Source organism: Tyto alba, unplaced genomic scaffold (assembly GCF_018691265.1).
Source record: "Tyto alba isolate M040663 unplaced genomic scaffold, T.alba_DEE_v4.0 Super-Scaffold_3, whole genome shotgun sequence".
NCBI lineage: Eukaryota > Metazoa > Chordata > Aves > Strigiformes > Tytonidae > Tyto > Tyto alba.
In genome coordinates, this window is record NW_024881304.1 from 9,998,267 (window position 1) to 10,142,445 (window position 144,179).

A 144,179-nucleotide genomic window follows, 5' to 3' on the forward strand; every position below is an offset into this window, starting at 1 on the left:
TGCTCACATGTACCAGGCTGTCTGTGAGCTGCAACTCAGTGCTGCTGCAGCCCACAGAGATCTAAAGGCTGAAACTTTATTATTTGGTTGGGCTTTGGAGAAAACTTGGGTAGGTAGACCTAAGGGAGAAAGAATGAGCAAAATGGGGAGAATCATTCCACCGACATAGAAACACACTGCTCTGGGCTGTGGCTAAGAAGTGTTTTAAAGATTTCTTCTTCCTCATGAACTGTCTGAAAGCTGGTTGACGGTGTTAGCAACTGGAAACAAAGCCGAGATGTCTGTCACATCTCACGCATGTAAGGAACATAGAAAGGTCCGAGAGACCAATTGATTGACTTGTGACCTGCTCACGCCAGCAACCCTACCAAGCTAACTTCAATTCCTCTATTTTCAATGCACATCCAAGAAACATTAATGACCCCTTACTAAAATTTACTGCATTTAAAAATTTCTGTTCCCCAAAATTGTAACTGATGCTGGGTCTGTAGAAATAAATCCCTGCAGTTTCATTAACCCGAAACTTTATGCTCAGACACAGGTCTTTTTACCTGTTGGAAATCACGCTCTAGTGAGAACTATGTGATTCTCACGGGCTAAAACATTGCACATGACTGCTAGGAGCAAATCTATGTGTTCTTCATCATTTGCCATAAATGCTGGCTTTGACAACTTGGCTAAACAAAAAGCACATTGTGTGCCAGCAGTGCTTTAGCTCTAGGTTCATGGGATGATGATTAAGAAAAACATTGTGAGCAAAACTTACAGTCCTTGTAGCAAAGCCTTTTGTGCCACTCAACTCACAGGTGGTGTTCACAGCATTATGGCAATCAATCCCCACCAATGTTGAAGACATAAAGCTGCTAACTAGAACACAAAGGGCAAGGATCCCAAACTGCTGATTTTGAAATGCAGGACTTGCCTATAAAATACTACTGTGCTAATGACAGGTAAATGACAGTGTATCTGGACTTGCCTGTGAACCTGTCTGGAACAACAGCCTCACCCTGAACCATGTGTCACTACCTGCCTGCCTCCTTTTCTCATTAAAGGTAGGGATAAGAGCGTGGAGCCTCTGAGGACTACCTCTTGTCCAAGCTTTGGATGGCCACTGGTATACTTTTGTATGTGACACATTAGTGAGTATCTGCTGTGAAGCCAAAACGAGTGTATCTACGCAGCCAGGCATTGGCAGACAATCCCGTGGACATTTGCAGATTTCTGTCTTGTAAATAACAGGCACCAATTTGCAGCCAGTCAGTATTTTGTTGTTTTTTTTTTTTTTTTTTTTTTTTTTCCCACAGTGAGCAGTTATCTTGGTAGCATCAGTGACCCAGTCCGGATTCACAGTGGTGCCTTAGAACATTCAACCACTCCTGTGAGACACGCAGCTGTGAAAGAAAAAATAACATCACATTTTAAATAGCCCTTGTGATAGATACAGGAAGCATGGTCCTGATCACTGAATGATGCTAGAAAGACAATAGTTAGACATGGACAAGCATGTACAAGATAGCATCTGGTTTTTGAAGGTCAAAATTATGATTTCATTGAACTTTCAAACTGATTATGGCATTAGCAAGAACAGGTACAAATCCTTCTGGGAGAAACAGGCTAAGGCAGGGTAAGTAAATTATCTCAACACAGTATCTGTCTTCCTGTGGATTTCAGTGCTACTCTTACTTGAATCAATTTGTGGTGATATGTTTGTACCTGCCATAGAATCCAAATACACAATCTGATCTTATGCCAAGTCACTATTAACAACTGCATTTTCAATTGATTCTAGGATATTAATTAACTGGGATCCATAATTACATATAATTTACAGACATATCATTTTAAATCACTTGCCAATGAGCTTACTAAGATCAGTTTATGACATTCAAATGCATTATTCTTAAAAATTCACTGAGTAATCAGCTTGCAAATAATTACAGTGGAGTAGCACTGGATATAATCAAGTAGAAACTTAGAACAAGAATCACTAGTAACCTGGTTTTGGCTGAGATAGAGTTGATTTTTCTTCTTAGTAGCTAGAATAGTGCTGTGTTTTGGATTCAGTATGGGATTTGGTATGAGAAGAATGCTGATAATACACTGATGTTTTCAGTTCTTGCTAAGAAACCAAGGACTCCCCAACTTCCCATGTCTTGCCTGTGAGCAGGTGTACTACACCCTGCTAGGAAGGAGCATGGCCAGAGTACCTGTCCCAAATTGGCCAGTGAAGTAGTCCATATCATGTAACGTCATGATCAGTACATAGAGGAGAGGTGGCTGGAGAGGAGAGGGCTCGCTCTCACTTCCAGGATTGCGATTGCAGGATCTAGGTGTTTTGGGATCACTACCTGGGAATGGGCTCTGTATCAGTCAGGTGGTGAGCAATCGCATTGTTCATCACCCGTTTGTACTTCTTATTATTTTTATTGTTTTATTTTATTTCAATTATTAAACTGTTTTTATCTCAATTTATGAGTCTCCCTTCACCCCTACAATTCCCTTCCCCGTCCCCTGGGCAGGTGAGGGTGAGCAAGCAGCTGCACCGTGCTCAGTTGCCCTGAGCTCAAACCATGACAACCAGAAATGCCTATAGATCACTTTTGTCATGTGATTTTGACATTCCCTTCAACTGTCTCCAGAAAACTGTTATGTACTGAACTGGTGGGCCCCAAAGCTGCTCCACTAACTCAATTCTATTACAACACAACTCCTTGGACTTCTTGTTTCATGTGCAACCCCTGCCTGGCACCTTTTCTTCAATACCAGGCAGCTGATCTTTTAATGATTTATTTACCCGTTGAGCAAGTGTCCTGATGGCTGGGGGGGGGGGCCACTAGTGGCAAGCAGCACTGCACAGTGTTGCAGAATCTTCCTTGCTCTGTGGCTGGAAATGTCGGGCACTGCTTGGAGCCAAGTAGCAGCCATGGCAATGCAGAAACATCAGGATCAGGTTAGCTGGATTTTAGAGCAGACAGACCTTGACATATCTCCATGCACAGTATTTTATTAATTTCATTTAATTATTTCATTTGCAAAGGCTATGTATGATCTAGTTTATATCTATAGTCTTTCTCCATGGCCAACAGGGATATCTGATATGCCATAGAAAAAAAAAAAATTGCACAGTGATGCAGGCAATTTAAAAATTTAAAGATGGAACTTTAGGACCCTCACTGAAAACTGCACTGAAATCCAATACAGATGGGTTAAATAAATTACATTATTTTATTGAGAGGTGTAATGGAAAAACTAATACAAACATGCAAGACCTGCACTCTGAGCACAGCTTCCCACATGAATCATATACACACCTTCTTGCCTTACACGAAAAAAGACTCCAATTTTTGAGTGTTGAAGCAATCGCTCTTCCTGCTCTTCAGTCCTATGTTAAATTACATCAGTAAAGTAGATGGTAGCTGGCACTCTCAGAGGATGCCACATTTATCCTGTTGTGGTCTAGATTTACAAACTGCCCATGCACACACCTACAAGTGCACCGCACTGTACACGCTGTACCGCCCTACGGCTTCGACATCATCCCAGTACTACAATATGCAACAGTAGAGAATTTCTTGAACATGAAGTAAATACTGTTTTCTCTGATACCTAAAGGGAGAGAGCGGGCTTATGAAATGGAGGCTTTTGAACAACACACTGTATATCTCAGAGTACAAAGAATAAGATAGCTCAGAACCAATTAAAAATACACAGTAAGCAAGTAATGATTTTTTTTTTATTTGAGTAGAACTGTAATTTACAGATAAACACCACAAATCTTGATTCAATTTCATTTGTTTCTGTATAGAACCTTTGAATATTAGAAATAAATTAGAATAACAAATAAATGTCTTAGTCACAAGGAACTTTAATGTTATGTGATTTTCCACTGCATTAAAACTTAATACAAAACTATAAAAATAACACACTATTTTAAAAATACTTTTTTTTTTTTTTTGCAAAACTATTGGTTAATTCAAGTTTTAAGTTACGTGATAAATTATACAGCTCAGTCACACTTTACAAACAGTTAAAAGATAAATCTATTCTGAATACAAACTGATATTCTCTCATGATCTGACTATGCCAATTCATAGTACTTCCCAGAATTTGGATCAAAGTAACAGTTCAGACATGGATCATACAAAAGAGTCAAAACATCCTCATCTTCTTCAGCATTGAGGTCATCTCCACCTGTGCCAAGTGGGAAAAGTAAGAATATATCAGTCATTCACTTAGACAATAACATGGAAATACTTTTCTGTCACATGTGACAGAATTTTTATTTAAAGTGTATAATCTATTTACTTCTGAATTGTTACCTTCAAGATAATAGCAATGCACATTTTTATTATATTTCTGAAGACTTTTATTTAGTTGAGATGAAATCATGTCAGTTTGCTTAACAACTGGACTTTAGAAAGTCCAATGGAGCAGTTCACCAGAAGTACCTTTACTGACAGTGGACCAAAGTGTTCCTAAGTGATATTTTTCTCAATGACCTTCTTAAACCATAATGTTTTAGCATGAGCAAAGATAGTCAGTGAGCACTTAATACCTGTAAGAATGAAAGAATTCGAATGTCTGGTATATGCCACCTAAATGTCCGGTATAGGTAAATCTGTACAAAAGAGCTTTCACTATCAAAGAGGAAATAAGATTCTTTCAGACAATAAAAATTTTAAATCTAGGTTGTCTAAGGTTATGTAAAATGCAAGTATGTTTTCAGGTAACAGAAATTAATCCTTAGCCTCAAATACACTGATAAAGCCATACAGACTTTTATTACAGATGCTTTATATATTGTAGCTCCTTTTCTAAACCTGTCTGTCTTTCATATAAGCTAAACCTAAGTCATATGATCTATATCTTTTTGATTGGAAATCATTCACAGTTGAACGCAATCTGTATCTTGAATTTCATCATAAATGTTCATCTCGTTCTCTGACTGCTAATACAAACAGAATGCTTTGTATGCCCTAACACTTCATAATAAGTAATGGCCTGTTATGCTAACAGCAGCAGTTTCACAACACTCAGAATCTATTTACAGCCAGGATCACACAACGATATATAGGTTACATTATCTAGAGACCAGAAAGTAGGTTGGTGCATGTAATGCATACAGAAGAAGTATGCACTTTATCATTTCAGAAGAGAATTCATTTCTGTTTCCTCAGTAGCATTAGCAAATGCCATCAGAAAGAAACTGTCTTTTACTGTAACCAAAGGTAAAGCTAAATTGTTGCCCTCCCTGCTGTGGTTACTTCATCAGGCCTGGCAAGCTAAATGAGGTTAACTGAGATATTTTGTTTGGATAGCTCTTGGGAAAAATTACGCACTGCAGAAAGAAGGTGTAGAACTGAATGTCTTTTTCTACTCTTCAGATCATAGTACACAAGCAAATGGTATTCATGCCTCATTCCTTCACTTAGCCTTACATTTTCACCTGAAACCATGGTGTTATTTCCACTGAATTCTTCCTTTTATTATTTTGCTTCTCCCTGCCTATGCTTCTTTTCAAAATGATTCTCTTTTCTTCTCTAAGCTTAAATCTCCTTCTCTCTTTACCTTGGAATTGGCCTCTCACAGTACTCGCTGGTTTGATTTATGGATAAGAAATTCTTCAGGCTCATCAGGGGTATACCTCTTTCCCTGTATGCCATGAGTTCATACCAAAGCAGAATTAGTTTGCATTTAGGACTAGTTGGATTTATACCTTTATAGCAGTAACTCCCTGCATGTATTTTCATGTGAAAAGGAAGAGAATTTAGTTTTCTAGAGGCATTACTTTTTTAAAGTTAGGCTTCTTACTTTTAGCATCTTACAATATCCGCAAACACATTTTAAGGCATTTCTAGATGTTGCAACAGATTTCTAATGGCAGCATGAAGTATTCAGTTTTGAACAAATTGAAAAACCATATGAAAACCTCACTTCTGTTGTTCTACTTCTGAAAACAAAGTACTAATTAAATTATGTGACATTCGTCTACAAGACTCAACTGTGTAATGGTTGTGTTAGAAGGCATCTTTTTACTTTCAAATAGTACATTGTGTGCAACCTGACCATATGTAGGAATGAAATGTCCACGGCTACATTAACTGACAAACAAGTCACTTTCAAAGAAAATTTCCGTAACTGTTTACGATGCCACCATCCATACTTTCAGGGTTGAAGCTGCTCAGAATTGCATGAAAAAGCCTCTTGGCAGTTTAAATTGAATATCATGGTGAAATCAAAATAAAGCTTTTGTCTTAAATCACTATAAAATTAAACAGCTAAAAAATAACTTGATTTTAAATGAAAACTGAAGACTGTGACATACGTTAGAGAGGGATGAGTATCTTTTAGTTCTGAGCTGAAAGAAGACTGAAGATAGTTAACACCTCTGAATACCTGTCATATTAGATGAAATGCTGCCCCACTGAAATCAAGGGAGCTTTTGTTTTTATAGAGAGAGGCTTTTGCTCAAGATTACTAAACCCAGATAAGAAAGAATGGAAAAGACATGCATCAGTTTTTTCTGAACTCTGAAATAAACGCACAAATAACTGTGTTGTTATTTGGATTACGTTAACCCTGTTTACATAATCACCACAGTCCGGAGAACTAAAATAAATAGTTTCCTTTTTTACAGAAATATATTTTTAGTGTATTCTAGCTTTTAATTTTAGAAAATGACTTGTAGCAAATCTCACTTTAAGATTCATGGACCATATTCTGACCCTGATATAAGTCAACTGCACTGGATCAGCTGTCAGCAGATGGGATGCTGAAAAGAACACTGCTAACTTTTTCTCTGATACAATCCTTGAACATTGAACTACAGTGCTCAAATCTATCCTGTAATTATGTACTGCAGAGTTACCATATGACTATTGTCAACAGCTGTAGTCCAAGAAAGACTATTCAGTGCTGTGGTTCCCAGAGAGCTATCTTAAGACAAGTAACAAGGCACAATAAGGTGAATTGCAGAGAATTTATGACTCAGCCTTTGTCACTTTGGAAACTTTCTTGTATGACTTATTATGTCAAGATAAATGAAATTGTCTATAAATCAGAAATATCAGTGCCCAATAAGGGAAAATCCTATGGAAATTTATCATATTTATGAGTCTAAATTTTCCTCGTGATTGTCTTGTGAAACCTGTTGAATAGAAGACTACTTCTCATTACATCTCCCTATTTAACTATGTACTATGGATAGTGCAAATGTTAAGAAAGGAACAACAGAGTAAAATGCTTTCTTAGAAATGAATCACCTTTTTTCCCCCAAGTTATTGCCCCAACTTAAAGATTTTTTTCTAAATATAAGAATTAAAAAATCTTTATAAATATACTAATTCTATACTATCTAGCTTTCTTTAAGGATACTTTTAGATAAAATGAGTATCTTGAATACATTATGACTCACTGCAGATTTTCGTTACTAATAATATGCTTTATTATCCTGTAATACTTGGCATACTGGAAAACTGCATACACACACAAAATGCTCTTGAGACACTTAAGACACTTCCTAACATGAGAAAGAACTCATTTTCTAATGTGATATTTAAAATTTAAAAAAAAAAGTGAGTAGGGCAAAATTTTCTGGAACAAATTTGAGCATTCAGTTTGTATATAATAATGTAGGTATCTACCCTGTTTCCTAAGACAACCAATAAGAAAAAAGGGCATTTGAAGCAACCAATGTATTTGTTTTATTCTATTGTTGTTGACTTTCAAGTTTCAGCTAAATACTTTGCCATTCTCTTAGCAAACAGCATTAATAAACAAAAGCTGTAACACTTTATGTGGTGACAACACGCTTTACTCAGGAAAACACACTGAGATTTCATTTAAGGCTAAATCTGAAAATTTTCTCCATAAGAGAAGTATCATTTATGCAAATGTAATCATGCTTCTGAATCAGAATGTTTAGTCTCTGCATTATTTCTTTCATAGGTTTGCTATCCCCACTAGCATAGTTTTCTTATTTTAAACAAATAAAATGCATTTTTTATGAGTTAATCCATATCAAGCCAGAACATTAGGGAACTGCAACTGTGTAAGTTATTCTTCTATCAGAGGTAAATAATACTGCATGGAAAACTCTGCTAGCTTGAGATGAGAATAATAAATAAGAGAACTTGGAACCAAAATGTAGCAGTATAGAAAACTACGAAAAGGTAGCACCAGCACTACAGAAACAGCATTTAGAAATGTCTTTCTACCCAGGTCCTTTTCATTGTCTTCATAAATTCCTACCTGGAATACTCTCATTTGTTGAAGATTTAGTGTTCTCTTCCAGTTGTTGGCTTCCAGGAATGATGGGGGGACTGAACACATTCAACCAGTCCCTGAAAAATACAAATCAAGATATCATTTATAAAAGCACAGTTTGTGTTCCTGTTTTCTCTAATTCTTTTGATTATTAAAAGAAATTTTCAAAGAAAATTGCAGGTTGTCGAGCATTATCAAACAAAATCAAGCTGGATGTTATTATTATAAAAATAAACTTCACAGTTCATACAATTCTTAAATCTTAAGGCTTCCTTCCTTCCCTAGCCTTTTCACCTGTTCTGTTCACACTAAAATCTGTGGTTTAAGTCAGGTGTGCTTTGCAGATTTCAGCTGGTATTCCTCTCTCAGCAAAAGGTGTACGTGAGGTGTGATCCCTAATCCATAGAGCTATACTCTGAAAGCCTATGGGCCTCATGAGACTCTTGAGGAAGAACAACCTGTGTTTGATGAGAGACTGTGGGGTCAATTTGATTAAAAATCCTTATTCTCTCTAAGGAAAAAGGCTTAAAGACAGTCACAAGAGATGTGTTTGGTTACCGCTGACTTAGCACTGCTTGGAGCCTCCTGTAATAGGGTGACATAGCAAGTGGTGTATCAATCACAGTCCCGATGGCTCGTGAGTTAGAGCTGACCTTAGATGTGAAATGGATGCTGCTAACAGGGTGATACCAACTCACTAGTCATGAACTGTAGGACAGCTGATTTGCATTAAATAATTTAATCTTTTTGGTTTAATTTCAAATTTTTCAATAAAGGGACGGTACTAGCGATCAGTGCTAAGGATAATATACTAAGAGTTTTCTAGTGGTTTTAAGAAGGAAACATTGGATTGAGTCAGGATGTTATTTTGATAGCATCGATGATATTGGAAAAAAGCTTTGTTAGGTAAACACATTATAAACAATTGCTTATAACAATCTTTTATTGTTATAAAATGTTATATGTTATAAATTAAAAAATAGTTATTGAGCATAACATGACTTTAGCTACTGGCAAGACTATACAGAGGACTCTTCATCACAGCTGTCACATACTTGTTTTGCTACTGTAAAGAAAAAAATTTTGATGAGATCTTTATTATACAGGAGGGAGTACAGACCTTCTTCACCTGCAATTTATGTCTCACCTGAACACTACTTTGTGATAGCTTTTAAAAATTATTTTCATGTTACCATACATTCATGCAAAGTTCAATGTTCATTTCACATATACCACTTTATGACAGACTGTCTTTGATTGTTACAGCTCAAACAAAGGAAAACAGAGCAGTTGCTTTTATTGTTATTGCTACTGCTTTTTATTGCAAACTGAACTGCAGATTTTTCACTGAAAAAGTCACTGATATTATACTACCAATCAGAGAAAGATAGCCCTGGAAGGACACATCTAAGTCACAAAGTTAAGACATTCCTTGTGCAGGTGACCACATCTTGTAATACTTTTCATATATGAAACTAATCTCTGTACACTGTGCACTGCTGATGTTTCCTTAAGTTCCCATCTCTCCTCTTCAACAGTAAAAAGCTGTAATGCATCAAAGCTTCCATATAATCATTAACTAGACTAAATAATTGCAAGTTAACTTGAGCACAGAATTTGAGGGACCTCAGTCAATCATCTAATTTTGACAGAACCAGATCCATCCTTTTTAACCATCCTATTTTACTGCAAGGCAAGCGTAATGGAAGCTAAAAGGGGTCTTTAAATTCCCTTATGTTTGCTTCATGCTGATGGGAACAGTGCAGCTCTACAGAGTAAATTAAACTTGGTTTGAGGTTGATTCAATTTATGTCTGGCTGTGGCTGTTCCAATAGTTGGCACAAAAGCATTATGCATGCAAACTTGTACTAGGGGCCAGGGAGATTGGCCAGAGCTGTAACTTCAACATACATGGCTTCATCTAGAAGGGATGAATTTTTCCAAAGCTTGACAGATTTCTTTACATAGCTAGACTGTAATTGTCTCAACTCAGTTGTCCAACACTAAGAAAACAGGTAACGTACTTCTAGTTTCTGAAAAGCCTTGATGATCTTATGTAAGATTTGCTCCCAACAGAGAAATCTGGCAAGGCTCAGTCATGTGTTATAATTGCTAAAGTATGCAAATTGCCCTTTTTTTTTTTTTTGTTAGTTTTTCTGCTACTTCTAGACTTGTTATTGATTCCACATCATCTCCAGTTGGCATATACGCATAATCTGGGGTGAATCAGGGGACAACCACCTATCTGTTTGCAGTCAAAATGGAAAAAACCTAATTTTCTGCCTCAGGAAACAGAACTGCTGGTGTAGAAATTCAGCAAGTAGTATAGTAGATTTAAAGGAAGGGATACTGAATTTTCTACCATTTCAATATGTAAAAAACATTCTTCAAAATTTTTTTACACCATCGTATTATTTTTATACATATGGCCAACTTTACAATCAATCCTTCTCCTCTTCTGCTGTTCAGCTAATGCCAGTGAGAACTGGTACAACCAATCCACAGAGCAGTATGCTTGCCTAGACATCTCATTATTAGCTCTCTCTGTCATTGCTCACCATATCCGCAATCCATGAATACAGCCAGAGCCTTTTTTATACCAAAGCTTCGAAAGTTTTTAGGAATAACAGTTAAATGCATGCTATGATATCCAATGATATGGTAAATATATTTTGCATTTCTGCCACTTGCATGTGTCCTTTGTGCTGCCTCAGAATCAGCCAACATAGGCCTAATACCAGAATCTAACCATGCTCTCAGGATGTGGTCAGAGAGCATGAAGCATTATCACTTATTTGATTCTCTACAATTGCACTAAACACAACGTCAGCAAAGGCAATCTCCTGGAGAGACTGTGGCAATTTTAGAGAAGGTAATGAAGAACTATTAGTTATAATCTCCATCTCCGCTTCCCAAACTACCCTTTCTTCCAAATTCACGACAGCTTCTTTAATAGACAGTGATGTTTGAGATCCAGAGAAGAACGAGAATGCTAGGAAGACTGCTGAAGCAAAAGTTGTACAAGGACAGAGGAAAGATAGTGCTTGCTTCTAAAGAGAACTATCTCATTCAGACCAACAAATGTAGTTAGAAAAGTAAAAAAAGCTTTAGAGTATATATGCACCTCTACAGGTCTGGCACAAAACGGAAGAGTTTAAAGATATGTGTTTTTCATATAAAATATGTATCAGAGAATTTCTAAAGAAAATAGTTGGTACCTGGTAAACAGAGTGTTTGTTAGTAAGAAGGAAAGAAAGATAATAGGGCAATTACCTCCAATGGAAAAGAAAGAGACAACTCATTTAGAGAACATTGAGGGAGCAAGGTAATCATGTACCATTAAAGCAGTATTTCTGTTAAATTAATAGTTCTTATTACTCAGAAAATTTATTAATTTTTGTCTGAAGTCTCATCTCTGAAAGGTCTTCCTGAAAGATCAAGTCTGAGAAATCAGAGATGGGATGATTTGTGAGTAGCTGGATGATTCTCTCTTTTGATTTTGTCCTTCATTTATTGGAGTCAAATGATCTGGTGTAAAGGAGTTGTTCAGTTTCATCTTTATTTTATGCATCTGGTTCAGTAGATGAATTAGTATTTTCTCTAGGAGATGCAAGTGTAAGATCTAGGGATTTTGACGGTTCTAAAAGGAGGCAAAGGAGTTTTTATTTTATTATAGAGGTAACAAAGGTGTGTTGGCAAGTTTAATGTTTCCTATTAAGACAGCCTAGATTCAGCTCATGTTCTCTTCTCTCAATGTCCAAGAAAAACAGTTTTGCTATTCAAACCCCTCCCACCAAGACAAGTAATCAAAACACTAGAGTATTAGGGATTAATTGTTGACTTAATATTTAAGATGGAAACATTTTACACAATATATATTAAAAACTGGTTTATTACTTCCAAAAGTTACTTACCAATGTCTAAATCAACTTCTAAGATCTTGAAAAAAATTTTTTAAGAGTCTCATGTGTGCTGAAATCTTCTTGGCCAAATTGCAGTAGACAGTAAATACTGGGAGTTGATTGACAAACTTCTGAAAAGTGAGTTTAGGGAAGTAATTCTGATAGATGCTGTAGTTTAGCAGTCAAGACAGATTTTTCCACAATGAAATCTGCAGTTGCTTTGAGGAAACAACTAAAGCATGTGTGTGTGTAAGACAGAATGTATGAGTTAATTTTTTAAAAAAAGAAAACCAGAAAAGTTTGTATCCCTTGCCTAAAAGTAGAGCCCAGCATGGAGACAACTGGCAATATTCTGAGAAATGCAGACTGTGGCCTGTGTTCCCTTTTTTTTATGTTCTGTATCTTACTGAATAAATAATATTTTTTGGGAGAAGTTCTTTAAGAAGCTAGTTCATCTCCTTAAAACAGAGAAGCTAATCACACATTCTGACTAATTAAAGACACTCTATTTATGCTATCAATGCCTCCAGCTGTAATCAATACAATCAACATGCAATAAACTATCTAGAGCTTTCCTGGTAACAATGTGGAATGCTAAATACTGTCTTTTGACATTGTGAGTTGCATTGTATGAAGGCTCAGAATAGCTTCCACACACATCCAAAGTATCATGCATCTTTAACGCACTGAAGTTCTTCATTATTCTGAAGGCTATTCTCCATACTAAAATATAAATTAAAATGTTATATAATCTTGTTATATTATGGTCTTTTCTTTAAAATGCTTTCAGAAAATAATGGTCATATATTGAAATATCACATAATAGCTGAACTGTGATGGAAAGCAAAATAATCTTTTGGACTTATGAACATTCATTTTCAGTTTTATGATAGTATGTTAAATTTTGCAGAAAATGGCATCCATCAGGAAAATCTGTAGAGAAAATTAGTGATGCTTTATTAAGTAGCACTTACCAGTGACAACGTATCAAAATTATTACCACCAACAGAAATCCGAAGAATCAGAGGGTTTTGATTTAAATCTTAGTGAACAACTTTGATACTTTGATTTTTTTTACAGATATTTTGGCATTTTAGTCTATCTTACTGGCTGGACTAGGAAAATGGCAAATCACTTAGTATAAAGATTTTTAACATTGCTGTGAATTGAGATAACATACTTTATCGTATTTCTTTTGGATCAGATTTAAGTTGTATTATTTAAATTGATGGGATCATTTAACCAGCATTATTAACAAAACTAAAAGCTTCAAAGTTCTACAATGGTTTTGTCCAACAATCTATATAGGAATTAAAAGGAATATTCAAATTATTCGGTCAGCTTGGCAGTATACTTAAAAAATGTGAAGCAAGGGCTACATTATATCAAATCAGGGAATGAAAATACAACATCAGTTTTGTATCACTAGGAACACATCAAATTGAAAGACTATTAAGTATCTAAAGAGTACAATCAATAAAGAACACAAAATATGATATTTAACTGCATAAACTACTTAGTAAAACTTTATGAATACTAGCGGAGAACTGGATTGTGCCTGAGTGATAATAAGAGGAGCACATTTGCTGGATTATTTTTTACAATGGATAATTTGACTATGTGGTGGACCAAAGAAAGCCAATGTATGAATCAAGAGTATAAAAGTATTTTAAGGAAAAAGGACCAATTCTTGACATCTTGTGCAACTATCGACTAAAATCTCTGCACATGCTTCTGTTGTATTAGAAATATTTAATACCACATGAAGCAAATTCTGCTGCTAATGCTCAGAGTGAATAAGTAATACCTTACATGGTCCACTGAATGCAGTGATAGCTCATATGAAAAATACAGTTCAGTATAGCCTAAGTACTCAATTCAGTTAAGATGAAGACCTAATTTTCTTCTTTGTTTGGATTTTTAATTATATCTATTTAAGAAAGGTTGTTAAAAACTGAGTTCTTAGATAAATCAATAAAAAGTGACTTAGCTTTGTAACCCTCACCAATTTCCTGCTACATCTTTTTTGGAGCATGCATTACATGTTAGGCTCCTCTAGATTAGCAGATCTGAATTTCCAATTATTTACATATCTGCTGAACTTCATGCATATGTGTAACTTCATTAACTTAAATCAGATTACCTATACACACCTATTTGGGTTTGGCTTTGTAATATATCAATGATGTATGCACAATGGAAGGTTGTGGGTTTTTTTTTAATATTAGTATTTCTTTAGAAGCAAAGCCTTCAATAATAGTTTCAGTAGTGAGGCAAGGACTTATGTAGGCTACTAGTAATAAGATTTGTTTGTGTTACGTACAAAATGCAATCATATTATTTGAAAAAATGTTGAAATAATAAAATTTCAGGTCCTGCCACTACGTATGTCTGTAATAATTATAAGGCAATCTGAGCCTTAAATTGTCCATTATTGCATCTCAAATGGTTTAAAAAATTTCAATTTTGAACATTCTTTAAATTTTCATGTAAATATGCCATAAACCAAGAAGCATTCAATGCTAATTTATACATCAATAACTGTTCAGTGCTACTCAGCTCCAGGTGGGAAAACCAGTAGCTTTAAAATAGAAAACTGAGTGAGTATACAGAAGAGGATATACTACTAAAAGAATATAGAGTATACTTATACATACAAATCAAGGATTTTTGAATGCACATTTTAATAAAAATTTTGAAAAAGAACATAAATATATATGTCCATATGACTTTGCATGAATTGAAAGCTCTATTTTCAAAAGTATTTAAGGGCAATCTGGCAATACATTGATAATTACAAAAATGCAGGTCATTGTATTATTCTTCTGGAGTGTTATTGTAGTTTCAAAATATCATTAAATCAGCACAAACCAACACTTATCATTTCCTGCACATTTTTCACAGTGAGCTGCATTCTGACTGTGAGTAATCTGTTAATATGTTCTTTGCCTCACAATCCGTCAAAGTGACAGATTCATTCCATCCCTAATACATAATATCTTCATTTACTGTATGCCTTACTGAAACTTTCTTTTTTTGCTACCACTAAGATTTAGAAAATCACAAGCATATTTACAGAATGCCTCTTTTCTTCCTCCAAACTACTTCAGCAAGTCCAGCCTGACAAATACCATACTTCTAATGGAGGCAGAGAGACCTCCTTAAAAATGAAATGATTTAATTTTCAATGAATTAGTAACTAAAAAAGAGATCATAAAAAGTACAAGTGCAGATGTGCATGCAAGACTTGAATGTGCTCTTAGAGTCTTAAATCTGTAAATGAACTGGTTTATGGGTGCTAGATTAGATTCAAGGATAACAAAGGAGCTGTGAATTCTACTTATTAAACAAGGTATTTAGATAGTGTAAGGTTCTATTACAAGTGTGTACAGTATAATCACACTGAAAGTTTGACCTGTTAATGCTATCCCATTTTATTTTGTTTATCAAAGTTCAAGTGTTAAATTTGTGCAGGTTATTAAAAACATACAGTGTCATCTATATAAGTCTAAAATTATGAATGACCTGAATTTGGAGGTTTAACAGCTTAGTAATTAATATATTGTGCTATTTGGTTAACGCTTTGTAGATAAATACATGAAACTTCTATCATATCTTCTGTTAAATGACAGTAACATTGGAATTTACTTAAAGACTAAACCTCTAGTTCATCACCATGTTAGCTTGCTGGCTAGATTATAGCCTCAATATTCACTAGCAATTTAAATGACACTAGTAGCGAAAACCAGTGTTTTATCATCTAATTTAAGTAAGATACTAGCCCTTTCTTCTTTGCTAGTTTTGTTTTGTTTATCAGAAGATCAGCTGTATAAATTGGAAGTAATGAATTTGAAAAGGTGCGTTAAAATTCCTTCATGTTAATCTAATCTTAAGCAAGTAAATTCTAATAACTACATCAGATACTCATTGATCAGTGAATCAAATGGATTTCCACATTTAATGAAGTGTCTGTTAGGTAGGGTGTGCTTCCTTGTTTACATTTTTTTAACAATTAAATAAACCATTCTTTTAAAAAATGATATTTTAATATTTCACTCGTTCAGACAACACCTGAATCTAATACCTAACGAGTCTTGTTGCAATTAAATTATTCCTTTTTTCCACAGCCAGCCACCACCAGCACCTTACTGTTCTGTGCATCCTGGATGTAGGCTGCATCCCATTTAACTATTAATGGATGACATGGAGCCAGAGGGCTTTTAAAAATCAATGGAGAGACATGACTCAACAGAGCACTAACTTAAATATTATGAAACTTGTTAAAGGTGATGCTGTTGAATGTTCCTGGTCTGTGAAAACTACTTTTCTTTTTCAGAAAAGTAAAAAAAAAAAAGAAAAAGGTATGCAAGAAAACTCTGACCTTTTAATATATTAATGCAATGAGCAGTACAGCATAAAGTTGGAAACTTAATCATCACCAAAAAGTGAGAAGTAAGCTAGCTCAGTTTAATTCTTAAAAACATCAATTTTTGTCAATAAATGTAAATTAACATAAAGGAATCAAAACCAACACTCTTGCACAAATGATACTGGAATAGCAGGGAAGGAAGGTGTTGGCATGTGTACCCTTGGAAAGCCAGACAGTTTTGCTCTGTAAGAAAACGTTGTATGTATATGGGATGTCAGTCAAGGAGCCTGATTTGTTTGTATTTAAATAAGCTTCCAGTTCAGAAGGAGGATGGATGTATTTCCATAGGTGGGGGGCTGGTTAGTAGTAGTAGTAAGCTGCTTCTCTCCAGAAAAGGGAACAATACAACAGTTACAAACCTATTTGGAAGCTTGCCTGTCCTGTGAACTACCTTAAAATCCCAAGGCTCTAAGGGTCGTCAGAAGTTGGACTCAGACCTTAGATGCTGGCTTGTGGCTGGACCGAAGTGTCTTGTCATCCACAAACACTGGAGATCCCCTGGAAGAAGCCACACTGGCAAAGAGCCATAGCAACAGCTGGACTGGGTACTGAAGGACAGATTGCAACACTGTGAACAGGGAATCCCAGACTTGCTATAAGATAACATCTATCTCTTCCTTTGAATCAAAGAGATCTTAGAGGCATGTAAAATCTTTTAATGCATATTCAACATATAAGCATGGTCAGACAACTCTGTTTGAATGGCCCAGGAATATTCAGAAAAAGGGTGGAACCAATAAAAATATTCTCAGTTAGTCCTGAAGCTACAAAAAAAAAAAAAAAAAAAGAGATAAACTACCATATACTAACATAGATGCAACACCATATTTGAAAGCATTAGCCGCGTTTTATATTCAAAACTTCAGTCTATATTCTGTCACACTTGCATGTTCTCAGACTCCCATATAACAGAAAGATATTTTTGGATTATTTTAACAAGCTTTTACATGTTAGCCACTTGGTTCTCAACAACCTTTATGTAGCTAAGGTTTTTACCATCATGATTAAAAAATTTAACCTTTTCAATTAGATATTTCCTGTGTATTTGCTTCTTTTGTCATGTTCTTTTTCATGCATATTATAGCCTGACAAATGCAGCAGAACTTTGCTAATTCAGATTAACGACTGGGAGACCTATTGCAAATTACTCTATTTTGTGGACTAGTAAAGTAATTGAACAAGTACAATGAAAAACCAAAGTACATTTTGTGATGTATTGTTCTTGTTCACTTATTTTGACAACTGTTATGTAATTTTATAATACTTCATAATGTAATATTGTCTGTTTTGCAGAAGTAATGGAGTTGTATGACTTTGATCTTGTAATTAATCATAAAAATAAATATGCATCTTGTTTGCAAAACTCAATCTTTAAGCGTGTTTCTTAACTTTAAGTTATTCTGCTATATAAGCCTCTTCTTGGAAATATGGGAGACAAAGACCTTTTGTGCCTGAATTTCACAGCATGCATGTTGGAGAAGTTCTGGTGTAGTGCATATAAATGTTATAGCTACAATCCTTGTTTTACTGCACCATTTTGTAGGTGAGTTTGATCTTACTGAATCTCTCAACGGTGTAACAACACATGCATCAGCTCTTTAAATGTTTAGTTTTCATCTGGGACGGATAAGAGTTCCTAAATGGTAGTCTCAAATCTGAACATACTTTTAATACTTGAGAGTTTGCAGTGGATGTGTTTTTGTTCTGGAATCACTGATATATGATGCAAATTTCAGGTGCCAAGATAATGGAATATATTAATGGCAACAATAGGTTCTAAAAAATTTTCTAGCATAAATTTTGTAAAGAAAATCAAAGAAACAATTTACTTCCTAAAATCAGTAGAGTGGTCAGAGTTATGCATAGAAAGAAATGTTCATTATATTTAACTAATATACAAGAATTTTACCAATAATCAAGTTTGAAAATAAGTTAAGAATGCATTTAGTTACAGGAACATGCTTATCCATTTCATGATTCATTACCTGAACTACTGTGCATGCATATCATTACAAAAGTAAGAAAATAATATTGTTTGATAAAGTAGTAATTAAGGATATGGGTTCTGCTTTTGTCTTTCTTAAGGTAAAACCTACAACTTTTTCTGAAAAGTTTATAGTTATTGTCCTCCTCAAACACGTTAATCTTCACGTCAATGAAACATTGCTTTTGTGATGATAAATCTCATATCTATAACATTTATCATAATTGGAGTGATACCTTTACCAGAAAAGGGAAGAAAATGTTATTAGCTTTTTTTGGGTTGTTTTTTTTCTTGATTGTAGAGGAAAGAAGAACGATGACATCCTGATCAGTCTAATGTAATACATGTAGGTTACAACGACAAGACAGCTTGCTTTAGTCAGCCCATACCAAGCCCATGTGAAGTGTGAGGTCAGTGACTATTAATCATTTGTCAAAGACTGTGGGCCCTTATCAGCCAATTATAGATACAAGGAACTTTACATTACATCCACAAGCGGCAAAGCTACAAGAGATTTAGGCCACAGTACAGTGGTGACACTTTTTATAGATAAAACAAATCTAGACAAAGTGCTGGCCTTTGAATTGAAATATGAATTGCATCATACTTCTATTTAGCAATTTTAGCAAACATTTAATAAAATCTTTGGTTTTCCTTAAAATTGTAGGGATCTTGTATGCTCCTTAGTTTTAAGAGCTTTCTTTTTTATTCACAACAAACTCACTGATGTAATCTAATTCAAACACAAAAAATCCCATTGAAGAATCAACTGACTTGCATGGACAGAGCAGATAAATCTAACTTATTTTACAAGTTAGCTACTGGACTGGATTGAGGATGGTCCTGAATCCTATCACTTCAGAACAACTGTAACCTTACTTTTCAAGGCAAAACTTAATGGAGATGATAATCTCTATGGATGCAGGTCAGAGGGTCATGGAGAAGAACAAGACACTGGAAAAGGTGGATGGGAGCCCGATAAAATGAAATCTCATTGCTTCTTCAAATTCTTGCTGAAATTTTGGAGCTGACAATCTACATCATCAGCTACAAATGGACTCTCAGTATCAGCAAGGAGGCTTAAGACTCCCCTCCTGTCCCCACACCGGGTCATGATCATCCATCAGGTGTGGCAACTCCAACACAGAAGGCTGAATGAGTAAGGTACACTATATACTGATGAATATGCACACTTTCACATACCAACCTGGGAAGCCTGAGTGTCTGGCAGGACAGAGGAGATCGAGGTGAAGCTAAGAAGGGAGTACAGTTCTATTTACTCCTGGTAATTCTGTGCAGGTAACACTGACCAAGCCCACAGCAAAGGCACAAACAATACTTCAAAAGATCATTTTCACTGATTGATATAATAATTAACTTCTGCAGGTTCCAACCATCCTTGGAAAAGCTGCCAGCCCCACATATACAGATTAGTTTGAGGTTGTTTTTAGAGCTGTAAACATATGAAATCCATAAGCCACTGGGGACAGCAAATTAAGCTCTAGTTTAACAACTATCTTCATTTATGAATGAAAACCAGCCTGATACTCATTCTTTAGTTTGAGACCACTGATCAATTAATGACTTTCTCATTAAACGATGTCTATGTTTTATGTGCAGAACTTATATTCTTGGCTATAGTCCAAATCAGGCAGACATTTACTATCATCAAATATTTGTGCCTACAATTCACTATGGGAATACTTTCTTTTTTAAGATGTAGAGTTAAATGTCTGGGTAAAACCTAACTGAAAATTTGGCTGTGTACATTTTGTATGAAATTACTTAAGTAAAATATACTTCTTGTGAAAGGATACCCGATGAAATGCTGAAATATTTGTGTCCTACTTTAGTGCAGTTTCTGAGGAACAGCTGTTTGCACTTCAGAGGAACAAATTTTATTTGGTAGCTTGGGAAGAGTTGAGTAGGATGCCAAGAGAGGATCTAGTGAGGCAACGCTTATAAAGATAGGTTTTAACTTATTAAAAAACCCTCTCTCAAAGAAGAAAAATCAGCTTTTATCAGAAATAAATTTTCTCAAAAGCATCTGTAGAACTTCTGAAAATCTATTCATAAAATTAGATTCAAGTGATCTTTTTCAGAGAACAGCTCTACTTTTTGCAGTTCAGTATGACTGAAGTTCCTCTAGTATATTTACTTTCAGCAATTCCTTAATGAGACCTTCAAAGCTTTTATGACAGAAAAATATTTTGGAGGACAAGTGCTTACTAAGTAGATGCAGGATACGTAGCAATTTCCAGTCCCTGCACTGGAGGAAGAAGTAACATACACAGTTACAGCTTTCTATTTCAAGAGAAGAGAGCAATTCTGAAGTTCAGGTAGGACCATACGGCACATCAGTCAGTGAGAAGTGCATAGCTAAGGCCTGAAACAGTGCACACCATCTTGCTCATCTGGCTCTGTAGCCTCTGCAGTCAGCCTGTCTCCTTTCATTAACTGGTTCTATGTCTTGCAAAGTAGCATGATGTGGAGGTGATTTGTATTGCAGTAGCAATATTCTTGGCAGACTTATGACCTTTACCCAGAGGAACCAATGGAAAATGAATCTAGCTGGGTCTTTTTATTGACTGCATTTCCATTATCTTCACAGGTGCTTTCTTTCCTTGTTCTTTTATCTTATTATGGACAGAAGCTACATTTACTGGGCAATAGCTTCCACACTGCTCTTTTTTCATTTCCTAGAAAATATCACTACTACACCTTTTGAAGTTACTTGAGACCTGTCAAATTCTTTATCACCCTTTATAACAAACTATTTGTTGTTTCAGTAAGTGCATTACATAGCTGCCTTCATGCCATGGCATTTATACCCACTCATCTACATAGGATATATCAATTTTTCAAATATTCTGTGTTGCCCTACATAGCTACAGTAGGCTTACAAAGATCTAGACATTTTCCAGTTGCTCATGCATTACATATTAAAATTGGCTTTAAAAACATTTTAGGACCTAAGTTATAGAATTACGATTAATTTTATCTCCCTCTCATTTAGGTACACACCCTCTGTGAAAAACATTACAGAGTTTTCCATTATAAATGACAGGTAATGATGTGAATAATGGTATTCAAGTCACATCATCTCCAGTTTTTATATCATGATGCAAACTGACCTCATAATTTTGTCCTCTTCTGTATTTACAGCCCAATAATGTTTTTCTGGCAGTTCACAAGGGCTACTGAATTTATGAGGCACTTGCAAGTCAGGTATTTTATGAATACTTTGTCTTCATTTCTCAAAAATGATTTCTAGAGAAATTTAAGTCTACTGTGTGTACTGGATTAAAATAGCATAAGAACTAAGTTGTAATTTATACTATCTGTTTTAAATTTTATTATATGAAAATACAAGTTTTCATTGTTGATCATATTAACTTGATATGATGAAATGCTTTGTTTTTACAGATAACGGTGTTTATTCTGCTTTTCAGTATGTAAAATGTACCGGGTACCAAATTGCTTTAGCACATGTATAAAAATAACTTAATAAAATCTGACTCAAACAATGTATGGGCAGAAAGAAGACAAACAATGTAGCTTGCACGAAAATATAGGCAATTCTAATGCCATCAGGAAAATAAATTCTGGAATAAAGAGTCCAAAGTTTCAGTCACAAGGTACCTGATATCTTACTCCGTGTACTATAATCGTGTCTCTGTCCACTTCATCCACTGTGACAATTTGTAAGGATAGAGATATTTCCTTTGATAACCAGCACCCAAGGCAGAGAGGTTTTCTAGACCAACATAAGCACTTTGATTTACATGTGAAAGGGAACAGGAATCCAGGATTACACTTTAACTCCAGCAATATATTGTGTGAACTAGGAAACATATGGCTGCATGTTGCAATAACTGATGCATCTGGGTGAACTTGCACAGCAAGTTTCATAGTGTTCACTTCATAAAATCTAAAAAGAAGATTTTAAATCATAAAAATGTGGATGGCAAGTGAGACAAGTGACTGAAAACATCTGTGTGAGAAGAAATGCATATTATCCTGTACAACTGACTGGCAGTTTGCTACCACAAAACATTTCAGACTGTTGATAAAAGATAAAGGAGTTGTATCTGAAATATCCTCTCCTCCCAACACACATACATTGTCCAATTAAAACTTGGGACAAACAGAATCCACATTAATGACACCAAATGAAAGTTAAATAGGTCTACATTTTAAAATAAGTACACCTCTTGTTCAGGTTGTTAAAAATGGACAAAGTCATGTTAGGGTTTCACAGGTACAAGGTAGTTCTGAAACTTGACAAGTAATTCTGATTATCTCAATTTGATTATTTCTCCCTAGCCACCTTCTCCCCTTGTCTTCATTTCACCTTATAATAAGGTCACAGTGATTTTGTTACTGATTCCAAACAAAACAGATCAAGCTAAAAACTTTACAGCCAAAATATGTTGCAGACAGGATCTCCCTCTGAACTATCCCATGGTGTTGTAACACCCTCTCTCCTTACTGGGCTATCTATTGAAAAAAACCTGTCTAAATAAGTAACATTCAAATCTTTTGTAACAAATGGATTCCCTGACACCTACAGTCATGTACAGAATTCTAGTTCTATGCCTTCAAAGCAGAGAGGGAGAGAGAGAAAAAGAAATAGGTGAGTGTATGTATGTCAGATGAGGAGGATTTGCTGAATCATGCATCAAAGCAGATGTAGGAGCAAGGCCTATGTCAGTAACTTTAAATACACACTGGTACATCCAAAACATGCAGAACTCAGTTCTGCATTCCAGGACAATGCAGACGTGCTGGAGACAATGACTAAAATGAACAATAGTAAAGCCCTCTGAGAGGAGGTTGCAATTGAAAAGAGATTTAAGATTCAATCAAAGAATGTCACATTTAATATTCAGAGCACTCTAACTGAATCCTTACTGCCTGGGCTATAAATGGAATCTTACCGTGGGTTGGAATGAGAAAGTGGGCTCATTTCTTTCTGATAGTGATGCTCCTGACTGACGGGCTACGGAAAACAGAAAATAAGAGTGAGAAAATAACTTTGCAAATATTCTTTCAGAATGTTTAGAAGTATGTAAGAGATCTTTTATGAGCATACACATTTGCAGCTTCTGATATTAGCATTTTACAGTCTTTTTTCTTACCTGGGAAATTTAAAATGGATAATCAGATCCTAACTGTGCAAAAGCATAATTTAACAGTTGATTCTCATCTGGGTGGAAATACATATGAATTAAGGAGTCAACCACATGGTCATTTCCATACTGCCTGTGAGAGTTCTGGGACAGAGTCAGGAAACTTCAGAGAGGGAAGGGTGGCAAAGTCTTGTCTGATAGAAGAGTCTGGACTGTAGGTGTACAGGAAGCATGGTTCAGGAACTCTTAGGATCTGGGCAGAACCAACCATTCTTAAGGTTAGACAACACTTAGCCAGAACTAATAGGGCCAGCAGACACGGTTCCTCTCTCCTCAGAAGCACCATTAACAGTAATTTTAGCAGTCCCAAATGAAGTTTGCTGAAGCACATACAATTCTCTATGGTACTGCCAATTTGAAACATGGATTAAGCTATTCATGAATAGCTAATAGTGGACTGTATGAATATTCATACAAAGGATGATCATTTTACACAGTCTTCAAATCTTACCTACCCATTGTAAGAATGTGCCCCAAAGGTTTCAAGCTACACTTGGTTCCTGGCATTAAAAACAATGATTTGCAATGATTATTTGCAAGAAAGATCAATATTCATAAACTGGTATAAAAATTTAGAATTCTAAAATTTGGAAGTAAATCTTCACTTGATATATATAGTACTTCCAGAACGGATCCCCCCTGACATTATCACAGCCCGAAAGCAGTTCTAAACAAATCACTGAAGCAAATACAAAAGAAATGAAAATGCAAGCATACATTAACAATACCTGTACAATTCAGTACATGAAATGCTAAAAATAAACACTAAGCATTATAAAAGCAATTGCTTTTTTTACAGAAATCAATATAGAAATGATGGTTCTCATGGTTTCAGGAAGTGGGGAGAGCTGTTGTAAAATATATGTTTGGGATAAATAACATCCTAATTACTGCCAAATCTGAGTCACTGCCTGGTGGCGGATAGTGCAATTCCCAAATGATGGGTAGTGGAAGACTGAGGATGAGACAGAAAGTGAATTAGTCAGTCTATGAACCAGAATACCTGTCTAAATAATTTTTAGTCTCATTTCATAGTAAAGAGTAGTCTGCCTCAGTTTTGCAATTTGACTTGATGTGAACAGATCCCTCCAGGGGTTGTCAAACTGAGCTCTCAGTTGGAATAATTCTGGCTTTAAACCTCTTGTCTGTCAGACTTCAGTTCTGCCAGACCATTTTTGTGTTAAGTAGCTTGCTTTTCTGAAACATCACAAAGGAAGCCAGAAGTCCTTCCACAAATTAGGTATGAACCTGGAAGTACTCTTTCAAATATTTTGCAGACCAAGGCTTATGTGACTGAATTTATATTTAGGAAGTTGCTTGGGGAACAAGTAATCTTTCTTCTCTGTGTCTACTCCTTACTCCAAAGACAGGTCTTAGTGGTGAGCATATTTGGAGTCTTCTAACAGTATTATACCACTACAAGCTTCTAGGATATATCAATAAGCAATTAAGGAGAACCTTCCTTCTCCTTTGAATTTCTGACTGAGAATCAGGGAACATATGCAATAAGTTATCTGAAATTCTCTTATATATGATCTTTCTCCAGAATGTTTGTATTGTGTCTGAAGTGGTGGTGTCTGAAGTGTGGAAACAGCTATCCAAGAAGCTGAATGGGTCAATTACCTGACAGGGCAGGAAGGTCTTACTGGATCTCTAGAATAAAGCAGGGCATTTAAGCAGAAATGTTTTGTAATTTTTGCAAATTTTCTTGGATAATGTGTATATGTGCGGGTATAAACTTGACATTATACTCTGCAATATACAGAAAATATATAGCAAAGCTAACATGGAATTTCATAGACCTTAAAATTTAAGAAAACATTCTGGTAAGACAAGGCCAAATGAAATCTTTTAAAATATCTAGTTCTACATACACATATTGCTGATTTGGAACTGTGCCCACACACATTTTATAAGGTTCTATAATTCTCCTTCGAAGTATATTCATTTTAAAAAATAAGTTTTTCATATTTATAACTGATAGCTATATTGGGTAATGTATAATATTCAAAGCTATTTTATTCCTTTTTGGCCATCATAGTTTACAGCAGCTGCTAAGCAACTTACATTTCAATGATTTCTCCTGACAGCATATATTCAGTTCTTGGTAAACTATCGTAAGATATAAAAATACAGGTTTAGTATATCTGTTTTATAGTTGATTAAGGGTATCTGTTCTAACTGTGACTTAACAATATGATTGATCTATGTGCCATTACATTCAGAAGGGTTTCTTAGATTCATTAGAGTCAGTAACATGAGAATTTTCAATTAATCTGGAAATCATACTAACAATGGCAAGCATTGAAAAAAATAAACTCACTAAAAATGTGTTTTATATATAGAAGATTACTTCAACACATAAATTCACTATCTAACATGATTATATCCTGCCCTGCCTTGCAAAACATCATAGGTATTTCAAAATGAAAGATACACAAAAAGCTGCCTTCTGGTGGTGCTGTTGCCATAGATTCCACTAAGGGACAAAAATGTATAAAATGAATGAAAATTTGGAATAAAAATACTCCTTACTTATCTTGGAAGAAAATAAGAGAAAGCAATAGATACTACTGACGTAAATAATCATAAAGATACAACCTGGCAACACAAGTAAGCATGAAAGTTTAATCATGACAAGAATTTCAAGCTGTCCTTAATTTCTCAAACTACAATATGAAGATTATTTCTATTTCTTTTCTATATACTGCACTGCTAAAATCATTTGCCTACGCAACTGGAAGGTGTCTACAGATATATATAAACTTTTCTGCAGTTTGTACATCTGATTTTGGAAGGATTGATCATTTGCAAGTTCTCTTGGCTCAGCTCAAATGATGGTGGTACTAAAGACCAGTGACAAAAACAAATTTGGTTTTATTCTACACATATATTTTTTTACATAATATATATAAGGAATAAATATATACATAAGGAAAACTTCTTGGTAAAAACCTGAAGCTGAAAAAATGATATTACTCAGGCTCGTGGCTGAAGGGACTGAAAGCAGCCCTGAGGAGAAGGACTTGGGGGTTGTTGGTGGATGGAAAACTGACTGTGAGCCAGCAGCATGCACTCACAGCCCAGAAAGCCAGCCGTGTCCTGGGCTGCATCAAGAGAAGTGTGGCCAGCAGGTTGAGGGAGGGGATTCTCCCCCCTCTACTCCACTCTCGTGGGACCCCACCTGCAGTGCTGTGTCCAGCTCTGGAGCCCCCAACATCAGAAGGACATGGACCTGCTCGAGTGGGTCCAGAGGATGGCCACAAAAACTATCAGAGGGATGAAGCACCTCCCCTATGAGAACAGGCTGAAAGAGTTGGGGTTGCTCAGCCTAGAGAAGAGAGGGCTCCAGGGAGACCTTATAGCAGCCTTCCAGTACTTGAAGGGGGCTACAGGAAAGATGGGGACAAACTTTTTAGCAGGGACTGTTGCTATAGGACAAGGGGTAATTGTTTTAAACTAAAAGAGGGTAGATACAGGCTACATATAGGGAAGAAATTTTTACAATGAAGGTGGTGAAACACTGGAACAGGTCACCCAGAGAAGTGGCAGATGCCTCATCCCTGGAAACATTCAAACTCAGGTTGGGTGGGGCTCTGAGCAAGTTGGTCTAGCGGAAGGTGTCCCTCCTCACTGAAGGAGGGTAGGACTAGATGACCTTTAAATGTCCTTTCCAACCCAAACTATTTTATGATTCTACAATTCTACGATTTTAGATCTTATAGAAAGACCATGCATGGCAGAAGACTGAAATCCAGGAGGAGCAACCTTTGAATGTGCCCTAATCACTCCAAGCCAGCTGCGTTTTGATCTCTCAGTTTTGTAGACCACCTATGCATACAGTAACACATTCACTGCACATGTAAATGCTATGTGTGGGGATTCACTCAAAACAGCTACATGAAATTATCTGGCAGATTTGTAGATTTGAAAGCCAAAGGGAAGAATTAGATCGACTCACAATTATATGTATACCACCAGCTATTAAACTGGATCACCAATAAAAAACACTGAACATCATATCTAGAACTGAATGAACCATGAAGTGGGTCCCTCTGAATGTAATTTACTTATAGATAATTCCCTGCTGACTGTTTTTGATATTCGTCAGTTGACCAGTTTTAAATTCATTCAAGGTATGCTTTATCAACATTGTATGCTGTTCACTTTTAAACAAATATGTACAATAGTCTCAGTATGTTACATCTAAGCAGTTCCCTTATCAATTGTAACTTTATCAATAAAATTAGATTTTGTGAACAGGACATATTTTCTGTAAAGCAATCTTGACTATCATTAGTCATATTACCATCCTTTAAATCTCCATTAACTGAATTCCACACCAGATTTTTCACTGTTTTGACAATGATATTAGACTAACTGGCCTACTTTAACTTTTTAATTTCAGCTACCCATTTGAATAATGGCACAGCATCACTACTCTCAACATCCTTTGAAATGTTGTAAGCATATCAAAATATACTAAAATTTAACACTAGCATACCAAAAATGGCCCAAACTTCTTTTTTAAAAGGTTCTGTGTTAAAACAACTTGGGGTGATAATTAAATAATCACCTTCCCTAATAAATGTTGTTTATAACCTTAGATATTAAAGGTCTAGAAAATGAATTATCACTCTCACATGAATACTCTGCATTTTTCCAAATATTAGAACAGAATTACATCAAGCAGTGTTAAACACACTAGTCCATACTCCAAAAGCTTGTAACTACATCTATGAATAGACGGTGCTGTGGCAACTATCTCAGAAAGGAAAATATGAAGTGAATCAACACTGTGGACTAACCAACATTGTACTGGTACAGAGTCCCTTTACGTAAAGGCTGAGGTATACAACTAGGGAAGACCAGGGAAGCTGAATTTCAGCAGTCTGTTGTAGCAAGAGACTAAGTGGTTAGTCCTTATCTGAGAAGGATTAGGTTTACTTTCTAAATTACCTCTTCCTGGAAATGAGGTTCTTGCCATTAAATCTTAAAACCTCAATGCCCACCTTGCAAAACGCAGAGAAGAAACCTTCTGTGGCTGTATGTGTAAGACAATCCAACACTTCAGTCAACTGAATGAAATTTGAAAAACTTCTCTCTCAAAGACAAATATGTTGCCTTTCACACTTGGTTTATGTAAAGAAAGATGGTCACAAAGGACTACTATGAAAAACTACAGCTATATTAAATTACAATTTAAATGACTAACCTATTATATCTAAACACTTTTTCAGACTGATGCTATTACTCTGAAGCTACAGAAGCTGATCTAGGCAATAAGATCAAAGAGCTGTCTTTGCAATCACATTGCGCTTCACTGAATACTGGCGCAGTACATTTCACTTTAAAAGTTAATTTTGTTTTAGTCATGTAATTTGTATTAACCAAACCTGACATGTCTAAATATTCTTATTAATTTCCTTATAATTAAACTACTCAAAAAATTAATGAGACTGCTATTCTCTTTATTTAATTCAGTTCCATTTGTCCAGTCTTGCAGATTTACATCATGTTTGAGTCTATTTAGTGAGTACTGAGAAAATGCACCGGAAATATGAGGAAATCAACTAGATGTGTAATGTTGACATATCTCAAATAGATAAAACTAACTAATGTTTCTCTGATATCCTGCAAAATATTACTCTCTAAACCAAATTCTTATTTGAGCAATGACCCACTCACTGATACATCTCTTCTCATGTGAAACCTTCATTTACCAGTGCACCACAAAGTTCCAGTGCTGTGTTCAACATTCACTACGGAAGATAGCAACTACAGGCCTCTATTTAGGCCCTATAGATCCCTGGAGGTAATAAGCACCTAACCTTTCAGAGCATTTACTCTACAATAGTTTATACTGGGGCAACACAGCAGTGTTTACTCTACTAACATTGGATCTGCCTCTGAGAGTTGTGTGCTTTACTTAAGCCACATTTGTTGTTTATTATTGTTTCACCTATAATAAAATAAGAACTATGTTGCTGAGATATAAATGGAGTATGAGGTTACCTAGTTTTACAGCAGCTCCTGCAAGTACCTTTATATAGTTGCTGAAATGTTATCCTGTGATTTCATACATTCAATACTCTTCAGTGGACTGTAACAAATACTCCTCTGCTTCTTATAACAGTACTCTGTCACACTGAGCAGCGGTGTGTGATTTTGTACTACTTTGTACCAGGACAAATAATGATATAAGGTATAAAATACAGAAGGATCACATACTAAGTGCTTAGAACTACTGCAGCTTTTTGCTGCTGTTCTACTGCAGCCCTTTAAACAGTTAGCTTTTCAGTAATAAGACTTTATCACTGTAAGAAGCAATTATTTTCCATTACACTGTAATGCAGTTGCTGACTGGTATATCTGGGTTTCATTCATTTTGGAACCATTTTTAAGTACTATAGCACACACCTACAAGTTGTCAGCAACTATTATGACAAGCTGTACAGCCTACTCGATTATTCAGGATTCTAGGAAGGAATATATTTAATAGATTTGCTCTTTGTCCATCATGGTACTATAGAACCTGCAGGAAGTGCATGTGTTTTGGTTGCATGTTTTACTTGGTAAGTTTTAAAAAATATTTGATAATGATACTTTAAATTTTCAAAGCTACTCAAAGACATTTTAATATTCAAGACCCCTGAGTCTCAGAATTGACAGAAATTATACAGAGAAGATACTATGGCTTTAGACTTACTGGTGGGAAACAAGAGTTCCAGGTTGCTGTATCATCACTGCTTGTACTTATGCTAACATTGCAGTTGTCTATCTGTGATGCGCTCAGCCCATGTGAGATCCCAGTGCCCCTTAATTCTTCATTTTGTTGTCTCTTCATGCTAGCCAGCATCTGTAGTTCAGATGAACTCATTCTATTTGCCTGGTAGTTTTTCCAGTCATACTCCTGTGAAATAAAATGGAAAATTCAACAATATAGACAGGATCATGGAACAGAATACATGAATGAAACAGATGATAACCGAATGAAAAGATTAGATGAAAAGATTAGTTAACAGATTTCTGGTCAGCTATGAAGATCAAGCATATTTACACATAATTACAGTAGGGAAGAAGAACACAAACACTGTTATGGACTGCAGTTCGGATCCAGTGTGTTTGGTGAAGTTGCTGTTCCACTGCCATTAAAAACAGAAGACAAAAGCAGACCTTTAGAAGTTAAAAAATCCAGCAGCTAAAATTGCTTAGGCATTAAATGCAAATCTTGAAAGAAATCAAATCACACAGTTATCACAGTATCATAAACACCATCAACATAACATTTAGTTATTTGTCAAGCACAGTATAACATTTCTCTGGAAAGTTACACCTGTCAGCAGTAAATTTTTAAACTTATTTTCGCAACTTGCTCATGTATACATTTTAAAATAAACATCACAGTTTCTTCATTTTTCTTCACACTCATTGGTTGAATTGTTAATGTAACTCTAATTGCTATGTCAAACTTGATCCACAGGCCAAAAACTAAAACCAGGTAATAACTATTTTGCAGTTCGTACTTATGCCTCACACAAAACCTCATGATAGGATTGTTTAAATTCACTCAATCTTCTGTGGCATTACCTTTGTTTATAGGTCCTTCTTTAAGAAAAGCTTTCATTTTCTTAAAGGGTCCACATAGAGTGCTGTTTCACAAAGGAACAGGTCTAATACTTGAGGCCTCTAGTTTTGGTGCTGAATGGAGTTACAATGCATTTCGGCTTGAAAAGTGAATCCAAGTAGTGACCGGGACTTCAGAGGATTTAGATCACTGGAATATGGCCAGTGGGCTGCAAGAGACTATGTAACAGTATCCCAAAGAGGGACAGTGCTTTGATACTAGTGAAGAGAATGGGGCTTTCAGACCAGGAGTTTATCATGTTCCTGGCAGAGGGGGCAATCTGAGTCTGTGAGGAGGGCAGGTAGGCACAGGGTGCTGTGGGGAGGGACAGGGTAACTGAAGACCTCAAGAACACATGCAAGTCAGCAGCACTAGAGGTATGATTATTGCTAGCTTTTCCTGCTATGAAAACCAGCGTGTAATGTTTCAGTGTGTTTTCTGGGGGTACAAAAGTTACCTTACCACCGGAAGACACACTGAAAGTATTACTAAAACGTCCTTCCTCCTATGGATACAAGACACATATGTAAGTCTGCTACTTAGAGTATAATAGTAAACTGCTCACGCCTGAGACATAGGAAAACTTGAACTGCAGCTTTATCTTAATAAGAGAAATAGTACAGCAATGTTCAATACTTTCAGGTTATGACACCACACAAGCAAGATATTTGATTTTAAAAACACTCATGAATATATGTGGTTAATAAAATATTATATAGGTTCAATTATTCAGCTAAACAGAGGTATGACGTATACAGCCCATAAAAGATGTTATACATTGGACATTCATTTCTTTATTTAAAGGAAATAATGCAAAAAGACATATATATATCCTAGATTTTAATGTTTATTGCTTAGTATTTCACATGCAAAGTGGTCACTTTCACTAGAAAGACAATATGACAACAATGCTGAAAAAGGAGGTTATTTTCAGTGACTCGCAGTACTTTTTCTGCTTTAGGAAGTTCTATATACCTTAATAAAACTGTATTTTCTGGGAATCAGAAAAGCGTTATTGTCCATCTGATCCCCCTTCCTGCCAACTTTTTTTGTCAGATAATGATGGATACTACGTATCCAGCATTAAAGCCAGATAATGATGGATACTACGTTACTTATTTCCCCTTGAGAAGTTTAAGGGCGGATATGCTCATAGATTCATTCAGTGCTGAACTCCCAAGTATAGGATGTGTAATACAATGCACACTGGAAGGGAATTTTGGATGGAGGGCAGATGGAGAAACCTATCCATTTTAATAATACATGTAATGGCAACAGGCAATGAACTGAACCTTGATTCTACCTCAAACTCTAGAATATTTTACTACCTATTTGCAAAAACAGTTTTAGAATAAAAACATGTAGCATATTTTTATTTCCTCATGGGTGCCATAAAAGAAATCAACAGTTATTATCTCAGTAGTATGTAAAACAATACTTCCTATTTTAATTCTAGTTAAGAAATTAAGTACCATTCAGTAAAGACTGCTGCTCAACATTAAGTTTTTGGGAGCAGCAACTCTATCATAGATTTCTGATGTTTCATTCTGACTAGCATATTAGGTTGCACTTAAAGCCATCTATTGCAAATAACTGGTCAAAAAGAAAATTAGCACTGAAATAACAAAGTAAACCACCTTAGATGGGAAGTGTGCTTGCAAGCTGACAATCAGCAGCTAAATATATCACAAAACCCAGGATTTATGACTGAAGGGTGCTCACAAGGAAACAGTTGCATGTGCAAGTATGCAAATCTTTGTGAAAAAGACAATTCTAAAGACTATTGCAAACTTTTTTTTTTTTTTTTACTACGTATCTCAAATTCTTAAGTCAAATGTCTTTGCAAAGATTTTTCTTATGGAATCACCTCAAGCACTCAGAGGATACTTTTTGGCACAGATAAATGTAGTCTGCCATTTTGTACAAGCTATAAGATGATGACAGAAGCTGTCAGCACAGCTGCAACTGCCTTTTTTTCCCCCTGGCTTTTGAGGTCCAAGCTTCATTCCTGAATAGTGTGATTATTCCTAACATTTTTAATCATAAAATAATACATGATGTTTTCTCTAGACCTTTACTGAACATACATTATTAACTCAAGTACTATCAGTTATTTGCTTACTTCATATGAAGCTTGCTATGTTATGTCTGGAAAGTCTGCTTTGCTCTGATGTATTAGTATTCTACCAGATCTACAGCTACTATAACTTTTATTGATCTTACTGAAGATGCTGATTTCCTGTTAATTTTCCTATATAGAAGCTTTCTGTGTTTATTTGATTATTAAAAGAAAGGCTTTGGCTTATCTTTCTTACCTCATATAAGAAGAAATTGGCATGTAGTCATTAAAATGACAGCATGAACTGGTGCTATGCAGAATAAAAGCACTAAGCATTGAAAGAACATTTTTCTCATTCTTTTTTAATAAAAGTAAAACATTGCCCAGATCTTCTTGTCCTTTATGTATATGAAGAAAGATGCATAGATTTTTGGAATTTTTACAAAACAATTCAAAACATTTGTTGCTGTTTTTTCTCAACTTATTTAAAATTGTCATTCTGTTTTCTTTTCTTGTAATGGGCTCACTCTAGAAATATACTCAGAAAGGAGAATACATGTCATGACAATTTTCCGTGTTAAACATTCTGTACAATAAATTCCTTGTAATAAAGGAGAAATAGTTTGGACTATTTTTTCTGTAGCTTCAGATGACTACTACAAAAAAGCCTCTTCACAAATTTTATATTATCTTAGTCAATTTTCAAAGACAGAATTTGAAAACTGAATTTGAAATTAAGTTCACTTTGTAATTTAGGAGAAACTTTTGATGTAAGAAGTAATTTTGCAATACTCTTGTATTTGTCTAAAATAAATATTTCATTTAGTAATTAAAAAGCTTGTCTTTTTGCATATCCTCTCCTTATGATAAAGTATTTTTATTAAGTGCTTAAAACTTCTGCTAGATTGACAAAACCTGTTGTTTAAAGGATTTTTTTCATATATTATGATATTTGCATTCTTCTAGGTTCAAATGATTTATTCAGAATTGTTTGAATGTAGTTATACGTGTGGAAAACTTTAATTACCAGCTATCTACATGCTTGCAATATTACCCAGAGGGCTGTACTTCTTTCTTAATTAAAAATATTTGAACTTAATAATAGAGAACTCTATTAAAGCATGAATAAAACATTGCAAGCTACCAGGTCCTTAAAGTGTATTAAGTAGCTAGCAAATCGATTGCAGGAAGAGTTGGTTAAGCATTTTTTTTCTTTACCAGTCCTCCGTATATGCAGATTAGGAGACTACTTCTCTGTAAACTCTCACTCTAATACCCTTTCATATGAAACTATCCTTTCATACATAATTATTAAAACAATGAAGAGTGTTTCAAAACAGAAATAAAATAATTACATGCCCACAGCCAACAAAAATACTCCAGTGTTGTGTCACTGTAGTTAGTAATATGTCAGCATTTCCACTCTTGAAACTTGTGGGGACCTAGAATACTGCTTTCTACCTGCAAAACTTCTCCGGTGGATACAAAAAAGAGGTTTACATATGTACATGGTCAGAAAAAGGCCACATTCAAATAGCTTATTATAGTAATTTTAAAATTATTGGAAATATTCTTCATAGAAAAAAAAAATATTTAACTTTATTCTGTAAGTGCTAGGTGAACATACTTTCTAATATAAACAACCACTGTTTAAAAGGCAGTCAGTGGCACTCGAATTTTGACTGTGGCCTAGTACAAAAAGAAGTATCAAAGAACCCCAAGGAAAGGCTTCTGGATGGGAAAATTTTATTACTTGATCAAATCAAGTATGGGGGCTAGATCTGCCAGATACTTTCATCGTATATTTTGTAGCAACAGAACAAAGTATGTACCTCCTGAGCTTCTATATATTGATAATAGGCTTTGTCCCTGCAAAAAATACTCACAAGCAACAAATTACATGTGCAATACATTTACAGCTACAAGTACAGTATGGTAAAAACCCTACTGTCTAATTTAGTAATCAACTATTTATTGGGCAGAGGAAAAATCATAGATCTTTTCCTTCATCTTTTAAAACAAAATATCACAAAAAAAATTGTAAAATATGTCTAACACTTTAAAAACTTAATTGCAATCCACCTAGATAGTCTATATTTAGTTACGTTCTACAGGACAAAGTTGATCACTGCATTAAGTATTGATAACACCTTTTAGGAAAGTAATCAATGTATTTCATTTGTTATGAACAAATAGATTACAGTTATGATTAGTGATAAACATAGTTGAATTTTAAGTGGAACAATTTGTCAAAACTGAAAAGAATTAGGAAAGAAGGAAGGAATACGTTTAGTTACAAAAATCTGAATAGTTACTGGAAACTAGAAAATAAAATCATATAGATAAAACTAGGAGGGAAAGAGAATGTAAAGAAATTTTATTATACACTTACAGACAGATACATGGATATTAATATATCTGAGAAACAGAGAATCAGATGATCAGTATCAGCTGGGGTTTTCCTATCACTAAAAATTACAGAAACATTATCTTACTTCTTCCTAAATACAAAAGAACACAATCATTGCATTCTTTCACATTTTCTACACCACTACTGGCAATTCTAATGTCTTTTCCAGATACTAAATACATACAACATATGCTGCTATTGGTAGGATTTTTGCTGAATTTAGTTTTTTTTTTTTATTGTTTTTAAGATCACCAGTCACTGATATTTTTCATCACCATAAGGTCCCAGCACTGTTTTCTATTTTCACCTGCATTACTGTATTTTATTCCCCTTGCTTCCCCCTAATCTGCTTCCTTCCCAAAGGAAACCATTCTCCACATCCTTCATGGAAAAGGATGTTCTGCTTTTATCAGGAAAAGTGCAAGGCCTTTACAGAATCAAATAAACTGCTTGCAGAATACAGGAAGAGATTTCTAGAACCCTCAATCAGAGAGACTATCTCACAAGATTGTGAGATACCTAAAACCCAACCCTTATACCAGTACTAGAAGAGACTCATTTCACAAAAAAGCACTGAAGCATCAGTGGCATGGTGGGATGTGCATTTCCCTACCAAAGATACATGGAAATGCTGAACATACACTTCCCTAGACATTGTCCTTTAATCTGATGCCCAGTTTGGATTGCTTTTCCTAATTCAATTCCCAGATTTCCATATCCACAATTAGCTGCAGCGTGCTCCATCCTCAGCAGCCCCAGCAGACAAAAGTAGGTAGGTAGAACCATTCAGCATGATGACCCTGCCCCAGCAGTAGCAGCCTTGTCCCATGGAAGTGGTCACTCCTGCGTCCTCTTTCACAGATGCTGTTAAAGCAGATAACTAAAATGAACTGTATCAACAAGTAACAGAATCCCTACAGACTAAAATTCCCATAGCAGAATGACAGCACATCCCCCTGACTGGAATGGTGACTGTGGTATCCTGTACTAGATGAGACAAGCTACAAGGACAGAAAATAGAATAATGATGGAAGACATCCATTTCCTTCAGGCAAATGAGGTGTTTGTCATGTTGCAAGACACTACCGTAGGTAAACTTCACCAAAGAATATGTAATTGCTTCATAGAGCCACAAAAAAGAGAAACTTCTATTCTGGTCCCCAGCAGTGTGCAATGCCTGGTTCAAGATTTTACTATCCAAAAATCACTCTTACATTAATGATCATGCAGTAGCAAGATTCAACATCCTTGGGTTAAAATGACAAAAAAAAATCACAAAACAGCAACCCTGGGACTGAATACCATAAAACCCTCTGACCTGTAGAAGAGACAATTGCAGGGAAATACAATATACAGCCATCAAAATAGTAAATGGCACAGGTAAGAACAATAGTATTTTATAAAAATATTACTCATTGTTTTTTATAACAAACAGAAAGATGAAAAAGCACCAGGAATGAGACAGTGCATTCAAAACAAATTAAAGGAGATAGGTATTTTTTTTTCCCACAAATAGCAGTTAAACTCTGAAATTCACTGTCACAAGGCAAAGGCCATATAGATACAAAAAGCAGCTACACCAATCCGTGGAAAAAAAAAGCCACCACCAGTTATTTACCACAAAGACAACACCTTTCACTGAAGAAATTGCTAAGCTATTGACTGCTGGAAAGAAGCCTGCAGGGCATGCTGGCGAGGGACTGCTGGATGTTTGTTCTGTCCTTGCAGTGCTTTTTTTCCCTAGTCATCTACGACCGCTGCTGGATGGAAAATGCCGACCATATAAGTCTCTGGTCTCACAGGATATTACCCGATGTCTGAAAAAAAGATCTCTGAAGCCTAAGGAGAAGTTTGGCCTGTTCCACTCTCAGATGCTCAGGAATAAATCTAATCTACTCATAACACATTTAGAGAAGAGGTCACATGTTAAAAGACACAGATTTGAGGTAATTCTAAGACGAAAAGAATTCTATCCAAAACCATGGAACACTAACATACCGTCTCATTTGTGATTTACAGAATACACTTGATTCTTAAACTCCAGTTCCTGATTCAAAACACAATTCAAAGCACATTATTATAAGCTGAAAATACAAGATTTAGCTATTAGAAAATATTTAAGAACATAATTAGCTGCAGACAAACCTGTTCTTCAAATTACTGCATGTTTCCATAAGGAGAATCAGAAAGAAAAAAAAACAGGAATAAAACAACACTTCAGTGAACGTAAAAATTCCTTCAGTAGCCTGACAATTTAGCCTATGACGCAGCCTTACTACTGGCCCTCAATCACATAATTTATTATTTTTTAGGGCTGTTGCAGAGAGATTGTGAAGTACCTAGATTAATGCTCTTTCTATGGTCACTTGTTAATATATCAATTCGAAGTCTGTCAATTTTCCTTTGTAATCTTTCAGCCCAAAACTACTTCCTAACTCAAATATTTCCAAAATGTGAGTTGCTCAGTGACATATCTTTTTATCTATAAACCTCTGTGATTTCTGTTTTATTTGGTGTACTATCTTGTGTGCCACAAAAAACTACGAAATCAACTTTCAACAGACTGAGCTCAATAAATACTATTATGATGAAACCAGAATATATCTGAATGAAAGACATATTATTTCTCACTTCATGAAAATGGGTATATCCAATATAGCTTCTTTATACAACCTAATAATTTAATTTCAAAGTAAAAATCACTTACATGAGTCTGTGTTGTCAGACATGAATCTTCTCTTGAGATTTTCTTGAGAGACTTTTTACTGATGGATCTATTTAATTGACCAGAAACTCCATATTTTTCATTTTTTTCAGATCCATTTGGAATTACTTTAAAGAATTCAGATTTACTTCCAGTTGGAGAAAGAGAAAGGGTAGGCTTTAAGCTTCTCTGAGAGCTAACAGAATCTGTTTTTCTTACAGTGGAACTCTGTGGTTTTGATAGGATGGTCTCTTCGAGGTTATGTTTGCCATGTCCCTTATTTTTCCAGTATTCATTTCTCAATGACAGCCTCTTTAGTGGGATCTCTTTAAAAACTGCTGAATCAGATGTTCCTTGCTTGCTGTGGCCAATCTCAAAGTTCTCAGTACTCTGGATGAATTCATTGTTGTCATCCTAAATTTAGGAAACAAAGCAAGAGCGATCCCCTTCTCATCATCGCACAATACAGTTTTACATGACCTTAAAATTTCAAAATGGCTCTTCAATCTCTATTGCCTAATTCTAAATTTGCAAGGATTCTGAAAACCAGCTGCTCTTCCTGGCAACTACTATGAGGATACCATAAACATATTGTTACATCTCAAGTAGTGAAAAGCAGAAGGTAGAAAGAAGAAGAAAGGGAGACAAGATTACACCTTCCAAAATGTTGGCCCAAACTCAGAATGTTGGTAACATCCCAAACCTGTGTGTTACATGATAATCATAATTTCAATAAAATTTATTACAATTGTAAACCAAAAGTAAGCAAAAAGTCCATGACAATGGTGTCTTTCCATTGAATTATTAATATTCCACATTTTCTCATTGCATCTTCAGCTTAAACATAGAAGGAATAACTCCTGCTGAGATCACTTTGCTCACCTCTGGTAATATCACTGAGTATCGTATTCAGTACCAGTTGAATATCATTTAAGAATTTGGAGGTTAGTTTGTTAACCTTATATTCATGCTTCTAGTAATGTCTCTGCAAAACATCCCATGAATCAAGTGTATGATGTTCACTCATATGCCATCACAACAAACAGCAAGTCTGAAGACATGGAAAGAAAAACAATGGGGAAGCATATCTAGTGTTTGCCAAAATGTTCTTATTCTCAAGAGAGGAAGGATGAGAGAGGCCTCATCTTCATCTTTTCATACTGGTCCTCTGTCATATACTACCACACCGAATGTAAGGCAGTATATATTACAAGATTCAATAAGACACTGAAATATCATCTTCAGTATGCCTCTCATAGCCAAGGTGCAGTCCTAGTGCAAATTAAAGTGATCCAAGTTTGTTAGTGACTTCAGTGAGTACAGAACTGGATTACACAGAAAGAAATGCACATTCAAGAAAATAATACCTCAATTTTATTAATGATACACATTTTTGAAGTTTATTATTCCTCATTTAGTAATTTCCTTGAAACACAAATCTGTATTTCCATTTTTTTAATGGATTTTTATTTGCCATAAATTATCTTAAAATCTGTGCTCGAAACCCATATTAAGTTAGACTAACTCAAAATGGAAGATTACTAAAGAAAACACTGTATTTTTCTTTACACATTAGAGATAAATGGACAACTTTGATTTACCTGAAGCTTAAATCCCTCTCACCTTTCCATGTCTCTTCAGCCATACACATTTAGGTTTTAGAATAATTTATTAAATCAATAATTTTTGCTTGATTAACTATTATGCAACATAGGGAAAATGAAGATGAGAATGATTTTCCTGAGGAATGAGTACCTGTACTGATGTATGGTTATTCCTTGAAAGAACATGCAGACAGGCGGTTCTGGATACATAAAACTGATTGCTCTTGCTGGGTTCTAATTTTAAGATCATTCTAATGACTCTAGAGGGCAACCTACTAGGAAGAGATGGGATTCAGTCCCTTTGTACACTAAGCTTCAATACTGAGGTATCAGAGTGAAATTATGTCAGCCTTTGTAAGGGTATCTTATTTAATCTTATTCTTTTATTTTTTTAATTGTGTAAGGACAGACAAATTCTCAATTTCTTCATTGAAGGCTTCACTGATGAACTTGCCTGTTACATTGAAAACAGCATTTTTAGCACTATGTGACAAGTGGTCACACCTGACACAGTCACACAACTCGCAACCAGCAAGAGTTCTTGGGTTTGCTCTGGGTTTGACAGAATCTGTAAATGCTGCCATGACAAGTTTAATTATACAAAGTCTCTGACAGAAATTTGAGCTGAAAGCATGGACATTCATATAATTACAAAATAAGTCAGTTGATGGTGAATGGTTCCAAGAGAAGAAGCAATTTTTATCCTTTACTGATTATTTGACTCTGATAATTGAATAACAGCATTAAATTATTTCAGTGGCTAATTAGTAACCACCAAAGGGAATTTATAAATACTTGTTGTTTTCAGTTTGCAGGCTGAAATATTTCCTCCTAAAAGCCAGAAGTTACATAAACTGTATAATTCTAGCACAGTTATTCTGCATATCTTATGGCTCTCAGTATATGCAACATAAAGAGAGTCAACGTTCATTTATTTCAAATTTATCCTGATGCATAACCTGTCTCATATTTTACTATTAAGTCAGTATTTTCTGTAGATAATACTGAATTTACACAGATTTAATAAAAAAGTGCATAATTCTTCTTTGCAGCTCCACTAACTTAAAATGTAGAGTAGGATGAAACTGGGATTTTAACCGCAATTTTTAAATTCATGATGCAGTGACATATAAAACCCAAGGATAACTTTTGGACTTTTTACCAGTCTGACATATTTAAAATACAAACTCCTTTTTTTTTTTTCTTCAATTAAAGCAAAGTTTTACTTATATTTTCAAGGAGAAAGGTAATTTATTCTCACATGCAATTACTTAAATTGTAGGTTGAGATATCTATCTTATGTGATACAGTTCAAGATTGTGTGCATATCCATGTGTGTTATACACAAAGTATCTGAATTTCAAAGAAAGATGTAATACAATGATCATGAGAAACAATGTCTGAAAACATAACAATGTAGCTTATTTCACATGCAAGATAAACATGTTTTTAAAAAGCACTACAAGATTCAGCATAACTTAGTCAAATAAATATTTTGTCATATAAGCGAAGTAAACTGAGAAACATGTTATGGTTGGGCTAAGGAATTTGAGGATTTTTGCAGATACCTTAAACTGTTCAGATAGATACTATTAAGCTAGCAGTCTTACGTTCAGCTATCATGTCTTTTCCAGGATCCTCTTTTCTGTATTTTCAGTGCTTGAAATAAAATTGTTTTGTAGTTTGCTTCAGTAATGCAAAGTAGAGCAATCTGCATATTAAGTGTGTATCCAGACTATCAGTATAAAGCTGACTTCAAGAAGCAACACAGAATGTATCTGTACAAGGAAGAGGATGAATATGGGCAAAATATGACTGCTAAGTAATTTGTTGGTTCAGTGACTTCTTTCACATGAAAGAAAGGCTTAACTATGAATTACTAATGTAATAGTCTGAGAAAAAAACTCTGGCTAATTTGTTAGCATGCTGTAATTTGTTTAATGTAATTATCTCCTAGCTTTGTGAGTCTAATGCATCTCCAGCTGCAGTGCTGATGCTATTTAATACAGTTTGCATCCAAAGGTAATGAATGAGATAAAGGCTGTTCCCTAGCACACTTCTGGCACATAGTCAAAGAAAAGTTTTTAGTTTATATAATACCTTAAATCGTTTTAAAGTACATAGGGAACCTCTACCAGTCTCTCTTGCAGCAACTCTCTAGAATGGCCCTTAATGTTGTGCCTCAATGTTCTTGTGCTGTAAGAGCAGGAGTACTTGGCTATGGCTTTTTCTTTGTGCACTTGGCACTGGATCTCTGGGGTAGGATGATGGCATGGAAGGTTAGCTATCTTCAATAAAGGCTTAAGCACCAGCAAAGTTTAACAATTAATTTAGCTTTTGCTTAATTTATCTAAATTTGTCTGTCTTTATAGTTCATCAGTTAAGTATGGCATATGCACTGTGTTTTGAAAGACACTTTATTTTCACTCACTAATCATAGCATGGCCTTCACTGTTTGGTACCACTTCAGAAATTTTTGTTTGCCATTTTTACACTGCTTTGGAGACATATCTCTACTAACAACTTTAATGTCCCCTGACTGCCACCCTCCTGCTCCCGCCCCCCACAAAATAAAAGCAATCAAACTGGAAACTGAGCAAGTGACAGTGCTGGAAAGCTTCCATAATTCTTATGTTATGGAAATATTTTCTTAACCTAGCTTCTACAGTAACCTCTCTGGCTTTTCTAAGCATAATACACAAAGAAATTCTTTGAAACCCAAACAGTTCTGTGTCTTTAGAATAGTATCCCATACAGCACTGCTCATGAACTATTAGCTTGACTAAAACTGATTTCATTATGAAATTCTGAAACTTTGTTCGAAATAAGAGTCTTATGGGCTTAAGTTAATAATTAATATGGTCCCCCAGATAATGGGAAAACCACCATAACTACAGAAAAAAAAAAGATAAAATTTTATTTCTTATAATTAGCATCAGTGATCTGGTTTCTAAGAAATACATAATACAAAGCAGTTAAGTTCAATCCATCTTACTAAAATGTAACTCGGTTGCATTTTATTTCTCAGCTATGAGGAACATATTAGAATGCTAAGAAACAGATTTTAAAATTAAAAATGAAATACACTAGAATATTCATAAATGTAATAACTTTTAGCAGTTACTGTAATGACACAATGCAACTATTCAGTGCATTGACAATTTGGTGAATTTCTATATAGTATCAGCTGATACATTTGTTAAAAAAATATTCATTTTCTTTCATTAATTTTACTGCTGCAATGTTTCCACATTGCAAAAGAATTAAAGTTGGTTATGCTGAGACAGCTCAGATAGGATATAAAGCGGAAATACCAACCATCAAATGACATTAAAAAGCTGAAATTTCTTAATTCACTTTTGACAATGTTGGTGAGCAAAACAGTCCCTGCTTACAGTTTTAAAAAGGCACAATGAAGCCCTATTTACTGTACTCTTGCTCAACCATAACAGACTTTCATCTCACTCAAATCTATGATGCAGGCTTTCCTAAAATCTTTTTTTGTTGTAATGATGCACAGTACTCACATCTCTCTGTTAGCACAGGGGCTGACAGAGAGCTAGGTTTCTTTCGTCCACGTGCACAGAGGGTATACTTGTGTTTTCACTCCTGTATCCAGTTAGACACAGCAACCTGACAAAGACAAGTCTCCCTGTAGGTATATGGGGAAAAGATGATTTATCCTCTCTGTCTAGCTTGAAGACAGAATCTCATCCTAGGAGTTTTAGGATGATGACTACTTTATCAAGAATTACATGTACAAAGTGGCCTACCTCTTCACTGCTGTCAGTTCCTTGGAAGTTATCTTCAATTTGGGTTTTCCCATGTACTCCATTACTGTCTTGCTTCAAATCCAAGGGGAATATGCAACATTCTGGTGACATATTTGGAGACTTCCCATGAGGAGCTGATCGAGGTCTTGATGAAAAGGTGAAAAACTCTTTATTATTCACTTGGTGATCAACTGTTTGATTGCTGTGGTGTTCAACAGAGGCATTCTGTGGTAAGGTTAAATTATGGCAGGCTGAATCCTCAGTAGGTATGAACTGCTCACTTCTATCCAACTGAATACTCTCAGTGAGACTTTCTGGAAACACCCATTCATCTGAAACGTACAATGTTTATTTTAATGACAAATATGTAAATTGTATGTTTCCCCGATCACTCTCCTTTTCTCTGAAAGTCGTACAGCAAAATAAGTTTTTCTAATATAGAAACATTCTGCTTATCAGTTTTATACAGTTAGAAGAGTGACGAGGATGCAACGAAAAAGATCAGGCTGCTTTCTGTATCAGGCAAGGTTAATCAAAACATTTCCAGATCACAGCTCAAAAAGTCTGCAGGCTATGATATATGACATGCAAGCCTGCAATTTGCAAACCTGAAATTATTTAGCTGCTAAGATTTGAAACTGTTCAACTGAATTTCATTCTAGGAAAACATAATTTTATTAAATTTGGCTATTGATCTTTTTCTATAAGCATTTTTTATGGCTGACATTTAAAAAAATAATCACACATAGTTGGTGGAAAGTTCATAATATTACAATCTGCTGCTTCCTTATTGCTGAAATTCTACAATTTCTTTTATGCCCAGAACTTATGGTTTAAATCTCAATTTCAAACCACAGTTCTGATGAAAAATAGTGTGACATGAAAAATGTATGAAGATATCCGTTTCACCGAGTTTCCCCTGAATACAGGCAGTACTAATCTGCCAATTTTAAACCCAACAATAAACTACAGAAATGGATTTAAAGATTGAGTGCACCAGATAAACATGAAAAGGCCTTTTTTATACTCTTATTGTTAACTTATATTTTACTGTTTGGAATGATGGTATAGAAAAAAAATGTCAATTTGATTGATTAAAACCAATTTCAAATAGCATCTGAGAAAAGGAGAATTGCTCAAGTATGCAATACTCCCTTATCTTCATTAAAGGTAGTGTGGTGTGGATTATTCACTAGATCTTGAAACTTTCTGGCTCCATAAAACAAAGTTACCACCAACAGTATTAAAAAAGCCTCAATAAAAAAAATACTAAAAATGTAATAATAAAGTAGCACTGCAATAATAAAATGCTTGCCATCACAGAATACAGTAAGATTTTTAGTTTTGTTAGGGATAATTATCACTTCAGGCAGATTAAGCAGCTTTGGGGGAGGTGGGGGGAAGTCTGAACCACCATAAATGAAGGCAAAAGAAAGAATGAGACTCCAGAAGAAACAGCTGTCTTGTTACTGGGTTGCTGTGATTTTTCCAGTTTACTGAAGATAGCTAGTAAAGGTATCAAACTCCATTTAATATCCTAAACAGTAGTTTGTACTAGGAACCAGTGAAAAGTAGGGACTTGTTCCAGAAGAGACTATTTTTCAGTCTCTACATGAAGACAGAAGGCCCAGGGCTTTTAAAGTAAACTCTTTTTTATATTAGATTATCATGCTGGTTTAAAACAATCTAGTAGATCATTGTCTATTGTGCATAGAAAAGTCTATTTTGTAAATATATAGAAATCTCACTTTCCTTTTAATTAGTAAATGACATGAAAGATGAACATGTAAGTAATGACATTTATTTTACAAATATTTTGGGCTATTTTTTTCAAGAGCCTCAAGAAATGAGTTAGACTATTCAAAACTTAAGAACCACCCTTCATTTGTGTAAACCCAATAACCTTTTGTTCTGATCAATAACTACAACTGATTTTTTGACCTAATGTGATTAAAAAAACATCTTGCACTATATCAGTATTTTAAAGTACTCAATCATTTGTCCAGAAAGAATCTGGCCCACCGAGCCTGAAATTGCTTTGAATATCTTTGGCCTTGAAGATGCTGCCATATCTGCAACTCAGAAAGTGCTACGCATAAATGCCACAAAAATATTACTTATCCCCAAACTTCAACAGGCTGGACAACTCTCTGTAGGTAAAGAGATCTTTCCCCCAGCTATTCTGGGTGATAAATCTAAAATGCTCTTGACTCTTTTTTTCCTAAGGCAATGATATTGAAATTTGCAACTTTCTGCATGTGTCAAAACAAAACAAAAAAATCTTCAAAACTTACCTAGCCAAGAAGATTTTTGGACTTTTTGCAGTTTGCCCTATCTCAGCACTCTGCAATCTTCTGACCAGTCTGGCACCCACCCTTCCACAGTTTAATCCAGATACATTTAACCAGGTTTCAATGGCAGTGGCTTGACTAAGACCAAGGTAAGTAACATACGCTTCTTTAGTATTCAGAAGGCCTTTTCACCCATCATGAAATTAGATTTGACACGTATCATGCTGCCTTTGCAGTTTTCAAATATGTACTAGTAGCTCAGACTACTGTAATGAGCCCTTCATGGTATGGTTATACATTTAGCGTACAACCCACTTCATGAGAATCTGCTAATTTTTATGCACAGAAGAATGGGAATGAGAGAAGTGGCTTAACTTTTATTATGGCCTACTGACTTAATAACAACCAACTTCTCTAACTGCAGTCTCATCTGTTCTATCCTCACTCTAGAATGACTTCTAATGCAGTTGTTGCTGTTTAATTTGCAGAGGTCATCACAGATAAAATTTTTTAATGAATTTTGAAGCAAAAAAGGGTGTTAAACCACCTGTTTTTTAAGAGTTTGAGTCAATTTTGGATGAAGTATCAAAATATGAAAAAGAAATCTTAAGTAACAGTTTTTGTCAAGTGCTTAGAGAAGAGGAGCTAGAGAATTAGAAGCTTAGACTTCTGCCTCTTACTTCTGGCTCTGCCAGAGACATCCAAAAACTTCTTACACATCAGTTTACTCACTCTTGTGAGTAAAATGGTGTCTTTACCTAGATCAAAAGTACTTCAGAAATATAAAGAACTACTTTAAAAGATTTAGTGTCTGTGTAATATTTAGCCTGAATATTCTTCTTGTTTAGTCTAGCTTTCTCTGTGAAGAACAACATTCTTTTCCAGAGATGTTGAAATATACTTGGGTTAGTAATAAGTTAAGTGCAAGTATCAGTTTGTATATCATCATACTTAATGAAAAATGCAGATGGAAGACAGAGAAGTCTGTAAGGCTTTAAGATGACATTTTATGCTGGCTATGGAGTCCATACACTTCTGTAACCTGTAATCAGCACAGCATTTTTTTAATAGTCTACAACTGAAAGATATGGGGTGTTTTGGACCAAACCAAATTCCATTATCTCTCCACCACAAACTATACTGGAATTTCTTTTTAACTCAGCTTTTCCATGTCAATTGTAATGAACAATTTGGAGTATCTTCTTAGCAAATATGCAAACTACTGTGTAATCACAACATTGCAGCAAACAAGATAAATGCAAGAACGATCACCTAAACATCTAATTAGTTCTTCTACACAGTCAGACTTATGCTAAAGCTTCTAATTGCAGCCTAACATTTTAATGAAGGTTTCAGCATCACATAATAGGATTGGCAAACTATAAACAATGCTCACTCATTTTATTTTTTCTCTTGCTCAATAACAATTTACCTTGGTAAAGGTACTCCACACCTGCTACAGAAGACACGCTGATTTGAGGTCTATAATAAATTTTAAAGATATTTTTATAAATAGCAGTAAGGTGATAAGAACAACCGCTAATGAAAGATACCCTCCCCTCATGAAATTTAAATTAGTATTTACTTGAGGTAATGGCACAACAAGTGCAGTACTGTCTCAAGATCACCACCGGATATGGTTGCACAGAGCTCAAGAATACTAAATGCCTGGTGATAACAGATAACGGTATATGATAGATTCTTGTTGATACAACTTGTTTTGACCACAGTATAAGTGGGCATCCAGAATCCACGTAAGCTTGCACTTGCTTGGGGAATGTGATTTTGTGCCTGTGGCTTGTCATAGGTGTATGTACATTAACACTTTGTCAGAAGGATCAGGACTATGCTTTTGGCTGTCATCACCACTGAACCAAGCTTGGGGTTTTTCACTATGGGACAAGATCAGTTGTTGGCAGTTTCTTTACTAGAACATTGATTGTGAGGTTTATGGTGTTACAGCCCTGATAGCGTGCATGAATTGTAGCTACAACACAAATTATTGTAGAAATCATAATTTATTTTTTTTTTTAATTAGAAAGGTATTTGCTTTTAAAATCCAGGCTGGGCGACGAGTGGATTCAGAGTAGCCCTGTGGAGAAGGACTTGATACAACACAGATATTTGTATTTTATCAGAACTGGTTCTAGGTCCTTTGAAATTTGCAGCAGCTAGTCAACCATGCCACACATAACTGAGATATAAAATAACATAGAACGATCACCATACCACTGGTTATCTCCCATGTGCTTTTGGCTGCATTTCTTAGAGATAATCTTCCATGACTGTTCTTGTCTGCAGATGGTCCTTTTGGTGAAGCAAGTTGAAAATCTGGTCTTCCACTCTCTAAGGTTTTCTGAGTCTGAATTGCAGGGTCTGAAATGCAACCCAGAAGCTTATGAAATTCCTGTGAACACTCATATTGTGTCCTTTTCTTACCTGAGGCATGGAAAAACAGCATACAGAGCATTGTGCTGGTATACAAACATCTCCCAAACAGCATGGGAATCTTGTAGGGCAGCAGGAATATGACAGTCACAAGAAAGTAAAAATTTAACGCTAGGTATGGAAGAAGGGCAAACCACAGAAGTTATAGAACACAGGCTTGCAAAAGTCTACAAAACAATCAAGAACCACTACAGTAGTCCAGTTATATACACAGCATGAGAAAAAGCGGAATATGTCTATACCCTGTGGCTACTGCCAGCAGATGGTGACCCCTGGCTCAAATACTTGCAATACAAATACCTGCAGAAAGAATGAGCATTTATTCAAGCTCATACAGAAGAATAAGCCATGATTTAATATAAATGTCTTTAATAACTAACAAGGAAGATAAATGATTAGAAAACAGAGAATTAAGTCAGAATCATGCAAAAATTTTGGTAGTTCTTTGCTTTATGATCTTACCATTTTGACATACATCTTTAGTTTTCTGGCGAGTATTTTTACCTCCTTGATCTAAAGATTCATTGCATGGTGAGAATGATAGCTCCATTTTCTCAGTGTCTTGCACGGATTCAGCTTCCTTTCCTGAACTTTGAAGTTGGCATGATCTATTACTTTTGCTACCCCAGGTCTTTGTTACCTTGAAAGACATGATTTTCTTAATGAAAGAGAAAAATGTAACAGCTTTCAAAATACTAAAAGTAAACACACATTTTGAATTAAGCTTATTTTTCAAATAAATGTTTCCAAAATTTTTTTTTTAAGTATTTTTTTCAGGAACCTTTATGGTAGGTACATTTCTATGTGGTATCTTCAATCTTTACAGTCTAGTAACAGGCAGGGGTTTTTTTTTTTGCTGAGTGAAAGGAAAACAAGGCAAAGGAAAGATTAAAAAAAAATTAAAATTCATTATCTGGATAAACACACAGTGAAACTCATGGCTACTCTAGACCTCAGAAGGAGTCTTCTTCAGAGAAAGGTATCTCATTTTACATCTTAGCTTTTAACTGACTTTCCACAGAAGGGTCTACTTCCTTTGGCTGGATCCTTTATTCACAGTGTTAAACTGTGAACTGTAGTCCTGACCAGTTTCTTAAAACCTGTGTTTTGCTGTAGCCACCTAAGTGTTTTACTTGCCCTCCACTGGACATTACAATATCTCTTGTACTGGGGGTCCTCTACCAAACACAGTACTCCAGACACAGCCTCACATCAGTTCTGAAAAAACCCTTTAGTGGGACTATTCTGCTTGCCAATCTCTTCCTTTATAGAAATGCCAGCAGTTTTGTAGTAATTCAAGCCTTCTTACCTCTCCAGATACTTTTGTACTGACTTTTCTGTTTGAAGATGGAGGTAGCCCAAGGATCTTTGATCCAAATGCTATATGTGATACATCCTGACTTTTACCACTGCGTATATTGCCTTGTCCTCTGTTAAACAGGCTACCTATATTTAAAAAAAAAAAACCCAGTTAAAAACCCTAAATTACAGTACTTACAAAGAATAAATATTAATATTTTTTTCAAATCAACTGAAATAAAAGAATTATGAGTACTAAACATACATAAAAATTATGTTCCTTTGTAGCTCAATCCCTAGAAATATTTAGGAATAGCAAATGCAAATTTTATGTGTGTCACAACATACAAGCAAGAAACTTTTGGTCTATTATACAGACGTAGTTCTAATTTCCTTGCTTTAAAAATTTATTTTAAAAGGGACTATTTATAAACAACAAAAAAAAATGGCTTGCATGATTTCTTTAGCACTTCAATGAAAACCTAAAGTCTGACAGGAAGAAAAAACAACTCCAGTTAATAACTAACTGAATAAATAAATAATAACACAAGAAAACTGAGGTAAGACTGTCAAGGCATCACTCACAGCTCAGAGGAGAACTATTTACGTGTAGCCTGACTTTTGAAATTACTGAACCTGATGTATTACCAGGGCTGAGCCCTAATATTGCAAACATACTCTATTCCTGTTAAAATGTTGTACGTCCTGAGTTATTTATTATTTTCACTGCTTAAAAAGTAGATATATTTTTATAATTATTTTCAAGCACAGAAAATGACATCCAGTCTGCAAGACAAACAAAAAGTAAACATGGAATGCAGGTGAATGTTCTGAAAAAGATTTAAAAGAGAAAGACAGTAAAATGTTTATGTATTATTTTTATCACCAGGGTTAACAGAACTGCATGTAATATCTGTTTTCCTCTTTTTTAATTCTTGAAGATTGTCAGTGAATTCTCCTTTCCAGAGCTGATAAAAAAGGGTATCTTCGTATTAATTTATAGTTAAAATTTATAACGTCTGAAGATTTTTCTTGCTACAACTTCAGTTTTAAATTGCTATCTCACTTTAGAGATCTGACACCTTCATAAAGCAGTGAAGTAGAAACAAAACACTTTGTTGATTCTCCTAAGCATTTTTCATAGAATTATTTAAACTTATTTCAAGATCAGCTTTCTTTCCTGTGTCTTCAAGGAAATGAAAAAAAGATCATGCACTAGCGACTATATATCATTATTTACTGTACTAACAAGCACAAAAGAAGCTACTTTCTGCCATTACCTTCTTCCCTTTTTCCTGATGTGAGATTCAGTTGCTAACAGCTGCCATTTCACAAGATTATATGACCTGTCTTGGCTTAACATCCATTTCTTTAATTTGCTGACTACCTTGGGATGTTGTTAGTTCCAATTATAAAAGCTGATTTGCATGAAAATCTCTCTTTATAAACACATTAATTGACTGCAATTAATTACCTACATCTACACATAACAGTGTGTTGATGGCATAATGAAATAATATGTGTAATTAAAAGTGGGTGATACTGAAAATAATTTGGGGGTTTTATTATCAAATAAACAAAAAGTTTAGTGGATAAAAAGAACATTTTCCAGTTAAGAGGTACTTAAATATACCAATGCTTCCATTTTCAAGAAGGCCTACTTCTGAAATTTGAAAAGTATATCTGGAAGAACATAGGCTGTGTTCAAAAACTGGGATTAAAAATAAAGATTAAACCTTAAACTGAAGACATTGAATTTTCACACAGGTTAGGGATGTTATCATTAATTATTTTACTATATATACCTAAGGGCTATATATCTTTGTAGTCTGGACAGTAAAATTTGAGTCTTGTTTTAAATGAACATTAATTTTTCTGTTTAGATACATCATTCACACTATTGTACTCATTTAAGTTTTACAGTCCCTTGTATTCTGAGAATCCAGCCAAGAAGTACTGATTTTTGAATACAATCACTGAGGAACTGAATTCCAGAGTTTCCTCTGCTATTTGAAAAGCAAATTTATAACCAAACTTCACAACAGAAGTTTGGCTTGACTACTTGAAGGGCAATAATACTCTAAAAATATTTGCCATTTAATATTACAAAAATGGTACATGCATGTAAAAAAAAACGAATGCAATTTAAAGAAGTAAATGTATGAAAGGTCTTATTCTAAGCAAAAAAATTAAATCCCTCCTACTAATTTCAGCTGCTGTAGGACAAAAACTGCCTTTACAAATGAGGTATATCAAGACAGAGCAAAAGTTAACAACTTGAAAAAGCATCAGCATGGTAGCTTAGTGAGGACAAATCTTTGTGTTGTTTTTTTCATATTCCCATAGAAGCAGAAGAAAATAAGCTTAAAAAGTATTTTCTTAAATCTTTCATATTATCAAGGTTGTTTTCAAAGATATACTTCTTTGAGTTTATTTTTCTTTAGAGTTTCATGATATGCTACACCTTAAATACTATTGGTGGCTGTAATAGTCTTGTCTTTTATAGTACTAAACTTCACCTGTAGTTATCATCTTATTCCTTTGGTCAACACTTTGCACATGTATTTTCAGAGCATTTTAACAGAAATAGAGGGAATGATTATTCACTGAATTCAAACACTAAAGATGAGAATCCTCAAGTCTGAGAAAGCACTAAAACCAGTGGAATAAAAATGTATCTTCCTTACCTACAGCACTACTTCTAACATTCCCTACACTGATGAAGATGTATTGGAAATGGATTCTTTATCTAATTTCCTTGTTCAGACCCACTTCTAAGCCACTTCAGACATACTTCCTTCTCAAAAGGTGTTCTACTACCCTGTTTTAGCATGATGAATCAATGACTCATAAAAGGTGGCACAGAGTAAGAGGAAAATGAAAAACTTTAGTAAGACATTGCAATTATATAGGCTAAATTAAAGGATTAGACTTGTGTCTTGTACAGACAAAATAATAACATAACAAGAGTAAAGAGGGTGCCTATAGAGAGAGATTTCACCTGTGTATTTTTCTATGCTCTAGCAGTAAGATGTTTACGTACTTCTCAAGTTTAAGCTGGAAATAACAATCAATTCAACATTTTAAAAGGGGCAAATTTATCAGTTCTCTATGAAGGACATGAATCAGAGCTTACAAAATGTTCTCATTTTAAAATCCATTATAACCCTCCTCTTTTAAGAAGTGCTTGCACATATTCCAGGATATTTACTGTTGCAAATGTATCTACAGAATAACTTTTTTTTAAATAAAAAAGAGTACAGATTAATTATGGGCAGCTGAATTTACAAAAAAAGTAACGTCCTGAGAGTGAGGAAATTATATTTTTGATACGTTTAGAATTCTAATCAATGATATGTACTACCAGTGAAAAATATGGGGGTATTTTACATTGATTTCTTTCCTCATTGGAAATATAGTTGATGTCTTCAAAACTCAACAACTGACTTAAAAAAGCTGATTTTGTTCAACCACGAAAAAACTCGTCAATAGCTGAAAATTTTATTTAATTCTTTACTTAGTTACCATAGGACCACTACTGTTTATGAATAATTTTACAACTATAGAGTTCCATTAATGAACACAATCCATATCTCTTATTCTGTTCCTGTTATTTAATGATGATTTATTTAATTACAAAATTGTTCTCACAGAATCATAGAATGGTTTGGGTTGGAAGGGACCTTAAAGATCATCTAGTTCCAATCCCACTCCCTGGAAGTGTTCAAGGCCAGGTTGGACGGTGCTTTGAGCAACCCAGTCTAGTGGAAGGTGTCCCTGCCCATGGCAGGGGGGTTGGAACTAGATGATCTTTAAGGTCCCATCCAACCCAACCATGCTGTGATTTTATGATAACAAAAACTTAAAATTTCATCCTCTGTTTGCTTTCTGCCTCTTAGTTTTTATCCAGGTGAATAGTTTGTATCGTGGCACATGACTGCCTAGCTTCTTTAATAAATCTGCCCCATGCAATGCTGTCAAAGTCTAAATTATATTACAGAAACATTCAAATAACTCCAAGACACCAATAAGACAAGATTTCCTTCTTCAGAGTACAAGCTGAGGAGACTATGCATAGTCATATTGTTAGAAGAGTTTCATTAATGTAAACATACTTTAAAAAGGAGCGTAACAACTGATCAGCCACACTTTAACATACATTCAGAAGACATACCTCAAATATTGTTATTATAAATCCCACGCTTGAATTAGAATTGTTCAGGTTGCACATAGATCTCTGAAACTATAGAACATACATGTGTCTATGTGCTCATGTTATTACAGTTATGGAAGAGTTGTCATGTTTTATTTTAAGACACTGGAACTCTTAACATGCACTTTTACAAAAAAATCCATTATTTGTAAGCATACTGTATCAATCGTATTCACTGTATTTTAATACAAAAGAGTACCTGCTTCTTGCACTGTTACTGGATCTCTCCTGCATTTTATTTCTGGCTTGTGAATTTTAGTCAGGTTCAACAATTGTGTAACTTGTGGTACATCTGTATTTAGCTGGCAGGTTCGAGGAATAACATCTGTGGGCTCATAAGGTGTAAATGGAAGAACACACATACCTAGAATCAAAAAACATGGGCTTCACTTCACTCAGATGACAAAATGGAATTAAATTTGACTTATATTATTTGTTAGATTACATATACTTTAGTTCATATGGTTATAACAATTTAATAATTGCAGTAATTTGAAAAAATTGCTGCAATTGTTCACTTTTAAGACAATAAGCATGTAAATTTAAAAATTATACTGTATATTTTTTTAGACCAAAATATTTGGATATATTTAAACTAAGAAATATGCACCAATGGCTGGAATAGCCATAATAAGTGAACTTCTTTGATTTTGCAAATGAATAAGCAAAACAGAATGACAAAATATATTTTGTTAATTTTTATTACAACTCAGCTTTAATTCTAATCCCGATATTCTGATTTTCAGACAAAATTAACATCTGAAAATGGTATTGATATTAGTGGGACTGAAGTAGCAAACAGAGAAACCCCATCTATGCAAATAAAGAATCTGACAAGTTTTATTCCAAACTGTGGACATCATTACACTTTCATGATAAACTAAAAAGCTGTCAACCTATCTACTCTTGTCACAACAGGCACTAGTAGAATGTGATCTGCTTTCCCTTTGATAACCAATACAGACTGAGTTCATAAAAGTTATTCTCTATGAAGAAAGGTCTCAAGAGTCAGAACCATTCTAGATGTTCTGATGCTAATTAATTCCAAATTTTATAAGACCTGAACATAGTAAGCTAATGAATATTAGCCTCTTTTCCAGAAATAAGAAGAGGAAAACATAATCATAAACCCAAACATGAATAATTCTTGAGAATTGAGATCCTAATAGACAAATTCAAGTGTCCGTTGCTATATTTCAGCAGTGGACATACTTTTTCAACAATTTTTTCACCAAGCTGGTACATTATTTACTGCTGTAAGACAGTAAAATTAATGATAAAACCCCCATATGTAACCTTGGGATTACTATGGAAACCAGAAACTAGGTATACATCAAGCCTGTATGCCTCAATATCATGGGACAAAGATAAAGTCTTTCCTCTTCTATCTCAATGATCTCATACAGAAATAATTTCTTAGTATATGTGGTTTCTGCTTCCCACTTGCTATATTTTTAAGAATGCAAAACATACTGTTTATGAGCTACTAAGAAAGAATAACACACATATTGCACCTTGAAATCACTACTTCTACCGCCAAGGAGGTTTAAGCAAAGAACTTGACCCTCATTACAAGTAGCAATGTCATTGCACTTAGTGGAACTCAACTAACTGGTTCAATCATTTGAGAGGAAAAAAGCTTTATCAAATCATGATAGTTAAAGTTAATTAATAATAACAAAGAACTACTATTGTTTTGGGGTATTCTAATTGGGTATGAAGTATAGAGATATTTCAATACAGCCAAACCTTGAGCTGTAACGTAATTTTAAGACTTGTCTAGATAAGGAAATTCATAAGCATACAGAAAATACTAATGCCCACCAGCTGTGCAATAACCATAGAATTGATAATCCAGTAATTAAAAGTGCAATATTTTACCATGCATGCAGCTTATTAAAGCTGTCTACTCATTATGTTAACTACATTTTGGAATTTTGGAACTCATTTAGAACATTTACACGTTTCAAAACCTGTTTAGAATGGAAAAGAGAAAACAATGCATGAACGGAATTAAATGAAATTATAACCAGTGAGGTCTCTAACTGCAGTTTCTGCTGAGAATTTACCAGATTCTCTACATAGTCATTTTTTTAATTATTTTTTTTTCCAACCTCATCAATAAAAAAAAAAAAACAGGAGGAATGAATTGAAGCTGAACTATACCTAGGTTCCTTTATAATAACAAAATGCCAGCTGTGCTTTTTCAACTCCTCCTCTATTACTGCAAGTATCAGCAAGGAATGAAGTTCTCTCCCTTGAAAAATAATGATTCAGGATTATGATGCTAGTTTGGAGACTGGTAAACCTTTGACCAATATCCTGCTCTGTTACAAATATAATCTCTCATTTTTCAGCTCACCAACAATATTACTTTCCCAATGAACAAGAACACATTAGAATAAATGGACTAAAGATCACAGAGAGTTGTTTATGATAGTTTCATAGCTCTTGTTTCAAATAATACTGTTTTCTTACAGTTTTGTCTTGGATTATTTAAAGAAGAAATCTTTCATCAGCTGTTAATGTCCAAAATTAAGAAAACAAACAGCAAATGCTGCTAAGTTTAAATATTTCTCTTTCTTTTCAGACACTCTCTTCTTGGCCAAAAGCTGATTTCAACCAGCATAAGATACCCTCATTATACAAGCTCTCTACTTGATACATCTTGCCAGAATTTATTCAATAAAATACTTCTAAGGAAGTCAATGTATAAAACAGAGGAGTGTGCATATATTTAATTAGTCACCTAAAGCCCAAAACTAGCAGATTTAATATGCCATGCTACTACTTTAATTTTCATGAAATCATATACTCTTTCAAATTTCCAATCTGATGACTAAGCAGGTTTTGATTTTATAATATGAACAGTTATGATTAAGACTATATAGAAATTATAACACACCTTCTTCCTCAGCTGTATCTTGAGGCTTGGATTTTAAAGTGAAGATCTTTCTCAGTTTACAGTTAGCTGAAATAGTAATTCCATCCAAAGACTGGAAGACAGCTCCTCTGAATATTTCACTGGTGAATGCTACCAAGTCAATACACATATTGCACCACTAGAAAAGAGAAACAATACTCTTTAATAAAACTCAAACACTATATGCTAATACTCTTCTGCAATGATTAGTTCTCTATAAATTAAGTCTGTGCAGTATTAGATTCTCACAGGATGTGATTCACAATGCATAACATTTTGATATTTAAAAAGATATTGCTGTATTTGCACTTACAACAAATATTTATACAAACAAATCAGCACATATAACCTAGTGACTGCTAGCCCAATTGAGCTCTTGTTACCTAGTATATCCACAATGTTTTGCAGCTGACTTGTGAAAGTATATTTATTGAAGGCTTTCTAGGGGAAAAAAATGTTATTCAATATCACTTCACAAGTTAAAGTTACTGCAGCTTAAGTGCTCCATAGGCATAGGCGGAGATTTTTTGATGATTTCTTTCTGAGATTCATAAAAAAAGGACCTCACCAATGCTTTCACCCCTTCCCCACTGAAAATCATCAGGCAAATTTCTAGTGTGGACAAGACTCCAGCGTATCATAACATCTTAAAACTACTTCTTGTTTATAATAAATGTTATCCATTCCTGGTAAGACCTTTCCAAGAGACAAATCAGACAAAGACAAATGCCTAGGTTGCTAAAGATTCTACTTAAATACATGTTTGAATTCTCATTAGATTATTATTCCATTTGTTTCAGGGAACACTGTTAGAACACTAACCTCAATGTGCTACAGTCTCTTGCACTATTCCAGTAGCTCTTTAAATTATCTCAGTTTCAAGGTTTTCCAACTTAAATCAACATTTGTATATTGCTGGTTTTTATAATACAGAAATGAGCAGTTACAGGTATCTATTTTGTATGTGAACCATATTACAGTTTCATTATTCTAGAAAAAAAAAGAAGTTTCATATAAAACTGGTAATACCACAAGCAGAAGAACTAAAAAAATATGTTTTCTTGTGGCTTTATGTCTTCCATTTAGAGTCTCTCTGATGTTTAAAACCACATATGCTCATAACTGTGGTGTGCCTAACAATTCTTCTCATCAATTCTTATATCTAGTCAGGGATGAGCTGATGCTAACACATCTTCTGTAACCAGGAAATAAACAGAGATGGCCTTGAAGAAAAATGCAACCATTTCAATTAAATTTACAGAACTCTAATGTATTTGATATGATTACTCACATGTAAAATTTAGCTGACCAATGGGTTGAAGTTTTCTCAAGGGACAAGAATACTAAGACATAACGATTGTACATGCCTCAATTTCCTTCTAAAGTTGAGGTAAAAGTACTAGTTCTAAATGCCAAATAGTAAATATTTTTTGAGAAAAAAATTCAGGTGCATTAATTACTATTCAGCTTCTAAGTCTGAATTTTGGAAGGAAAGGAATACTTGTTTTGAAGAACCCAAGCAATAGAATGGAAAATGCAGTATATAATTATAACTGATATTTTTAATTCTGAGGTTGAAAAATAACATCATTTGTAAGAATACAATACAGGAAGCTAGCATATGAAAATGTAAACTATGTTCTACTGATGGAACAAACAACATATTATACCCTTATTCACAGCCAGTCATACTGATAATAATGATCAGCTTGTGCATACAATAAGTTAAACTATCAGAATTGTGTAAACAATCTAATCACTGAAAGCAGCATACTCCCTCCCTTAAGTAAAAGCAACAATAAAAAGGTAGATAACCATTTAAAAGATGACAGATATGTATTCAGATAAACTAAGAAATACAGACCTACACTTTAAGGTTGGTCAAACATTAAGGTTATTAAAGTATTTTGTCATTACAACTGTTCATTTAGACAGATCTCTGATTAATATTTTATTATCTAAATTAAAATACATAACTGAAGTTCATATTCTGATTGAATTTAATTTGGTCACATTAATGTACGCTTTAATCCTGTGCTACCCTGACACCAAGATGAACTAACTGAAATTATACTGAAGAAAAATTATTTCATTTCAGTGGATCTTGAATTAACAGCAACTTCAGGGGTACGATCTGATGTATATTCATTTGAAAAAAATCCAACCGCTTCTTCCCACAAAGCAGAAAACTCCTGAAATCTAAAATTATCACAGATGCCTTCACATAAACTACTTTAAAAGAAGTCATAACTTAGAGGTTTTTGTAAAACATTCTCTCTTATGACTAGCCTTACATTCGCAGCTGCTTAGTATACTGTTATCTAGTTCTCTTGGTGCATACTTATATTTTAAAATATTTGAAATCTAACTATTCTCATCTCCAAATGATTTTCTAAAGCAGTACTTGAATCTTTACAAGGTTATATGGTAACCATCAGGTTTTGTATCATGACAGCTATTACCATATGTTGTGGCTGGGCATGGGAGAGATGAACAGAGAGAATATGATGGCTATTGTTTTATCTTCATCTGTTTGACATATACATTGTTTTATGCATGCAAGAATCTGGAAGAACCTGAAGTACATTAAAATAGCCATCAGTTACAGTCTACCTGAAGCTCCAGTGGCTGTAAGAAAAGGTCACTACAGGAGAAGGTAGATATGAACAGGAGCACTATAATGAAGAAGCATTGGGGACACAGAGAACTTTACGGAGGCTGAATAGACAGCAGAAGTGAGAAATAGACGCATCACAAACAGCATTAATCTTGGAAAATGGGAATGAACTCCTAATGTTAGAAGAAGGGTAGAAGAGTAGTAGTATTAAGTGGTTCTGATACCATCCAGTAGAGGTGACATGCATACATATCTTGAATTTGCAGGAACTGAATTCTAAACCAAACAGTAATTTCAACAGGTCTATAAGGTTACATAAAATGTTTCTGATAAAAAATGTGCTCAGCTACAGTTCAAGGAATATTCCCAAGGTACCTACTATTTTGCGCTTGATCATAAACAGAGGAATTTTTGCATGCAGAGGGGTTACAGACAACTCCTTGTGGACTGTTGATAAATACAATCTTCTTTTAATATTTCCTAAGTCAGTTATCCTATAAAAGAAAAAGGAGAGAATGGAACAGATCTTTGTCAATTCAATAATTCAGTATCTTTGGAAAATCACAAAAAAGCTATTCATATGTAGAACCTTTATGTCAGTCATAGCAAATATGGAATTTAAAAATTACTTCTTTTACAAGATGAGTAATGAGATTTCTTTCTCAAATTCAAACCTGGTGGCTATATTCCTGCATATATAAAATCACTTTACATGCTAATTTTATTTCAACAGTCTACACTCTTTGCTAGATTTCCATAGCCCTTCAGACTATGAAAGAATTCAATTTGTATGAACTGAGAACCCAGTAGCCTTTAATAATCACTCTTGTTTCTGCCCCTTAAACTCGTGTTATCTTGGGATACACTGTCACCTGTTAACTAGAAAAACATTATTTGCTTTCTTTTCCTAGAAATGCCTCTGTCGTTTTATATAGACTCTGCCAGCTTAAGGACAAAACATTGTCCATCTGGTTTACTTCCTGAGCACCTATCTTCAAATGTGTATTATAATACAGAAGTTTATTGCTTACTATTCAGGTCATCTCACAATGACACCAAGGACACTGAATTTGAATATTTCTAATAAAGTCAGACCACAGCCATGATCACAAAAATTAGGTTTCCTTTTAACTGATAAAGAGGCTCAGTTTTATGTTCTGTTTCCTTCAAATCTTCTCAGTAGTTGTACTGGTTTTGGCTGGGATTGAGCTAAATTTCTTCAGAGTAGTTTATATAGTGCTATGATTTAGATTCATGATAAAAACAGTGTTGATAACATAGGGGTATTTTATTTCTTGCTGGGCAGTGCCAACATAGTGTCAAGGCCTTTTCTGCTTCTCATGCTGCCCTGTCAGTGAGTAGACCAGGGGTGCACGAGAACTTGGGAGTGGACACAGCTGGGACAGCTGACCCCAACTGACCTAAGGGATGTCTCACACCATATGACATCATGTTCAGTGATAAAAGGAGGAAGAAAGGGGGAATTTCAGTTATGGTGTTTGTCTTCCCAAGTAATTGTTATGTGTGATGAAGCCCTGCATTCCTGCCCACATGAAGTAGCAGATACCTTATTTACCTTTGGTTGCACACGCAGCTTTTGCTTTAACTATTAAACTGTCTTTATCGCAACCCAGAAGTTTTTGCACTTCTACCCTTGTGATTCTCTCCCCCATCCCACTGCAGGAAGAATGAGAGAGCAGCTGGGTGTGGCTGAGCTGCCTACTGGAGTTAAACCACATCAGCACCACAACCTTGATATCCCCCAGCAGTCCTACCTTATCAAATCAGAAAATAGATACTACTTTAAAAGCTGCAATCTGTATGGGGAAATAATGATTAAGTTTTGAACAAGCCTATTCTAACATATGGGTATTTCTTTGTAATTAGCAGCCCCTCTGAGAAGATGACAAATAATTACAATAACAGTAAGTAGTGATGGAAAGTTGCTTGTTAAAAGTAATTACTCATACTCATTATATTTATCTGATGGCTTTTACTTTAAAATTGTGAGACTGCCTTGCAGATTTTTTTTTTTTAATTCCTAAAAACATTTTTTTATTAGTAAGGACTACCTGTAGCTTAACTAATGAAATGTTTTCACCCAAAACTTGCAGATAAACACCCTGAAATATTCTTAGGTTTCTTTAAATCAACTTAGGAGGGCATTAACGCTGGAGCAAGTTACATACTTCAGCTATTTTTGACAATTCGATAGTTCAACAAAGTACAAAATATACTGCAAGTATGTAAAGATCAAAAGGTTCTGCTAGTACAGGCAATAAAAACAGAAGAGTGCCGCCTTCTTTCCCCAGAGTCATTAAGACCATCATGCAAAGCAAACAAAGGCCATCAGCTTTCCAGAACTTGTTGATTCTTTCCTCTCTCTTGCAGATGATCTGATCTTTCATCTATTCATCCTCATAACAATGGTGGGCAAATCAAAACAAAGTGGGAGAATCTACTAGCTGTTTCATTTTGAAAGACTAGTAGCACCTCTCAGAAATCACATGCCCTTCAAAGGCAAAAAAACCTCACTACTGTGACACAGGAGGAACACTATATCCTCACCACTTCTGCTGTTTGACATAACAGATGTCAGTATCAGCTGCACATATATTTATGGATGGATGAATAATATCACCAAGTCCTTGAAAAGTGATTTAATCAGGAGATCTCAAAGTGTCTTGCAATGCTAGCATTCTGGGCTTGATCTTTTGAAGAAATTTAAGCAAGATGTGAAATAAGTCACCTAAGAGCATCAGCAAGTTGACTGCATAGCTTAGCCTGTGCCCCAGATCAAGGCTTAGTTCCATACATTACTTTACTTCTCGTATACTCTTTGATGAAAAACCTATGGATGAAGTTTTCAGAAACCTCACTCTGTTCTAAATCTTGGTCAGAAATGCTAAGAAATTGAGGCACCCAACAACTTTAAAGAATTGGAGTAGTGGTTGCTTGAAACTCTTCTGGTTATGTGTAGAGTTGAGTAACTGTACTGAGGAACGAGGTAGTTGCAGTAACCTGAGTGCTGAAACACAATTAAAAATACTATTCCTGCTGAAACTCAAACTACTTAATTCTCAAGGGATAACGTTGCTTTAAATGATGCTATGACAAAGCAGTACAAGCCTAGACTTAAGTCATGCATATCTCCAAACAACTGGCAATAAAAACTTAAGTTCACTTTATAATATTAGTTCAGTATGTTTAAATCTAATATTTTTATATGAATAGTTTTATCTCTCTCCCTCCTGAAAAATATTAGCTACCTTAGCAATAAAAAGGCCATTAGTAAATGTACAGCTCAGTTACATTCCAAAGTGCAATACTAAACGCATTCATTGAGAAAAAAATACACACATTTATATCAGACTCTGCCTTAAGTCTAAAATACGATTTTTTTTGTGATGGTATGTACGCTGTAAAAAAGTAGCAAATCTTATATATATAGTTATAATCACACCTAAATAAGTTAAAATTTATTTCAGTAAATAATTTTAAAACAATGAAAATATGCAAAAGTAGGTGAAACATTTGAAGAACAGACAAAATTGGAGAACAAAGATGGTATTAAAATTCTGTGAAATAACTTACTTCCTGGGAGAAGAAAGATAATTATTTGAGACTTGGTGTAACTTTCAGACTTTTCAGTTACATTGTTTCTTGGAAAATAAAAATAAAACAAGGGTTTGATGAAACTCTTTTCTGCAGTAACTTAGACAACGGGAGTTAGAACATTAGAACTCTCACCTATAAAATGACTCAACAGTACTTGTGGTAAAACTCAACTTTTTTTTTTTTTTTATGTTATCAAAAAGCATGACTTATGTTAAACCTACAGAAGCAAGAAACATCTGCAGCACACATCCTGATTTTCAAAGATGCATTAAAGAAATCTATATAGGAGTTAATGTATTTTTATTATGTCTGTGCTTGAGTATTTATATCTAAGGGTCAGACATGTGATAGAAAAGTAATGAGACCATGTTGAGAAAAATGAGGTAGTCAACAGGAAAATCAACCTCATTTATAATAATATTCCTGTGATCAGCAGGTGCATAGCTCTCCCAGCTATGGTCATTAACTGCATTCATTTCACACTTAACATCTACATTTGCAAACCATTTGAAAGTAAAATTACATTCCAATTCAATTTTCAATTTTATTTTATATCTTCAGCTTTGATTGACTATTCTACTCACAATGGTAACTCTAGTGAGATTGCAAGTAAATGGTAGCAACACCCCATGAGTACAGATAAACTCATCTTCTCAGATTACCTATTCACTTTGCTTCTGTATGTATAATAATTTATAACCATTTGTTAATGTTGAATTCAAGACTTAAAATGAACTTAGAAAAAATGATGCTGGACTTTTGAAGGGATGCTTCATTTATCAGGCTCACTTGTTCTTAAAATGAAAGTGTTTTTCTCCTTATAAATGACTTAAACTGGAAGTTTACGAAACATGAAAACAGGTATTTCATTGATGTTACTAAGCAAAGAGCAACTCCCATACAATTTATTATTAATGAAAAGCTCTTTGTATCCTGGTCAAAATCCAGATAGAATCATCTGCTAAAGCTTAACCATTAGTACATTAGTATATTAGTACTTAGCAACTGTAGTGCCATTTTATCCATAAAAAGTATGTGCTTAAGAAACATTAGATAGTAACATCATCAAATCCATTTTAAAGATAGAAAAACAAAGGAATAGCAATTGTCAGCTGATTTGCCATGCTTAAGGATTCTCCAGTTTCCTTATTCAGAAGCAGTCTGTACTTCACATATGTTTTATTTTATGCACTACTTGCAAATGGGTCTCATAGGAGATACTACGTTATTGAATTGGCTACCTGATCATCTGAAATCCAGAGCACCATATTCCACCCTCATAAAAGCAGACTTAGTTATGTTGAAAATCAATCAAATCTATAAAATAAGAGATCGGGAAGATTGATATATCACCTAGACCTAGAGAACAAGTTATGAAGAACCAGCTTTATTTATATACTGGAATTTTCTGTTGATAATGTTTTTCCAGAGAGAATTAAGGAAAACCACAAAGTTCCCTTAAACAGTATCCATAAAAAGGCAGTAATACAGGTGGCAGATGCAAAAAGAGATTCATCAAATCTGGTTGCTGGAATAGAAAAACCTTCAAATATGAGCAATTATGAAGAACTGGTGATTCCTGAGCTCTCCCTACAAGATATCGACATATTTGCAATCAATTCTCCAACTAAAAGAATGACCTGGTATTTTCACTGATCAAGAATAATTTATTGTGAAAGTTTCATTACTCTTAGAACTTCATATGTTTCAAAAATCATTCTGGTCAATAATATTCATAACATATTCTAGAAAATTCCATCAATATTTTAACATCCTTGGTTTTGAAATGAGCTCACCTTCCTCTTATTTTCAAGTATTCAGTAAATTCTATTTTAAGGCATGGTGGTATGTTTCTCTGAAGCACCGCTAACTGTACCACAATTCTAGAAAATAGTTTATAATTTGTCCAGTACAAAGTATTCTAATGAGTATTTATATATATTTATGATATGTGAAAAGTTTAGTGCCTACTTCTTTTCAAGAATCTAAACAAATTACCCTTATAATGCAGTTATTTATGCCTGGAAGTAATTCTTTTGGCTCTTTTCTTTAGTTTATTGGCTGTTATTCTTTCCACTTTGTTTTTCTTTCCATGTATTTATCTATTCTAAGGAGACAATCTGTCGTTTCATGTTAATGAAGACAAAGAAAGGGTTATGTTTGCACCTGCTATATGGAATAGTTCTCTTAAGTACAGCCATATTTTTCATTTAAACCATCTATTCTATTTACTAAGAATTGCTAAGAAGTCTGCCCTTTAAAAAAACAAAACTATGTTTTCTTGATAACACTGGATCATACATTTACTTTATTTGGCATATGAAAATCCTAATAAACCCTACCAACCAATCAAACAGGATTCAGTTTACTCCATGTTACTTAAATTGATCCGCCAACCAAAATACACATAATTAGTACTTTTCTTCTCTCTGAAGTCAGAGAAAACAGTAACTTATTTTTTAATATCACCAGGATATCATCTAACACCATGATAAGATTTACTCTATTCATTTAATAGCATATCATATAATAGGTTAAAACAGATTCACTTCCTAGCAATTTAAAACTTGACAAAACAAAGCATTTCTCCCATCAGTTCCAACAGATTCAAGATATACTTAAACAAAGATAAAATGATACTGGTTAAAATAATTACTTTCAGGGCATTTTGAAACTTATACTGCAACACATAACAATGATGTTCTTGATCTTAGACTGAAGTGACAAGAGGAAAAAGGGGGAACTGAACAGACTGGACACAGTGTTTCATCAGCCTAATGAGCTAAAGGTATTGTGCTATACTAAATTAAGACTGCACGTAACTGCACTTACAAAAAAGCAAGTACACTAGCTGTTCATTTGCTGACACTACAACCGCAGCACAAATCCTGTAACATCAGCCTCAGAGGATATGTTCCTCTTATGATGATTCCTTCATCAGTATGATGAAGGAAATATTCCTTTCTGTGACAGATGTTTACTTCACTGTACAAATTTTATCTAATTTGAGCTTGGCAGACTGATGAGTATGCTCTGGTCTGAAGGGAAAGCAATATGCTATTTCTGAAACAAGTCTGAGAAATGTATTTTTGTTCATCATTATGTTTCTCTGATTTTTAAATAAATGGTAATGCTAGATAACTGGTCCATTAGCAGGCCCAGTGATCTGTCAAAAGGAGACTGATCCATGGGAAGAGAAGAGGCCCCCTTCCACCATTCCCCTACCATTCTCAATCACCTGTTCAGCAGTCCTCCGCTGCTCTCATGCTTGTTCTGCCTTCCACATTGACTCCTTCTGCCTTGGCTCCTGGTCTGCAGATACAAATGGTTGTTGAATACAACCTCGAAGACTATCGTATCACTGGAAGGATGCACGCTGGAAAATACTTGCTTAAGGCAACAGTTAGGACAATCGGATCTCATCCAGATTTCAGATGTTTTAAAAGAAGTCACAAGCTTCAAGACACACTATGGACCAATATTAATAATAAATTTAATTTGAATTTTTTTTTTTTTAATAGCCGAGTCAAGACTCTGGAATTCTGGACCACCATAAGTTACTTGGCCCAGGATCTGACTCAGACCATCTCCTTTCTATTTTTAACTAAATATGTTACTTGAACTATCATAATCTGTGAGTATTCCTTATTCTCAGACCTCTATTTATTTGTCATTAAATATTCAGAAGAACGTAATAGTTTTATCCAAAATTAGAATTCTAGTTTATCTTTACAGTGAAAAAGCTGGTAGCTGTTTTCTAACCCCATCCTTCCATTTCCTGTAGGATGTAACAAAGTCATTCTCAAAGTCTATGCCATCACACTCTCACTGCACTCTCCCTTTAAGAAACAGAGTGATACAGTGTTCCAATAAGTTAAATTATTTTATCTCCAATTTTGCTCTCATCCCTTTTTGAAAGTAATACATGAATGGAAGTGTCTTAGGATGAGAACAGCAAGTGAAATGTTTTTGTCTACCAATTTAAAATAAAATATCTAAATGTTAATGGCAAGATTTAGGTAAGGATCATCAACTGTACTGAGCTCATGGTGAAAGCCTGCCAAGAAAGACCTGACTGAAAAGAATGAGGAATCATCTATCCTAATTTTGACCAAATATATGGGAATTTTTTCTCCTTAAAAGGATCATACCCAATTAAGGTAAGAATAAAGGTATAGAAAACAGTCACCATATTTAAAGTCCCCAGTTTAAATTTAAAGTTTTTGCAGAATCTGCCTCTTTGTTTATTTGTATTGTGGAGCAATTACTGCTATGTGCATTCACCTGCCTGTTTAAATAACTTGCTTTACTCCCCATCTGTAACAGTGCCATGCCCTACTCTTTGGTAGCTAGGAACACAGGACAGCTTGCAGGTATCCTGTCAGTTTGTGTAATTTTCTTCAATGTCTGCATATCCTATTGTGTATGCAACTATCTCCAGAAAAGCAAGCTGAAATGTAAGTAGTCACACTTCCTATCAAGCCTAAATCTCAAAACAGATGAAACTTTGAGGCATTATCCCTGAATTTTCTCTTTTAATAACCTGAAGTCTTACTTCAAACAACAGTAAGACTGCACATACAATAGTAATTGCACATACAAGAAAATATCTACATGGACACAGCTGCTGCGTAAGGCTGGAAACCCTTCAGTCATTGTGCATCTCATTAACCGTTCTTATGTATGATCATTGTTACTCTATGGCAGATCACAACCATGCCAGCAGTATTCTTTAGAGACAAACAATTCTTACTCCTTGATTTTTGAACTGCAAAAAGAGAAGGGGTGGCTCAACCATTACTTCACTTCCTTTCCTTAAAGAGTTGAAGGTTAATACCTCTAGACTAAGATCACTATGCAAATGCAACTGTCTACAATTAAGGTGAGCAAATTAAAAATGAGATTTATTTAGACGTGAACAGTCACATTAAAGCAAGCAGTAACTATCCTGGCTTCCAATCAACCAAAAGGATACTCTGAAGGGTTGACTCAAGTAGATTTTCATACCCCACTGACCATCTATTAAACCCTCAATGTAATTACAATGGCAGGATATTCTAATTAACCTACTTATTTTGTACTGTGTTTTGTTGAAGCATTAACTTGGCAGAATGATCATGGCTTGCTTTGCCACTGGAGTTTCAAAAGACAGGCTTCATAATAACACTCAGAAGTGTGATCTCTTCTCTACCTACATTGTTGGGAAATCAAGACTTTTCTTGTTCTCCTTCAAGCAGTTCAAAAGCTTTATAGGCTATTCAGAATCTAAGAGTTTATGTATTGGGCAGAATTAGGTCTCATGCTAGTCCATTTTAACTCTAGCATGATGTGATGGGTTTTAACTTAAATTTTCTCACAAGATACTACAAAAGACATTATCATAAAAATAACTGAAAAGGACAACATGCAGATTTTTAGCCACCTGGATCTCCAGGTGTGAGCAATTTCCTCACTGTTTCAGGATGCTTGTTTAGCCCCATCATCATCACTTCTTTCTTTCTCACATATATGTGTCCATTGACAAATTTCAAACCTACAGTTTTTAACAGAAGTTTTTTTCTTACAAAAATACGGGAAACTTATTCTGACTTCTCCCCTTCAATAACTGAAGAAACAAGAAATTACCCTCTTGACAGTACTCTTGTTTACAGCACAAAATACCTGAGGGAAAAAAAAAAAACACACCACCAAGAGAGCCTTCTGCAAAAGACACATTAACCACAGTCTATAGCCACTGATGGAAAAGAGTTTCAATTTCTGAGAAAGTTCGGGGTGGAGCATGTATCCAATTCCTCAGATAAAAGAGAATTATTTAGTACATATCTGTATCTGTTCAGTCAACACTAAAAAACACAAATTCCTTGACTGACAACTTTCAGAAACACAACTGATTCATACTGTGCACAGAGAGGGTACACATTCAAATACTCAAACACTGCTGGAAAAGAAAGATCTACTACCCCTCAAATGGTACTCACAGCTATGGACTCAAGAAGGGCAGAGAGAAGAACTCTTCCATGAAAATCCAGATTGTCTAAAAATGTACTGGAGAAGGATGAACTGATAATTAAAGGGGCACTCAGAGAACAAAAATTTTTAGCTAGTAGAGACCTTGATAACCGTGGAGGAAAAATAACAAGTACATACTTCTGAAGAAGTTCCAGGGCCAAGGAATAAATTCTTTCAATAAGCAAAACATAAATATGGATATGTGCAAGCTCTAGAACAGAAGATCAACAGTGGCAAAAGTCTTTCTCCATGGCTTATGTTTTACACTGATTAATTGAACAAGCAATAAAATTACTGATATAAGATGACCTTTAACAGTTTTACAGTTGCAGAAGCAATGAAAGTCATTAAATGTGAGAAATTAGAAATATTTGCAGAATAAGGGTAACAGACTTACGCTGACTACGGAGAAAGAAAGTACCTACCTTCTTTCAGACCAAGTGGCTAATCTAACTAGAGACATAATTTTAAACTAGGACTGTGTATTTTGTTATCAGTTCTATAATAATTGCATGAATCCTTTTTTATACCCGAAAGCAGGACATCCTGTTCATGGGGTATCTTTTTTCGGATATCTGTTTCCTAAATCACCATCCACGGTATGCAGGTACTCCAGTGAAAGTAATGACCGGAAGAGTTATTAAAAAATGTTTCCGTTCAAATATATGAGTTAATCTCCTTCATAAATGATGGAATTTAATTTACCCTAATACTTTTAAGAATGTTTCTCTATTTCACTCCTGCTTCACAAAAAATTCAAGAAGCAAGTCTCATGCTATTAAACATCAGAATTTCAAATAACCTCTCCAGCTAGATCTGTTCAATAAAGTTTACTTTCAGTCTCTATCTAAAATCTTCAAATCTTGTCAGAAGTGCACAATAGAATTAGCATCCATGTCCTGCATCTAATTTTAAAAGGTTGGTCTAAGTTTTGCAATACTAACCAAGATTCATATTTTTATTGTTCTTGGTCTTTAGTTTAACATGAATAATTTATCATAACTGTCAACAAAGCTAAAATGATAACTAATTATGATAGCATGTAATTCACATAAATCCAAGCTATTATGGTATCTATGAATAAATTAGCTATGCAAGTATAATCTAGTATGTTCTAGTTATCAAAATTTTGAAATTAATAAACTTATATTTACAGAAAAAACTGTTTGAAAAAAAGGAAATATGGTACAACAATCTATATTCTACTGTGCTGTTCACAAGCCTTTCAATAAAATTTCTTATCAACAAGCAGAACAACTTTAGAAATGTGTGCATTTTAAGCCCTTTTCCCCTGCAGATTCCTCTATACATAACTAGCTAAATTTTGACAGAAAACTTCTTAAACCTTATCAGGTATGTTCCAGAGTTTGAAACTCCAGAGTTCCCATTTATTCAATAAATCAAGAGCATCTCTTTGTGTTATAAGCCACTAAAGCTTCTATGTATGATCAAAAACATCACTCCTCACAGAGTGAAAACAAGCTACAACTGTGGATTCAGGCCATGCTAATTCTGAGATGTCATTCCAAAGAGTGAGGAAAACAACAAATTTTCAAAAGCTAATACCTACTACTAACTGTGTTTGATTATTCCCAAGATTTCTGAAATTCTCGGTAACAAAAAAAATACATGTGAACAAAAAGCAAACATCTGCCTTAATTCTGATGAATTTCAACAGAAGAAAAACCCCAAACCAATCTGGATTTAAAATACAAAGTCATAACTTTAAATTACAGACTAAGTCCTATACATGGGGAGGAACAATTCCATGCACCAGTATGGTCTGAGGGCTGACTAGCTGGAAAGCAGCTTTATACAAAATGACCTGAGGGTCCTGGTGGACAAGATGACCATGAGCCAGCAAAGCACCTTTCCAGCAAACAATGCCAAAAGCATCCTGGGCTGCATTAGCAGGTTCAGGGAGGTGATTCTTTCTACTCAGTCCTGGTAAGACCATAGCCAGAGGGCTGGGTCCAGGGTTCAGCTCCATGATATGAGAGACACGAGCATACTAGCACTAGTCCAGCACAGGATGAAGAAGATGATTAAGACTAGAGCATCTGACTTAGGAGAGGCTGAGGGAGCTGGGATTGCTTAGTCTTGAGAAAGTTTAAGTGGGGGATCTCACTAATGTGGGTAAGTACCCGATGGGCGGGAGTAAAGAAGACTGAGCCAGACTCTCCTCAGCAGTATCTAAAAATGAATAAGAGGCAGTGTGTACAAATTGAAATACAAGAGATTTAATTTAACCATATGAAAAAAAAATTACCGTAAGGGTGACTGAACACTGGAACAGCTGGCCCAGAGAGACTGTACAGTATCCATCCCTGCAGAGATTCAAAACCCAACTGGACAGAGTCCTGGGCAAGCTGATCTAGCTGAGTCTGCTTTGAGCAGGTGGGTTAGACTAGACTGTCTCTGGAGGTTATTCCCAGCCTCAACTATGATCTGATTCTGTGAATAGCTACAGTCCTCCATTATATTTTTCCTGTCAGCACACGGTTGTGAGAAAAATGAGGGGGAAAAAAAAAAATCTTAGTATTTTCATAAAACTACAAATAGTGAGAGAAAACAACAATGGGAATAATTTCCCTGACTAATGAATTCACACCAGATACGAGGCCAAATAACTAATTTGATTAAAACAGAAATACCCAGCATTTATTCCAATAGCCCTGAAGAAGAATAAGTATCAAAAACCTTCAGGTGAGTTTTTATTTCTTGCCAAAGTGGGATAAATTTTGTACATCTACTTACCAGCTGAACAGTTTTTATTCTTTGGTACCACTGATGAATTTCACTTATACCTTCTCCTAAGTTGCTACCCAGAATGAAACAGTACTATAATGGAAATTTATCTCTACTCAGGATATTTTTATTAGCATCTGGACGAGGTCTCTTTCTTTCCAACACAACACAGTCCTGTATCCGAACTATTTCTACCAAAGCTCACATTTGTAACAGGCAGAGAGTAATAATAAATTTGGGTTTTAAAAAGTTTTTTCTTGGATCTCAAAATACACTAGTATTTTACTTCTACTCAACAGTAAGCTGGAAAATGTAAGATAAGAATTGATGTCAGATTTGCAAAGAATGCGAACAGATAACCTCTTTATGAGAGAAAAGAAGATCTAAGAATTTTGGATGGTGTTCGTAATTGCTCTTAATTCCATTTCTTCTCAAATAACATGATGAGAAATAGATGACAAAATCCTGCAAACTGACAACATTAACAGAGAAAACATTTGGATATCTACCAAACTATTTGTGTAGATGTAATTGTCTAATTGATCTCCTGATTCATAATTGGATATTTTGTCCGTGTTTCAAATGAAATGGCTATCAAGTACAAGGAAAGATAAACAAATACTGAAATAACATGATTCAAGTGAACTATCTGCCACAAGACCTGACAAAAAACTTACTGAAAAAAGCAGAGTATTTATAGTTCACACTAGAGGACATAACTTTTAATAGATCATTTAATATTTTAAAATTAAAACCTTACTACTATATGTGCTTTCTGAGAGCAGGTAACAGCCTTTCACCCTCACCTTCCTGCAATAACGATTTTTAACTGAAACATAAATAAAGTTTTAAAGCAGTCTACCTCTGACAAAATGATAATTCAGTGCAGTACATATTGTAAGATTAATATCTTTACCATAAAAATAATTCCTTATTAATATAAATATTTCTAAAATGTTGTGTGCTCCCATCAGAATATAACAAGTGCTAGTGCCTTCTGGAGCTGGTGAAGGCTAGTGGCAAGCAAAGCTAATCTGACTATGAACAGTGGGATATTAACTGAGCAAATCTGTTGATAAGCACTTCACCAGATGAGCCTCAAAAAAGATTGAAACATTATGAAGAATAGATATAGTTACCATTAAATGAAGGAGCAACCATGCTGTGATCCTCAGCACATTCATGCCAGCAAGATGGTCCATAAGGTACTGAGTAAAGTAGCAACAAAGCAGAGTGCATGGCACGTTAATATCAGGCACCGTTCCGGGCTATGGAAGCAGGACTCTGACTGAGAAGCAGCTATTAGTGACGGCGTGTATTTTTGCTGTGCAGGTTTTCATGTTACAGAGGTGAGGGGATCTTACATGAGATCTCAAAACTCCTCACCTTTACAAAGTATGCCACATGTGATTTACAGCTGCTTACCATCCAAAGATTTAAACAAGTAGTTTGCAGCACCATGCAGTTGGCCATCATTGAGATATATGGTATGACTTGAGAGCTGCAGCAATGGATCAGTAAGTACCATACCTGATTCTGCCACTAACCTTGTTGGATCACTTATATGTTAGTTTGAACGCATTTTGTTGTTACTACCTTCTGTCCTGTCTGGATGCCCAAATGCAAAATTGGGAAGCTTCTTTCATCAAAAATGCTATCTCTCTAAACTGGCCTCTATTCAGTGATAGGATAATACATCAAATATTAAATCTGTACTATCAGCACACACTAGCCTGTATATCAAAGAAAGTGTACTTCAACCACTAGATTTAAAAATTTACTATAATTCCTATTTTTATCACTTAATATATTTAAAAGTATCACAAAGCAATGAGTTAGTTAACTCTTTATATTTTCAAAATAAATTCCTAAATATTACTCCCATTATTTGCATGAAAGAACTGGGGGAAAAAAGGCTGAGAAATCCACAGGGACTCACAGAAAACCACGTAACATTTCAGTACATAACCAGAAATAGACATTCTGATATTTATTCATACCTCCGACCACTATTTTTTTTGGAGGCTATGGTACAACTTAAAGGTGTATTTTCTCACATTAAGAGCTCTACTCATTGCTGCAAGACTTGTGACTTATATATTACATGCTTTCTACCTTAGCTATGACTTTACTATGCTTCACCAAATTTTTAATCCACAATTTTATACATTTTTTAGGCAGATCGATACATTGATTGTTAATGTGGTGATACTCATCTAAACATGCCACCTAACAAAGTAACTAGAATTCTACTTAAATTTCTTCAAAGAAAAGGCAAAACATCTAATTTAAACAGTTGTTTGCACATTCAGTATTTATGACAGGAATCTTGCATGACTGGTTGATAGCTGCTGTTTAGAAGGTTTAGCTCAGTTGATGCCAGCAGTGATGGATGGCCTTGAAGATATTCTTGTTTGTTGATCAGATCAATCACTGAACAGAATGCAAAAGAGAGGATGAGACTCAAACTAAATTAATACTTCCATCTCTATACATAATGGGAGAGAAAGAAATGTACCATAAAGCATCATGTGCAGCTACTACAAAACTTACCAAAGTGGTTTTTTTACAGAAAGTAAATTTGATGGCTTTGTATGCTATCAATTTTCACTTGAAGCCACTCAAAGATTTAGTAGTAAGTAGTCAGATTATATAAGAAACCATCTTCAAACATTAAACTCCAGGAAACAACAGTACAATCAATATTCTGTCCACAAATAAGGAAGAGATTCCTTTCAAAATGTCCAAAATAAAGAGAACTGAATGGTAGTCATGTGAAGCAAAGATGACTTGTCTTCATTATTTACTGGATTATCATGAGTCTACTAGGATAAAATATACTGTTTTATAAGTCCTGAGGGAGTTTATAGGTACATCAATATGTAACAGCTGATTTATAATACAAAACTTAGTACTGAAATTTATTTTTAAAGAAGTTTTATTAACCTCTGCATATAGTTATGCTAAGTAGGGAACAAATGAGATTGTGCTTTTTAGGCATATGCACCTTTAAGTAGCTCCACTTACTTTAAATGCATTGATGAACTTATGTAATTATCAGAATAAGTAATTAATGAGTTACACTGAATTAAACATCTATTCTTCTGTAAAAAGTATATGGAAATGTATTAAGTGAGATTACTTCGTCCACACAGACACTGAAATAACTGCACATAAGGAGAGAGAATTTAGTATTTGTACCAAGCTCTCTGATAATACTGATTTATAATCAGGAAAGTTGATGAAAAGAGAAAGAGAAAGAAGTGAAAAATAACAGTTATAACTATTTAAATACAGTAAACTTATATAGCCAAAATAGTAATATAGTGTATTTTTACATAAATATATACAGCAAATACAAAATACATGTGTTAAAATTTATAGAAGTACATAAGAGTATTATAGAAGTAAATATATATAGTGTTATGAGGGACATAGTAATGGTGGGAATGGGAAGGAGCAAGCGAATAAAAAAATGTGAATGTGAACTCTAGATATGAGCTGGAATGAGAAAGGGCAAAGAAAGGTGGGAGAGGTGGTAGAAAATTAGAGCATTCCCAGTTACCTAAAAAAAAAAAAAAGCAAGTAATGAAAAAATAAAATGAATAGAAGAAAAGTGGAGAAGAGGTTCTTGTTAAGAGGTATAGATGGGTGGCAAGTACCTAAAAAGAACCAAACTCAGTATTACACTATAGAAAATCTGAATTCCTCTATCTTTCATTAAATCTCTACCTATATCTACAGAATGCCTATGAGAAATAAATCTCTGTACTTGGTTTCTGTTTACTGCATGACATAACTTGTTTGTTTTGTCCTTTTTGTTACATACTTTTAGAAGGAATACAGTAATTAAAACCATAGGAACAGAAAGTGTAACCAGAACTACACTCAGGAAATTCTAAAACCAGAGAAGTCAGGGTGAGTTGACACACAAAGAAGCTTTGTGTTGCAGGCAAAAGAAAAAAAAGGGTAGCTTTAAAGCTGTGTGTGCTTATGTTAGAGATATTAAGGTATCTAAGCAAAAAAATTATTCAAAATGTGGTAAGAAATAAAAATAACTGCTTTGAAAGGAAAACATAACCAAAAACATATAAAGGCTGTGGTAGCAAGAGAATTTAGAGAAAGGGAAGTTGCTTGAAAACCTGCAGTTTTCTGGTCTGTTCAACAATTATCAGCTTTCCTGACAACAGTTTCTCACTTTAAATTAGTAAAATGCTAGTATTTTCTGCACCAAGATCTTGACGCAGAGTCAAAGCTGTCTAAAACAAGTATTTTGAGCCCAATGTTCTCTCAAATTTCCATGTTCCATGGAGAAGTGAAAGTATTCTCTGGTGAAGGTCTGTCCTAAATAAGTTAATTTAGCCTTTGAAGATTTTCTCACAGTTCGGATTCTAAAATCATGTTAGAAATTAAGCATAACATGGAGGAATGTATAGTTACCAACATGATGTAGGTTATAAATGCCCACTAACTCACAAAACACTGAGACTAAAATACCTGCATGGACTGTTATAAATCCACTGCAGAATCTTAATAAATATGACTCAATTCACACTACCATATTCTTTGTTAAAATAACAGAATATACCAAGATGACTCTATTTATGTGAAGGCACAGAAGATAACAGAATTACCCAGTAACATAAACTAGCACATCATCCTAATTTCATGAAATAGATTATTCATATTATAATGAACACTGCTTCTCTACTACAGTACAGCTGGAATGATATTTTCTCAGCATCTCGTTTTGTTGTCTGAGTTAAACCTGCAAGAGTTCTTTCCCCTTACTCCAGACAAGAGACTTCAGACATTCAAGAAAAGATGACACCTACGGGTACAGATGAATGCAAAGTTATAGTAAGACAAACAAAAATAAAATTCTGCATTGACTTTACTCGGTTTAACTGCATATCATTCAACCCATGTTTTCTTGCAGGGTTCCTAATGGCATATTTCTTTTGTTAATCCAAATCTTAGATGTTCTAGCTGCAGAGCTGAGTGGGTTGTGCTAGTTATAAACAGCTAGTGCCACAAGGGGGGAAGTGTTACCCAAAGACTGACAATTGCCCACATCAAACTAAGGAATAAAGTCTGTTTCAGCTGTACCTCCCTCCTTACAGTATAGACATACTTAGACCAATTGAGCACTCCATCTGTTGCACCAACTTTTTACCATTTGTTTAGTTGGGTTTTTTCTCCCCCAATTATTAGAATATATATTCATTTTTGCCCTGAACCAAAGGGCCCTGGAATAATTATCTATAAACCTCTTATTAATTTTCAGGACACCCTCATGAGCCACTATTTTCATATGTTTGATAAATTCATGTCTCATTTTTCACCATCTTCTTTCATGATTTTTAGAGTTTGTTCTGTCTTCAAAGGAATGTCAGTATTTAAAACATCCAAGAAATAATGATCTCATTAGCTTAATTACTTCTTATTGACTTGATAAGTCACTGAGCTATAATGTAAAATCTGCCACCACAATTAATGGCTGCAATCAGGAATTCACTTTACATTAAGTATTCAAGGAAATTTTATGCATCTTACAGTAACTCAGTGGAGAAGTCTTGTCCCAGTGGCACAAAAATCTGAAGTGTCAGAAATTGCTGGATCAGTCCCACTAGAAACAGGAAAAAAAATAAATACATGTGCTCTGTGTGTGCAGGTGCACATTTCACCATGAAACATTTAAATTTGGTACCATACAGCTATACCCCTGCAACACTATTTCCCAAGGTTCACACAACATATGAACACAAGAAAAACCTGGAGAAAACCAATTCAAACTGCAATAGAAGTGTTGTTTTACAAGTTCCAGCTGTCGCTTTGGTGGAATTCTCATGAAAATAAAAGGAACCTTTTTATTTTTACTTACAATTCTCCATTGTGTTCCAAGAGCATGTAGACACCTAATATCCCGTAGGAATTACAAAATAAAGTAACACATTCCTATTAAGATTATCTTATAGTCATATAAAAGTTGTGCTCGCATTTGTGACAATGTACACCTTAACTCCAAAAAACCCCTGGGTAAAAATGCAATCCAGATCATGACAGCGATGCTCAGTGGAGGCTTCTGATTTTTAGAACAGTACCAAAGGAGATTAACTGAGGGAACAAACACAAGAAATCTTTCAGGATTCAGGTACCTTCCCAACAAGGGAAAATAAGATAGTACAAAGCTGCCTGAATTGAACCGCCTGTTGTTTTCTTAGTTATTCCATCAGGGAGAATATGGGCTGTTCTTCATTGACTTAGCAAGACTCAACAGCAACATTAGTTCATCTTCTTCAGAATGCCAGTTCAGAACTTCCTTCTTCTGTGGGTCAAATGACACTTTAAAATTTCAAATAAGACACATATAACGTGTCTTATTTTGGAAGTGTATTCAAACATTACAGTACAACTGGGAGATTGTCCTGGGTGGGAAGTATACTACAAGATTCCCGTTTCATTTGACTAAAATCACCATCTCAATTTTTCTTCAAAAGTATGCAGTTAAGTCTCAACCAGCTCAACTCATTACTACAAGCCTTATAAAGTACAGTACCTTGTAGTGGACTTTAAGGCATAAACTATGATGATTGCTGTATGCCCTGAGAAACACAGACTGCTTTGATTCTGATTTATTCTGGTGCAAGCAATAGACAACATGGGGAAACACTCCATACTACCCATCAAAGACTGATTACATAAACACAGCTGAAATTTGGGTATAACTTCCTTGTACTGCTAGTACTTATTTGATATAGAAAAATAAAAATATTTTTTAAAGTAAAATGAAAAAGGGGACAGGAACCTATTTCACATTCTGTAATGCCAGAATTATTGACTTTAGTAAGTGCTGAATGGAGTCAACTTGTCAGACATCAGGTACAGAAGTGAACTTACCAGCATTAGAACAATATGTATCAACAAGGATCTTCCCTACAGCACTTTACTATGGTATTTCTATACCTCTTATTTGTAACTGATCTGCTAAAAAATTAATGAAAACCCACTTTGCTAATGCTGAATTACACACAAAGTAAGGGAGAATAATATAAGTTTTACATTCCAATCTAAGATTGATTTAATAATCACAACATCAGACATTTAATTTTTTGATACTTACAAGCTTGTCTAGTTTCCTTTGGTAGCTGCATTTTATTGATTTGACTGCTTCCTTCAAGTACAAATACAAAGCCTTTTACTTCTTTATCATATTCCTACAAAAAGGAACAATAAACAAACATAAGCATCCTGACAGAATAATTCTCCTCATAACCAATCATGCTACTAACATGCAAAGCAACTATTTTTTTTAAATCACAAATGACAGCACTACGACAGTAGTTCAAATATAATGGCAATAATATAAACTATGGAAATATGTCCTTTGGTTGCATGTGCTATGAACAAATAATGCTGACAAACAGGACTCATGATCCAATGGACCAATCTCAATCTATTAGTTATCAGAATAGTGAAATTACTTCATAAATATTTAAACAATAAAATTGTGCTGCAACCAACCTAGTCTGCAAGCAGGCATAAAGAACTAATTTAAGTAGTCATTTACTCTGTCATAGTGACAGAACTGCAAGAGACAACTCCACTGTCAGGTCAAAGCCTTCATTACCTTCTAAGTTTAAGCTTCATTCACTTTTTTTTTTTTATACTTTAGGTTTTAGAAGTTTTTTCAAAACTTACTTTCCATATAGCTGATGGATTGCCAAAAATCTTCCACTTTGCTCCTGGGTTCTTGCCTTGAGCACTGAATATTTCAACAAATGCACCACCCTAGGATAAAATGGTTTAAGGATACATCATGCAACCAAATGTTCAGCAGTGAATCATCAGTAGTCAAGATGAGTACCTAAGAACAATCCCTCCCCACATCAGGCTGTTACCACAGTTGGTGTTACTGATCAGTCAGACAGCAGAATATCAATAACAGCCTCTAGACTACCATAATATAGCAGTCCTTATAGTCACTATTTGGCTCTACTAGAGGATAAGAACATAAAATTGAAAGAATACCACGGAATATTTAGAATTATTTTATTTATAACGTCATTCTCTGAAAAGTAAAATGACTGTAAAAATGCTAAAAACAAGATTAGTAATTTTTATTTGGATATGGTTTATTTCTACAACTCAAATGAAGCGAGTTTTAAAACATACTGCTAAAATAATAAAAAATGTTGCAGATTGGATGTTTTGTCAGATTTCCTATGGAAATTTATGCAATCTGTCTACATATGTGAACATGTTTAGATTTCACCAAACAGTCTGAGAAACTCAAAAAAATTTGCTATCTTTTCTGGGCCAATTTAAGTGGACTCATAGTAGATCTGATCCTACCAGTATTACCATAAAAACATTGTACTCACAATGCAGCCTACATGAAGTATCAGAGAATTAATGCTGAAAAAGATTATGAATGTCCCTGCCAGGTGAAAACTTACTCAGAGCATGTGCTCTATTAGGACATCGAAGAATCTAACCATAGGTTCTTGGGAAGTAGGGCTTATCACCTCTGCTTAGAGCATTATTTGCTTCAATATTTTTCCCATTTGATGTCACAGTATTTGTAACATCTGATGTACTCAGACTAGTTTGATAAGCATTTTTTCAGCAGCATGGTTGACCTAATCAATTCATTACAACTTTGCCACTACCTTCTCATTCCTACTTGCCTGCACTCCCCAAGTCTCTTTATGCTCAGCTGCCCAAACAATTGTACGCAAGTCAGAATGAGCAAGAGGGGTGAGCAGTCTTGCCAGCAAAATAAATGCTCTTCAAATTATGCTCTCAGAGAGCATCAACTTGGCACTGTATATGAATTAGTTATTTTCCTCTGCCAACCCATACCTGGCAGCTTCCAGTAACACGGCTAACCCCATGGCTAAACTAGATTTACTAAGTTCTAAAGGAGATTCAAAATGGTATTCCATAAACTGCACTCAAAATACTTTTTAAATTTACAATGGATCAAAAAAATTAAAAAATATGTCATACTATCAATTTGAAAGTTATCTGATATATTTAAGGACTACAGGATCAAGCTCTCAAAGTTAAAAAAAGATTCTTTACTGCTAGTTTGTACGTTCATGTAGCAAATCTTAACAAACAAGTGGCTTTTTCTCCCTACTGTAAAAATATCTGAAAAATGTAAAATGTATTTACAATTACATTTTGTTAATACTGCAGCCCTTGAGTAGGCTCTGATGTGAAGTTAAACTAACTGGATGGGACTACTAGACACAACATGAGAAAATGCTGAACGTTGATGTGAGAAGCTGACAGGAGTTACCTAGTGCCTTGGAGGATGGCTAGATCTCATGGGTGGCCAATGGGGAGTTAAACAAGAAGCTGTCAAACTCCACAGTGAATCAGAAGGGAGTATGGGGCATCTTTTGAGGAGCAGAATCCTGAAAAGCCAACAGCACCTAGGCAACAGTATGAGAAATACCTAGGCTACCTCAGCTTTATATAGTAACAGCATCAGAAATACTAATTTGGGGTTGTCTTGGTTTGGGCTGAAACAGAGTTAATATTCCTTTTCAGGGACTAGATGAGTGCTGTGTTTTGGATTTAGCTTTGGGTTTGGTATGGGAAGAATGCTGATAGCACACTGATGTTTTCAGCTGCTGCCGAGACTTCAAGGACTCTCCGACTCCCCATGTCCTGCCCGTGCGCAAGGGCACAGGATGCAGGAAGGGAGCACGGCCACAGCACCTGACCCTAACTGGACAATGAAATATTCCATATCATGGAACGTCATGCTCACTATATAAAGGAGGGGTGGTTGGGAAGGAGCTCTCTCTCTCTCGCTTCCGGGATTGCGATTGCGGGATCTTGGTATCTCGGGGTCGCTGGCTGGGAAGGGGCTGGGGATTGGTTAGCGGGTGGTGAGCAATTACACTGTACATTGCCTGTTTATATATATATATTTTTTTTCCCCTATCATCGTCATTGTTCTCGTTTTATTGCCATTATTAAACTGTTCTTATCTCAGCTTGCGAGTGTCCCTTCACCCCTCTAATTCCCTCCCCCATTCCCAGGTGGGGAGGGGGAAGGGAGGGTGACCAGCTGCCGTGGATGGTTGCCGACCAGGCCCAAACCACAACAGGGGTACAGCTGGGACCAGTGGGGAAAAAGTAATTAGGGGTGGATTGCTCTCAGGAGGGGACTGATACAGAAAAAGGGAGGCAAGGTGTAGTGTAAAGAAAGGCCAAGAAACTGTAAAAGGGATACAGTTTGCAAATGATGTGACTAGTGTTGTTGCAACCCTGTGCTGAACCAAGAGACTAAACCAACCCCCCTTCACTGGCTATACCTTAGGAGTTGGGTGTGCTTCTATGACTGGGTGGGACAGGATGGTGTGCCTTCCCCAGCCACCCATAAGGGTAAAGACAGACAAAAAGCTATTGGTAACACTGTGTTGGTGTCCATTTTAGACCTGACAGCATCAGCAGCTACCCGCTATTTCATAACATTTCTATAAAAATATTGAATAATGAAACATTACAAAACATTTCTCTATCTGGACTTTCTGTGCCCCAGAATAAGACATTTTAAATTGAGTTCTTGGAGGCGAAATGAAAGACGGTAAAAAATAAAACTATTTCTTGTTTACCTGATACTGATTTTTGAACATTTTCCAGCTTTCACAGGCAAAAAATAATTTCAGCTTCTCAATCAGTGAAGACACAGACTACGCTGAAAAGAACCAAGAAACTTTATATAGGATTTGACATGAAAAAAATCCTATAGTGAAATCCCAACTATATTTTTAAAAGATACAAATTCTATTATGAAATACTTTTTATAAGTACAGAATGTATATCAACTGCATCTGAGTGCTACGACAAAGGAATTAAGATCAAAAAATATTACTATTGATGCTGTCTTGGAAAATGTTCTCTTCATGCATCAAGTACTCAGAGCTGCTGTTCCTTATATTCCAAGTAAAACTAGTAATTTTATGTCATCTCTTCAACAATGAAGGCTTTCTCATGCTTTAAAAATACTTGAAAACCATCTTTAATACACATTTTTTTTTATTATTCCTTTGTTATCAAAGTGCCCACTGGAAAACATTAGACACCATTAAAGAGGAGCTTAGCATTTAATATAGAAAAAGATAAACATATGGAACAGCTGCAATAGAAACCACTCCATCTAGAGATATTTAGCAGAGACTTCTGAGACAAATTATCTTCTTTCACATTCAGCATTCTTTGAGGATGATTAGTATAAGACTCAAACCAAGCACTTCAGTTAATCGAGGGCTGGTGAAGTCAATGTGGATTAAGACATGTCTGCAGCTGGAGAACCAGAACAATAGAAAGTGAAGGGACTGATACTGGAAGCTTCCCATGTCCCTCTTTGATCATGCTGAGTGTCTGCAGTTTCACCTTAAGTCAACAGAAAGTGAAGGGACCCTGAACATAAAAGGTAGTTGTCAATCTGCAAAGACAGGTAGAACCAGTCATAAGAGACAACATGCACCTTCACTGTGAAAACTGAAAGTGCTCGTCAGCTCACAGAAAAAGCCTTTCACAAGACTGTCTCTCATTTATTTGATACACTCTGTTTATGTTCATTGCTTCTGTCCAGGCACAGACCACTTAAAGGATTAAAATATTTTTAATTATTGAACTTTTTTTGAACCCAAACCCATTTTCTTAACAGACAAATGCTAACCAGGGGAATATACGTATATCTTTACCTAAAGAACAGTTTAGCTTTTGCAAACAAAGTGACAAAATTTTATGAAAATACCGAAGATGAACTAGAAATTCAGTGACAACAGGAGTTCATTAAAAATGTACACATTTAAAGAATTAGAGCAGTATTTTATTCTATAGTATATAAACATTCATTTAGGAAAAAGTGATGAAATCTGTGGATGTTTAACCACAATTATTTTAATCAGCAACAATTATTTTAAGGCTTAAAATTGTCTGTAAATAAAATGAAAAATAAAAAAAAAGATCAGATATTAGAAATTTATTCCATGCTGTTGCCAGAAACATCAGTTCACTTTAAACTTTTCCATTATAAGGAAAATTAAATTTAGAAGCCATAGCATTTGTAACAGGCCTATCAAACACCATAATTAGTATTTTGATCGTATTACTTTAATACTGCCACTAACACGCCAGTTGCATTATTCTGCATTTCAGACCATTTTCTATACAAATTTCTTATTTGTCCAGCTGGTATAATTGTTTTTTCTAATGACTACATTAATAGTTATATTGAACTATTCTAAATTATGAACTAGACATTTTAAAAATAGCTTTTAAAGAATGCACTTCTAAATCAGATGTATTATTTCTTCCTTCTGTATATATTCACTTCACATAGAAAGCAATTATTTTGGAAATCACTGTTCACTTTTTTGTCTGCAGCCCAATCTTTGCTATTATCTACAGTAAACAAGGCAGAGCTACTCAAAATTGCATGATTCATGTCTTAGTGAGAAGTAGTGCCCGAGCTAAGTGTGAAAGACTGGTAGTGAAAGAGAGGCAGAAGTCATGCCCTCCTACAGCTTGTAATTACAATGAGTGTATTACTGTAACTCACAGGGTGAGGCACGTGTCCTTCTAGGACTAAGGATTTCACCATCTCCCAGTTTTTATTTATTATTACCATTTTTAAGTGAAGGAGGTACAAAGGAAGATATTGCTTTCTTCCTTGGACCAAAGCCCTTTATACTTACTTCTGCTTTAAAAATCAGCTCCAGATCTGCCAACTGCCATGCACCTAACACAAGCTTCACGTATTTTGCAGCTCTGTTATGTCTTGTTACACCTCAGGGGAAAATATTAAGATTAAATAAGTGACAGTGATCCTGATATTAGTCACTATATGAAAAGTATAAAGTTCTGAGACTGAAAAGAGTAACTCATCTCTTTCAGAGCCTACTACTAATATTCTGGTCAGAAGTCTTCTGCTGACTATAATCATACTATGTATTTTGAAACAAACATTTAGCGTGTAGTATGTAGAAGCCAAGTTTCATCTTCATTACTATACCATCTTTCAGGATGGAAAGGCTAAAGATACTTAGCAAGGTGGACAGCTACAGCATTTGCAGATACTGTTGTAGTCAGAATTGCACCTAAGACCTAGAAAGCAATACTTTGTTTTCTTCCCTGTTTTCTCATAAAGTATACCTGGGTTTCAGAAGAGCTAATCCACTAATGGCAAACCACATAGGGTTTTGAAGGAAGCTGCAAACAGCTCTGCATATAGTGAGAGTGGAAGCCATCTTGATATATTAACGTGAGTTCAATACTGTGCTAATACACTTTGCCGTTCAGCAGTGCTTATTAACTTTGGCTTGACATCAGTGATTTATCTCCACACTGTATTGGATGGAAATAGTTCTCATTTGGCTCTGAGCACAGAAAGAACACGATGAAGACACACATGTATATCACACAAAACACTTCTACTAATTAAATCTTAAATTTAAGTGGAGGAAGGATGTGTCTGAACTGAAAACTTCTCATTCAAATTATATGCTTAAGGTAGAAAAGGTGATTAAATAATTAAAGACTTTCATAACAGATGACAGAAAGGGTAGAGATAGCATCTAGGAAGCATGTGGTAGTAAAGAGAAATACAAAAACTGTGGGTTGATGAACACTTACTGAAGGACTAAATATCTTAAAATTTAAAAATTTTAATAAATTTCACTCTTACAGTGTGGCTTAAAAATCTGTTACCAACATAACTGTTTTTTAAACTGATATACATATGGGCAAGCTAGGTTATTTACTAATTTGCAGAACATATTTTATACAGACTGGGAAAACCGATGACCCTTGTAACTATCAAATTCATAACAAGATGGCTCTTCCTAACTTTAGTGAAAGGTAAACTAGACCCAAAGTTTGTAAACATTTGTGTTGGGACAACTCATTCATACATAACGCTGATTACTGTAAACACATCAGTGTAATGTCAGTTTATTTTTCACAAAGACAAAAAATACTGTAAGTGACACTGCAATACATTTCTGCTCATCTATTGCTTACTTGTAACTTCTCAATTTCCATTAAGCTGCTTCAAATGAAGACCAGAAATTACCTTTGTTATTAAGATTGGTAGCTACTAAAAACATTAAGTGAATGGCATATGTGTCACGTAATTACTGAGATAATATTAAGCAGCGCTTTCATTATTCATCAAGTATTATTACCTTTAGTTATAGTAACCTATGATTAAAAAACAAAAGAGAACGGTCTGGAAAACTGATAGTTGCAATATTTCTCCCCTTCTCATCTTTCTTCCTGCTATCCTCTCCAGAAATTCTAAAAATCAAGAGTGCTTAAAATCCAGTGGAACTGTTTTAGAAAAGTCAACAGCATCTTGAAGTCCTAATTTTTTTGCATATTTATCAGATAAATAGGTATTTTAGGACATCCTTACAGAATGTCATAAAGTAGTAGTTCTTTAATTTTTCACTCCCAGATCAAACTTATTTTTTTATTGCCCTGAACCATGTACTTTAGTATATCTGTCCAACTGGAAATACAGGCTTAAAGTGTCAGTCAATGACAAACCATCAAGAATGTAGTTTATAAAGTTAAGTAACAATGAAAGATATTTATCTTTGGAGGAATAGATTCCTATCAGGATTTACCTTGTGAGGTCTTGATTTGTGCACTGACTTTGATCATCAGTTTCACAATGTTTCCTACACTGAAAATAAAGTAGCAGCAGTCGGAAGGGCCCTCTAATCCCTTCATTCACACAGATCACTTAGGACCCTGCAAAAATACCTCCATCCTATAACATCTTCTTATGTATTTTCTTTATTCAAAGTAGAATATTTCTCATTCACATATTTCAATAATATTTTGTGTTTATGTTGCTGCACAATTGAAACAATCAGTCCCTAGTAAGTTACAAGCAAGAGTATTTCACAAACAGTAAATACAAACAGACATTCATGCTTCTTTAAATTACTTAATACAAAGCACTGCTCTAACCCCAAAGGAGACAGGGATGGACAGACTCACAGAGTCCTAAAAACCTTTGTAGTCATGGCTAGTCCCTTGACATAAAAGTGACAATTTACATAAGTACATAAACACATCCCAGTGTTGAAAAAGCTGTATTTAAGCCTTTCTGTTATAAAGTCAAAAGTGTGAAGCAAAAATAAAAGTGAATTTGCACCTACTACTAATTTGCATTGAAAAATGACACAACTACACTATTTTTGGCAGGAACATAGACTTAGACCCAGGACTGTTAATACATATAACTCACCATCACAGGCCCAAAGCCAGTGCTGATTTATGGTAGGCTGGGACACACCAGAGAAAGCAATTCATCACTGATGAAGGGTTTTAGTATCTTCCAGACAAATGAATTCCACATATTGAATATTTAAAGCTGGGTTTGTAACACTGCTATATATTTTCTCAAAATACAAGTTAACATAATAAATAGGCAGGAACACCATTAATAAACTATAGTGACTACTGGTGTTCCTCTGTGAAAAGCAACACAGGCAGTCTTTACAGACAACTTGCAGAATAGAGAGAGAACAAGAAGAAAAAAAAAAATATAATCAAGCTTTTTACTTTTGTAAAAATTCGATCACAAAACGTTTTGACGCATGTCCCATAACTCAAGCACCAGCACCCTCGCAAACCCGTTTCCCTGCCCCACTACCGCGGCAAGGCCGCGTCCCCCGGCGCCGGGCCGGCTCCCCCGCCCCTCCGCCGCGGGGACTGGCCTGGCCGCCGGGGCTCCCCCGCTCCGCCACGTCCCTGCCGCTCGCCGCAGAGGATGGGGGACGCCCAGCCCGGGGAGCTCAGGCCCCCCCCGGGTCTCACCTGAGCGAGGGCGGCTGGGGGCAAGGCCGCACCTACAAAGAAGGCGGGCCCACGTCTCACGGGAAGCAAGAGGTGGGAACCGTTTAAAATGGCGACGCGCGGGGCGTGGCTCGATGGATCAGTCGTAGCGGGCGGTCGTTACCTGAGCGTTGCCGCACCCTCGTCCGTCAGTTCGGTTTCTGTCAGAGGGTGAGGGTCTCCCGGTCGTGGCTGGGCTGCCCGCGGGTCTCCCAGGCTACCGCTCAGTCAATAAAGCCTTGCCCAAGCTGGCACAGAAGGCAGCGCTGGCCCCCCTCGCAGGGTGTCCATCAGAGCACCCGAGACTGAGGGTGACCGTGTGAAATGGTGCTGTGTGACCCAGGGCCTGTGGAGGTCTTTCAGGTGCAAATGTTGCTGAGAACTCAACTCCTGGAACACATTTGGCATTTACTCTTTAAGGCTTCACTGTGTAAAGTGTTTTTCTTGAGAAGGATTTGGGAAGCTATGAGTCAAAGCAGCTACATCAAAGTCCTTGGTTTTTAAAGAATTAGAATGGACTTGCAGGTCTGGCATTTTTCTCTAAGAGAAGGAAATGAGGAGGATGGCCCCATTAGTTTAACATCACTGACAGGAACAAGCAAACACCTCCTGATGGCTTCAAAAACCTCTGGGAAGAAGGTCACAGGGAACCAATTTGATCGTGGTTTTTATAATGAGATATTAGTCAAAGAAGATCTTCCTTGAAGTAACTGCTTTTTTCATCACAGCGTTTCTTCATGTAACTTTGTAGCCTTTTCACAAAGTAGTGAAATTTTCTTACTCAAAGTGTGTCTTAATGTTTCTACAAAGAACAATTATTAAGAACCCTGTGACCCATCACAGCAGGATGAAATACCTGAACTGAAAGTGCTGAGCCATCGATGGGTCCTGCTGTGTCTCAGCTCACCATCACCCTGTCTTGCTTTTGCTCCTGAAAGGTACTGTCCTGGTTTTGCCAAGGAAGGGAATGTGTTAAATCAATTATAAGATTTATTTAGCTTTCTCATTTTACCATGGGATTTTCAAAGAAATCACATCCAGTGTATTTTTATCATACACAGGATTACACTGATTAGAGTTCTTGGGTACTGGAGATAAGGAAAACAATAATACTAAAACTGAGCTACAGGTTATTAAATAAAAGCAGTTAATAGAACAAGGACAAAAGACAGACGATGATAGCAAAAGAAAGGTTAAAAAGCTATTGGGGAGTTCTGTAGCCAACAGAAACTACATAGTTCATTATATATGGTTTAACCTGAAGTCATTTTGGAATTCGTTACACATAACTCTGTATCTAAAAAGCCTGAATCCTTTGTGACAGGAGTTAAGAAATTCCAGTTAGGAACTGAGATTCAGGCTGAACGGCCTACAGTTATAAAGGTATATGAAGCATCCAGCTGTGACTGTAACATGTGGAAGCAGCTACTGCTTCACCTGCTTCACACTGCTTTTTGTCCTGCCTGCTCAAACGGCTGCACAAGTCCCCTTTGCCAGCTGCCAGAGAAAACTGGTTTTAGACGTACTGTGAGGGGAATTTTATTTTCCTCTGTTTCTTCCAGTTTTACAGAAAAAAAATCCATATAATTTGTTGTAGACACTATGACTCAAAAATTGCAGGTAATATAAAACTAGCAAGAAATCTTGTGTCGTTAAATTTGGCCCATCTATGGCCTGAGCCCATCACACTTCCAAGGTCTGGTTTGGCATTTACGGTCGTGTGTGAAACACTGTATAAGTAATAATTAGACAATCAAGATGTTTGTTTACTGACTTCTTTAAGGTTGTATCTGTAGATCAGCTGCTGTCAGTACCTGAGCTGCTGGGTTATATAGTTTTCTTTAGTTTAACCATTTTAGGCTTCTGTGCAGTGTACATCTACTAAAGCCCTGCAAAGGTATGATGAATGTTTAGCAAGTGCTTGCATAATAATTTGGGAAAACTGAGAACTCGTATCTGTTGATCTTCTATTATAACTCTTCTATGTTCTGAACTTAACCCCTTACATGGCACAACATATTTCAGTGAAGATATTTTTACTGTATCTTGGTGTAGGAAATTGGAACATATGGATAACCCTTCTTCTTGTAAATGCCCTAAGCATAAGGTGTTGCTAGGTCTCCTGTCTTAACTTGAAATACCAAGATGTTAGTAGTGACATGCTGGGAACTGAATTGATTTAATTTAGGAAAGTATTCAGTGTGCACTAGATATTTGATGTGTGATATTAAACTCAGTCATTTTTAAAGGACTCCCACTGACACAGCTTGTGTTTATATCCATAGGAATAATACTGTAATTTCCTTCATTCATTCCTGACTTTGCCTTATTGCATACCATTGCTCACACTTGGAGCAGCCTGCTAGTTGATATATGGCAAGTGGCCTCCCTTCCCTCCTGTGTAAAGCTCCCTTTCAGCTCTAATGACCATTTGCCAGTCTGTTCTGTTATTGTATTGTTCTGAATTGGTTTGGTTTATGCCTTTTCAGACTGTCAGTTCATGTAGTCTGGAAATCTCTTGTCTTTCTTGTTCATACTGTATTTTGTAAAATGCCATGTTATGTTTTGAGAGCTATATTAATTGTAAATAATAGTTAAGCTAATAAAGATGCCCAGGCATCCTGTGAAATTTTCTGTAGATCCTTCTGGCCATTCTTGACTTACAGGGAAGGGAGACATGGTGTGCCTTGCTGCATGCTTAGCCTTCACTTGGTAACAGCTGCCATAGAGCTGGGGCATATTTGCCCCAGTGCCAGGCCAATTTTCATTTCCTTTCAGCATTCTCCCTCAGCCAGTGACCTTCCTAGGAATGTGTTTGCCAAGATTACATCATGTAGAGTAATTTAACAGTGTGGACAACTTTGTATCCACTACCATTTCTGGATCTCTGAAAATTTCCCAGCAGAATGCTTCCTCCTTCAGCCATGTACATGAACTCTGAATTTTGTCTGATTTTTATTGGTACATTGGTCTTCTGATAAAAATACTGTTCAAATAAATAAAATAGTGGAATTCATTAGTTATCCTGCCTGTCCCTACTTGATCTTCTAGAACAGAATAATTTATCGGAGAGATGATTATGTGTAATCTGTCCATCAGCTTAAGGCTTTTCCTTCAGAAGGATGGAGTAACACCTTCGATTCAGAAAACAGCAATATGGAGAAGGCAGTTCTTGGATAAATATGTTAAAATTGAGAATCAGTTCACAACCTATTTTCCTAACAGATGTTCTGTAAAATCCTTATTTGAGGATTGTGGATAGTTATGAAAAAACACAGGCCAATTTCTATGATGTGTTCTTCCAAGATTAGACTTTCACAAAGTTTCCTCTCACTGCTATGCAGTCTTGTTGCTCAAGCTTGGACGGGGACTTCAGGGAGGGCCATGGTCAAGGGAACTGTTAAGGGGCTGGATGCAGCTGCAGTAGAGGTGGGAGGGCTGTGGAGGCATTCCTTCTGCATCTCTTTTCATTATATCACACTGGACAGTGCTGAGATGAGAGCAAAGATATTAGTGTTCCACTATCACCAGACTAATTCTGTTCATGAAGGATACAAAAAAATCATATTCTTTCCATGAAATAAATGCACCAGACCACTCCAGAAAGCACTGAGTGCTCAGACAATAGTACATGAAACTGGAAATTTGGCTACTTATGTCTTGTCAGGCTTTATAGGAATCCACCCATGTGATCAGTTGGCCAAATTTCAGTTCAGAACAAGCATTTAAACCCTGAAAATTCTAAAGACATATTTATTGAGAATGTCTAACTAGTTAGCCAGTATTCTTGGATGTAGAAAGACAACCAGCACAGAGCTGAACAGAGTATGAATTTGTGCCTTTTTTGCTTTGTTTGGTTTAATATGGGGCAACTAGTATCTGTTTACAGATAAATGTGATAACATCAGAAAAAAGTCAGTAAATTTCTTTAACTGAAAGACACACTAGCTTTATGCAGTATGTGTGTTAATGACCTTCATTTCTTCAGAATAGTTCATTAAAGTTACATAATAACAATGGAAGTGTACAGGAGAAGTGAAAACATGCCATGGTTTGCTACAGTATTGAAGCAATCGGTGCTTAAGTTTGGCATGTTGTATTAAAGTGAAATAAGTTCTCTGCACCCGCCATTGTGCTTTATAGTGGTTATAGTCTTCAAACACTCCAAACTATACTGATCTATTGGTTGTTTTTTTTCAGCTTTACAGTGTATAAGGAGATTTAGTTTAACGTCTTTTATAGTTTGTTCACGCCTCTTTGATTCAGATAATTTTTGAAAAGGATTAAAGAAAAACAGCCCCTGGATGACCAGTGGGAAGTTTAAATAGCTTGGCAACTCTTCTCTGTCCAGTAAAGCCATTAAATGATAAACTATTGATTTTTATAATACAATTAAATTGCCAATGATTTCTTAAGAAATCATTTCACATTTTCTGTATTATGCATTCAGCACATTAACCATTGTAAATTGGATGATAGTGTTCTCAGTCTGAAATGAAACTATCTTCATGCTATTCTCAAAATGAAACCATCTTCACACTAGCTGCAGTACTGTAGAGGATTTTAACTCTGAAATGAACTGATGGCCTTTATCAGTTTGACCATGATGTGTATGTATACAATAAAATTTGTAACCACTGTAATTGGGTATTGGAATATTTTTAATGTAGATATTTTGTCATGCCTAAAAAGTTTTAGTGACTTGCACAGACAAGAATAAAAATTGTATTGTCACAAGCAGCCTCATGGTTCAGGGTTAAAATGGACATCTATTTGGACACATAGAGGAATTTCTTCATCTCTCCATCACACAGATTGTACAATGAAGGAGAATTCCATAGAGTATTTCCTCTGAAGTAACATGAAGTATTAGAAGGCAAGATATTGGTTGTGGTGGGTCAAAGTCGTCTCTTATATTGTGACATTTCCTGTGCTCTTTTGTGCTGAGACAGAATAAACAGAGCCTTTATTTGTTCTGATTACTATGGGGTTTTTTTTTTTTGCTTTCTTTCCAGTTTTTATTTTATTCTCACTGACAAGATAAAAAAAGAAGTCAATACATAGTTTGACGTTGCTCATCCAACTTGTCAGATTTTTGGTTACTGTTTTGATACTGTTTTCTCATTTATTTATTGTTCACGTTGTTAGGGTTTAAGGTTTCTCCCGGTATACACTGCGTACAAATGCCTCTGTTGTGATATCTCTTAAATTAATCTCTTTTAATTAATTCTGGGTTTTGCAGAAATACAAGTACTTTCAAATATAATTATTTGCACATTTGGAATACAGATAACCATACAAACCCAAATACAAATTTCAAGAAATAAAGAGCATCTGCAATTTTCAATTATTTTCTTTGGGCTGAGGCACTGGATTCCATACAGCATTGTCCATTTTGGCTGTATTAAATTGTTCTGTGAACAAAAGTCTTCAAAAAGATAGATTTCATGCAGATTCCTGCCCTAAGTTCCTCTTGATAACAACTTCAACTTCTTCTGTCTTGTGTGACTCCCTTAAAACAACCCTACTTGTTTTTCGTTTTTCTTCTATAATATTTTCACTTACCTACACCTCTTGTCACTTATACTGTATGTCAGCCAGTTTCTCTTTTCCTAAAACTCTTCTTCCCCTAGTGCAGAGCTCCCAGATGTCCTAAATCCTCTGCTTTTTCTGCTCAGTGGCCAGAAAAGAAAGTATGTGCTGTGGTTTGTCCAACGCAGTAGATGTGCTGAGTGGACAGCCAGTAAGTGTATATTAGCCTGGCTGCTGCCAAAGAAAATGAATAGTGGCTTAATTCTTCCCACCTTTCACTAATAGCAGCATTAATAAAATCTGTTCTCCACCCTGATGTTGATTTTCATAGAACTTGCGGAGTCTTAATATCATGATATGCCTTTTGTAACTTTATATGCTCGCTTGCAGAGACTTTGTAGTAGGCAATGTCACATAAATACACTGGTCCCTCTAAAACATGAATTCTGTGACTTTAGCTGATTCCTCTTAAAGAAAAAAAAAAAATCATCATAATGTGAATTACTCTAAGTTTCATTTTAAATTAATGAACTAAGTGCTGTGGGATACCCGTGGAGGAGCAGTCACCCTCACAGAGGATATTTTGTGGAGGTGTGTATTTATTTAGTTCTTACCAGTATGCATTGCTAAGGTGAAAGCACACAATACTTTTGTGTGCACTCATGATTTGAGCTTTCACAGAGTTTTAGTAGAACTCTGCTAACATAGTTTGTGTGCTTTCATCATTAGGTGTTACGAATAAAGCCAAACACGTTAACTGTAGACAAATAGGCTTTAGGGAATTGCTAAAATAGGAAAAGTTTTTCAGTTTCTTCAACTTCCTTTGTGTTACCCCTGGCTTGCATAGAAGCTTGAGATACAGACCAGAGTGATTTTAGAGATGGAGCATCTTCTCAGCTCAGGGGGCGGTGCCACAGAGCAGAAGAATTTGACATGCCAATCACTGTATACAGTAATACTACATTTCATGATCACCTCCTTACTCCATATTTCCAAATTCTTCCCAAGAAGATATATTCCAAAGAAACAACTGTACCTAGGACAAATCAAACTGGCCTATTTCAGGAGATAACTGTTCACTTGAGTCCTGCACACCAGTGACATCATGATGATGTGAAACTCTGTGTTCATTAGCTCAATTTTTCATGAATGTCATTATGAACCTGGGAAAAGAGATCATGTTTTTACCCTGTCCCTTCCCTGACTGAACTTTTTGTTCTTTTTGGAGATTACTGCTAAAGATGTAATTTTCTGACTAGTACAGAATATGCTGCACCTTGATACAATGTGAATCTAAAGACAGGAAAGATGGGGAGGTTCTTTGCCCCTGGGTACCTCCTGAGATAAATAGGGTTACTGAGGTCCAAGTGATGATGGAATTTGGTTTAGCTCAGCAGTGGAAAACATTGGCACTGATGTCACATTTGGCACTAATAGAGGTTTGGATTATGAGCAATGAAGGTGAACTGGGCTAGATAAAAATATAGCACCTGGCATTTTTGCAAACAGTCTTTCAGCAACTTGTCTTTTTGGCCACTGCTCAACACTGATTTGATGGAATACATTGAGGATAAATCCACTGGGCGATCGTTGATAAGATAACTCATTTTCTATATAACAAAATGCAATTGGACTCCTCTAGCTACACTGTAGTTGTGTATGTGATTTGGCATCTCTTAGAGAAATTAGATCTAACGCTCCTCAGAAAGAATGTTGCAAAGCAAGTAAAGAATGATGGAAAGATCTGAGAACTACAGGACACACTGAAAAGTACAATTTTTAAAGACTGGTCTTCTGACTAATCTTTTTTGGTATTTTTGTTAACATCATTGTCCCAAAAAGGAGATATGTACTCATAAAATATAGAGATGACTGAACTCTGAATAGGAGCTGCCTGTCAGATAGGAAGAACTGGATGAACTTAGGGACTGGAGTAGTCAAAATCAGATGAAATTCACTGCTATGTGGTGGAAGGTCATGCATTTGGAGACTAATAAGTTGCAAGCTCACGTATGGGAAATGACTGAGGAAGCAAAAGAAGTGCTGAAGCTAAAGAGCGATGCTGGCAAAAGGACAAATGAGTATAAAGCAATCATGAATACAATTAAATTTGGAAACTAGAAGGACATTTTTAGTTGTCGATGAAGTAAAATTCTGGAACAGCTTTCCCATGAGAGATATGGGGGTAAAACCAATTCTCATGCCTTTTAAGATGAAGCTATGTAAAGGGGTTATTATGACATGGTGGCTTGAATGAGGAGCAGACTAGACTCCAAGAGGTTCCATCTTCTTTTTTCTTAAGAGTAAAGTTGTGTATCAGTTCAATTTCTTACATATTTGTCTCTTCATTTCTTGGGATTACGACCACAAGACCTGATCAGCACCAGATCTTGGATAGATCAAAAAAAAAAAAAATGGGAAAGTGTTAAACCATATATGAATCTTGATATTAAAGATGCCTGTTATATTATTTTTACCTAAAGGTACCAAGTCCTGCTTATTCCTCAAACCTTACATGTAGCTTTTCTACTGATAATTCTTTATTTAATATAAGTAAAAGCAACTAGACAACTTTATCTGCAAAGACATCCCACCACATACAGTGACAAGTGTGTGGAACAGCCATTTGCTCTGAGGAGTTGGATATTAATTGATTAATACATTTGCAGTGTTTCTTGTAGTGTGTGCCACCACTGCAAAATGAGAGTGAAGGAACAAAAAATGCTTTGCATCTGTCAAGGCCAGCATGCCAATGTGTGGAGATCACAGCATGGAGAAGGGACAAGTCAGTAAGAAATGCTTCTTTGCTCTTGTATCCTTTTAAAATGTTCTTTTTATGTGTCAGTCCCATGCAAAGAGCCAGATCCTCATTTGTGGCTGCATGTGAATGCGGGATAAAGGCTCTTTTATACCACAAGTACCCTGAAGCAACCCAACTTCTCTGCAATTCCTAGTGAAAGCTCATCTCCTGTGATTTGTCTGCCCGTGTCTATAGAGGCTGTGCTGACAGCTTGGGACTGCAGTGCATTCAGGGTGCACTGGAAATGTCCTGTTTCCTGGGGTAATGTAAAATCTGCAAGGAAGGCTGCTTACCAGTGACTAGCTAAGGGGCTTTAGGGCTGCTTGAAGCCATTAGAATCATGAATGGCAGCTGGCGTGCAAAGCGGGATCTGGCTCAATGGTCATGAGAAGGGTTTTTCTGGATATTGCCTTAGGTGATTGAGAGGAGAATGAGGTCTCTGTCTCCTGTGGCTTCTGTGCAAGATGCTACAAATCGTGTCAGCATTTTCCCCTAAGGATGAGTAGAAATGCTTTGGGGGAAAATTCTGAGGGTCAGTCAACAAAGTCAATTGCCTTTCAGGCCGTATGTTGAATGGTTATGTGGGGCCATTGGCACTGAGCTGAAATGTGAAAGAGATCTCTGTAAAGAGTTACAAAAACAAGAGGCATTTTGCACTGGCTTTTCCTACTGTGATCTCTGTACACTGGCACTCCAGCCATGGCAGATGCATGGCATTTTTGTTCCCTCATTTTCAGTCTGCGGCTGTCATATCCACTACATCAGACACTAAACACCTATTACGCACTCTCTCTCAAATCCACTCAGTTACTTCTCCAAGTAAATATGTCGTACAGATTCTGGCTTGTTTTGGATATTTTTGTTGTTGTTTATAAAATTATATTCAGGATATCTAGCTTTGCATTGTTTAAATTACTGACAAGCTAATCCAAAAATTTATGTGCTACCTTTTTTGCTTTTGTGGTGCATGTTGTATGTTCCATGGCTTCAGTCATCCTCATGTCGAGACTGTGTATCTGCCCAGAAGAAAACAGTCTTTCAGACTGCATTTTAAAATATCATGTTGCATGTTGTGGCTGTGCCTCTCTGGGTCTGATTTCTTGTGGATACAGCTTTTCCAGATTTGTCCTTGGTGAGGTTGTCCCTGAGGAGCTAATAGGGCTTGCAGGACAAGACACGTTCTCCTTTGGGGTTGGTCCCAAAGCCTAGCTCCAAGTCTACTTCCAGCTTCCCAGCTCCTAGAGTTGTGGATGCCAATCATTCAGTCTCATTGTCAGAGTGAAGCACTAGCCATGAATAACAAGATCTTGGAGATCTTAACAGTACTCCGAGGATTAGGAGAGTTATACAAATATAAATAAATAATTAGAAAAACTTGGTGGGGATAGGGGCAAATGACTGAAATACATGAGAGTTGAATATTCTACCAGAAGAAATATTTTAATATCTGGGATGAACTTCTGTAAAACCCAAGAAGGAAAGGTTGTAATACTGAGCAATCTTAACCAACAAGTTGAATTCAGCAAGGATCTTAATTTTTTGACACTTTATCTAGAGCAGTAGCATTCCTTAGCATCAGCAGCCCCTAAGATATATAATTGAGGTTCTTTTCTGTCTAAAATATCTTTTTTTTAACTTGTAATTCTTCATGATACATAACTAAGTATTCCTGGAACAGAATAATAATTAAGATAATGGATAATTGGATGAAAATTCCTACAATGATGTATAGTAAACGCATGGGGCTGATTCAAATAAATATGTTTGGCCTGTGGTACATTTAGTGTGTTACTCAAATTTCTATCTGGCAGGTGCCCACAACACAGTAATCCTCATCCTGTGTGATGCTACAGAAAACATACTTCAGCTGTTTTAGAAAAGCAGGATCCAAGCTGGCAGCAAACATGAAGTGCTTCTCCAACTCTACCCTGGACATTGTCAATGTAGACGACATCTGAAAAACTTGAGAAGAGTCTGAAAAACTTGAGAAGAGTGTGATGGTGATATTGCTGCTCCTGCTGCTGCTTGTATCTGTCCTACAGATCACTCTTCTCCCACTCCTACAATCTGCCCTTGGTGACACTATCTATGATCCATAACCTCCCTAATGTGCAGGGGGGTGGATCCTTTGCCTTTTGCGCTCTGGTCCACAACAAAGAAGGACTCAAAGTAAATGTGAATTTATGAGGGTCTGCCTATATCATGTCTCACTAGCTCCTGATTTGTTCACTGTAGATTCCCCAAATTCTGCTCTCAGCAACACTAACAAGCTGCATCATTGTTTCAATATATGTCCCTACAATTCTCCAGGAGATAATGCCATAATTATATTCATGGTATATAGCTGTTTGTTTTCTAGGGTCTGTAAGAACTCATTTGCTTCCTAATTATACACAATAATGATTTTGTTGGCAGTTCTCAAAAAAAATTTATATCTTATTTTCTAAGTAGTATCTCCATTTTTAAGACGTTTTTAAGACTGCAAAGGTACAGGTAGATGAAGTGAAAATTTTTTATTTTTTTAAAAAAAAAGTATTCCATCTTTATGGGATTGTTGACATCACTTATTTTCCAGATGTATGCCGATGATTTGCAGATGTCTCAGTTTTCATGGCTGCTACATCTGACTGTATCAGTTCATGAATTACACATTTTATGTACTGGTGATATATTAATTTCACACTAGAATCTGTAAAGACATTATATTTACAGATAAAGCATAATTTCTCACACTTCCAGAAAGGAACATGAATTCTTTTCACTTCAGAAGGAATCTGAAAGGACTTGTTGCATTTCATAAGAAGAAATATAAATCTGGCACCTATTTGGAAGATGAAGTCCTTTAACATACCAGTAAAGTTTTACAATTTTTTTTCCAAGATTTTATATTAACATAGAACTCTGAAATGATATTAATATAGAAATATGAAATGTGAGGTAATTCTCTACAGAAGTATGGAATATATTTACTTAAAGAAACCCTGTCACAGAGCCCTCCACTTCTTCATACCATCCCTCTAGATTGGGTTCTTCCAGGTGAGAATAACTGCATAAGTGTAAAATATTCTGATACTTTATCATTTGTCTCAAGTGGAGAATGAACTGTAATTCATCTTGTTTGATTAGAAGCTTCAGGGGAAAGATGCATTTACATAAATATACCATTGCCATTTTACTACATCAGAGTAGGCTTTTTTTCTTTTCTTAGACAATGAGGTAACAAAAGTGATACACATATTAAATAGCATACCATGACAACACATGACACACTTCTGACAATTGAATCATTTCTTATAAACCACTAGTCATATAATCTGAGAGTATGAATGAGCTGCTGAAATGGCTAGAGATTTTGATTTCCACTTTTAGGCAGCTCTGCTTTCCAGTGTAATAACTAGCAGTGCGTTGCAACTGTTTAGCTGGTATGGCTCATCAGCTATTAACAAGATTGATTTGAAGTTATTTTGGTATGTAGTATCTTTGAGTTTGATATATATTAATTTTGTGGACATAAAATTCCCAATGGGTGCATTCTGAACAGCTTCCAGAAGTCTGTGAATCCCCACCTTAATTGCAAATCTTAAAATATAATTAGCTTCAGTACAAATTGAAGGTATTCAAATAACATTTGGATGGACACGTTTGCTATTTATCCCCTTTTAGCTTCAATAATCCAGTTAGGGATCAGAACAGTAGCAATGCCTTGTGATTTAAATGATCAGTGACCTGCTGTAAATATCCAGTACTGGATCCCTGAAGTGGGCAGGTTGCAAAGATCCAGACAAAAGAATTTTATTTTTTTTAATTTTTTTTTTACAGTGGATGACTACGGTAATTGGGATTGGTTAATCAAAGAGAAGAGTTCATGCTCATGGCCAAAATTATTTGTAAAAATATCTCACTTGCAAACAGGTAAATTTATCTCTGTCCTTGCTAGTTGTGATACTCTGTTGTAGTAACCATCCATCATATCTTTGCTATAACTGGAAATGTGTGGTTTTTTGAATGGTAGACTAAGCCCATTAGACCTTTATATTTTTTTCTTTGGCTAATTTAACCAGCAAATTTCATTATCAAATATACATTGCAATAATATCTCTTAGAAGCCCTTACCTCCCTGTCTCTTGTTGACACATTTATAAGTACATAAAGACCTTTCAGTAAGTCTGAATCTTTTCAGGGAAATGGAATTTACTTAATGTGACCATTATAGAAGCAGAGATAGAGTGCTCCATGTATTAATCAGTTCATTGCTGTTGTTGCTTCTAAAATAATTAATATGTCAGATGAGTGTTTTCTACTCATGTAATCAAATGCTACCTTTATTTGCTGAGAAGTATCTGTCCCTAATATAAACACAGCTATTATTTTATACAGTAATTGACAAGGAAAACCTCTTTCATATCATGTACTTGTGATATATCACTTATTAGATATTTGGACTTGCCTTTTTGTTTAAAGAAATCATGCTTCTTAATCTTTTCTCTCAGCAAAAGCTTTAAGACAAAGGGCTGTGTTAGCTCCACCTCTTATAAAGGTGCTCCAGTTTATGCAGAAAGCTATTGCAAGTATGTAAGAATTTTCTTGGCCCTGTTAATTTTGATGTAATAGTATGTGTTCTTCCACATCAGTAAATCTGTCCATACAGATTTCCGGAAGCACTAGTGGTGATTTTATAGTTAGGGTCTGCACTTGAGTTTAAATGAAGAATTCAGCCTTTACCTTATACAGAAAATGCAGTAAATCTTCAAGTGTGATAATTTATCTGGAAACCCATTAAAATAAATCCATTATTATTTTAGGAATTAACATGAAATGAAAATGGATTTTGAATAAAATTTAGTGCTCAATTTTAGACTTTTTGCCAGACAGAATGGAATAACACTTTGAACTTCTCAAGCTGCATAAACTTAGTGGCTTCTTACTTCTTGGATACATTTGCATTTTTATTTAGAATAAATTATGATTTTCCACATTGTTCCTCGTGCTTGTTGAAGTTGAAAGTGGTTGAGGATATTATTCAGTGCTATAAGTTTAATCTTTCCTCATGGCTGCTGATTTACTGCTCTTGCTAGTATTGAAATAGGAGGTGGCCCTCAGCTGATCTTTTGGAGAAGGAAGGGTCTGTATGATGAATGGTAATAGGAGGGGCAGGTGAAGTTCCTTAAAAATGAGGAAAAAAAGTCCAGATAAAAATAGTTTGTTTTTTGTAGACATGTGGTCTGGAGACACTGGAAAAGTGGCATACAGCTTCTCCAGGGAAGATGGGTACAGCTGAAAAAGAACTCAGCAATCTGTTAATTGAGTAGCTATTAAATTGTTCTGGGTTTGTGTGTGTGGCGAGGTTTGGTAGCAGAGGAGGGGGCTATAGCAGTGGCCTCCGTGTGTCTGCGTGTCTGTGTGTGAGCGTGTGTGTGTGTGTGTGTGTGTGTGTGTGTGTGTGTGCTGGTGGAGAGACCCCCTGCAGCCCATGTTGGCCCACAGTGGAGCAGATATCCTCCGGCAGCCCTTGGGGGACCCCACGCCGGAGCAGGTGATTGTGTCTGAAGAAGGCCAGGACTCTGTGGGAAGCAGCCCCTGCTGTTGTTTGGTGCTGGGAGGACTGCAGCACACAGGAGGGACCCATGACGGAGTGGCTCGGGAAACTTCTTATCACACTTTGATATTTCTAATGACACAGAGATACAGTGATCTGCTGGAGGTCTGTATTACAGTAGTAAAAACGTACACTAGTCTCTTTCAGAAAAGGTAGTGGCTGATTGGGCAAGTGTATGTGTAGGTTAAGGAAATGAAACTTAAGTCTGTTGTTAAGGATTTTCATTTGCAATTGGGTGGATTTAACAATGTGATATTCTGTAAACCATTCTCTACATATGTATTTAATCATGTGGAAATAAAAAATTACTTATGTGGAATGAAGCAAAAAGAAAGTAAATTTTTTTTACATCAACAAATTTTCTCTGGTCATATACTTTTAAAACACCTATGACCTACATCAGATTTAATATTCAAAGGTATTTTGTACAGTTCTAATGTTCACTGGCTTTAATTATTCTATCATTATTCTGTGTAAAATAAATGGTAGGGTTCTCATTTAATTTATATTAATAATACTAATTATACTAGCATAAATGTATATATTAAAATGATCCATGAGTCCATGTTGGGATGAGTAGGTTTTTGTTGGATTAAGTTAAAAAGGGCTATAGAATTAATTTCATTGGAGTCAGGTCATGGCACCAGTCATCATAAAGCTGCTTAAGAAAACTAATTCCTGGGTGATGCATAGGTGAAGTACTGAACAGTTTTTGAGGAAAATAGTGTCCTGGAAATCTCACTGAAGGTCCAAGATAGTTACAGAAGATAAGCCCTGCGAAAGTACAGTGCCTCTGATGGTGGGCAAAGCATTGCTCACATTTTAGACTGATGAATTACATGTGTGTGAACCCAGTTCCCCCAGCTCAGAAATGCTATTTCATACAGTGTACATGCAGTTGTCTGTGAACCTTTCATTCCTCAGTGCTTAAAACACTATCCCTTTTGTGGTTCTTGCCTCAATACATCGATTTTGATACATGACAGCTGTTTTATGTAGCTAAAACTCTGATTCCAGAGATCTTTTATTCAACTGGCTTGGATTACCAGCCTTCCTGAAGTTTTCCCTTCCTGGATATTTAAGAAGATTTTTTCTTTTTGAAGGGAAGAGGAGGGAGTCTGAAATAACTGGCAGTTTTACTAGCTGTATATTATAGTAATGGTAATCGTGTATGACTATGCCAGTCTTCCCTGGCATCAGTTCTGTTTGGTCACCACATTCTCATGACAGTTTGTCGACACTTAGCCAAACAGATAACTGTGCAATTACTAAAATAAATAATGCAAATGTTCTTTATAATTCAAGGTCCAGTCTTGCTTCCTTGACTATCAGTGGGAAATTTCCTACTGAAATGAATCTAGATGATTGTATATGAAGGATTTCCTGGACTCTGGAAATGTTGAGCTTTCATGGGAAGTATTGTTATCAATCCTTGGTTTTTTCTATTAATTTGGTTTTGTGCCAAATAGATATTTTTTGCCACACATAGTCCAAAGAAGTGTGAGGATGTGGAGAAATACTCTAAAACACACTTTCCACCACTTGTATTTATCACTACTATGTCTTCATAATGGGTTGTATTTTGGCATTTTTACTCAGTGTGTTTTTATCTGTATTTTTAAAAATCTTCAAGTGAATACATAAATTAATTAGATCCTGTAATCCATTTGTGTGCAGCCACTAAGTTCGGTGAAGGCTCTGTGGCAAAATTGAATCACATTCTGCAGCATTCAATCCTACCTTAGCTGTCAGTAACTCTTGTTTTAATCTCTTAAATTGTTTTAACCTCTTAAATTGTGCTCTTTGCAGGGTGTGTTCACCATTCTCACTCTTTGCTGTCACCAAAGCATGCACATCTATGGTCCCATATTTGAGAATAGTAGACATAAAATATAAAAAGGATTGTTTCTGTCAGTCATTATTTTTGCAGATTGAGTTGCCTGCAATGGTTTGCAAAAGATCTTGATGATTTGTCTCCTAAATTCTCTTTGAGCAATCCAGCATAGAATCTCCTTTTTTTTAGATATGTGATGACTCGTAGATTGCTTTATGAGCCATCTTTCTGGCTGCTCTGTTGCCTCCCAACTGTTTCTCAAATTGTTCCAAACCCTTCTCCTTGAAAGATGCAAAGCTGAACTGAGTACAAGTGGGTTTAGCAGGAAGTCGTACCACATCATGCCAGGAGCAGAACAATTCTCATAGCAAAAATTGTGTATTTTGCATGTTGGATAATTGACACATGGTACAGCTGCAGAGTTGTGGGGTCTACTTGGCTGTCATGGAGAAGAAGAGTAGAGTAGCCGACACCTCTGGAGCTTTGTTCAAACTGTCCACATATGCTGACAGATGACTGTGACATACTTTGTTGATGTCTAAATTCAAGTTTAGGTCTACAATCATAATGCTAAAAAAATATGTATTTTACATTCAGATTCTGGATGCCAATTCTGTGATCCAATGTGGAGAATGTGAGGTGAAGATCAATAAGAGTTTGACTTTTGTTTACTATTGCTTCTACAGGAGAAATTTATTTAGATTTCATAAGCTCAAATTCTACATCTACAGGCAATTTACCGATGTCTTTAGAGAAGTAAAAAAAAAATGGAACCAAAAAAAATGGAAACCAAACTACATGTCTTCTTTGCCTTACTAAAAGCTGATGAAATAAAATTACAAAATAGCCCTTATCACCAGTGGAGAAATCATTAATAACTGGTTAGGCTGAGAGCAGAGTTGTGATTGGATGGCAAAGAATTTAAATTTTGTTCGCAGGCTTAATATTAATTCATTAGGGTTGCATATTTTTACCAAAGTTTGGGATTTCTGACACTGCTAAATGTTTAAGTATTTTTTTACTCATTACTACTGTAATTTTAATATTATTAATTGAATTGCTAAATGCAGTGGTGTTAATTCCTCATGACACCTGTTCTGCAGAAACTGAAATTAAAGTTAACATCAGAAAAGGGTTAGTGGGTTTAATTCTTATTAAAGTTCCAGCCATAGAAATAGGGATGGATGAGGGTGTGATAGGAGAGTATGGAGCTGAAACTAAATGACAGTAACATAAGATGACACTCTTAGCTGCCATGGGGAAGCAGATGGTTCTGGGTGAAGACTTACAAAAAGAACATAAAATTATTCCTTGCAGAGCCCAAATCAGTACTCAGGGAGCCCACCTCACACCCTGAGACCTCAGGGCTGTTCCAACATGCAGCTGCTAGCACTCCCAAGCAGCTAAGAAAACCCTACTCTACTGACACTTTTTCTATTTTCCTCTAGTCACATGTTTTGTGGTTACAATGCAGAGACAAAAATCTTTTTACGTTTTCTCTAATTTAGTAACTGGAGTGGCCTTCTAGGGAACTTTCCATGCCTTTTGGTATCTATAATCAGGAAATACTGCAGCAGGGTAGGTTGCACCCAGTTAAAAGTTCTAATACTGCTTTTTTCATAATAATAATTTTAGTGGTTATTAATGACAACGAATTTATAGTAATGCAACTGCTTGTTAATATTGCAGTACTTAGCACCTGGTATCCCTTCAACTCAGAGTGCTTTACAAAGGAGACTGAACATTTTCTTTCACAGTTAACTAGTGGGCCAAGTGGGGCAAAGGAAGGCTGAAAACATGTACTGTAAGGCTATGTTTTGTTTATAAAATGTTTTCAAACCAGTTCACCCTGCTTTGTTATAAGCATTTAGGACAATTTGATATCTCCCATGAGTATGAGGTCCTAAAAACTAAGTGCATACTTAAGTCAGCAGCCCTTAGCTGCCACTGTGGTGCATTTGCAAATCTTGCTTGACTCACTGTGAGCTGCACCTGCATACAGCAACAGAAGAAGGTTTTATCTAGTTGCAATAAAAGTAACAGCTTGTTTCATAGCATAAATAAGGGTTGTATGGTGTCATTACCTTCACATCATGGTTCAGAGCTTGTAATGTCATACATATGGGCATTTGTTTAGTTATAATCATGGCCTTCAGCTATGTTAGCAAAGGGAACATCCTGTATATCTTTGTTTAGAAGGCACTGCTTTGATTGCATTTAATTGCTTTCCCCTGCAGCTTTGCTTAAAGGTGTGTGTGATAAAGGAGGAAATATTGTACTAAACAAGAGCAGCTAATGAATGAAGGCAAAGTCTATTATAAACTGTGCCCTAAGTAGGCAGCTACTAAATTGAGATGGCTACTAATCAAGGCTATTTCTGTGTGTAGCTTTGTAAATCAGATCTGCTTACCCCAAATCTGCCTATGCCACTTTATTTATGAGTCAGTTCTAATTTCAAGTGGTCATGGATTGTAATAAATACTTCAGCAACATGGGTCCATTTCTTTATGCCAGTCAAGACTGAAGTAAGACAGGAAATCAAGTGTGGAAAGGGAGAGGGGGCTTGAGGCCATATTTGCACTGCTTTTTATTGAGAAAGCTCAATACTTATGAGACTTGCAATGAGCCAGAGAGATTTCAGGATTGGTCCAGTTTGCATTCAGGATTCCTATAACTTCCATGAGATTTTCTAGTGGTAAAAAATACAGTAAGTGGTGCACCTCAGTCTTTTCCTCCCTGTCTCTAGCAAGCCTCTAGTCATCACCCTGTGCTAGAACCTGAAAGGGAGCTAGAAAAGGGGCAGGCAATAGATCTATTATTTCCTTTGCTAGATGAAAGAGGTTTCTTGCAATGAAAGCACATCTCTGAGACCTCTGAGTCACCACAACAGCTACCTTCCAGAGCTAAAAGATGTAGAACTTTGCTAGCACAGAGCTATACCTAAGCTAAGTGGAGCGAGAACGTGCTATAAAGTTGCTATGGAGTAAGGATGCTGTGCAAAATAGTCTGGGAATGGCAATGACAAGTCAGTTCCTTAGAAGTTACTCCTAGGATCCAAATTTACAGTATCTTCAAGTATTCAGTTTGGCCACAGCAGGAGTAATTTATGACCTATTTAACACAAATCTACAAAATTCAAGCATGCATAGTTCTGCTGCTCGTAGATGAACTTGTTCATATTCTGTTCCCCACCCACCACAAACCCATTTAAACCTTCACAGCTCATAAGTGTAAGTGCTCTCTCATTGCAACAGGAAAAGCTTGACTCCATTTATATCAATGTGTAGTTGGGACTAGTGAATATTGATTGGTAGGTCAGAGGTTTTGTGAACACAAACTTGCCCTCTTAATAGACATCTATTAATACAGGTTAATTCCCCAGGTCTAATAAAAGCAAAATGCGTACAAAGCATATACAAGTTAACTAAACAGGAGTTAACGTTTCTCTTTCCCAACCAATGTACCATTAATAAATCTCTCATTTTTCTGACAGAGCTACACAAACCTTGGCTGTTTTCATTATTAACTTAATTGCTTTTCACTTACAGGTACATGGCCTCTTCCTGTTGAAGGCTAATGTACATTTCCTTGACAGGTAGAATAACCAGGAAGATTTGAAAAATGATGGAATAGCCAATGCAAAGTGAAATGTGAAATGAAGGTAATACAGGAGAAGGGCAAACCTTGAAAGATCCAGAATTGTGGTTCAATGTCCTTTGGGCCAGGGTGAGCTGCTTACAAATGTGTATAGAGGCTAGCACAGCACAGCTCTGTTTGAATGTATCCTGTAAATATTACCATGGCAGAATTTAGTAGTGGTAGGCAATAATAGTAATAATAATAACAATAATTGCAATAACAAGAGCATCAGCAATAAAAAGAATAATAATAGTAATAATATACACACTAGGGAATGTAGCTAAAAATTTTGTAAGCTGAATAACTTACCAAGTTTGACTGTCTGTTGCCTTGTACTTTTTAAATTAATTTATGAAGTGAGCTAGAGTCTGTGGGTATGCATGGATGTCACTGCACAAAATCAATCTGAGAGTCATTTGAAGCCTGTGAGCTTGAAATGATTTCATAGGAATGCTATAAAATTAAGATTTGTCATAAGACTTCCTACTTTGACTCCTCTTGAATATACCATGGCAATGGCTCTATGGTAACATTATAGCCACAGTGAGAACAATTAAGGAATTGCCAAACAATGTTAGAAATTAAAAACTACAATTGAAGAAGCATACAAAATTAAAAACTGGCCAGTAAGAGGTGTAGTTTGAATTTTGTCTTGGTCCTTATCTTAAGGGCTGATTTGAATTATTTGTTGTTGAATCTCTCTTCTGTTACCTGTTTTTCATATAGAATTGCTGCCTTTGTTTTCTAGACTTGCAGCATCCTTGAATGCCCTTTCTCACATTGCTGGTCGATACAGTCATACTAGATTCATGACACTGATCAGAGCAGGTGATATTTAAATTAACAGATCATTTTCTATTTGACTCAGTAGCCTGGTATGTGCAATCCATGTTGCTGGAGTGCTAGATATAAATGTCAGAATCCTTGTTTCTCTCATTGGTGAGTGTAGTTCTAGGACAGATGAACAGGTCAGCAAAAGGGAACTGTGGGCCCTGACAAAGTCATCACCATTGCTATGAAAAGCATCTATGGAAATAGGAGAATTGTCAATTGATTTTAATAATGAATCTCCTACTTCTATAGAACTTAGAAGTATTTGAAAGGATTCCCATTCCAGACCTGCTGTAGGTGCAATGTTCAGAGTTGTGACATCATTATATATGATTATGTTATCCCAGATGTGCCTCTTGATTTATATTGTAAACTGATATTTTCTAAATTTTGAATGTACAAAACCTCACACATGTGCAGCCACACAAGGACCAGAGTCTAAGAGACATAATGCTACTTACTAAATAAATTTTGATTTAAATTTTCTAAATTTTGAAAGAATGGTAACTCTGCAGCCCAATGTGGCAGTTGTGTAGAAATAAAAAGGAAGAAATGTGTTCATAGCTTCTATTGGTTAACAGAACCGGTTGGCATCTGAGACAAAGGAATAGATTCTTAAACTGAGAATGCATCCCTTCATTAATTCTTGTAGCTTGGTTTTGGTGTGTGATAGCTAAATTATAGGTTTCACAAATCAACTGGTTTTCTTCTATAAATCAAGTTTACAACTCATTAAAAAAATATGTAGGTAAGCAGCAGTACATAGTACGTCTGAGAATTTTATTCTGTGGTCTGGGATGACAGGTCAGTGTGTGTCTGGAAAAAATAAAAGCTTGCTGATGGGGATGCACTGCAGAATTGTTGTGGGAGCTTATAAACAACAGACATGCTGAGTGGGGAGAGAACATCTGTTTTTTTTAATCAGTTTCTTGCACTGTAGCCACAAATAACACAATACTCTTAAAATTCTAATCTAAAGGGTATCTTTAACAATATTAGGGCTATTTGTAAGCCTTTTCAAAGCATTTATTTAGTTAACAAGGCTCATTATTTGAGGTATTCTGGTTTTGATGCTGTGTGTCTTTTACACCTTTTTTTCTGGTGAAGGATATGTCCTTTCTGTTCAAACATCCTATGCCTTTCCTCATATTGCCACTCCATTGCTACACATTTGCAGTTAAGATCATAGAATCATAGAAACAGAATGGTTTGGGTTGGAAGGGACCTTAAAGATCATCTAGTTCCAAAATCCCTGCCACAGGCAGGGACACCTTCCACTAGACCAGATTGCTCAAAGCCATATCCAACCTGACGTTGGACCCTTCCAGGGTGGGGGCAGCCACAGCTTCTCTGGGCAACCTGTGCCAGTGACTCACCACCATCACAGTAAAGAATTTCTTCCTTATATCTAATCTAAATCTACCTTCCTTCAGTTTAAAACCATTACCCCTCATCCTATTCTTACACTAAATGATAAAGAGTCCCTCCCCATCTTTCCTGTAGCCCCCTTCAAGTACTGGAAGGCCTCTATGTGGTCTCCTTGGAGCCTTCTATTCTCCAGGCTGAACAACGCCAACTCTCTCAGCCTTTCTTCATAGGAGAGGTGCTCCATCCCTCTGATAATTTTTGTGGCCTCCTCTGGAACCACTCAAGCATGTCCATGTCCTTCTGATGTTGGGGGCCCCAGAGCTGGGCACAGCACTGCAGGTGGGATCTCATGAGAGCAGAGTAGAGGGGGAGAATCCCCTCCCTCAACCTGCTGGCCACACTTCTCTTGATGCAGCCCAGGGCACGGTTGGCTTTCTGGGCTGTGAGTGCACATTGCTGGGTCATGTCCAGCTTTTCATCCACCAGTACCCCCAAGTCCTTCTCTGCAGGGCTGCTCTCAATCTACTCCTCACCCAGTCTGTATTTATGCCTGGGATTGTCCCAACCCATGTGCAGGACCTTGCACTTGGCCTTGTTGATCTTCATGAGGTTTGCACAAGCCCACCTCTCCAGCCTGTCCAGGTCCCTCTGGATGGCAACCCTGCCATCCAGCATGTCACTGCACCACACAGCTTGGTGTTGTTGGTGAACTTGCTGAGGGTGCACTCAATCCTACTGTCCATGTCACCAGCAAAGATGTTAAACAGCTCCGGTCCCAACACCGACCCCTGAGGAACAGCTTTTGTCACCACTCTCACTTGGACATCAAGCCTAATTCTACTAATATCAACGCTAATATTGTGGAGTGATACATGTGTCCCAAATGTGACCAAAAAAAGATGTTGCAATCGTTTAGGCAGAGCCTAGCAGCTCACACTCTTTATTTCAAGAAATTAAGTTGTTTACCATCTTGCATTGATGCTAATGTATTGCTAATTTGGCTATAACAGGTAGCTCAACCAAGCCTTCTCAAAAGTGAGTCCAACACATTCCTACTGGTTGTGCTTTTGCTAAACAAATACTGAAAGTGTTGCACCCTTATGCCTTGGCAATCTGTGATCATATTTTTCCCCCTGGTTATGATCAGCACTGTCCATAAGACAGCTTGGTCCATAAACTCCCTTGAGCCCATTATGAAACAAGCACATATGGTGTTTGTCAGCATTTGCCTGCCATTCATCAGCCTTGGCTTTCCACCACCGACCCTTCATCTGACATAACTGATTTGGACTTCATGGTGAATCTTCCTGGAAGCCAGCTTGTCTGTAATTGAATCTGGGTGAGCCAGCACAATCTGACAAGTGCCCTGAGCAGAAGCTGAATTGCTGTATGATAGCCATTCATCCTGTTTTGGTGTTCCCCACATAGAAAGTCAGCAGTTTGCTTTAAATCCAGCACGTCCTATATGGTCTACCATACCTTCTGGAGAGGCTTTCCACGGAAGAGAAAGCAGAAATTGGCTCATACACAGCTTTTCACATTTGACCTTTCCAGTTTGTTTTTCTACATTAACCTGAATAGCTGCTTAGCTGCTATGGTACAACATCTAGGAGGCTCTTTGTGGAGTAGTTTTGCACTGTGTGGTTGGCCATCTGTCAGTCAGAAGCATATATTGATTCAAGACCTTCCAGTGCTCAGTAAAGTACCTGCTGGTCTCTCATAGACAAAATTGTAGATGCACGCAAGAGAACTTTAACCTAGTTCTTGAGACATGGCTCTGGTGATTTTTAATTTTATGCTTGATACACAGAGTAAAAAGTGAACTGTTTTGGCTGAAAACCACTTCTTCTATGTCTGCCCTCCATGCAAGGTCAAAAAGTGTTGTTCCATCTCATACGTGCATTTAAACCTCTCAGATTAAGAATGTCAGAATTGGGGTATATATAGGGACTGTTGGTTGACATTGCATCAGATTGTTATATGATTCTATCAACAAACTAGTCCTGTTTGCTTCAGACATTTCCATCCATGCAATATAAAACAACAAGAAAAGGAGGTGGACTTGAAATAAAACTTAAATGGAGAGCAGATAAAGGAGTGTGTGTAAGCTAAAGAATGCAAACAATCATCTCCTGTGACAAAAATAAGTGCTGTGTTGACTACAATTAAACTAGTACATACATATATGCATTCTATATATATGTATATATGTATATGTGTGTATCTCTATGTAGTAATACAAGGAGAAAAATAATGTGGTGCATGTAATAGATGGATGCATGGATTTCAGGTTGAGTTTTAGGAAAGCACATAGCATGCATGTTAAGAGAGACCTGAGAAAATCAATGTGGTGAGATCCTAGAGGGTGTAGATAAGATTCTGCTGCCTTGATACAAATTTCCTTCTAGCCAGTACTACTGTTCTCCTGCATACTTAATCTTACTTATAAAAATTGTGATTCCCTCCACCCCTCCCCAGGTAGTTGTCTATTCTCTTCCCTCTTTGGCATTTGCCAGAATTGGTGCGCTAATATTTCCCATAGTTTCACTGTGTCCTCACGGATTCAGAAGGTACATATGCATGAGTCATCTGTATCCCTGAAGACTGTTCATTTTGGTCAAAACCCCTTGTTCTGCAAAGCCAGCTTTAGCAAGATGGTGTTCCTCAGCCATGCCCTTTTGCCGTTAGTAGGTTAACTTTATAAAAAGATCACACAGCTGTTTTACTCAGCCAGCTGAGTTTCACTCAATGCTATGCTGAGTCCATACATAGTCACTTCCCGTCTCCTAGCACAACCCTTTGCTCTGGGCTGCAGGTGTTGGTGATATAGTGGTGTTTGGGTATTTTCAGGTACGAGCAAACATTGGATAGGAGTTAAAAGTAGCAACAGTGATCAACTCTAAAACTTCCTTTTGCTGTCATTAAGGAGTAACTATGGTAACTTTTTGCTACAGTGACTTTGTCGGGTGATAAAGGCAGACAATTTGTGGGCACCTCATCCCTTCCATTTTAGGGATGATTTGCAGAGTCCAATGCAGGACCACTGAATAATTAAGAAATCATTAAGAGAATGTTCTGGTTTTGCATCAGCAGCTGACTTTCAGGCTGCACACATTCCAGCTTTGTCTCTCTAGCTTCTCGTGCTATTACTGATTGCTCCCTGTATCGTTTCTCCCTGTAGTTTGTGATTCACTCTTTAGTTACAGGAGAGATTTTATTAAAGGCTGTTTTTCTTGCTGAGGAGTTTTTATTAAATGTTGTTTTTCTTGCCCCCTCTGCAGGAAAGTCTTTCCAAAGACAGAATTGTCCCCTTCCCAATAACTGTGTTGGCATATATGAATTGTCTAATGCTGAACTGATAGATGAGCTGTCATCAGGGTACAAACCTGTGACTGTTAGAACAAAGGTTGTTAAACTCAAATGGGAAATAAAGTGCAAATTTTTTAACAGCAAGGGAAATTAATAATTGAAACAACTCACCTATGGATCCAGTCAGAAACAGATGTCTTCCTAAAAGACGTTCCTGAGCTCAGCAAGAAGTTATTGAGCTCCATACAGGAATCCACTAGTGAAATTCTCTGCGCTACGTTTGGCAGAAGTCCAGAGCAGAGGATCCAATCGTGTCTGCTGAATCACTAAAGCAAAACCAAACTGCCTCAGAAGGAACAGCAAACAGCTTTCCTCTGTAGATCAGACATCAAAGCAGGGAAATGTAGCATTTGACAAGTGTGCTGTATATGGTAATTAAATTGCTTCTATGCTCATTTACAACTTTCCTCCTCTCAACTGCATTTTTCATACTATATTTCCCCCCTCCCCCTTTTTTTTTTCTCTGTTCTTTTATCACTTTCTACTCCAAAGCATTCAAATTGTAGCTGAACTTTTGAACCACACATGGTGTTTATCTTTAATCACCAACATATGCCGTAGTATTCCCCTACATGACAACTTTAGAGTAGGCACCCCAAAATTGCAATATAAGGAGGGAATGGACAAGTTTTAGCATTAAAACTGGTTAAAAATGTCTCAGGAAAAGAAATTATGGCAACAAATTATCATGACCTAACTCAAAGGTGGTGGCCAAGGGCATGTGCTACCAATTGCAGCATATGTATCAAAAGAAGGTGGGTTGGTTTTGAACTGCTGGTAGCAGTCCAGCTGAGTTTGGTCCAGCAGTCCAGTATGAGTGAGGTCCTCTGCTCCTGCAGGGAATGGAAACTGTTGGCTTCTGGAGCCTTGTCTTCTACTGATCAAAATGCAGCCGTTCAGCCTGCATGAGTGCAGACTAATACAGGTTCTCAAGCAGTATGACCCCATTTACATTTTGCTACTTTTGTGCTAATATGCCTGAGCATTAGGGCTTATTTACTAGAGGTCATTGGTAAGTGAACAGAACTGTATTGGTTGCTCTTAGATGCATCATCTTTTGCTCCCAAAATTTTGGATGAACTTTTGGGAAGTGTAATGTTTATCTGACATTTTGGGGCATATGGAAGCACTGTCCCAGTGAGAGTGGAGGATATACTGTGCATGTGCACTTTGAAAGTGTAAAGAACGTGCAGTGAATCAATGTGATTTAGTTGCTGTTTTCCCATATGTATGATACCCGGTACTCATGTACTGCAGACGTATGTGGGAACACCCAGCTGGAAGGATTATAGCCCTTCTCCTAGGTGAGGAGTTGGGTTCATTTTCTTGTGTGAACTTGCCAACAAACTTGGGGATGTCTGCAAAGCATTCTGGTATAAGCTTTACACATTTTCAGTGTGTTTTTTTTCCTGCTTATTTGTATCCATTCTTCTGTTTTCTCATATAATAAACTAAACTGTAAGCTTTTCCCATTTGGTACTATCTTTCTGTTCTGTCTTCTAGTATCTAATATCAAGGACTTGTAATGCCTGACTGTGAGTCTTGAGTGTTATGATAACAATTTTAATAACATTTCAGTTACTTTGACAGTGATTAACTGTGCTAGGTTATTGGTGGTTGATACCAAGTTAACCATATTTCCATTCTAAATCTTTCAAACAGCAAGCTGCAGCATAATGACCTGAAATTTCTCCATCTGAAATTAAATATGAACAGCAAACTTCTTGTTTTGATTGTTAAACCAGTGGGTAATCTGGCAGATTGTCTTTCTCGTTGGAGTCTTTCATGATACTGGGGCAACACAGGAAGTTCCTCTTTAGCTATTACATGACAGCCCTCAAGAGTTTCAGGGAAATGATTTCTAAACCTTATTTTTGATTATATATATATAATGTCTTCTGGAGGAGAACTTCATACCCTATGAACTTTCAAGGTACATAAGGGTTGCATGGTTACCAAATCTCCATACAAGGTGATGATTCCCCTACATTGTACTTTCAGCAGACATTATCAACTACTTAATGGTCTCAGGAGACACTTGAATGAAGTATCCAACACAGCGATAATGCATAGTGTGTAGGAACTGTAGGGAACTATTCATTTAACTTATACGTTAACCTGTAGTGAGAGCTCAACATAATTTATTGTTTTTGTTTCTCCAGGCAGAGCAAGAGGCTCATATGATGGTCACCCTATTTAGAGGAACAAAAGGAAGAGGATTTTTTTGTCACTCTTGTGGCTGCAGACTCAGGTAATACATTGGAGTGGTGAGTTCCTATATTTAGCTGTAATAATGATGCACACAAATTTACATCACAGAACTGGACTTTTAGTACAAATGTTAAACAGTTGAGGGAAGGTATGAAATTATAATTTCATATCAGCATCTCTGCACACATACAGAGAACAGGCATGGCTTTGGGCCCTAACCAAGACCTAGAGACAATGCTGGTAGTATTTTGGGGGAAGAAGGGATATTCAAAGGAAATTATGCTATTCTGGCTTAACTGTGAACAAATGACAGACTAATAATGCAGATACACTAAGGAGAAAATCTGGCCAGGCTTGTCTATCCTGATTAGGAATTCCTCTTGGTCCCTATAATGTAGTCAAATTAGGTAGATTTTCCACATTACTGCAGGCCCCCTTCATTTCTTTCAGTCACTTGGGAGACTTCATGTCACCCAGTTATAAACCTCGCTGCTCTATTTTTCTTTATCTCATCATTACCTCTTTTATTTTTTATGGCAATCACAGCACCATAGATGTAATCTCATTATACAGTCCTCGTTCCTATGGCCTGGGGATGTGCATAGTTCTCAGACTGAAACAGCCATTGCTGTCAGCTAATCTGAAGCAACAGCAAGAGACTTCTGTCCTTGAGTCTGTCTATCTCCATATCCCTCCCATACTGTCCCATTTACTACACTTGCCTTCCCACATCAAGACACCAGTCAAATATCCCTTAGCCATCCTATGAGGGATTGTGGTATGCCTGTGTGGTACCCCTGCATTTGAGGTATATACTTTTATGATGCTTCATTGGAGGAACTGAGATGTTTCTGCAAAACAGGCTGCGTTCCCATGTATGTGCCCAGTAAAATGTAATCTCCCCAGCCATAGAGCTATTACTGCCACCATGCCAGTACTGTTGATGTCTGCCACCTCATGGGTGCATCCTGTTTATGTGGCAGCAGTAAACTGAGTGGAGTGTGAGGGAAAAATTCTTTTGGAAATATCAGCAGAGTGACCACATAATAGCGATGTCTAAGAAATGCATTCATAAGTTTTTCAGAGGCTGGATTTAAATGCATATTCAAAGGTACTGTTGTGTGGCACTTGGTCTCTTTGAATTTTAATTCCCATACCTTTATTTAAAGTACTGAGAAAGAATAAACTGTTCTGTACTTCATCAGAGAAGGCCATTCAGCTATAGAAAAAAGGGTAGCAAGTTAGAGTTCAGCATAGTATTCCCTCAGCTCCATTAAATCTATTACAGTAACATCAAAGTCCTACCTTTAAGCCTCTAATCTGGTCATCTTTCTGTTACTTTGACCAGACAGAATAAATCAAAGAAGTGCTATACTTGCATGCTGGAAGGACCTTGGAAAATCTTTACATTAAGAATAATATGGGATTTTTTGAACCTGAGTCTTCAGCTGCACAAAGAATCAGAATAATTGTCTAGATCTTAGTCTTACACATGTCAATGTTGACTATACTTCTTGCAGTTTTTATGCACAAAAGACTGTCTTTCATTCAGAAACACCAAAGACTGGATAAGCAGTGATTTTTCTGGATGAAAAAAAGGTTACGGGGTATTTTGATTTTGATTGGTAGCAATGGATAACACAAGTTACTGTTGACCAGCCAAAAAAACATTTTTCTGTTCTCCTGATTTTCTGACAGTGTTCTCCTTACTTTATCACTTAACTTTCACCTGCATAATTCCATCTATACTGGTCTTTGGTAAAAAACTAGACCATATTATAACACAACTGTGAGGAATAGTTTAACTAATAGTTTAATAAGTGTGACTTTGTGGGATGAGGCTTTTGTGAAAGTAAGAAGTTTTGTCTGTTGGTAGATCTCTGATTCTTGTAGGATTTACCTCTGGTCAGCTGGCCTGTTGTTAAACACGATGTCTGCCTATGTTAAAATCTAAATTATATAAAACATTCTTCTTCAGGGCTAAGTTCTTTTTCCATAATATCCAAGAGTACCTGGTAATATTAGAAGGCTCTGTCTGGCTCCTAATACTCTGATAATATAATTTCTTCTGCCTGTATGCTGACAATATGCACAATGGAAATGTCAGCACTTACCAGCACCTCCACAAGAGCTACTGCAGAGTTGGTCCTGGTCATGATTCACCAAAGACATGTAGGTTCCAAACTCTGACACAGGAACTGATCTGTTAAAGTCATTTGGTTAGAGATATAGCTGAGTGGCTGTAAGTGCTTTCTAAAGGAACTGTTCTTGGTATGGATGAAAAAGAGTCTTACAATTTGGCCAACAGCCAGCACCCAGAGACCAAGGAGGCAGAAGAGTTTACCTCCAACATCTGTTTCCAGTGTGTCTAACTCTCGTATTATCAACCCTTCATATTGTCAAGAAAAAAAATGCATTAAATAATTGGATTATATATTAAGACTCTTGAGAGAGTTGTTTATTGACCTCCTTCTACTCCAGTGAACTTAGCTGTGAAAAATTAGGTAAGAAGCAGGGCCTTTCTGAAAGTGAGATATTACATCTGAGCAGTGCAGTCTTGGATAAACAGAAATTACTCAGTAAATAACAAAATGTGAAGAAATAAGATCTAAATTGAAGTGTGGAAATTATGGACTGTAGAATTGATTGCTTTTATAAATACTTTTAAATGTGTATTTGCTCTCTGAGTTTCACTATAAATTGTAATGAAGTGCCTCTAGGTTCAGATGTGAATAGGACCAAACCTCACAGTTGTTATTTGGGCAAACAAAAAACTGAAAAAACAGTCTTCCAACTTAAAATAACTCTGTTTTGACTCACTAAGGATAGCAGGATTGGGTCTGACTATTGTAGTATTCTGCTGTCCATTTATTGTGGTAAGCACTTGCTATAACCTTTTGGACCCTCGTCATTCATGCTTGATATAAACTAAAACTACACAAAAAATAGTGGATTTTAAAAATCTCATACATTCTGTCTGTAATTATCCTGGTGGCATAGTGTGACCTGCTGATTCAATTCTTACTGAGATGAATATGAGCTGTTAGTAGACCAAGGTTCAGTGAATACATTAAATCTTGAGGCCCCCATCAATTACCCATTTCCTCATGGCAGTGTCTAGGATGTCTGGAAAATAAGTATCAGAGATGATTATAAGAAACCTCCTTGGATGCAGAAAGTCTTCGAAAAGTTGAATATCAATTTTGGATTCACTTTTCCTGCTGACTTCCAAAGTTTGACTTTTTTTTGTTTGTTTGGTTTGGTTTGGGTTTTTTTTGGTTTGGGTTTTTTTTTTTTTTTTTTGCTATTACAGAGGCACAGGAGAAAGCGGCATGTTTCACTTACTTTTTTCCATTAAGCCAGTGTTTTAAGCAGGGACTGGCTAAGATGTGACACTTTGATACAGCCTGCTTTGGCTGCTGTATGGGAGTTACTAACACATAGCAGCCTTGTCCAAATAGGAACTGAGAATCCACTTTGCAAGTGGGGCTCTGGATAAAGGTGAGGAAGCTGTCACTTCCCAGTAAGCAGCTTCAGAAGAGAGAGACAGAAAAGGAATAGTAATCACTTTGGACTAAATTTTAAAGGCAATGCTTTTACCCTTCCCAGGGAATTGGTCAAGTGGCTCCTGTGCTATTTTCTCTCTCAGGTGTCTGACTCAATGTAGAAAGGGTTTTCTTAATATGTAAAGATATTTCCACTGTGTACACTCCACTGACCATCATGATTGATGCTATTAGGAAGCAGAGGGGCACACAGTAACATATGAATGATAGTGTTCTCCTTCTTGTCTTATTTCAGCCATTTCAGAATTTGTGTGTTTTGTTAACTAGAGTGGGTAATTATATGTAATTATTTGGGCAGTTCATTAATTCTTTCATGCTGGAACATGTACCAGGCCCCTTTTATTTTGTGATCCCACTAAACTTAGCATATTTTTCATGTCCTGTAGATTTTAAAGTCATAGAAGTCTACTACACTGTGAAGACCACAGCATTTTAATAGGACAAGTGCCTTGGCTGGGATCACTTGGCAAAATTGGGAACAGAACTTATCTTCTGACTTTCAGCATGATGCTCCATCTATCACTGCCTCCGAAAGACCAGTGAGCTGGATAGATGAGTCCTGAATTCATGCTTCTCAGGCCCATACCTTAACACACCTTCCCCTAATCTAATGCGAATTTTGATAAACAGTCAAATAATTCTTTTCTGCTTTTATGGGAGAAATAATCAGTATCTACTTTATGCAATAAGGTAGGAGAAGCTACTCTCATACTCAGTGCTTTCATTAGAAATATTTACATTTTGATTGCTTGTTCAGTTTTCAGAGTATAATTTACAAAGATGCAACTAAACTGCCTTTCTTCTGGAAAACATTTTATTTGGCTGTACTATGCTAATATGATCAGTCATATGTTGTACATCTCTTCTCCATCTCTTCCTACCTATAAATTATTCAGAACTATTATAGCTAAAACCGTGAGTAGATGATTTTATTTCTGTCTTCTGAAATGATAGAAAGGGTTTGGTTTGGAATGAAGGGGATAACATCCCTATGAGGCACTGGGAGATCAGGAATCAATTGTGACTGGCAGGATTGCTCCTTGAGAAATGGGAAAGATGGTTAAAAATATCTCTTTTAGTTAAAAATATTAGAAGATCTAATATAAAATATTTAAGCCTACACAGCTCAGTCTGTAGAACTTCCTATCAAATATAACAATAAGCATATCAAAGTTTATGGAATCCTTTGCTAAGGTAACTCTATCTCAACTCCCTTACCTAAACTAAGGTTAATTGGGCTTTGTAGGAGAAATTTAACCTCTTTCAATAACCTAAAGATTTAAGTCTTTCCACCTGAAAACACTTGATTTAATCTTGTATAACACAAGCCATCAAGTAATTAGTGACTTCTCTTGCATATAAACAATCCTATGAAATTATATTCTGTAATTCACTCTGATCCACAGACTTTGTCATCTAATTACCTTGAACTACACTTCCCAGGAGCCCACGGGTTGAGGGTCAGAGGTTAAACTGCCTTTATCAACTGAATGCCTTCAAGTGATTTGTAGCCTGCAGTGGGGTAGGGGTGTTTGTGCCTCAGGGTGAAATGTGAGTTGGTTGTTGTTGGGCTTCCTTGTGCAAACTTTCACCTTCATTCTATTGCAACACAAGGTGAAGGGAGTGCTATCCTTTTTTTTTTTGTGTTTTATTCCAAGAAACCTATAGCAAGCTTTACCATCTTTTACATGGAAAACCAGCTCTTCTTTTCTACACAAGTTGACTTGTACGTCTTGTAGACCCCATATAGGGCTTGCTTTCTGGGGCTTTTTGCTGAATGGAAGAGTACAGCTCTGCAGAGGTATGGGCCGTTTTTTCTTGATTCATCTGTGTGGTCTGGACTGCAAATCATACAATTTTTTGTTTTAGTAATCCTGAGGAAGCATACTAACTGTAAAATATTTGTGTGATTCTTATTTTGTCTCTGAGGCATAAACTTTGTCCTCCAGGAGGAGTATATGTTCTTGTGATCTATGGTAATGAGGCTAGGGGTATTATTCCCAATTCCTACTCTAAATACCGTATACTTAACATTTTCTAGATAAATTTTTAAAATCTGTGGAAATCTAGCTCTCAGTGCTAACAATGCTGCCTGGAAGACACTGAGTGTAATATAAATATAGTACACTAGTAACACAGCTGGTGTTAAAGTGGTAATATAAACTTAAAATAATCCAAAACTCCATCACTGCAGTCTTAGGATATGTGCTATATATTTAATTTGTATCTAGGATCTCTTATTACTGGTTTGCTATATTGTTATGATTTAGTTAATGATTTTTCAGATACATGGCTAGTTCTGTAGTCTGTTTTTTCACCAAAGCATAATTTCCTCTACCTGCTACTTGCTTTAATGACAGCAAACTAGTGCAGTTGCCTGGCTGACAAGCTTAGAAAATAATGTATGTAATAGCATCTTGTTACCCTCTAATAACACCCAAGTACCTCTATACTGGGCCAGAGTCCTGCTGTGGTAGGTGCTGACATACAAAGGAACTGGTTCAAAAGATAATAGGGATAGAAGAGAGGAGGCAACAGGTAGATGTGGGCAGATGGGGACCAGCTGAGATTAATGAGACAGTCCTGGTTAGTGTGATAGGCAGTTGTCAGACTGCTAGCAGCCTGCTTGTTGCTAAGTGCTTTGTGAGCATCGCAGCAAAGAGAAGGTGAGTTGTTCACTGATAATTTCTCTGAGCTTTGTGGAACATGTAGGTAGAAAATAAAAAATTACTGAGGTGATGGAAGCCAGCAGTATTGGCTGGACAGCTATCAGTAGCATTATTAAAGACACTGCGGCAGTTGGCCCAGGGGAGACAAGGTTTTGTGCATGATGTGAAGTGGATTACAGGAGGTGGTGGTGTACAGTCAGAGAGAAGTGAGACAGGGACCTTGTTTTGCGGTGATGACTTGGATGACTCTGAGTTGGCATTTGTCAAGCCAGCAAAGAGCAGCCTATGAACTTTATGAAGAGTATTCAATGAAATCTAATAGCTCAGGTTGATGGTCTGTGATGCTGTAGGATGACTGTCCTAACCTAGTGATGGTCCTTGTCATAAAATTTGGGTTTGGATTCAGTGCACCCTGATCTTGAGATGCATCATTTTCATGTGAATTCATATCTTTGTGACAACATGGGGCACTTGCAGAATCATGTATAGGTGTGAAATTCAATTTCTTTTTGTTCCTTCTCTTCAAAGTCTGGATGTGTTTGAATCCAAATCTTCTAGTCATTGCCTTTACCCCATCTTTATATGCTTTCATGCTGAACCAAAAAAGCTGAAAACAAAAGTGCTGTTTCTGGCAAAAATTGTGACAAAATTGTATTTGCAAGAAGTTTCTTCCTGTTATTTTATTTAGTGCAAAGAAAGAAATTAATCCCATGGTGACATATAATTTGTCCTCATTAACAGGAAACAGAATTTATATAGGCTAAAAAGCTATTTGTTAGTCTAACATACCAGACTAAAATTTTAACCACCACTGATTGTGCATTGTTGACTTGACAGCAAAAGTAACCATAACTTAGACTTAATGAATGCTTTCATGCAGTATGTACAGTCCTCCAAGAGTCCTTATTTCATACTATTTAATGCTGTGCTGAACAGTTGAGTTTGATAAAGTCTGAAACAGTCAGAATTATGCTTTCATTTTCATTTTTAAAGGGGGAAAGCAGACGGTATTGTTTTACAGAGAGAATAGCCCAGCATGTCCTGCCATACTAAAAGTCTCTTTGAGCCCATCTGATACTGGTCTCTGAGTTTTCTCTGCTGGTTTCCTGACCTTACTACCTTCAAATGCATATATTTCTTTCCTATCAGAATAACTCATGTGCATAGAAATCAGTTGTGTCCTTTGAAGGTCACTGGAATTTTGGTGATGGAGAATTTATTCCCAAATAGGCAGCTTCTGTGTAGCATTGGTGCTCCTCTTGATGCTGAAGACTTAACTTTACAAATGGACATGAGTCAAAAGGCAAATGTTAACTCAAAGCAGTAGGCATTTCTTTGGAAGTGCAGAGTCCTTGTCTAGTATCCAGGAATAAATCATATTTAAATTGTTCCCACTGTAGGTTGGTAAATTGTACCTACAGTTCATACACAGAGGCTTGAGTTCCTCTCAATTCCATTTATTCTTGGATGAAAAGTAATAAGAATAGAGTAGACTATTTCAATTGGAAGGGACCTGCAACAATCATCTAGTCCAACTGCCTTTCTAAGAAGCCTGTTCCAGTGTGATGCATGCCCCTAAGTAAAACAGAACAATGCAATAATTCCTTTTTTTCTTTAACTTCCCTAAACTTTTCCCACATGGCACCTGCCAAGGAGGCCCCTTGCTTCAGTGTCTGCAATGGATACCAGTCTGACTTTTATAGATCTTCTCTCCTGATTTCCTTTAGCCTTCATAGGAGGCTGTCATCTGACTCTTACCACCTGTGGTTTCCTGGTTCAAACATCTGTTTGAAAGATGTTTTAATCTCATTATAGATTTGCCTCAAAATAGACAAAATTGTTCTCTCTCATAAATCTTTCCTGATGCTTCCATATCTTTGCCTTTCCCAAAAAGGTTAGGCAGCAATATCTCTTGTTATTTGCTGGACTCAACCTCCTAAATAGAAGTTCAAAGATCTTGATGCTGCTGCAGTTCAGTTTGAACAGTATGATTTTTTTAAAAAAATTGGAAAAAGGAAAAGCTAATTTGTTTTATGTTTGGTGAATTCTATGCAAATAGAAAAAACCTGCTAGATCTGATTCTAAAATGTTGGCTGCCATCACTGGCTGTGCAGAAAAACTGCATGGATTCAAAATCTCATTCCTCACATTACTAGTAACAGTGATAAAGAATGAGTTATTTGAAGCTCAACTCATATCTTAAAAATTATTGGGAAGAGTTGATAGACAGTCAGTAGTGGACTCAGTTATGCTGTGGAAATTGGGTTGGGAGCAGGCCAGTGACTACTTGTTGTGACTGACAGTGGAAGTGGGTGATTGTGAGAGATCTAGGTAAACATGGTTTCATGTGGGATAGAGATATTCCGCCCCCCCCCCCCCCCCTTCTTAGCAGCTAGAATAGTGCTGTGTTTTGGATTCAGTGTGGGATTTGATATGAGAAGAATGCTGGTAATATACTGATGTTTTTAGTTGTTGCTAAGAAATCAAGGACTTTTCAAGTTCTCATGTCCTGCCTGTGTGCAGGTGTACAAGAAGCTGTGAGGGAACGTGGCTGGAGCACCGGACCCAAATTGGCCAATGGAATATTCCATATCATACAATGCCATACTCAGTATATAGATGAGGGTTGATTGGGAAGCTCTCACCTCCAGGATTGCAGTTTTGGAATTCTCACTTCTCTGGAATCACTAGTTGGAAATAGGCTGGGCATCAGTTGGTGGGTGGTGAGCGATCACATTGTGCATTACTTGTTTGTATTTTCTATTATTACTATTATTATTATAATAATTATTTTAATTTTGTTTCAGTTATTAAATTGTTTTTATCTCAACCTACGAGTCTCCCTACCTTTACTCCTCTGATTCTCTTCCCCATCCTCTGGGGTGAGGGAGGCTGAGTGAGGAGATGTGTGGTGTTTGGCTGCTGGCTGGGTTTAATCCATGACAGTTCTTTTTCAAGCTTCATGTTGTGTTCCAAAAAGGACTGTTGTAGTTTAATCCCAGCTGACAACTAACCCCCCCCAGTGGGATGGGGGGGAGAATTGGGAGTATGAAAGTGAGAAAACTTGTGAGTTGAGATAAAGACATCTTAAAAGGTAAAGCAAAAGCTGTCCCCTCCCATCTCCTTGTGCACCCCCCAGCCTGCTCACTGGTGGGGTAGTGTGAGAAGCACAAAAGGCCTTGGCTCCGTGTAAGCACTACTCAGCAATAACTAAAACATTCCTGTATTATCAACACTGTTTCCAGCACAAATCCAAACCATAGCCCAGTACTAGCTACTACGAAGAAAACGAACTCTGTCCCAGCCAAAATCAGCACATAAGGCCAGAGTTTAGAGATCAGCTTTCTGCCTTCAAGACTAATTCAAATACTGCTGTGCACATTGCTGTGAGGTGCTTGGTGATCTTAAAGAGTAGACCAGAGAGTGATGGATATGCCAAAACAGTGGACAATTTGTTTACCTTGCTATTAGAAAGCTTCTCCTAATGCTTAACTCTTCCTTGGTGAGAAACTACAAATCAGTACATCTCCTTATGGGGCATCTAGTGGTGGGAGTAGTTATGATAGAGGGCACCAAGCCAAGGAGCAGCAATAATGAAAGGAGATCCTTTCTGAAATCTATTTGACCTGGACTGCAGTTAACCCAGATGAAATACAAGGGCAGGAGAAAAAGGTAGAGTTCAAGTAGTGTACCCAAATTTCTTGTTGTTAATCCCAGTAGACCTGCTGGTGTTTACATAGAGGACCATACCAATTGCAGTACAATAAAGTAAAATTCAGCATAAGAAACAGCATTAGGTACTCAGTTGGTTTTTTTTATAACTGCTACTGAATATTGTGAGCATCACTGATGTGAAGGTTTGTCCCTTAGTAATTTTTGTGAGTTGAATCCCTCTTGGAAGTTTAGCAATACAGATGTTGGCTGTATTCAAATTGATAAGAGATTTATTTAAATGCACACCTTGTTCCTGAAACAGAAATGGTCTTAAAGATAAATGTGTCGTGTCTCCCAGTGTTTCCAATGTACACTTCAACTTCTTCAAATGCTGGTTCCTATTAGAGAGATTACAGTGGAGAGAGAACCCCCTACACTTTGGAAGAGCTGTCCTTTCTTTCCTGCTCTCTAGAAAGAAACTTCACTGGAAAAGCCAACAAAGGCATAACCCATCTTCAAATCAAAAAGTAAACCTATCCTGTAAAAGTGTTAAATTATGTGTAACAGTGCCACCTGCTGAATTCCATCCTAACACCCTTCTCAAAGGGAATCTGTGTCTTAATGAAATAGAGTTGGTCTTGATTAAGGCACAGGCGTATACCCTGGATATTTCTCACGTAAAACACTGGGTACAACATGGTTTAAAATACTGAATTAAATACTCATCTTTGGAGCATAAGATTGATTTGATTAAGTGTATCATTATGCAAATGCAAAATACAGACCTTGGAGATCATAACAAAAATGATTTTGTCTGCTGTTAAATAGGCCTGATGCATTTTCCACTATTATTAGTACTGAAACATACAAAAATAAATTTGAATTTCACTTCTAGTAGTAACTTGTCTAGAAGGTGCTGATGTTCTAAAGTTGCAAACAAAGCAAGATTACCTGCTGAATTTCTGAATTTAAAAATATTTGATTCTACCAAGAACGCTGTCAAATAAGTCTTAAATGATTGAGACAGGCAGTCATTTTGTGGAAGTGAGTGAATGCCTTTATTCCATTCAGCATTTTGATGCAACAGCCCCCATGCTGCCTAAAAATACTTACTGTTTTTTTGAAGCCATTATGGCCTGAATTCTGCCTGCCTTATTAATATTTATTTCTGTCTTTAAATGGTCCTGTTAATTTTAACAGAATGCTGATGCAGGGTAGTGCTGTTGAGAGTCTCTGTAGCTGAACTGGGCTCCTACTCTGAAGGACTGGCCTGTGTGATGGCAGATACTGGTGAATCGGCAGATGGTTTGAGTAACCTCAGTGGTGCCAGCTGGGTTAGGCTGGTATATGCAGGCCTGCATCACTTGCATGTTATCAGACTGTTTTCTATATCATACCATATATATGGAAAGACCTTTCTGTTGTGTTTAAATACTATACATGCCCTTGCCTTACCCATTTTCTACCTGCTGCAATGTTACCCTGAAGGGAGTGGTTTGCCTGATTTCAGATGACCATCCCCTGCTACCCATGCAGTTTTGCACATGTGACTAGGGTGGATACTGGTCTCAGGCGTAGTTCTGACATCTTTGGGAACTACTAGATACAACCCCTAAAACTGCAACATGCTCTGTGTTTCTGACATTAGTTGGCAGGAGATTTTATGCCAGAGGGCTTGCTGTGAAGCTATTTATTAGAAAAGTAGAACAGAACAAAATGAAGTGGATAGGACTCATGTAATAGATCCAGCAGTAAAATGCAGGATGCATACCTCCCCCTTTCCACATCCCTCTATCCCTCTAGAGAACTGAAAAAAGCTCTCAGTGCATGACAAAGACTGCTTTGTTTATTTAGAATACCAAATCTGCATATTTTTGGCACTAGATTCAGAAATGCTTGTCCTTAAGTGTCTGTCATAACTAAAATGCACAGGTATTTTTCTTCTCGCTGCCCCCCTGGCACTGACGTTAGGGCTGTGAGTATAGAGAGATGCATTTCTAGTGTTTGCATTTCCAGTGTGAGCTCTGTGGTGTTGGCCTCAGTGTTTCCAAGCAAGGGAAAAGGGATGTTGACAGGCATGTAAATGAAGCTGGACACATGCTTAACAAAAAGCGACAGCAAAGTAAAACCAGTGACTTTGTTCCATCAAAAGATACAAATTTCCCATCCTCCAGCATAACATTCAAAGTGCCAGCATTCTCTGAGCTGCTTTCACAGAGGATGTTCTCTAATGGTCAATTTGTTTAAAGGGAAAATAGGATGGCGTTGCAAATGCAGCAAATAAAATCTAGCAATACTGCAGCATGAAATTCTAGCAGATATCCTACTGCTGGAGTCAGACTTTTGAAAAACAGCCATTCATACTGGCTCTGGATGGCAGCAGTGGCACAGAACAGAGAACCTGTTTTCTTCCATCAAGGAGTGCAGACGTAGATGGAAGTATTCTTGTATTTTGGCACCTGTGCTCAATAACGGTGTGCTGAAATATCTGATAAAAGCTTCAGAGGCATCTTAAGAACCCTGTACCATGAAAAAGGTACTATTGGCTTCACTTGGGCTTAGCTCCAAGCCCTAGCTGAATGCAAAGGCTTTTCATATCTTTATTATAACAAAGATGGTCACTATCATCTCTGCATTCACAACTGCAATAAAGCCATAAACTTCTGTGCATTTAATAGTTACATTAGCATGTTAAACTATTTTTAAAACCCAGACGAATTCCAGTGGGTTCCTCAGACAAACCTTTCACTTACACATCTCTCCAAAGCAGCTCTGGATTCTGTACTGAGCCGTAACCATGTTAATCAAACTGCTGACAGCAATACAAAGATCATTGCTTATCTAAAGAACAGGGCAACACAGTTTCTATACCCTTTTTCTGTTCATTATAAAGTAGTCAGCCTGGGTGAGAACTGGGGAGTAAGACTGAACAGTAGATCAGTCAAGTGCTGAGAAAATCTGGGGTGAAGCCTGGGGAGCAACCAACCAAAAGCTGAGGTCCAGATGCTCCTGTTTCTGATACCAATAAAACCACGCCCTGGGAAGAAAGGTGAGCACTGATGTTTAAGAGATCCGTGACCTGAGGTAGTAGATCTAAAGAAATTATTTACAATGATGAAGCCTATCTTTATCTCATAAGCAAAAATATTTCATGCATTGCTGTTGCTTGGCAATCTTCAGAAGCAGGAAGAGCAAACCATTCCTGTTTGATGAATTTGAAATGTGCATGGTGAAGAATGGATGGCTGGAATCCACTGTAATCCTTCAGTAGTTCTGGCATGAGTCCAAAGGCACGGGGCTCAGCAGGAGTGTAAAACCTTTAAAAAATTACTTCGAATCTCTTTTCTAGGAACACTTATGGAAGAAGCAAATGCTATGCTTCCCAGAATAAAAAGTTGAGATTCATCTCTTTCTGCCTCTGAACATCTCCTTTTTTTGGCTTTGCTAAATCATTAGGTGTTGGGTCTTAAATCTACCCTGCCTCCTGAGGGGAAAAATTCCAAGTTCTACAGAGATGAGGAATTCTTTCTTTGATAGATTTACTTTCGGAAGGGATGAGGGACAGGCTTGCAACAGATTTGAGGTGTTAAAAATAGCCATGATAGGGTATAGGTGATGTCAGTGATGAAGCTTTTCTTAATACAGGTACTGAGCAAAGAGAGATAAGGTGGCACAGGAGCAAGATGCTATGGAGGGGATCATGAAGTTAAGATTGTGTTTTCAACTCTCACCATTTGTTGAGTTGTTTGACCTCTGACCTGACCTTGAGTATTTTGTCTGCAAAGCTGATACCATGTTTAGAAATGAACAGTATTTTATGCACTTGGTAGGTGTACTTAGTGAAAAGGGAACATACAGTGACAAAGACTATTTGCAAATACATCAGTTCTCATTGAAAAGATTTTTTTTTTTTTTTGAGGGGAAAATTAAATGAAATTTTGGGTGTGTTTGAATATTTCTGTTATAATTAGCAAAAAGTAATCTTTAAGCAAATTGCCAATAAAATAAGTGGAAAATTACTTTTACCACAGTGTAGAGAAAATTTATCTATTCTGTCAAAAGCAATCACTGCTCATTTTGATTTTTTTTTTTTTTTTTTTTTTTTTTTTTTTTTTTTTTTGGTATTCATTGTATGAGTATAGGGAACAGAGGTCCCAACTGAGCCCATGACACCCTGTGATGGAGCAGTGGGGACATGTGTACCAGGAGGCTGTTCCTTCCTGGAGGAACTCCTGATGAAGCCAGCAAGAGGTGGGGAAAGGAAGGGCACTGGCTGGGGAGGTGGCTGGCCTTGCCTTACAGAGCTGATCAATGTTAGGGTTAAGAAGAAATGTACGTTCTTGTTTTTAAAGGCTGTTAGCTCATCCATCTGTGCATAAGGCCAAACTATTTTCATTTCTGTGTTGTTGCCCATTTCTCTATTTTCAGTTCTCCTTTCCCAGCTAGGTGAAAAGCCTTCTTTGTATCTTTTTCTCTCTGGACCAGACTTATTATCTACTCTCTCCCTGGGACTTCCAGGTCTCCTTATATTTTGCTTCATCAGTCTCTGTGTATTTATAATCTGTGCACCCAATTCAGGAAAGCACTTGGATGCCCAGTGCCTTACGAACTGAGCCCAGATCCCAGCCAGACTCTTGTGGGAACATTGCTGAAGTTAAAGGCTGTTAAGTGCACAGGTCTGGTGTGCAGGACTGCTTTTGGGGTTATCATCTAACTGGGAGAAAGGTAGCTTTGTCCTTTGTGCTGGGACAGCTGTTTAGCTTAAGTATTTGGGGCTACACCTTTGGCAGGCTCCTCTTGCCCATCAGTATCAAGGGAGGAATGAAATCTGCCTTCCTTCTGTTCTTGTTCTCAGCTATTAACCATTGTGGTCCTTTTCAGCCGTGTGGGCCTAGAGTGAGGGGGCAGAATTATTGAACAGATAAGACAAACATTTCAGAGGAATGGCTAGACATGTTGTTGTTGCTTTGGAGTAGGAAATGGGTTTGGTGACCCTGAAGCCTTTTCTGGCCCTTTCTTATGTGATGTTTAGGTCTGGGCTTCCAGGGCTATTATAATGCAGACTCTGATAACAGTCACTGTAGCTTGGGGCTGAAATTTACAGTTGGTTTGTTGTTCACTTATGTTGTCTAGCAGTATCTAGGATTTTCATTATTGTGTGAAAAGCTTTCTAAAGGCACCAGCAGTGCTGTCTATGAGTTATTCTTGGCTTTTTCGCATAGACTGTGATTTGTATTTGTTCTCCTTAGCAGCTATGAGGGTAACCCACAGTAGCCACAGGGATGTGATGGTCATTCACCTTTCTGATCTTTTGTCAAAATATATTTAGTGAGAACAGTGGGGTGATAGGAAGACATTATGAGTCTTCAAGCAGCTTAGTGTCAAAGGGGAGAGAGACCATTGCTGAAGTCCTATATCATAGTGTTACGTGGAGAAAGAACAGCCTACCAATGAACTGTCATGTTAAACCTCAAGCTGAGCTTTGAGACTCTGTAAAATTCTCTTACTGAATTGATAAAATAGTAAATGAAAAGGGAAGCAAAATTTTATTGAAATTAACATAAAGTCCTTTTAATCATCAAACTTAATCCTCAGTAGAAAGAGACTCCAAAATTGATTTAAAATCTCAGTACAACCATCCTTTCTAATGTGAAACAGGGATCTAAGTAAATGAATGATTTACTTAAAAAATTCTGACTAATCTTGAGAACATTAAAATTAATATAAATGTGTGATCTCAAGTTCTACCCATTTTTGGATCCCGTTTCAGTAAGTACATATAATTTGGAATGGGACCTAAGCCATTTTGTGTGTAAGTGTACAGGGAATGTGTTCCTGTATCTTTAATCAGAATGTAAAAGGGAGATCGTTTTCACTGTTTCACACAAGGTAAGGAAGTATCATCCTAGATGAACTGTAATAGAAACAAAACATACTGTAGAGTGGAAAATGCAGCAACTTTCTTTGAGGGTATGGAATCATTTAAGCAGCTGTTTTCATGGGGGGAAAACCACATAAGGTTCTAAGCTTCTGGCCACGTGTTAGTGTTGTAACACAAATTGCCATGTCTGCAGTTTCGTCAAGGAACTGTGATATGGATTCCAGGATCTGTTGGGATAAGAGAGGTGACCTCCCTATATTCTTCGCTTTGTGGAGAAATGTTTTCTGCCTTCTTCCAGTGAGGATTTTTTTGGACAATTCATCACTTCTGTTAAGGAATTTTGAGGGAAGGTGATCTGAGCCATAATCTTCGAGTGCTATATATCGTTCAAAGTCCTATTTATTTTATGTTCTGCAAGAAAGTTAAGTGCTCAGTTTAGAGATGCCATGGTATTTCTTGCTGAACCTCAAGTTTAATCTGCTATGTGTACTTATTAAGATATTATCATCATACGGTTAAAGGTGATATGAGGGCGCTGTATAATCTTAAATATTAAGTAAATTCTGTACTAACAGGTTATTACCTTTCACTGATGTGTCTGTGCTTTCAGCCCAGTGATTTTAGACTGAAGTGTTTAGCCTTTGGAAAAGCAGATGTGTCACAGCCAGAGAGAGAGAGAGGTATACCTCCCACCTGTGGCTGCAGCACCCAGGAACACATGGGTGCTTGAGGAAGAACATTCTCTTCACCACATCCTACATATTACAGCTGATCTCTGATGCTTCAGGGCTGGAGACAGAGGAATCTTAAGAACTCAAGTACATTCGTTCAATTGGGAGGAAAAATTGGGAGGAAAAGAAATTCTTCGTTAGCTTTGGTAGGTGATCAGATAAGCCCCTGAAAGGAAAGAGCTGATTACAATCATTTTTCAAATGCTGAGCTGAGTACTGAGGAAAATAAAGGGCTGCTTTTGCTTGCCGTGTCTTGTGGATAAAGGGCCTGCCAAGAGCCATTCACAGATTTGCCCCTTCTCTTCCCTTCCATTTCTAGACTGATTAGTGGGTTCAAGCCATGTTCTTTAGTAAGACCTTTGGTGCTTTATGATATTCAGCAATGGTGACTTCATTGCTTCCCTGGGTGCTGGAGCTGTACTGGTCCTGCCACAGCTCTTTCCCCTCTGTATGTACCTTACTAGCTTTCTGAGACCAGAAATGCTATATTACCTAGGAACTCATGTTATACTACACAGTTTGTCTGTAAATGAGATTCTCTTGTGTATTACTCTGCTTTAGGAGGTAGATGAGAAGTGCAGTAAATAAAGCAGCAAGTGCTTCTTTTGACAGAATTAACTCTTTCACTTTGTATATATACATTTAAAAAAAAAAAGAGCATACGTATTAACATAGACTGCTGTCACTTGAAGTAAGATCACTTATGGAAGTTTGTACAGAATTTTGCATAGCCCTCTGCAAGCCTCAGAATTGGATATCTGCTAGGATGAGGGTTACAGAAACAGCAATATTGAATACTGGGCAATATTGCAATATTTGGGGAAAGCCTGGATTATGCTGGGGGCCTCCCGAATCCTGAGATTGCTCAGAATCAGAGGAGCAGAGAGGGTATTTAAAATTGTTGTAATTTCTTTGTTTGCCTAGGCTGCAAGCTGTGGATAAGTTCTATTACAGAATGTGAATGATAGAGTTTACCACAAACTTTTCAAGGGAATCATGCAGGTTGTGGCGAGTGAATATGCCATACATGGAAACGATGCTAGGCCAACAATCTTGGAGGATAGAACATCCTTTCTTTGCAGCACAGATACAGCAGAGCTGTTGCAATGCCAGCTTCCCCATAATACCCGGTGACCAATTATATTGCTGCTAAACCAAGCTACAGTAAAATCTGTGTCACGCTTAAATTGCTGTAACAAAAATGTGCAGTCAACTGTATCAGAAACCTTTGCTAGATCAATAAATAAGGCTTCATAAATGTGGCTGATATCCAGAGAAATCATAGTATCATTCCCAATGCATACAGCTACACTGCAGTAGTTAGTCTGAGCGTGGTCCTGCATCTGGAATGAACAACAGTTGCTTAACCGGTGTATAAATCTGCTGTGCACACATGTCTGTGTGGGTGACTCTTAAATGAAGAATGGCCAGGAAATGTTTGCGCTTTTGTGCGATTTTTGTGAACCTGGAGGATAATGGCTTGCCATGTAGCTTCTGCCTGATTCAGACTGAGTATAACGTGCACTTTCATGACTGATGAGACGCAGAGTGTAACTGTCACATATGAAGGGTTCATATGCAGCAGCAGCAGCTGGTGTTACAGCACCAACTCACCCATGCCAGACCAGCAGGGTTTTCCCAGTATTGTTTCTTTTCTGAAATGTTACTTCCTGCCCCATAGATTACTTACACTAATACTTAAGATGGTTTTGACATACTCTAATGTAGAGATCGAAGTAATGTGTTATGAACTCATAATCACTGGCAGTCAGGCTGAATTGTTTATCAGACACATTTATAATCCTGTTTTCATGACACTTTTTCATTACAGGATAACTTTTGAGGGAGGGAGAGTTTAGTGATTAATGAAGAAATTAGAAGTGATGTGTACCAGTTACAATTCTGACTTTGTAAAATCTGTTAAGACTGCCAGCCCAAGATGGAGTCCTGCTTTAGTTAATGACAGTTGCAGATCTCACAATGATTTTGGGAAGTTGGGGCTCTGCTGAAGGGATCTCATCCAGTACTTTCTGTTTCTGTGGACTTGCAGCAGTATGTACTTTCCCTATCTTTGTGCCTGATTCACACTGCGTAGGTATTGGTCACAACTACAGTTATAACATCAATCTTTATCAGAGTACATGGACATGTATACCCTGACCTAATACTTTTATTGGCCTGAATGACACATGACATTCATTGAGATGGGGACTTCTGGGGCTCCCCATCCTGACTTTTGTATCCTCTTCAAGGTGTGCAAGGGTAAATTCCTGGTCATTGCATACCTGGTGTAAGCTGCAGCTATCTGGACATTGTGAAACAACAAGGAATGTAGGTAGGTTCCACAAAATACAAATTTGACATAATTTAAATTTTATACCATCTGGATTCGTAATGCTGACACTTTTCACCTAAGAAAATACATTCAGATCTGGGAAGAACAGTATCTCACCTAGCATATTCTAGCCCCAGAACATGGGACAAAGGGCCGACAGAGTCTGAGATCAGCAGCTGGAGTCAAGCTTGTACATGTGATATTTAACCTTCAAATGAGTGGCAAGGACTGGGGTATATGGTGACAGAAAATGGGTGAGTGGTAAATCCAGTAAATGGATTTAGTATATATGTGGAAAATGTTTGCATGTGTCATTTAACACTATAGTTACCCAAATTTGTCCTGGCCAAGGGCTTGCCACTGAAGCAATTAATTGAATGAGATGAGCATGGTAACATGGATCCTTGCTGTTCTTACCTAGAGCTGTATATGTATATGTGACAAATAAATTGCTGATGACTGGCAGGGATTGTAGTAAAAGGTGGCATGCTCCCTAGCCAGAGGCATGCTTTGGAGGCAATTAATCAAATGAGTTAGGCAAAGATATGTGATGACACCTGTCGCAGATAGCACTGCAAATACACATGCAATTAATGATCTTGATGAAAGGAAGAAGAGATAATTTAAAGGAAGGTATTCTCTAAAGACATAGTAACTCTGAGTAGAAAATTCCTGCCTTCACTACAAAGGAGTCCCCACATTTTCAAAGCTATGATGCCTGTGCATTTCCAGGTAGTGTATTGTATGCACCTATGAAGAAGGAAAAAATACAGAATTTTTGGTGTCCTAAAGTTCCCTCAGCTTGAAGGCCCTTTGCACAAACAATGAGCATGCACATGTTCAAGTATTGTAGCTCATCTGCCAAATTTAATATAAAGATAGCAGAAGTTCCGAAAAACTGTAAATTGCTCTTATAAATATCTTTGCTATCAGGTACTAGATAACGTAATCTAAGAGTCTGTAAATGGACATTCCTCTACAGACAGCAGTTGTAATTTTAGAGTTTTCTAGGCCATGACACCTTTTTACAATCTAAATGAATATTGATCTGACCATAGTCTTCACCAAATTTATGCTGGATTGCACCTTTGCATGGGAAGCGTGCATTTCTAATGGTGATCTTGAGATTTAAAAAAAATAAATTGTAGCAATAAATTTCTTATCCACAAAGATTTCTAGCTCATCAGCTGATTTTTGTCTTGTTCCCTCTTCTCTCTACCCCCTTTCTGTAGAAAATCACACTTACTGTTCCACCCTGAAAATAATTCATCATAAGCATCTCCTTGAGTCACTACTGGCTTAACCAAAAGACTTCCAATAACAATGCTTAACTATTATGGCTGATGATGTGTTGAGTCTTGCCTGTACACCCTAATGCAAGATCAGAGCTCCATTATTTTAGGAGTTTCGCCTAAAGATGACAACCCTTACACAGAACATTGACAGTCTTGATTTGTGATATTTGTCTGCTTCTTTTTTCATACTGGGGAACTAGTGTTTCCCTCTCTTATAACTTCTTTCTGCAGTGGATGCATCATCAGCTTTTTTGTTGTTGTTGTACCCATCAAAATCAGTTATTTGGGAATGTTGTCCTTAGGTTTGTCTTCTACTGCAGTAGCATTGCAGGTATTGTTCACTGATGATAATATCCCTGAAACAGACTTTTGAAGACTTCCTTAACTGTTCTTTTGTAGCCAGACTTTGTCTGAATTCTGCAGAGTTCTTTTCCAAGGCATCCATACCTTGCTGACTTGAGATGGACAGGGATTGGTATTTAGCCTTTATAGACCCAAGTTTAACATGTCATCAATTATTTTCCTCCAGGTGAAGAAGCATTTAAGATTTTTTTTTTTTTCCAGATATGTCATGGCAACTTGCAGACTTTTAAGATAAAGCAAAAAGATAATGTTAGCTTAAATGATTGGCAAACTGGTTGACAAGCACAATGGGAGATGATCTTTAGTATGTACATTAACAGCTTGCCATTTCAGAGAACTCTTTTTAGTTGAATTGAGTGGCACTTTTATTCTCTTTGCAGAGTTTCATTCCCACAGCAGGGAGAGTACAAGAAAAGGAAGAGCAGGACCCTACAGATGACAGAGTCTGATCAGTTAATTTCAACAGCAACTTAAAAGCAATCTTTTCATCTCCTCATAATCCTCTGTCCATCACTTGCAGGGTCCCAAAGATAGGAAGAGAGCACAAGAGCATGGTGCTCTGAGGCCCCCATCACTCCCACAAGGTCAAACACATTATCTACTCTATTGCCACTTCTGAACTGTGGCTGTAGAGAAGAAGATGAACAGAAATCTGTTAATTTTTTCTCCCTACCTTAAGTGAAACATAAAAGCAGCAGTAGAAAAGTCTTAAGGAGAAACAGGATCATAATACAGAGATTCTTTTGCACAGAACAGAAACACCCTGTGTTTAATGTGTTCACAGGCATAGAAATGATTTGCGGGCTGGTTATCAGTCCTTCCATTAGTCTGCTGGAACCTGGAGATATGAGGTAGTTGCTTCAGCTGTGTCGGTGTTTTGAGTTTAAAAAGAATTAATGCATTGCTGTCAAATGAACTTTATTTTTTTTAAGCCTTCTTGATTATTAATGTGCAATCAAAAAAGACAACTGGTTGTGAATGAGAAATTAATTCTAAAATAAAATCATTTGGTTGAAACACAGGGAATATACCTGCAAAAATATGAACAAAGATGGGGAGATGACACCTTAAATGTATAGAACTGAAGCAGTGTCCCATGAGTAACAATGTGGGCTTGATCGCTTGAGATCTCTTGCTGCTGTAATTTCTATTAGAATCTTTGTATGGCTTGTTTTTTGGGGCCTGTAGCTCTTACAGGGCTCAGGTTGCTATAATACTGGATGCAAAATAAGATTTATAAAATAATTTAATGATATCTACTTGTTTCTATTATGAACTCATAAAGAAGGAGAAGGATTAAAAAACCAAACCAAAACAAACAAAACAAAAACAACAAAAAAAAACCCAAAAACAACAAACAAAAAAACCCCACCTCTTCAAAAGTTGACTCTACTCCACAGAGCCTGGACAGGATAGCCAGTAGATCGAACTGTATCAAGGTTGCATGCTGTCATGTGAGACTGATCTGACTGGCAGAATTACCATGTTTCTTCTCTGCCTCTTGGAAATAACAGAGCACAGCAAAGGGGCACTTCTCCATGATGAGTCCTCTGCAACGCCTCCCAGGCTGCCCTGATCAAGGGGGAGCTGCAGAGCAAGATAACGGGTTAAAGAATGGAGTCAAGAGAGCAGGATTGTCTTTTTCCAGAGAGCAGCATGAAGAGAAGATTCAGATTGAGATCACATTTCTTGTAGACTTCTGGGCAGGCCTGTTCTGTATGTCTTTCAATATGCAGGTGTTAATTAAATCAGTTTAATTCCATTCATTACATCTCTATCTGAATTGGTCCAATATACTCTAATAACACTCAACCCAGTAATTGTTTTTCAGTGAAAATAGAGGTGGGTCAGTCTGAACCTATAGGACTTTATTATTGATTACCTGGAAGCTAGATTGATGGTCTTTCCTTAGTTCTTAATGAATTAATCTGCATTAGTGATGAGGAAAAGTAGAAATAGTTTTGATTTTAGTCTTGCTGAATCTGGGCATATGTCTTAAATTTTGCAAACCAGCAATGGATAAATGAGAAGTCTCCATCTCAGTAGAGTTCACCACAGGCTTCAGAATACTATTTTTTTTATTCTTCCTTTTGTTTTTGCTTAGAATCGAGCCTGAGTCTAGAAGTGCATTATTTTCTTTCATCTCTAACCCCAAAATGGCTCAATTTAATTTTTACGGTAAAGGACAAAACAAAGCTGGAATTTGGGCTTCCCACTTGTAAGCCATATTTGTCTTTGCTGTAAATCAACATGACTATTGGTTGGCAATGAGGTAGGGTTTTGTACCAGCTTAATGTGCCCTGTTAGAAAATGACATAAATAAATCTGAGTTCTCAGAGGAATACCGTTAGAGTGACAAATAATCTCACTAAAATTTGGAAAACCCCTAATTCCACAATGCTGCTATTTTCCATTAAAAAGCAATAATTCTTCTCAATTTGTGCAATTCTGTACCAGTAATTATAAGCACTCATATTAAAAGACATTTCATAGAGTGTACGTAAATGTGCACACACACAGATGTATACCCATGTGCTCAAACAGCTAGATTTTTGAATTTAGGTTTTAGAGGCTTATTAAAGTGACATGTGGTGTTGCCTACTGCTTTATTGGAGCCCTTGGTTAAAAAGATATGAGAATACTGATTCTAAAACTATCATGCTACAAACATTAGTTAATACTTCTGTCAGTCAGTTCTCTCTGGTGTGCAGTAGTTTCACATCAGAAGACATTAATCTTACACTGGCTGATTTACAGAAATGCAGCATTGCTCTTCTGTTAAATCAAAGTGATGCTCAGTCCTTTGCAGAAATGCATTCCAGCCATGGCAGTAAGCAGATCTATTTTTCTGGCAACATGCTGTGCTGTTGCCTTCTTATGAAAGATTTTGATTTTTCACTAATGTGCATAAATCTCTGACTTTCAACAATGGAAAATAGTGTAGGTCACTCTAGCACCTATCAGGACTAAAAATCTCCTATAATAGTGATCCAGACCAAAAGGACTTGAGAAAATCTAGCTGTATTAAATACTAAAAAGCAACAGTAAAAGCCACAATACTGTGCTGAAAGTCCAGTTCTGTTCTTGCTCCCCTAGATCATTGCTTTGTAAAGCTGAATTAGTCAGAGTATTAGTCAAAAGTATTGAAGAAATACCAGGTAATATTAAGGTGTGGCAGATTCTCATCCACGGCTTTGCTGCAGTGGTGGAAGTTCTTGGGACATCAGTCTTCCATTGCTTTAATCATCTCAGCTTGTGTATTTAGTGGAGACAATGTCTGTAACAACCACCTCCACAGTGGTTTGGGGATAATCCCTGTTCCCTTCTGAGAGGGACAACTTAAGTATCAAATTTCTGGTGCGTTCATGGCTGTGAAACCCAAGGTGTCATAAATGCTTCTGGCAACCCACAGTGAAGTGCCCAATTCCTCAGGAGGTACAAGATTAAGTCACATCAGTTCTGTCAGTGCTGGTGTATGTAGATTCCTTCCTAGCAGGCTGGTGGCTCTGAATCTTATTCTTAAATGCTTCTCCCCATCCAGGGAACAGGAAGATCTGGCCATGCTTGCTTGTGTAGGAGTTTAGGTCCCTTTCTAAATGTAGTTCCAAGTCCTAACAAATCATAAGAAAGCTATTGTATGACAGAAGGTTGAAGTGTACCATGAGTAGATTGAAGATAATTTGAATGATTTATATGTTTCAGAAAGTGGTTTTAAAAGACCAGTGTGATTCTTTCGGGCTTAACACGATAGTGGGGCGTTTGTCACAGGTGCCATGACTTCAGCAGCATTATAACAACGTGTGTATTTGGAAATTTGAACATTCATCTAACACCACAATAGCAACAGTTGCATGAAGACTTGTTTACTGCCTCTCATTTATTTTCACCAAGGAGTCCTTCATACTCACTACACTTCATTCTTCTTGTAGCTATGAGGTGAACATGAGCCAAGGGACAAAAAACTCATTTTTGCCATCAACCATGTGCCTTGTGCCCTGAATCCAGCTGCAAACCTCAAGCCTATTTTGTTTCTATGGGTAGCTCATTGGATCTTTCTAATCCTTCTCTAGGAAGAGGTGGCAGTTTTGTACGGAAGGTCAAGCTGCGTGAGTGTGTAGAGGTACAGTGGGCAAAACCTCCTTGCCAGAATTAAAGCTGGTGCAATGCTCTGTGCCTTGCAGTCTTAATGAATATGAGACAAAGGTAAGTAATGTTGCAATATGCTGCTAATAGATAATTCAGAATAAAGACAAGATTGGTGCTACTGGATGTTCCATGAGTCCCTCTGCCCTCCTTTGGACATTATAACTGATTTAAAAAAAAATCAGAAAACAAATAAACTTCCAATGAATGAACAAAACTCCTCTAAATCCTTTTTCAGGGGAGAACCCAGAACTGATCCCACAGAGGTAAGATTCTTCACATTACTGTTCAGAGCTTCAATTACACTAAAATTGGCATATTTTATTCTGTGTAGTTGTGGATTCTTTTATGTATCGTTTTTGAAGAATAAAATTCAAAGGTTTTTTTAATGAAAATGATCAGGTTTTGACCTGAGACACTTTGCATTTGTGTGTCCTTCATGGTGCCTGCTGCACAAGTTTTTGTCTACTTCCATGAGAGTGGATGTGTTTGCTGACAGAAGAGACAAACAATGTGTATGTGGAGAAAGGGAAGGAAAGCTGGCAGAAGGGTGAGAGAGATGCCATCAGCTATGGACAGGCCATAGCTTGCACAGAACAAGGCTGAGGTGAGTAGTTCCACACAGCAACTTGTGGGGCAGTTTGTGAGAGTTCTGCTTCACAGGAGTCGGCTAAAGGATCACGTATAGAATTGCTCTTCACTGGTCCTACTCCACAGCCTCTGTGAGCTTACAGCTCTGCTTCACTCTTCAGGAAAGTCTAATCCTTTGTGTCTGTTTATATATGTCTATATACATGTGTGTAATTGTATACATATCTATATCTATCTGTATCTATGTTTCCTTTTGTTGTTTTACCTCCTGTCTTTAGAACCTATTTTACCCTTTCTGTCGGAACCCCCTGAGGAGATTTCCATGGCTTGTTCATGTGCAGTTGTGTTTTGGTGGTTGTTTCCATACCTTCTAACTGCCAGACCCTTGTTTGGTTTTCAGTTTTGTTTGCCTTTCTTCTCTGGACAGTTTTCACTGTGGTGTCTTTAGCATGCTTGCTATTAGGCTTTTATCTTCTTGAAATGTCAATCCCACTGTGTCATATATTTTCTATTTTGTCTCACAGTTGTAAGGCCTTTGGAGTAGGGGTTGATATTTATTTTGTTTACATGGTACCTTGCACGAAGGGTTATTAACTTGATTAGCCTCTAAGCAGTTTTATGTTCTTTAATTAAATTACCATTGTGTATAAGTCGCTGGCTTTCCGGTTACTTTTCTTTTTTTGTTTTTAAAATATATAGCTACTTTTGTGTCTGCTTTTCCAGGATTGATAAATGCTGCAGCCAACTATGAATGTATAGGCAGGAAGTAAACTTGGTTGCCTCCTCAATGATGCTGTTGTGCCCTATTTGTTAATTGGGCCCTGCATGAAGCTGGATTACAACACAAGTCCTTTCTCTCTCTCTCCTTTCCAAATTGAACCCATCTATTACTAATTACTGACCTTAGATGTAGTACTGAGCTCATTTTCCTGTCTATGAATTGTGCCATCATTGCCATACATCTTCGTCTTTATATATTAGTGTTATATAATACTGTATAAAAAGCATTCATAGTGTCAACTAGCTTGTATTTCTAGCTTCAGTCCCAACAGCTTTTCATTGTTGTGCTCACAAAAGCTTTGCTGAGCATGACCTTCCCTTAGAAATCCTCTTGGAGTGTTCACTGTGCAGCCTGTCCGAATAGTCTTCTGTTCCTTGCTTTATCACAGAGTTTAGGATCTTCATCTGTGCTACAGCTCTGTAGTTTTCTAGTTTGGCCCTTAATTCCTTTTTAAGCGTTGATGCCATGTAAGCTTTCCTCAAATGCTTATCCTTATTGAAAAATAATTGCAGTTTTCTAGGGTGGTGTACAAATCACTGCTGTTAACAATAGTGATACTACAAAGGCTTTGAGCTATATAATGGTATGGATTTTTTTCAGAGCTCTTTTCACTGAGGATCCCACCCCAAGCTGAGTTTTTTTGCAATTCAGTGTGAGAGAAGAGCTGACGATTCTGTGAAATTCAGAGGGGTTTGAGCTACTGCCAGTTTTGAAGGAGAAGATGCCAAAAAGGGGTGCAATAGAAACCCTAAAGCATGTAAAAACTGTTTCCACAGTATTTTCTTAATCTCTCCTTGCTGTACAGTTCCGGTTACAGAATATCCTCTGTGACTTCTCATGGAGTGAGTTCTTCCTCTTTGGCTGCTGTGATACTGTTCTCAGTTGCAAAAATCTGATATGTTGCCCCACTAGTAGATGCATATTTTGTTCCTGTGGAGTTTTCTCTTCCTCCCTGCTGTTCATGAGCATAAAGGAATACATCAGTACTAATTCTTTCTCCTGAACAGACTATCTTTTTAAAACCTAAAACCCTTCTCAAGGACAGTCCTGTCCTTTGGCAGCCTCATACATTGATGTTTCTATATTGGGACTCAGTTTTCATCTCCTTACAGTCTCCAGACTTCCCTGAGCCTTCTTTTGATATCTTTGGGGAAAAAAAAACCCATAAACCATGTATTGCTATTGCACACTTGGCACGTGCCTTGTTGCATTAGGTCTCATGGATATCTAGTGTCCCACTAGCTGAAGGCCATGGAAAAGCAGTACTTTGGGCCTTCTGTGGAAGGCTGGTATAGGCATGTGGAACAGGGCAATACTGAGAAAATACTTTCTTAAATTCCAACCAAGTGTTAACTGTCGCTCTTATTGATTTGATGCCGTTGGTGCTCCCTTTTCCTGCTGTGTTCTCTTGCTACTTGTCCTCTGAGAAGTGGAATTTATCACCTCGTAGGCAGATGGGGCATTTGGCAGAAGCAGGATCCAGATGTAAAGCTTTGGAAAGTTCCCAATAGCAGCATCTGGGCTTGGCCCTGGCTTATTGCCTGAATTCTTTGTGAACTCCGAACAGCTGGCCATGGAACTGCCTCTGGGGTTATCTCGGGGGTGGTTGCTACAGATCTGGCTGTGAAATCATATTCTCCTGACATACCTTTCCACTCAGAGGGAAGGTACCCATACGTTTACATACAGGAATCTTTTTGTAGCTCAAACTTCAAATGTACTGTATAAAATATGAACATGTATCTTTTTGTATCCACAAGACGGCTAATCTGGAAACTGTGTCAGGAATAAGCTTGTGCATGCATGAGTATTCATGTCAATGTATTTGTGTGTGTATGACTATGGTTAATTGTTAGCAGATTCTGTGCTGTTATGACTGGTTTGACTCCAAGTCAATGGACATATGCCAGCAGAATATTTGGCTAAATATTTCCCCATCTCATGTAGCAGCAGAACACTGTAGGTTTGGGGCATGTTGCCTTCTGTCCATTTTACTTAAAACACAGCCTTGCGCAGCTGAATCATGTTGCCTTCATTATGTGAAACTTACTCCTGTGCACAGGCCTGATAAAGACTAATTTTCAGGTTTAAATGTCTCCTAATCCATTGTCAAACCCTCTTTGCAGTGGAGATATTCACTACTAGATAGATTTCAATGCAGTCAAAAGAAAACAAATGTATATTGAGTCAGTATTTTATAATGTTCACCACAGCTGTCTGTAACATGAATGGAAAAGAGTCTCTGTCTTCTGTTATGATAAATCATTGATTAGAATACACTCAAAATACTGAGTAGGAAATACATATATTTCATACATGCATATATATATCTCAAATATTTATCCCTCTATGTTTGTGTATAGTGGTATATATTGCTCTATAATTAAATGGTCAGACTTCTGAGTTTTAGTGCTTCAGGATACAAGCAAAATCATCTTCGTTGACATACATTGTCTTGTTTTTCAAATTGCTATAAACCTTGATTTGGACTGACTTCCACTGGAGTGACTATTTATTAATATGTAACTAAAAAAGCATGCCTTTTGATCATATTGACTCCAAGATAGCGTTTTCTGGAAAAAAAATATAATTGTACTCTCAGAATTTCTAAAGTTGAGGATAATCCTTCATCTGTAGGTATTTTTGAATTTAATCCAGCATAAGACTGGTACAGATGCATTTTGAAGGAGAGATTGTGTTTACTGTACCTAACATATATACAAAAACTTTAAGAAACAAGCCTTTTTTGTGAAAACAGCAAATAAGACTTTGAGTGACTGCTTCTACTGGAATATGTCAGCATAGTTAGTGTGTAGCTCAGTGACTTCAGCCTGATTTACATGAGTTGCGCAAATATCAGCCTCCATGTTGAAAACAGTCCACGGTACTTAAAATCATGTATGGGATATACATGACTTAGTGTGGGTAGTATGTGTGGGAGTTCATAACTGGCTGACCACAGTGTTTCAGGCAAATAATGCAAGAAGCCTTAGGATCTGG

At 36.5% G+C, this 144,179-nt stretch overlaps 1 protein-coding gene across 7 annotated transcripts; it reads right to left on the reverse strand.

The window, feature by feature from the left end:
* Positions 1 to 3,774: 3,774 nt before the first annotated feature.
* CFAP20DC (CFAP20 domain containing) lies at positions 3,775 to 88,076 on the reverse strand. 7 transcript variants are annotated; one of them, XM_042799755.1, is made up of 19 exons: positions 87,973 to 88,076; positions 87,401 to 87,487; positions 84,840 to 84,931; positions 82,749 to 82,831; positions 79,817 to 79,906; positions 79,239 to 79,332; positions 77,672 to 77,744; positions 60,120 to 60,234; positions 57,106 to 57,262; positions 54,400 to 54,564; positions 49,998 to 50,134; positions 49,151 to 49,346; positions 48,470 to 48,616; positions 43,950 to 44,281; positions 38,576 to 38,986; positions 30,482 to 30,685; positions 23,521 to 23,582; positions 8,251 to 8,342; positions 3,775 to 4,191 (listed from the first exon to the last, which is right to left on the reverse strand). In XM_042799755.1, the coding sequence occupies exons 4-19, from the start codon at positions 82,767 to 82,769 to the stop codon at positions 4,079 to 4,081; spliced, it is 2,409 nt and encodes an 802-aa protein (XP_042655689.1). In that variant the 5' UTR covers positions 82,770 to 82,831; positions 84,840 to 84,931; positions 87,401 to 87,487; positions 87,973 to 88,076; the 3' UTR covers positions 3,775 to 4,078. The 7 variants fall into 7 exon arrangements, with proteins under 7 accessions (XP_042655689.1, XP_032865210.2, XP_032865208.2 ...); XM_033009319.2 differs by lacking the exon at positions 87,401 to 87,487; XM_009962970.3 differs by lacking the exon at positions 87,973 to 88,076 and having other exon boundaries at positions 3,776 to 4,191; positions 49,151 to 49,328; positions 87,401 to 87,935.
* Between the last annotated feature and the right edge of the window lie 56,103 nt (positions 88,077 to 144,179).

Coding starts and splice junctions, on each gene's coding strand:
- CFAP20DC (XM_033009317.2), bottom strand. CDS start 82,769: ATGTTCAAAAATCAGTATCAG. Junction 79,333..79,816: donor ATCCATCAGCTATATGGAAA/GTAAGTTTTGAA, acceptor TCCTTTTTGTAG/GAATATGATAAAGAAGTAAA. Junction 23,583..30,481: donor GGAACTCTTGTTTCCCACCA/GTAAGTCTAAAG, acceptor TGTTTTCCGTAG/CCCGTCAGTCAGGAGCATCA.